General features: G+C 41.3%; 1 protein-coding gene across 3 annotated transcripts; it reads right to left on the reverse strand.

The window, feature by feature from the left end:
- Window positions 1-31,360: 31,360 nt before the first annotated feature.
- Window positions 31,361-98,413, reverse strand: pcdh17 (protocadherin 17). Of its 3 annotated transcripts, none has more exons than XM_034681002.1 (5): window positions 97,634-98,413; window positions 94,065-96,864; window positions 71,407-71,465; window positions 70,862-71,031; window positions 31,361-36,174 (listed from the first exon to the last, which is right to left on the reverse strand). In XM_034681002.1, exons 2-5 carry the CDS (start codon window positions 96,558-96,560, stop codon window positions 35,474-35,476), a joined length of 3,426 nt encoding a protein of 1,141 aa, XP_034536893.1. In that variant the 5' UTR covers window positions 96,561-96,864; window positions 97,634-98,413; the 3' UTR covers window positions 31,361-35,473. The 3 variants fall into 3 exon arrangements, with proteins under 3 accessions (XP_034536893.1, XP_034536892.1, XP_034536894.1); XM_034681001.1 differs by having other exon boundaries at window positions 70,862-71,034; XM_034681003.1 differs by having other exon boundaries at window positions 70,862-71,034; window positions 94,275-96,864; window positions 97,634-98,323.
- Window positions 98,414-144,179: the final 45,766 nt, after the last annotated feature.

Genomic DNA, 144,179 nt, shown 5'->3' on the forward strand with positions numbered 1-144,179 from the left:
TCCTTACTTCCTGCTATTGCCTTTTAACTTCTTAGCTTTCATTAATTTTATCTTATTTTAATTTATTTTATATATTTATTTTTAAAAGCTTTATCTATATAGTTGATTTTATCTCTTTATTGTTTTTATTTCACACTTGCTTTTGCCCCTCTTAATGCTTTATCCCCTTTTTATTGTGTCTTTTATTTCTTTAATTGCCTTACTAACTTTACTCTCAGTTCATACTGTTGGGTTCTTGTGTTGTTTGGGTTCTTCTTCTTTTGGTGTTGGGTTCTTGCAATGACGGGTTAAATCGTTGTTTGGGTTCTCTTTGTGTTTGCATTTTTGATGTTTGAGTTAAATTGTTGTTAAAGCTCTTTTTGCTGTTGAGTTCTTATGCATGCCCTGCTGTCTGTCTACCTTTGTTTTTTAAGGTGATATATCAATAAAGTTATTATTATTATTATTATTATTATTATTATTATTATTATTATTATTAGTAGTAGTAGTAGTAGTAGTAGTAGTAGTACAGTCAGACCATGCAGGGGCGGGGCTGACACAGACAGGCATCTGTCTCATGCTCATATTGATTTGAAGGGTGGGGCTTCAATAATGGACCTAAAGCTAGTTACATCTTGTTGTTTAAACTGTTTTATTAGAATCAACAATAGAAGAAGTAGCCAGCTGCAGTTAAGCAATGCTAAAAGCTAGCGCTTATTAAAACTCTCATTAAGGAAGCCTTGATATGATATGCAGTAAAGTTTATCATGGAGGACGCTAGCTTTCTAACTCCTGTCAGCCTTGTTTTCTTAATCATGAGAGGGCGGAAATCGTGATTAAGATTGAAATTTAATCAACTCTGTAGCCTAAGCATCAGCTACAATAAAATTCATGAACACGTGTGTCAGTCCGTGGAAATCTAAAGGTCTAATCTGGACATGGATGATGTTCAAACTGACATGTTGTTACAGATTTGTTGTGATATCTTCCTAAATTCTTGTTTTTTACATTTTATCATTGCTCTCATTCTTACAGTTTTAAACAGCTCTTGCCAAATTGAGCGTGTGTGTTTTTACAGAGCCCACAGGGTCTTTTCCTGCAACTGATCTATACATGATATATGTTACCCTTCACTCTTTATTGATTGCATGGTGTTAAGGAAGCACTATAGATATTATACACAAGGATACTTGTTCTCAGATAATCCCTGCACTAAACAGTAGTGGGAGGATGTTATCAAACCATCTACAGGGTTTTGTGTTCATGTAAATATCATCTTGTATTACACTTATTCCTGGTGTTGAATGCATGTAAACAATGCTTTCTATTACTGCTGCCTTCATGTTAAAAAGAGCCTGGGGTTGGTATTTTCCAGCCAATTATGTGCATCAGGGATCTATGAACAGCTGCAGGATGCTCTCGGTTGAGGAAGGTGTTGTCGTTTACACCGGGGTGGTGCGGGATGATTAAAAAACAAAAGCCACAAGTGGTAGGCTGCTTATCACTTTTGTCTGGAGTCTCTTTATTGTGGATTTCCAGCTGTTTCAGTCGTATGTTTACGCTCACTATAAACTGATAAACCAAGTGCTAAAGCTGACAGTGAAGTGAGAACAAAGAGTGTGTTGAGTTTGATGTGTTCGTCGGTTTCCAAAGAAAGAGAGAAGAATCATTCAGACGTCAGTTAACAGTTTGCAGAGTAAATATTCACTTATCTGCGATGTGCTCTTAAATCAAAGTAGAAGGACGGTGTGTGATCTTTACGGAAGAGGATTAGGACCACTGAAAAAATAATTATTATCAAGGTCCAATATATATATTTTTGTATTATAATTCTGAGAAAAAAGTCAAAATTCTGAGATTATGGTCAGAATTATGGGGAAAAAAATCTAAATTATGAGAAAAAAGTCAGAATTCTGACTTTAAATCTCAGAATTCTGACTTTTCTCAGAATTCTGACCTTAATCTCAGAATTCCGAATTCTGAGATTAAGGTCAGAATTCTGACTATTTTCTCAGAATAATAGTAAAAAAATATATATTGGACCTTCATTTTTATTTTTTATTTTTCAGTGGCCCCAATCTTCTTCCGTAGATGTTGGCATTGTCTAACGGTAACAGAGACATTTATTCAAAACATGAACCACCTGCACCAGATGCTCCTTTACCTATCCAAAAGGTATTATTTCGAAACCATTTGCAGCTGTTTGTGCTCCTGAGTTTGGCAATAATAACTCACCCTGTCAAAACCAACACAACGCCCAAAGCCAGAGGGGTGACAGTGACGCCAGAGAGTGACTCCCCAATTTGGACAATCTTTCTTTCAGCTGCTTATCTGGAAAAAAAGCAGGTTTTTTTTAAATCAGAAAAAAAGTACAACCTTCTCAAGGTGATGGACCATCACTGTGTGCAAGACAGAGTTGTGACAGGCAATTCCAGTTTGTCACCATGGAAGTAATCATAGCAGATCTGAGTTTAAATCCATGCAGCAATCAGGTCAGATTCTTTCATAAAATGTGGATATGTTAAATAATCATGATCATCAGTAAGTCTTTTTCATAACTGAACTTTGTAATCTCTTGACCCTGAAACAGTGCGTCATGATGCAAGTATATTTATATTTCAGAAACTCTGCAAATTGAGATGTTCATCTTTTTCTCTACTTGTTGTAGCATTTAAAAACGGGATGAAAGTGTAGAAGGTAAAAAACATGTTTACCAGCATCATAGTCTGTTTGTTTGTTTGTTTTTTGAAACATGTTTTGTATTCCCACGGCAGCACTGACGATTGTAGTCTTTCCATTTCAAAACACACTGTTAGTGCTGTACAGCACCACGGTTTTAAATCTACACAAGACTAAACTTTAACAACAGAGAAGGGAAATAAAGCCCATTTGACTCACCGTGGTAGAAAAACAAACCAAGGTGACTGAAACAGTTTCAAAGGTTTAACTGTGATATGTTTACCTTAAAGTAACCTCCCCTAACGGTGGAATAAATGCGCTTCAAACAAAACTAAAGTGAAAAAAAAGAGTCACCACTTCTCTTCTGACCCCATGATGATTGTAGAGACTTTCACAATGCGCACCCTCTCCAGTAATGTTTCCATACAACTGTCTTTGTTGACATGGCCAGTTTGTTTTTCCTCTACCTATTTCATGCATGGAAAAAGTGAAGCAATCCTGTTATTCCGGTACTTCCCATCCAAACAGAGGCATTGTGCCACCCAGGAAGAACAGTATATTAATAATAGATCCTAAAACACAAGATGTCAAATGTAGGAAAACATTGCAGAGTAGAGAGGCAGCTCAGTGTTCCCATTAAGCCACTGCAACTTGATTCATCTGCAGCCGCCTCTTATGCACAATGAAACAGTTAGCCCGGGGAATTTCTGTCTAAAATCACATTTGGCAAGCTTCCCTTAAACACCTCTTTCCCCTGATAGCGCTCTGCAGCTAGATACTGGCAGCAGAGGTCTATCTATATTTAGGATCAGTGATTATGATAGTATTACCACCAGATGTTTTATGATGCAACATGTGCAATATATTCAAAAGGTACCAAAATAGAAGGTAATCTTTTAACATTGAATTGCACCTTGTTCTGCCCTCAAAACAGGCTCAGTTACTGCAGTGCAGATGGTAAAGGGTGATGAAATCTCAGACTACTTTAGAATGAGTCCTATATTTACACCCATGGGTTGTCTACGTGGTGTCTGACTATAGTTGCAAATGCTATCATAATGCCACACAGCTATCCTCAAGGTTGTAAGTCAAGGTAGTCCTTAAATTTGTCATAATTTAACTGCTTTGAATTTGATCTGTAACTGAAGAGACGATAAAAATTGAAAATCTGGAGGGAATTCTGGCCATATAATTTAATAACATTTAATAACACATGAATTACTAACTAACGCTAGCATTCAGCCACTTTTTAGCCAATATAACAGTTAGCTAGGAAGTGTTTAAAAGCTTGTATATTAGCATACTACTTGAAAAAGTTACTCAGTACAAATAGAAGTAAATTCCTGGTTAGCTAAATTCCTAGCTAACTTAATGTTTGCTAATGAAATAGTGGGTAGAAAGGTGAAGCTAAATGGCCAATATTTGTCGAAGTTAGTCAGCAAAAAACGCGATAGGCCTATAGCTAATTTCCTAGCTAAATAAATGTTGGAAATTTCTTCTTATTTGCAACATTAAGTGCTACAATGCTAATGAAACAGGAGTCACAAAGCTTGAAGCTAAAAGCTTATATTTATATCAGTCAAAATTAGTCGGTACAATTGGCAAGTAAACCCCTGGCTAGCTAATTTCCTAGCTTACTTTATGTTGGACATTACTTCTTATTTGCAACATCCTGTGCTAACATGCAAATGAAAAAGGAAGTGGATAGCTTGAAGCTAAAAGCTATTATTTCTGTTGACAAAGTTAGTCAGGACAAACAGAAAGTAATCTCCTAGCTAGCTAATTTGCTCGCTAACAACATTTTGGAAATTGCTTCTATTTTGCAACATTCTGTGCTAACTTGCTAAAAGAACTAGTAGGTAGAAAGCTTGAAGCTAAAGGCTAATATTTCTGTTGTCAAAGTTAGATGGTACAGACAGATAGTGGTCCAAGCTAGCTTATTTCCTTGCTAACTTAAGGTTTGAAATGGCTTCTAATTGGCAACATCATTCTGTGCTAGCATGCTAATAAAAAAGGATATGGCAAGCTTTAAGTTTATATATGTATATATATATATATATATATATATATATATATATATATATATATATATATATATATATACAAATGGGAGGTAAACTCCTAGCTTAATTTGCAACATTCTGTGCCAACATGCTAATGTAGTAGGAGGTAGAAAGCTGAAGCTAAAGGCTAATATTCATATCAGTCAAAGTTTGTCAGTCCAAATGGAAAGTTATTTCCTAGCTAGCTAAATACCAAGCTAACTTATTGGTTAAAATTACTTCTCATTTGCAACATTCTGTGCTAACATGCTAATGTTGACCTCTGAGGTCATCAGGTACTGGTCTGCTTTCAGTCCCTAGAGTCAGAACGAAACATGGTATAGCAGCGTTTAGTCATTATGCACCACATATCTGGAACAAACTCCCTGAAAGCTGTAGGTCTGCTCCAACTCTCACCTCTTTTAAATCCAAGATTAAGACTTTTTTATTTGCCACTGCCTTCCTATCTTAGCTAGACTCACTTTAAATTAAAATTTTAATGTAATTTTTAATATATTTCTAATTTTCCTTATCTTTTCTGTTTAATTATATTTGTCATTTTAATTGTGTTCTTTTATGCCTGTCTGAATGTCTCCAATGCTTTTAATGTTTTAATGGAAAGCACATTGAGTTGCCCTCGTGTATGAAATGCGCTATACAAATAAAGCTGCCTTGCCTTGCCTTGCCTTGCCCAGGTAGAAAGCTTGAAGCTAAAAGCTAATATTTCTGTTGTCAAAGATAGTCAGTAAAAAATGGAAAGTAAACTAGCTAGCTAAATTCCTTGCAAACTAAATGGTAGAAGCTTTCTTCTTAGTGAATGAAATAGTAGGTCGAAATAGATAAGCTTATAGAAAATGAAGGCTGTGTGCATATGGTAAATCTAACCCATCTCACTGTTTGATACACATTTAAAAAGCTCTTTATTCATCTCTACCTTCACAAGGACATCTCAAGGTTCTGCTCCCGTGAGTCTTATCTGGAGCCAGTATGGACTATCAGTGTACAGTCATGCTCATATACATCTGAAGTATACAGTCACATGGTCCTGAAATGAGGCCTTCCAGTTGAAGGGTGGCGCCCCTGCTTACACCATCCTGCTGCTTATTTAATGGGATCTACTGACAGGCCAGGCAGTAGTAAGTTGAGTTTGTCGTGTTTGTGGGAGCGTTCCTGACCAGCAGTAGCCTTGTTGTGTTTGACATTATCATGCTATAAAAGTGAGAGATGGATTCATTACTGCAGTTAAAGAATGCACCAGCCTGGCAGTGATTGCAGTAGACCCTGTATGCTCGTGCAGACACTTTGGTGACTCATGAGAGGTTATAAGCTTGGAAACAACAGGCTAATTTTAGGCTCCCCACCTCTACCTCCACCCAAACAAACAGATACTGAGACAGAAAATGAGCTGATGATACCATCTTATTAATTACAGGAGAGTAAGGTGCAGACAGTGCCTCACTCAATTATAGATAGAGCTCATTTATGAACTATTTCGTACATAAAAGTGAGGATTTATGCATGCTTTCAACAAAATAAACAGGGTGGCATTGGATATAAACTTTTTTGCATTGACTCAAGGCTCAATCATGAGCATAGCATTGTTCCTTCCTTGCTAGTATCTGCTGGTTACTTTATTTATTGCACAGATCCACCTTTAGGATGGGTTTAAAAGGACAGACCAGTATTTAGTTTAAGTATGAATGGAAAAAAAGAAGACTAGGATTCTTTTTTTATTTGATTATTTTGTTGGCCGTACTTTCTTTTATTTGATATGAGAGAGAGAGAGAGAGAGAGAGAGAGAGAGAGAGAGAGAGAGAGAGAGAGAGAGAGAGAGAGAGAGAGAGAGAGAGAGAGAGAGAGAGAGAGAGAGAGAGAGTATCTGGGTTGGAATTTAACCAGGGCCATTGCAACAAAGACTGAGATTTAATGGTACACACTCCACTCAGAGAGCTACTAGGGCGTGCTGTTTTCTGATTTCCTTGGACATCCCTCTGTCTGATTATAGTGGGAATGCACAGAATATCAATATCTACTGTTATATACGTTCAATACAAACAAGGTCACAAATGTTCAGAGACACTGCAGCGTAGGAGAAGTAATGGCCTGCTAAAACATTTGAAACCACAATGGGCCCGTTTCTGCTACTAGTGCAGTGACAGAGTGCTCCTGGTAGCTGCCACTGTTAACTATAACGCCAAGCGTTTCATATTTGATACATCAGTTTTTGAGACCTCTACATCATCAGTGTGATATATGTTTCCCGAAAAAAACTGATGTATATAATCAGATGCATGCAGTGCATGGATAATCCACCAGGTGTGAGTAATTCATGTACCAGAAGGTCGTCACTTGAGACATCCAAAATGGAAGATGTCAATCAGTGACCCACTCAAGGTTTTTCAGGGATATTTTTTTACCAATTTTGAAAAAGTTTGGATGAAAAAAGCTTTCAAATTGTTACTGAAACTTCAAGAGGAATAGTTACTGGATTGATGCAATGTAAAACTAATTGATATTTCATTAATTTATATTCCTATGTCAGAAGGTCCAATAAACACTCCATTTTCAAATAATTAGAATTTTCTAGTAATTATTTTTTATGGTTCAGGCTTTACAGGGTTAAAAAAAATTGTTCCAAGGAAAGCCTGTCAGTTTGAAACATGCTGTTTGAGAAGTTCATGTTTAAATACCCTTCATTATGAAAACAAGTCTGAAAATCCTGCAAGGCAAAAGGAAAAAAATGAAGGAATAAAATGCTAACTAGATCCAACAAAACAACAACTAGATGCAAACTAACAGGTCTGTACTCTGCATCACCCTGGTGGCTAACCTAAACTGGCATCAGTCTGCATTCTGCCTCCAAACAAAGTAAATATTTTCAAAGGAAGCTTTGATAGCTGGCTAGGATCATGCACACTTGACTCCAGCAGTAGCCTGGAGGTTAGAGAAAAAGCTCCGCAATTGAATGTTTGCCAGTTCTGGACCGGCTACAAAAAGCTGAGCTGAATGCAGCTCTTACCCTCACAAGCTCCCATCAAAGTGCGGTTGAGCAAGGCACTGAACCATCAATTGTTCCAGGGGAGCTTCATGGTTGCCAACAGAGGAAAAGCCATAAAGATAAGTGGGCAAATGTGCGAGTGTAAAACCCTGAGTGGGTGTCAGACTCTCCAGCTTTCAACTTTATGCCATGTGAGTAAAAATATCCTCTACACCAGCTTGCCTTGTTAAGTCAACATCATAAAATCAGATGTATTGTATCAAAAAAAAGGCTCTCCTTGGAAATCTGTCTTGGAAAATATACTGTAACTGTGAAAGTCAATTTTATTATTCATTGCATCACCTCAGCATCAGTTTTTGTATCATTGTGTGAACGGCAGACGATGTGAGCTGACTACTGATGTACCTTCATTTTGCATTTGAAAGTCGCAGTGATTTGTGTTATTACGGCTCTGTCAGGCTGATGGAGGCGGGATTGATGGACCCGCTGAGCTGTTCTCGAACGCCTTGTGTGAGAATAGAGGTTACGGTCTCTTTCTCATCCCCACCTATGACACTGTGATGAGTGGAGGCTTGTAGCTTTGACTGACAACTAAATGCGGAGGCCTGCCACATACTTATATTTGGATAAGAGGCAGCATGTGACTGTAATTTCAGGAAAACACTGCAATCCACCATGCATGGAAAGACATTGTTGTGGAATCGTGTGAAGAGGGGCGATATAAAGGGGAGTGTGAGTGCAGGGAGGGAGAGAAAAGTTAGCATTAGAGTGTGAAGTCAAGGGGAGCAGAGACAAAGAAATAATCAAAGGGAAGCTCAAACAGGGAGGAAGGAATATAGCATGAGCTGGAAGCAAGGATGGTGAATATCTTTAGTAGTCTGTGCTGGTAAAGAGCAGCCTCATCATCGACTGCAGCAGGCAGAGGTCCAGACAGAAGCAAATAAAAGCATGTCCAGCAAAAGCAGGAGCAGAAACAGCTCATGAAACTCTTGCACTATCCCAGCAGAGCTTGGCTACCCAATTGACCTTGATGAAAAGAAGGGGTAAACAAAACCAGGTGCAGCAAACAGTGTTGTCTGCAAGAATTGAGAGGTGATGACTGGCACAGCAATGAGTGCCTGCTAGGAGAAATTGGACTTTAGTAGCACGAAGAGGAGCTTGATTTGGTCCAGGAGCACATCCAGAGATTTTTGCCCCACACCTGTTTTCCCCCTTTTTTATGTATTTAATTTTAGAGAAGAAATAAAAAAACTAACCCCACTGATTGAAACATAATATTAAATTAAGCTGCAGGCAGCATTGAAGTGTGGTGTTGGCAGCCATGGTGTCTCTAGTGGATGAAATGCCACTCATTTGTCATGCTTTTCAACCCTATGCAAGGACTTTCTTATAACTCATAGTGTTCATATGTTTGCATGGGAGAAAACACAGACATCATACACCAGTTTACTTTACATCAGGCCAAGATCAAACACGGTATATAACTTGTAAGTTAGGTTATGATTGATGAAGACAGATCCACTTTAACGTGATATGTGTGGGACAAGACTCTTAACCAACATCCTAAATTCAGTGCAGATTGAACTCTGATGGTGTGAGCTGACACAACTCCAGGTTTTGGGGGCATAATGTTGGGCTGTTTGTTCGGCACCTTGGCTAAACCCTCTGACAAAAGTATAGATAGTTGATCAACTTTTACTTTCATATAAATATCATATACATTTTAGGGATTTGCGTGTTTGGTAGACTGAAGGATTTGTCACACTAGCTAGTCGACACTGGTTGCAGTGGCGGTTCTGGGGAGGGGCCAACAGGGGCCAGTGCCCCTGTAAAACTGAACCTGGACCCCCCTGTGGCCCCCCCTCCACACCAAAATAATATACAGTAAAAAAAGCTTCGGTATCGAGCCAATGTTACAGGCAGAACACATGCGTGTGGCACTTGGTTCCAGTCCCTTAGAGTGCTAAGGGACTCATGTTGAGTGTAAACAGCCAAACAGCTGCTGTCAGTCTGCATTTTGATATAGTACACAGTAGGATATATGTCTAGTATATAGGGATGCAATGATGTTTTGCCAGTTTGTTCTCAGCCGGTCCTGGCTCTTCTCAGTCTCTTTCGTCAGGGTTGAATGTGTCCCTCTGACAACACCTTTGGCCCCAGCCTGGCCCCCCCAGTAAAATTGGTCTAGAACCGCCACTGACTGGTTGGTTAAACTAATTACTAGTATTCGCTCTGATCCCCTTCAAACATACACACCTACCCGCATTCTCAGATCCTCTTCCTCCATGCTCCTCACTGTACCGCATGCTCGCCTAATGCCCATGGGATCTCGGGGTTTTAGCCGTGCAGCCCCTAATCTCTGGAACTCCTTACCACTAACCATCTGTAACTCAGACTCTCTTTCAAGTTTCGAATCCCAAATTATTCGAATAACCGTCGAATAGATGCCAATGATTATCGAATTGTATTTTGGCTTGAAATGCCCATCCCTACCACAAACCACCAGGAAACAAGGGCTGCAACTGATGTCTGGTTTATTTCTCCAATATGGTGTTAATGTAATTGACATGTAATTATCTTATACAAAGAAATGTGACAAACGTTTGAATCATGTCAAATATTCGCAAATTAGATTAGCATACATGATTAAATTAATAACTGTCAAAGTCAGAATTAACATGTTATTTGTCATAATATTATCAAACTCAGCCTCAGGTGATTAAGCAAACTATAATTCAAATTTATAAAGGAAATCTACGACATTGAAGATGGATGCAAAAGAAACATGACAAGCACTCAAATGTCTGGAGACGAAGAGCGAGGAGGCCTAATTTTATAAGGTGGTACCACTTCTGAGCCAACCATAGTCTCTCTAATGTTGGCTTCTTCCTCAAAACCAGTCAGGGAGAGCTCTACAGTTGTTTTCAATGGCCAAGAGATGGACCAATAAAAATAAGTTTTTCCTTGGACTGAGTTTTGAGTATTTTTTTTGGCACCTTTAACCCCGTATGAATTCATTTGGCAAATAATGAAGATGGACTAATAAGGCCCTGGCACCATGTCCGATGCTCAGGCCCTGATAATAATCATCACACTGGTAGTCAGCCATGTTGGTGAAAAGTTATCCCAGTTCTTTAAAGCAGGAAACAACACAGCTTGACCTTTTCAGTGTCATGTTCGTCTGTTCAAACATCTGTTCATGAACAAAACGCCAACAAGAGAACGGAGCATTAGGACTTGCGAGGAAGACTGGTTAGTGATAATCTGCCCTTTCTCTCCGTCTCTGTGTTTACATGGTGGATTTATGGTGACATGACCTCTATAATAATCAAAAGGGACAGGCAGAGGTTACACCAGAGGGTGTAAGAAGACATATTGTCAACATGATCCTGCCATACATGTCTCCACTTTCATCTCCTCTTTTTTTTTTGCTCCACTCTAAGGAGTTCAGTCTTTTTGCATGAGTGCCTGTATCACAGATCCCAGTCCCCTCTAAAGCAGACATCAGTTGGCAGTTTATCTAACTCCACAGGCCTCCTTCATCACAACAGACCTCCAGCTGTCATGGTAGACATCTTTCCAGCCGCCACACTGAGGGGAGAAGAGGTTCAGTCCGACAGCGCTGCTCGGGCTCCTCTCCGACACATCAGGCCCTCCTAGGAAGCAGGAAGCCAAAGCAAAGGGAGCTTTTCCCTTTCTCCTGTGGCTCAGTGTGCAAAGATAGTTATTATCCTCAGGAGGAGGTGAGAGAGCACCGTATGAGACAACAAGGTGCAGAATGAATGCAACTCTTTCTTCCGTTTCGATCTTTATCTTTTTCTGTGTACCCACCGTGCAGCATTTCTACCTTGCTGTGCTTCTTTCACCTTTCCTCTCCCAGTAACTACCTCTTCCAAACAGCTGACACCGACACAGGTAATTCTGACTAATGTGACAAATAAACTCTTCTAATCTCGACAAAGTGGCTGTTGCTTTCTCCCATGCACTCATCTGTGCTAAATCAAAGGTTTTATGCAAATAAAGGCTCTTACTTTTCATCCAAATAAGCAGCTAGATCGGGTTGTAAGCTGGACAGCTTTGAACTTACCTGGTAAACAAGTGTCAGGCAGCGTGCTGAAATGCAAAACCTCCCCGACATTCACCTGTCAAAAGCAGACTCTTTTCCTCTAAATTACACCTTTTCTAACCAAGCAACACCTCCCGCCGAGAGGTTTAAGTTTTTAATCAGGTGTGTCTGCTCAGTGATTCACCTGCTCTGCTATTTGAAACTCCTGTGACCTTAAAGAGCTTAGCGCAACATCCTCGCTTCCACCGTGGAGCCTTACTGTACATGCAAAAGCTTAAGGCTGTCATCTGTGCAAACTAGATAAATAATGTCGGGAAAATGCTTAAATTCCACAAGCAAACACGCCAGATTTGTAGGTGTGCTCAGTCAAGTCAGTCATACTCCAATCTGCAAAAAACAAACAAAAAAAGCCAACACACCCTGTTTTTTCCTCTCTGTTGCTTCCTTGTAGGAAGTACATTACTGTGTTTGCTATTGGCATGGCAGAAGAGGCATTTAAACATTAACAATAGTGCATCAGGATGTATGGAGCCTGTCAGGGTGTGTACGCTGTGCTCAGCTGCAGAAGCACATCGCCGTAGCGCGGCTGTCTTGTAAGCGAGGGAAGGTTCGGTGCAGCAGAAAGACAAAGCTTCAGCCTGCAGTATTTATGAACATTTTTTAGAGAGGTGGTGCTGAGTGCTCTCCTTTGTACTCACCAGTCTACATATCTTGACCTACATAACCTATGTGTGACAACAGGCAGTCATCTGCATAGTGCTGTCGGCTCCTGAGGGAGAAGGCTTGTTTTCCTGGAACATTGACAGCGTTATTGTGCTCAGTTTTAATGTGCCAAACAATTGATTCTTTGGAATTCAAGTACACGCGGAAAGCTGCAACTTGTGTCAATTCAGCCTTAACACAAATAAATATATTTCCCCTAGAAGTAGTATCAAACCATGCAGATAGTGCAGTGGTAGCTGCCAAGGTTTTCAGATCCCTGCCAGGGAGAATTATGCCGCCACCCAGACACAATGAGAGTGAATAAAATTTTGTAGTGCTCAAGGACTGGTGAATATACATTTTAAAAATTCATCAAGCGCATGCCTTTCCAGACGCTGTACATTGTTCTGAGCAGCAGCTATTGTGTGAGACAGCTCTGCAGATAATTGATCTGGAGTTTTATCCTTTGCTTTGTCATATTTTGAAGGAATGCATGATGTTGAAAAGATATTTAAATGTTCTGCATTTCATGTTTTGAATATTTCCTGCCCTAAAAAAGGGAATCTGTCCTCTAACCCCATGACCAACTGTCAGGGAACATGTGATTGTGATCCACTGGGCCTTAACAGAAGGAGTAATGACATCACAGCCTCTTTATCCAACACACTTCAGGCTGAATTGAGGTCAACACATTTGGAGAAGCTGAACACTGAGAGACAAAACATGTCAGGTTGAGCTTTTATCATCCCTGGAAAAATAGAAATTATCTCATATAACATGTTTACGTTTTTGTTTACATAGTTCTGTGTTTACTTTATGCTCAAGTACTATTATTATAAGCATTTGACCTACATGTAAGCTTAGAGCAATCAGTCTGTGCTAAATATTTCAGCAGTGAGGAGGCATGCATACTTTCCAAAACAGTCAGCCTGTAACTGAACATCCAAAGATAATTCCAAACCAAATAAGGTTCATTGTTTTTCTTGGAGTGCTCTAAATTTGTAAGATGATCGTAATCATCTCCTCCACTTAACTCAGCCGTTGAGCAGTTCTTCATGCAACCCTGCCAGTCGTGATTGGGCCTCAGTTTGTGCCCCACTGGTCCTGGATGGTGCCATCAGGAATGGATGTGGTCTAGATACCACACAGGCCTCTCAGTACCATGCCAGATGCAGCTTTGCCACCCGTGGCACCATCTCAACCTTTTGAAATTTAACGGTTCATGTACGTCAGGGCTGAACCATCTGGCCCTCTGAAGCTTTTCCACGCTGAAAAAATGGCTTTGGAGGTGATGAAATGGACAACCAGGGCATAAAAGGTTTACAGTTTCTTACTTCTACTTTATGTTTTTCCTACTACATCTAGTGGGGTAACAAATTGTTGACTTTATGTCTTTCTGTTATGTTTTCCCCATGACTATTTATCAGTTTCCTTGGGCTAAGAGAGTCCTTAATTTGAGTTTCTGTTACAGAGAGTTCCTGTTTGTAAAAGAAAGCAATCTGTCCTCCTCTTTTCAGGCTGTAGATGTTGTTTCCTCAGTCTTAACCTAATGATGTATACCTCTATAATTTGCATTTTTGCATGACATGCCTTTTTTTTTTCTCTTTCTAAAAGCTCATATAAAATATTGGCGTTTCAAATCCTTACACCTAAAGATCAATCAGGTGCAGGGTCTTCCTTGCTTTCCAAAATTTGACCATAGTCTCTGACCTGTCACCTGCATGATTTGGTTTGAAAAAAAAGGTTAGATAAGATCATAGGCTGTATAACAAATGGATGTAGTGTCCGTGAGGTCATTTGTTTCTGATGCAGAGTTTTGAAGACTGTAGTCGGTAGTCACTATATTGGAATATAGAAATGCTGACTCAACCTAACTCAGGGTTCCCACTCTTTTCCAGAGATCATTTTCCAGGACATTTCCAGGACATTTTCATTGATGATCAAGCTGGTATGACAGTCTAAATTTAGTTCCTAATTTAGTTCCTAAATAGTCTAATATGTTCCTCTCAGTGGAAGTCTACATTGAAAGACATGTAGTCTATGGCTATCAATGAAATCATCTCTTACATACTTAAAAAAGATGGCAAATTGATAATAGAATAATGCAACCACAGATGTACAGCACTTCACTTTATTAGTGCAACCAAGTAACAATGAAGGGCAACATCTCAGCTTTCTCTTTTCTCAAAAAATATAAAATGAGCAAAGAAAAAAACAAAAGAGCCAGCAAAGGAATCAGGAAGCTGCCTTATTGAAATAATTAAATAATAAGAATGATCAGAGGATCAGTGCTTTAATGACCTAAATAGAACTGAATGACAAAAATGGCCACAAATGTTTCTCAACTCAACTCAGACTCAAAATATACCTGCTTAATCATGATATTCATCCTGCTAAGTGGTCGATATAAAACAAAGCAAATGTCACGTTTTTTTATTTGAGTTACCGTAAACTCTGAAAAAATCGCACTGGTGTAAAGACGCACTCTGTATTTGAAGATCTCTCAGAGATTTAAAAAAATGTAAACTGTCTTCCTGCATGGCGATGTCTATTATGATCAGCGATGTCTACAACGTGGAGTTTCTGTGCAGCTGTGTCGCTCTTTTTGTTCTGTTTGTTTTCACTATCGGGAGTTTGCACTCCTGCTAGCTAGAGCAGGGGTTCTGAAACTTTTTGGAGCCAGGGACCCCTTACAGGTGAGAAAATTGTCCATGGCCCCCTCATAATTGTAACACAGATTAAGCACATTAGTGATGTGTCATGATGAAAAGCTGCGGCTCTGAGAGCCGATGTTTTATAGTGGAGAGCCGGCTCCCGTTTTTTTCCTTTCGCTGCTTAGCACTCACAGTGCTCAGCCCCAGCTCTGCTCACAGCAGAACTTTGTTTTGATTGGTCAGCATGGCTGCCATGCGGCCAATCATATGTGAGGATATAGGATACAGGTGATGGAGGGGAGGCTGTGTATCCTGGCTTCATCTGTTCCTTCAAAGAGAGTCTTCTTGGAGAGAGGGCAAATGCTCACTGAGAGGAGAAATCGGATCAGCACATCCAAGCTGAGGCATCTGATTTTTCTCAATGCCAACCTGAGGACGTTAATAATGTTTGCTTGAGTTTGGTTCTGGTTCTGGTTCTGTTTGCTCGAGTTTGGCTCTGGTTATGTTTGCTTGAGTTGGTTCTCGTTCTGTTTGCTTGAGTTTGGTTATGGTTTTGGTTCAGTTTGCTTGAGTTCGGTTCTGGTTCGGTTCTGGTTCAGGTATGGTTCGGTTCTGGTACAGTTCTGGTCAATTCTGGTTCGGTTCTGGTACGGTTCTGGTTCGGTTCCGGGTCGGTTCTGGTTCAGTTCTGGTTCGGTTCTAGTTTGGGTCTGGTTCGGGTCTGGTTCGGTTCTGGTTTGGTTCTGGTTTGGTTCTGGTTTGGTTCTGGTTTGGTTCTGGTTCAAGTCTGGTTCGGTTCTGGTTCGGTTCTGGTTCGGTTCTGGTACGGTTCTGCTTGAGTTCGATTCGGTTCCGGTTCGGTTCTGGTTCAGTTCTGGTACGGTTCTGGTTCGGTTCTGGTTCTGTTCGGGTTCGGTTCTGGTTCGGTTCTGGTTCGGGTTCGGTTCTGGTTCGGTTCTGGTTCGGTTCTGGTTCGGTTCTGGTTCAGTTCTGGTAGGGTTCTGGTCCGGGTCTAGTTCGGTTCCAGTTCAGTTCCGGTTCGGTTCTGGTTCGGTTCTGGTTCGGTTCTGGTTGAGTTTGATTCTGGTTCTGTTTGATTCTGGTTCTGTTTGCATGAGTTTGGTTCTGGTTCTGTATGCTTGAGTTTAGTTCTGGTTCTAACCCTAACCCTAATCCTAATTCTAACCCTAATCCTAACCCTAACCCTAACCCTAATCCTAATCCTAACCCTAACCCTAACCATAACCCTAATCACAACCCTAACCCTAACCCTAATCCTAATCCTAACCCTAACCCTAACCCTAACCCTAATCCTAATCCTAACCCTAACCCTAACCCTAACCCTAACCCTAATAACAACCCTAACCCTAACCCTAACCCTAATCCTAACCCTAACCCTAATAACAACCCTAAACCTAAACCTAAACCTTACCCTAACTCTAACCCTAACTCTAACCCTAACCCTAATCCCAACCCTAATCCCAACCCTAACCCTAATCACAACCCTAACCCTAATCACAACCCTAACCCTAATCACAACCCTAACCCTAATCAAAACCCTAACCCTAATCACAACCCTAACCCTAACCCCAACCCTAACCCTAATCACAACCCTAACCACAACCCTAACCCTAATCCCAACCCTAACCCTAATCACAACCCTAACCCTAATCACAACCCTAACCCTAATCACAACCCTAACCCTAATCACAACCCTAACCCTAACCCCAACCCCAACCCTAATCACAACCCTAACCCTAATCACAACCCTAACCCTAATCACAACCCTAACCCTAATCACAACTCTAACCCCAACCCTAACCCTAATCACAACTCTAACCCCAACCCTAATCACAACCCTAACCCTAATCACAACCCTAACCCTAATCACAACTCTAATCACAACCCTAACCCTAACTCCAACCCTCACCCTAATCACAACACTAACCCTAACCCTAATCACAACCCTAACCCTAATAACAACCCTAACCCTAACCCAACCCTAATCACAACACTAACCCTAATCACAACCCAGCCCTAATCACAACCCTAACCCTAATCACAACCCTAACCCTAACCCTAACCCTAATTACAACCCTAACCCTAACCCCAACCCTAATCACAACCCTAACCATAACCCTAACCCCAATCACAACCCTAACCCTAACCCCAACCCTAATCACAACCTTAACCCTAACCCTAATCACAACCCTAACCCTAATCACAACCCTAACCCTAACCACAACCCTAACCCTAATCACAACCCAGCCCTAATCACAACCCTAACCCTAATCACAACCCTGACCCTAATCACAACCCTAACCCTAACCCTAATCACAACCCTAACCCTAATCACAACCCTGACCCTAATCACAACCCTAACCCTAACCCTAACCCTAATCACAACCCTAACCCTAATCAAAACCCTAACCCTAACCCTGACCCTAATCAAACCCTAAGCCTAATCACACCCCTAACCCAAGGATCAGGGTGAGAATGATTTTGTAACAGAATAAATGCACACAATTGGGCAATTATAAGGCTTCTCATAAAAACACCGTACGTAAAAGGCTTTTCAACACACAAACCATTAGTTTTTGCAAAGTTAAGGTAAAATATACGGCTACAAAAGATCCTAAATTAAGAGCTGTTCAGGAGTCGAAAGAGCCGGCTCTTCTTTGGGGGCCGAGTCAAAAGAGCCGGCTCTCTGAAAAGAGCCCAACTTCCCATCACTAAAGCACATGCTTACTACCATTTGCACTCTTAGTTGCCCTTGGAACTATTTGTATTGTAAAACGTATCAATGTAAATACTTCAGACCTGTACCATCATGATAAACAGATAACACTTCAATTTGAATCGAGTAAATACCACTTGTATACTTTAAAACAGAGGGTCATTTCATTCTTTGTGGACTCAACATGACAGCATTTATACTTTTCAAGTAATTGATCTTACACGCTTTCAGAAAATAAACAGTAACAAGACTCGCATATCCCTTCGAGCCACCAAATGGTATCATAACAATGGTGTATGCTGTTTTGTAATGACACAGCACAATTTTATGATGTACTAGAAATGTATTCAAATTATTTCACGGACCCACACGCTATGGTTCGCAGACCCCCAGGGGTCCCAGGACCCCACTTTGAGAACAACTGAGCTAGAGTAAGGTAATTGAGCCAAATGTACCATAAAACATAAACAATATACCCCCCTTTTCTGTGAATGCATGATTATGAAGTGAAGGAGAAAAGATGTGAAAAAAGTTGCGCAGTGTTGCTGTCTTTTCCAGCACAGTGTGCACTCAACTTTCAATGAACGGGGATGTGTTTTGTTAATAGGGTCAGGTCAAACGCAGCCAGGTTGGAATAATTTTCCAGGACTATATGTGATTTTCCAGGACATTTTACTTTTTCTCCCATTTTCCAGTACTGGAAAACTGGTCAACTGTTTTCCAGGTTTTCCAGGTTTTTCAGGATGCGTGGGAACCCTGCTAAATCTCTCTTGACCTAACCTGAGAGGCGGAGTTGAGGCAGGCTTTAAACCAGCTACAATGTGGCCACTTGTCAGTTAAGTTTTGCCCCTAATTATGCAAAACGTGTAACTTTTATATCGTCAAACAAATGTAGAAAATATGCAACAAACATACAAAAAATATGTAAAAACAGCTATTCAGACCAAAACATCTTTTTGCACCAGGCTGTATCCTTCTTTCCAACCCCAACTCGGTCTCAGCAGATGTGTGTCTAACATGAGTCTGGTCCTGCTGGAGGTTTCTGTCTGTTAAAAGAAGTTTGTCTTTGCCACTGTAACTTAGCAACTGTAACCAGTAGGTCACTCAGGTCTTCTGATCAGGGCTTGCTGGTTGTCCCTCGAGCTCGTCTAAGGACAAAAGGTGACCGTGCTTTTGAAGTGGTGGCACCAACATTGTGGAACGCTCTTCCAGTAAATATTCGTTCAGCTGTCTCTGTAGTCGCCTTTAAAAAACTCTTAAAGACACATTTATTCAAACAGGCCTTCGAATCACCTTGTACACACTAATGTTTTAATTATGCTATTGTCTGTTTCTTTTAATGTTAAATGATTTAATTTTTTTTTTTCATTTTAAATTGAATTATTCTATGAAAGGTGCTATACTAAATAAAATGTACTTACTTACTTACTTGCTAAATGCTAAATGCTGCAAAGTGCTCTGCTCATGGTGGATTAAGATGAGATCAGACTGAGTCCTGTCTGTAAGATGGGACTGGATCTTATCCTGTCTTGATGTTGGGTCTTTGTAAATAATAGAACTTAGAGTACGGTCTAGACCTGCTCTGTTTGGAAAGAGTCTTCAGATGTTTGTTGGGATTTGGCGCTTTATAAATAAAGATTGATTGAGATTGATTGAGCCTCAAGTGGAAACTCTAGGAACTGCAGTTTAACACTTCTACATAAGCTTAAATTCTCAAGACAGGAGTTTCCCGATAGGATAAGATGGTAATATAATTGGCACGCTGTAAAAGCCACCGTCACTGTGCAAACCACATACTGGTGTCAGAATAACACACACTGTTCATCCTAAACCCTCTCTTGTAGATGTTCTGCAGTAGGATAGAAATTCTCATGCTATCTCTTCCATCTTTTATGCGATAGAGGAAAGTCATTCATTACAAAACCAAAATAAAGAGACATTATTCGAAGCAGCATGTGACAAAACAGCTGGTTCCTTGTTTCTCATTTAGCATGAGAATGTTTTCGTGCAACTATTGATGTGAAATATGGATGTCACTCACAGGCTATAATCTTTCCACCCGGGGTGCATGACGCTAGTTTAGGTGAATCACTTATTTTATCGATATCTTAATCTGCTGAGTCAGTCGGATGATGAGTGCATTGATAAATCAATCAATGATGATCTATCAGAACAAGCAGAAGTCATGCGGTCTGACTCATTTGCAGGAGTTAATGTCGTGGGCTGTCAGTGTGACATCTGACTGTAAGCGGGTGTCGGGCACATTGTGCCACACCGAGAGCGAATCTGAGACAGCACTGTCACTGTCCTTCTGCCACTCAACTGACACTCAGAAAACAGGGTGTTCAGATGTGCACTGGGCTGTGATCTAAGCTGTAACACTAGCTGCCATGCACACACACACACACACACACACACACACACACACACACACACACACACACACACACACATGCATGGTTACACACACCTTCACACACACAGTCACACACACGCTGGGTGGTCTGGAGGAAGAGAGAGAGAGAGGCAGAGAAAGAGCAGTATATCTGACGGGGGAAACATTAGAAGGGCATCTCTTATGTTTTCCATTAAGGTAACAGAGATGTGATGGCAGGGATGTTGGACCAGATAAGAACTGAAAGAGACATAAATGGAAATGGAACATTTTTTTTTTCCCCCTGGGCGACCTTAGGCTAGCATGATATTCACTGTGACTTGAAATCTTGTAGCAGTGTGTCAGTGTTAGGTAAGCTTTCCATTTGAACTTACATTCCTGCGTCACACACATCTCAAGCAAAAATATAACAAGTAATATTTTTCTTTTTCCAACCCTCTAGCAAACACTCTCACAAATAAACTCTGCAAACAGTCACCAAAGACGCTACCGCCCATTTTATTCTGACTTTTGCTGAAGAACGTTTCTTTAAAGGCTGAAGTTTGGACGCTTCTCTTTTACTTTGAAAGCCTAGTGATGTTTCTGTGCTGTCAGAGTCTGAATGCTGGCTCAGAGAGGAAACAGAAACTGGCAAGATAGCACTATATTTTTTACAAGGTTTAGTATTGTGTTTATAGTTCAGAATCATTGCAGTAATACGTTTTATAATTTGGGGATAAGAGAAGTTAAAACAGTTTAACAACTAGTAAGCTTTCTAGTGGTTTTTTTTGTATGTTTTGACTCCAACTCTGGGTTAAACAGCAACCATGTGTTCTGATAAACGGAGACAGACTTGATGTGGTGGAACAGTTCAATTATCTTAGTGTAGTTTTTGACTCCAATCTCACCTTCAAGGAACACATTAAAAAAATCTAAAATATCATAAAGTTTAACTTCTCAAATTTCCGCCATATAAGACCTTTCCTCACTTCAAGGTCAAGCAAAAGCCTATATGAATGCAATGATATTTTCTCACATCACTTATTGTTTTACAACTTGGTCACACACAACAGCCAGCATGCTAAAACCCACCAAGTCTCTCTTTAAGAAAACCGTCAAAATCTTAGACAGGAAACCTCTCTATTTCCTTTATTGCAACATAGTCAGGAAGAATAACTTTAAACATTGACCATTTTCAAATCTATCCTGACATCTGTCTTGTTTTTAAAGTTCTAAATAGGCTTGCCCCTCCGTCATTGAGCCAATTCATCAAAAAAAACCCACAATATGATAAATACTAGAGCACAAACAAGAGGAGACTGTGATGTACTGAGACGTAAAACCAAATTCAGCCATATGGTAGTGTCTGTCAGAGGCACACAGTCCAGGAAAAAACTACCCACCTACATTAGGGAGCTTGAGAACTACAGTACCTTTAAAGAAAGACTTAAACATTGGTTTAAAAACAAACCAGTCATGTACTCATGAATAATCTGTAATCCTCATTTGATGCCCGTTCCCTTGGGCTTTGGCCTCACCTTCCATCCTGTTTTTATAATGTCACAAAGGTGTATGTTTTGGTTGTAAAATTTGTTTGTAATTCAGTTCGTGTAGGAATACTCAAGCATTTGAAAACCATGTCCCATCCCTAGTTAAAAGCTCTAAATGTTACATATTCTGTATCAAAGCAAAGAAGAATTGCTTGGTTTTATAATTCAAAACAATCTTGTAGTGGTCCTTTCGTTTTAGAAAAGGTCAGTGTTTGGATGAGGTTTAAAATGCTCACAGATCGGGTGTTAGCGGTAAACTGCAGCAGGAGGGTTCATCTATGTAGCGCAGGCTTTTGCATCAGCACCTGAACAGGAGAGAGCCCGACAGAGGGTACTATCCTTTTTGAGCCAAATTGAGAATCCTTAAACACAATTTCCCTCCAGCTGGTAAAGTAAATGTCAGATAACATTGGAATAAATCAAACACCCAACCCGGGGAGTCTTTGTGTTATGTGGCACACATCTCAGGGGAGTGCCTGTTATTTACACCCTCTCATCCTGTCTAGCTTGGTGCTGTGCAGATGCATCACATTCTCACTTTGTTGTAGATCAGCTTTAGACTGCTTTAACTGTCAGCCGTGGCCCTTTAAATCCCGCAGGGCCCATTCTATTTGCACTAGCCATTAGCCGAGGAAAAGGCCTCTGTCTGACGCCCGGCTTATTTAGCAAGTCTTTGTTTGTTTTTCCCTTGCTGATTCCTATTTGATAGTTTCATTCCTCACTCCTCATTGATGTGGCGTGTGATTCTTTTTCTTTTCCTTTTTTTTTGTTTCTGTTTCATAAGTTTAGGGAGTAGCTGGAAGGGTTGGGGTTCAAAGCGCTAAAGGATGGTCTAATCACATGCAGGCATGCTGTCAGAGGCTTTAATCGCCTTTGTCAGCCATGTCTCTGGGTTCAGAGAGGGGCCGACATCCCTGCGTGATACCCACTGCTGTGTTCATACTGGAGATACATGAACTTTGAAAACAAAGGGAGGAAGGCAGAGGCAGAAGGCTTTGATCAGAAGAAAAGTTGCCAGATGCCATTGTTGTACATACAATAGCATACAAAAGTTTGGTTGGGCTAAGACTGACTCTTTGAAAAGGTCCCAACAGACAAATGCCTCGCAGATCTTTATTGTGGACAATTGACTTGTAAGGCCAAAGTCCTCAGCTTTCAAACCGAGGCATTATTCCGGCTGACACTTTCTAGTGCGAGTAGACTTCAAAGTGAGTCACCGCACTATCACTGTGGTTGACAAACGAAAGAAAATTGTCTAGACTCTCGCCTTTGCATCTCCAAAAAAACAACCTTTTTTTTCATGTTAGTGACCCTACATTTCTTAACTGGTACAAACAGCTTTTAAAAAATAAAATAAAAGCTTAACCGAAGGAGGAAATCCACCAGCCTGAATCACACCGCAAAAATGACATTTTAAGGTTCATGAAATGTGGAAAGACAGGGTGGTGAGGACTGAAGGATGGAGACTAGAGATGGAATGCGTGTTGGGGAAGTTGTTGTCTGTTGAGGTCCATCTGGACTCGATAGGAGGGATAAGAGGAGGAAAGAGAAAATGTGAATGTGAGTGGCAAGAGGAGGAGATGAAGTGGAGAGAGAAAGTGAGGTAATCCTGAGGGAAGAAGAATCATTTAGTCCAGTCATCACGACCGATGGCATGACGTTAGAAAGAAAAAGGGCTGGGCTACACGATACTCTAGTTGCTGAAGTGTGTCTGCTATGTCTTGCAAACATTTCTCTTTTCAGTTTGTCGTGTTAGTTCCTATATGACACATCATAAATGCAGGGATGTGGTTACAAGATCTTGACAAACTCCTCCTTTGTCTTATTCGTCCATCTTAGAAACTTCATAATTCTTCTTCTGCGTCACCATTTTTGTTTTATGTGTGCAGAGAGAAAAATCCAACATGCTAGGCTTTCTATTGGAAGGTCATGTGGCTTTCTTGTTCGCCAAACCTCCTGTCTCCAGAAATGAAGCTGATGGAGAAGTGCTAAAACTGCAGTTCATTGAGTCCACTTGAGGCTCAATCAATCAATCTTTATTTCTATTGCGCCAAATCCCAACAAATGTTATCTGAGAGTCTTTCCAAACAGAGCAGGTCTAGACCGTACTCTATGTTCTATTATTAACAAAGACCCAACGTCAAGACAGGATAAGATCCAGTCCCATCTTACAGACAGGACTCAGTCTGATCTCATCTTAATCCACCATGAGCAGAGCACTTTGCAGCATTTAGCAAGTTACAGTGGCAAGGACAAACTTCCTTTAACAGGCAGAAACCTCCAGCAGGACCAGACTCATGTTAGACACACATCTGCTGAGACTGTGTTGGAGAGAGGGATAGAAGGAGATGAAGAGTAACTCCCATCAACAAAAGTCTTTTATGAAAATGCTAAATTTGCTTCTAGAGATTAGATTGTATTTACATTATACATGCAGCCTTTATTCAGTGTGAGAAACATTAGAATCGCTTGTCTCATGAAATGATGGTCATAAATGAATTAACTCATTTAGAAAATTGATTGTCGTGATTCAGGTCTGCATTTCTCTGCCACGTCGGACAAACCTGTCTGAGGGCGGCGTCGCTGATTATGAAAAATACGGCGCAGACAGAACTCCTGGCATAGAATCACATAATTGCCTGGAAATGTCAACTATGTTCTCCTTTGATCAAATAAAATCAATATGGCAGATAAAGAGCATAAGCTATTAAGGTAAATCTAATTGTCTGCCCTGCTGATTTATTTTTCCTAACATGAGATTCATCATGCAGCAAAAGTAATTGGTGTGTGTTTAGGTGCATGAGTGTGTGTGTGTTCAGATATCTGCATTAAGACTTAGATGAGTGGAATTAAACAAAATTTAAAAAAGGACACAGAAAGTTCTCTCTGAAAGAAAGTTTAAATATAGAGCACTCAAAAAGGGTTGTTGAGGATATATCTCTGAGGACATTGTCAAAATGACATTGGGATGGAGCTTGGTTAATGATGCCATAGCTAATTGATATTAGAGCAAAGGATCAATGGTGCATCGCTGCCAAAAGAGAACGGCTTCAATAGTAAGACGTTCATCCCCAAGGTCATATTCTGTTACTGTAATATTGACCTTCCTGTTCCCTCCTGACATTCTGTCCAAATCACATCCTGTCGTTATCATGTAGCCATTCAGGTATCTGTCTTCTCTTTCATCCAATACATCCTGTCTGTGTGACGGCCTCTGTGGCAACACATCAGAGTCCAGCGATAAAATCACTGCAGTATTGAGCGCTGAACTAACAGAACAAAGTCTTTTTCACTTGGGAAACAAAGAATAGTTGTAAATATGCTCACAGGTTTCTAAATGATATTAAGCTTTTTGGTTTTCCAGCCATAGACTGGAAAATTATGGATGTTATTACATTGATGTCACCCATTGGTTCCTGAGGAGGGGTTTTAAAGCCAAATTATGCTGGACGCCATGTTGAAAATGCTAAAAACAGACCAAGAAGTGGAGGTGAGGAAGGCCGTTACACAAATATGTGCACATTTCTGAGGCTTAATCAACCTCTGGCTGCAAGAATTGAAGCTGAAGTGGAAGTGTTAAAAACTGCAGTTCATCCAGTGTCCACTTGAGGCTGGCTGCAGAAACACCAGAAACCACACACACACCCATCAAAAGAAGACGATCTTTGCAGCATTAATAAACATGTTTGCAGCCTGGTTCAAAAAAAGGCTTCAGTCTACGTTCCTAATTTCTCTATCGGCACACTGTAAGGGGAGAATTTTTTCATAGGGTACCACGGTTATATTTTCAAAGGTATAAAGATTACGGGTTTTCTATTACAAGAGGCACAGCTGACTTGATTGATAGGTGGGAAAACTGTAGCTGTTGGCTAGGAGGCTAAAAGTCTGCCTCTTTACATCACACTCGCTCAACACTAGTTATGTTGAGTTCAACATTTCCAATATGGCTCCAGCTGACGCTTAGCCTCAAAACAGCGCTTCAGAAACGGATTGGTGACATCACGGACACTACATCCACTATTTATACAGTCTATGGGGTTAATATCTTCAAAACAGATGCGTTATAAAATAAAGAATGAAATATTTAAACCAATTCCATTTTTAGTAACTTGCCGAAAAAATGTTTCATTCTGCTGTAAAAGGCGTTTTAACATAAGTGTTAATGTGGCTTTCAGAACTTTTGCAGTCAGCCCCTAGTGGACACCAGAGGAACTGCAGTTTTGGGCACTTCTTTTTTTAAATAGAATCCCTTCAGAGTGGACAAGACTTATCCACTTCATGTCAGGGTCTTGTCTCAGCCTGTCAGGATTCTATTTCCCATACCTGCTAACCATACATTACCCCTTACATAATAACTAGATAACTTGGAGCAATCCGGATATGCCTTATCTATTTAGACGAACAGCTTTCCCTGGTTGAAATTGACTATCTTTAATCGTGGTGCCTTAAACTATGAGACCAAACAGGACTGTCAGAAGAAGATTGACTCTTTCATCTTAGATATCTGTAACACCTGTCATCGCTGCCGTCAGGTTGGATTTTGACAAAACTATTTGCAGAACACAGACTGAACATACTTTTGTTTGCATTTCACTTAGAAAAGTTTCCAAGTGAGTGATAAGATAGACAGATGAAAGAAAGCAAGAAAGGAACTTTCATGGGAGAATACATAGTAGGCATGAACAGAACTGATCTTCAACGAGACAAGACGCACTGCTTTGTCCACACAGGGCATCAAAGCTGACTCAAAATGAAGTATCCGCACAGCTGCTTTAAGAGAAGAAATGTCGAAAAATGAAAACATCCAAAGTTAAATGAAGGGGAGTCCTGTGTTTGGCATGAAACCAGCTAATGCCTGTGCAAATAAATATAAAAAGAATGACTAATACACAGCAACACGTCAGGAAGTGTACCCTCAATGAGTCACAGCGGTGGCACGATGCCACGATGCCACGACTGTCAGGTTACACAAGACACACAGAACAGAAACATTGAAAGTTAGCTGTGTATATATTTAAGTAACATAAAGACCAAACAGGTTAACAGAATTGGTTTTAAAGTCCTGGTGGCATTTACAGAAAGGTCCCTTTACTTCCTGGGTGTCTCTCACGCTAGACATTGGATATTAGTGGATTGATTTGGCGGTGTCAGGCAGCTCCACAGATTGCCTTGGGCACTAATCTATGTGATGGAATTCATATGTCTACTTCATATTAAGTTTCCTGTTTTGCTTATTGACCTTTTCATCCAGCGTTTTCCCCTCCCTGATGTGAGTTGGCCTCCTTCTCAGAGGCTGTCTGGAGCCATTATTGGGCGGCTTTCTGTTCTGCTTCCGGTGAGAAACACGAGAACACTTACCGCTCGGCTTCATCTCGAGGTGACTGCCGATGGAGGGCTTGAATGTTAAAGAGAACTGGCAGTGTGAGGTGTCTGCTGCAGTCTGGAACGTGTGAATTTAAGAAACATATGTTAATTTTGGGTCCTTTATTCTGTTTTTCATGCTGTATTCAGTTTTTGTCCTAAAGGATGTAATTTGCTTCGGTTTAATGTGTAAAACACAAACAGTCTCCAGATGATGCAGACTGAAGGATGGCCTTCTGAGCCTGGCTGCATATTTATATGAAGCATCTCAAAGACTTATCACCATGGCACATTCATGCTCTGTGTTTTGTTATTTGACATTATGTAGGCATGTTTGTGCTTCCTATCATTTCTCTTTCTGTGTGATTAAAAGTGATTCTCTTCATCCCCCTCTCCAGCTCGCCGCCGGTCTCTACCAACTGTAGCTCTTTTTTTTTTTTCCTCAGTGGCATCAAATCCAACCCGACATGCATGACTGTTCCTGTTTTGAAATGTACATTCATATTCCCACCTCTCTTCTTATGCTAACAAACACGCACACACAATCTGAATCCCTGAGCCCACACACTTCTTTTCTTTCTCTCCTGAAGTCACGCACACATTCACGTTTTTCAGACTGCCTCTCCTTCTCCAACACTGCCACATATGAAAGGAAACCCTTGTCCTTTAACTCATGTGTGATGAATACCTTTTCTGCTTCATGTTGAAAAGATCTTCCCTCCGTTTGGCCTTTTAGCCAGCTCGATATAGAGCAGTGCTTGATTAAATCCTATTAGCACAGTTATTTGCTACCAAGGACCTTGATAATGTGCAGTCATATAATTTATCTGTTCTTCCTAGTGTCACTTTGAAATCTCTCACTTAATGCAAAACAAAAAAGTAAAACATAATGTTCTTGCTATGTGTAGGTATCATAGTCATTCATTTTAATGAATGCATCTTCTTCTCTACAATATGCTGTTGAAGCTTTATTCTTATAAGAAAAGTTGTTGGTTTTTATGAAACTATCTCACAGGGCCAAACACACTCCATGTTACCCATGCACTCTTTCAAAATGGTGCTTTCAAGAACGCTACTCTGCTATCTTTTTAATTATTATCTGCCTTGAGGCGACTGGTTGGATACAAACAGAATAAAACCTTGGTGCATACCAATGGTCTGCAAATCAGTAAAACATTCCCTCTGTGGTCAAAATGAAAATTAATTTGATCGAGTCCTCCTCAAGTTATAAATAATTCCTGGAATAATTTATCTTGATGTATTTGAATTAGTTCTTTTTGGAAAATTAATTTTTTTGTGCACACTGAGCACTTACGTTACCATCCCAGTCAGTTCTGAAAGTTTGATGTGTATTAAGATGGATCTTTAGACGAGTGCACACACTGGAGACAGGAGTTTGCAACAAATTAGTTTTGTATTTGGCTTTTTAAAAGTTTTCTTATATTTAATCACTTGGAGATTAAATTCACTTAGTGAATCGTGAGTGAGTCACAAAGGCATAAAACCACATGTGCATCTGAAATTAAACCCTCATAATGGAAAGTCTTTCCTGGTTTATTATTATTACTACAGTGTAAAAATCAGCATGCATTATTTTTGTTTTGTACTAAAAACCTACAGGAGCATTGCATTACATTAAAGGCTCTTACATGAAAATCCTCCTGTACACATTCAGGGCCATCCACAACCTCGCCCCCCTGTATCTGTCCGATCTCCTCCATATTGTCACCCCCTCTCGCTCCCTCAGGTCTTCCTCCTCCCTCCACCTCTCTGTGCCCCCTGCCCGTCTCAGCACCATGGGGAGCAGAGCTTTCAGTCGCTCTGCTCCCCAACTCTGGAACTCACTCCCACCAGACATCAGAAATATTGACTCTCTACCCTTCTTCAAATCAAAACTCAAAACCCATCTGTTTCAATCTGCATTCTGTTTAATTTCCACTGCTTCATTTTTAACTTGGTGTTACTTTGCTTGTTGTTTTCATTTATTTTATTGTGTTATTTTATTTTATTGAGTTTTATCCCTCTCTAGAATAGCCTTGAGCGCTAAGAAAGGCACTTTCAAATAAAATGTATTATTATTATTATTATTTAAATACGTTTTACCAGCAATGGCAGCCCTTCTTAGATTACATTGATTCTATTTACACAGAAACTGACAACTGAGCACTTTCTTCCCTTTCCCTTCATTTTGTTTTATTTTATGTATGTACCTGTAATATTCTATTTATTTACATTTTTTTAATATTGTTTTATTATATTATTATTATTATTATTTTTCCATTTATTGAAAAACATAATTAATCTATGTCACTCATACACTTTGTCTCTGCCTCTGAAGCCTAAAGTGACTTCCCAAATGCACTTGCCTGTTTTCAGGTAATGATCACCTATTTGTATTATCTTGTTTTCTCTCATGTATTTACCTGGTACTGCTTGTTTCTTTGTTTGTCTACCCCTAATTAATGTTTGTATGAATGTGAGGTATGTGTGGAGGGATCAATGTTCTGGGGTGGGTGGGATCTCAATGGTAGTTTTGTTAATGTGTTTTGTAGCTTCAGTCACAGAACTCTGTTCAGACTGTTACATGTCACAGAACCTACTTTTCACTTGTCTGTGCAACAAAACCCAATAAAGAAACCTTGTACCAAAAACCTACAGGAGAAAGATGCTGCACATGCTCGAACAATGCAAATCTAATATCACATGCAAAAGTCCTGAACAAAAACAACTGTGCTGCAAAAAAAAAGAACTGCATCCACTGCAAACATGCTGGAAATAAACAAATAATGCAAAGTTGTAAACATGCAAAAGATAAAAGCTGGTTTCAACATGGATGAGATACCACTGAGTGCAGCATCCTCAGCCGCGCAGCTACAATTAGCTTTCTGCCCAGTGTCAGGCTTTGAGAACACAGGCATGCTGGCTACAAAGCTCTGTTAGCCGTGCAGTTAGTGTTAGCTCCAGGCATCCCAGAGCAGCCTCACAGAACCCCCCGCTCAGGTCCTTCAAGGTGAGGAAAAAATGATGCCTGACATCCCCCTCCCTCCTCTCCATTCCCATCCCCACTGTGTCTTCACCATTACCGGTGTCAGAGTCCAGGGCACACTCTCTCCTGGCTGCACTAATTATAATGCTTCTCCCTGATGTCAGAGTCTGCCACTCTCCCATCCAAACAATAAATGTAATGTCTTCTTCTTTGTCCTTTCGATAAAACTGTTACACTGAGCGGCCGTATGAACCTGGATCACTTCAGTTTAAAGTCTGCATTTTCTGATTCTGCAATCATTTGTGTGAATGCAGTTCTCTGTTTTTTGGAGGATCTTTTCTTTACATTTGTATTGCATCCCTTCTGTTGCAATTATCTGGGACTTTTGCATGTTTGATTTTTGAATTTGCAGCATGTGTCTCTTAATGAGATAGAAAGTAAGATAGTTGGAGTCGTTGCAGATCATTGGTTCTTGTCCATCACTTTAAGAGTAACTGACTTAGCAACTCATATCAAGGCGCCAATATTTACATCAGTACAATAGTTACACGCTTTCCTTTAGGGGAAGTCAAGGTTAAGGTCACATCTTCTACTGCCAGTGTATCATCCACTCCAACACCTACCATGCAGTAATTAGAAAGTAATCAAAGCACATATGAATAAGCAAACAGCCCTCATACAGTTTACTTCTCTTACCACGGGCTAGTGTTGGAGAGACTTCAAATTGGCCTCTGAAAATGAATCTAGCTGAAGAGCAGAGTGCAACATCTTATCTGAGGAACATTAGTACACATCATTTCTAGAACCGATTTATTTGCCTCTGAGCAATTAGAAAAAAAACATAGCTGGAGCAGTAATCTGTGGAGTGGCAAAATCTGAACTAATGTCATGAATGAAGAATCATTTGCCCAGAGCAAAATTTTAAATGTGTGTGTGTTTGTGTGTGTGCATGGGGAAGAGGTGCATACCCATGTGCATTTAAAAACCAATGAATGCAATTGAAAAAATCAAATTTTTATCTTTTCCTAAGTATGCCGGCACTTAGAGAGTAAACAGTGAATCTTATTTGACAAAGCAGAATGGCTGCAAGGATGCCTGAGGGAGCAGAGAAAAATATCGGGTGTGCGAGGTTATCTCTGGAGAGGAGAGAAATTAAATCAAAGCCATGACTAGCTGTTCCTCAACCAACTCATACAAGGACAAGAACAAACATTATTATTAATTGCTTTTTTATTTGATCTTTTCATCTTTTTTTCAGATAGATCACAATGAACACAGCCTTTAGACAATAGCAGTTGAAATAATCCATACAAATGAATGTCTCTGGCCATCTTTTTTGCACCAGATGCCCGTTATAGCGTGGAGCCCTATGCTATCAGTGTGGGCTTTGGAGGGAAAGGAAGGAGAGGGTGAGGGAACGACACTGACGAACATTAAGTGCCTGTTTTAACTAACCAAAATGGCATGTTGTCTGTGTGTGTGTGTGCGTGCGTGTGAAGCGAGTGGCTGTCTGAGTCTGCGTGCACCTGCATCAGTGTGAGTCAGAGACCAGAGGCGCTTCGCCACATTCAACAAGGCCCTGTCCTAATCACTTGGTAAAATCAACAGTCTGAAGTGGGCAAAAAGAACCCACTCTAGAGCTGAGTAATGCACTGCCAACAGTCTATGATGCCAACAGGGCGTAATTAGTCAATAATGAGAGGCCTTACATCGCGCTCAATCTCCAACTATGAGTTGACCTCGGCAGCGGCGGCCTCTGCTCTATTAGACAGAAAATAGCCTGAGAGAGGGGCCATGGCTTTGAAGAGAACCCTCCATCCACTGGACCCCGGCTCATTTCGTGCCCACAGGTCGTGAGTATACAGACAGCGGCCGAGCCAGTGGAACGCCATTAGAGGGGACAGCACTTTAGATGTTGACAGTGACTGTGTGTGGCAGCCAGACTGAGTAACAGACACAATCCTGGGGGTGACCTTTGCACTTTGTCTAAAATAATGCCCAAATAAAAGCTGGAGCGCAGCAGCAGCAGCAGCAGAGCTTTAATGCGAGTTGGAATTAAATCTTTAGCGCGCAGATGAAAGAAATTAAATAATAGGAAAGGAATTGTTTTGTCGACATGGAGGGGAATCAGGCACATACATACACACACACAGAGTAGAAAATGCTTGATCTAGCATGAAGACTGAGCACAATGAGATAAAGAGGAAATAAAGCATGAACACAAGTGTGGAAGTGTCACATTTGTCTGGGTAGTGTTTGCCCTCTCTTTCAGCCTTCGCTTTACCTTTAAGGGGCGATGCATTCAAATGAAAGGCAGTGTGCTGCTGGAGTGCCCGGGTTATTTGTGTGTGTGGGTGTGTGCAAAGCAGCAGTTTTGTTCAGATCTCACTTGCAGCGTGCACTTTGAACAGCACATTTAAACTGTTTGTGCTGTGTTTATGATGTTAATGTCAGGCCTGCTTGATTTATCCAGATATTTGAGTGAGATCACCGAGGAAAAAAAAGAATCTTTTTAGAATGCTCATAAATATTTTCCTCCTCTGTCAAATCTTCCAAGCCCTCTCTGAAAACAGCCGCTGCTATCTCCAAAGGGAAAAAAAGAGCAAGGGTAAACCGAAACCAAATACTTTACAGACGAAAGAGAGGAGAAAAGCTACGACTTACTTTGCTCCTCAGGGCGACAGAGCAAACAGCCGCGGAGAAAAGTAAGCAAATGAAAAGTGAATAAAAGAAACGATGGCAAGTAGGCTACAGAAACAGCAAGATGGCAGAATGACAGGAGGATGTCCAAACATGTAAGTCGATTAAGAAAATAAAGCAGGAGCAGAGAGATACCAAAATACTCAGATGTGACATGTTTGGAGGTTGTGTAATATCTGCCGTCAAGATTCCAACTCAGCTCAGAGACACTGAACACACCAGGAGCCGTGTGAGTGTAAGTCACTGTTCCCTCTCATGGCTGCATTTCCCTTAGATTTGGTGATTATGGTCATTTTCCCCCAGAACACGTCTAATCTAACCGCCTACTGTTCTGCTTATTTAACGCACAGAGAATATTAGAAAAAGCACCTCCAATTCTTATCTCAGAGGGTGGCCGAAATGTGCCAAAATTTTCAAAAATAAATGTCTGTATCATTTTTTTATTTAAGAAAGCCTGAATGTGAAGACACTTGGTTATATAAACCGTGTACCTAAACAGCTAAGACATCAAATTCAAAAGAAACTTCAGATAGAATTTCAGATGTCAAGTTTCTCTGCAAAGAATGAGAATTCTAACATGTATCGAGAAGGAGTACATACAGAAACAACACAGACTGCTGAAAAAGAACCTCTTTTGGTCCTTTGTAGAAAATGCACATTCTGGTGGACCAGGGCTTTAGAAGCAGTCACAAGCTCCACAGATACAACAAGCTCTCCGCAGAGACAGTAAGGCAGTTTTATGATCACCAAGGAAACCACTCCACCTTCCATATGGCAGGTTTCTTTTTTTGGAAAGAAAGTAAAAACGTAATGAACACAAAATCCGCATCCTAGTTATTGTTAAAGAAAAATAGCTGCCCTGTAAAAATCTTGCTCAGTAAAAATATTCAAACCTTTTTTTTTGCTGTTTTTTTTTTTTAATGTTTTTCTTGTCGTTGTTGCTTTTTGTTGTTGGTTTTTGAATTGTATTCTAGATCAGCTGGCTCATTAAGCTTTTAACAGTTATTGTATCTGATCCAGCTGGATCTCAGGGTAAAAAGAGGCGACATCTCAAAAGCACTGAAGCCAGCCTGCAAAGATGCAGAGTAGAGAGGAAAAAAAACCACCAAGAAAAAAAAACCCAAACTAAAGCAAACTCACAGAGTTCGACAGCTACTAAGGCAACTTTTGCCAAATACAATATAAGCCCATGTATATTGCAACACAACTATATATTAATTTAATAAAATACACAATATAGCTTTTGTACACATAACAATTTGGCTCAAATGCACAGAAATTGCAGTAAAATCAATAAAAATATGTCAATTTTTTGATGTAAACACATCTAAATCGGATACATTTACACATATAATGATATTATGTATAGTGATAATGTGAAGGGACATTTTGTTGTTTGTTTATATTTTTGGGTACTTCGAAACAATGGCAGTGTCCTTTGCAGTTCTTTGAGTTAATACCCCGTTCTCCACCTTTACTTGAGGACACTTTGTTGCTGAGATTCCTCATTTCTTTTTTTCTTAAAAAATGTATAAATATTCAGTTAATATTTGGACACTATACATGGATTCATACATATAATCATCTATATCATCATATAGATATCATCTTTTCACAGTTGAGGAAAAATGTCCCTTTTTATACAACTTGTGATTGCCTTAAGGCAGAGTCACACACATGATTATTCACTGTACACAAGGGACAGAAGCTGATGATGTTCATGTAGAAGACAATTACACAGATGGCCACTTGTGTTTAAGCATAAGTGCGTGTATGTGTGTGTGTGTGTTTGGGGTATCAGTGCATGTGAGTGTGTCAGCACGTGTAGTGCACATGTGTAAAATTGGTGTGTGCAGCTACACCGGTCAGCAACATGAATGTTTAAATAGAGGCGTGAGACAGACACAACTTACACATGTGGCTACAAATGACAGGTGAAACAATGGTTACACTGTTAATAATTCTCCTTCAGCGAAGCATCGAAGCCCCAACGACCCCCCGAGTCCACAACCAACACAAGCGGACCTGATCCACCGATCTCTTCATACCGTGATACAGGATCCATCACACGTTTGACGCAAACATTAAAGTCAGAAAAGATAAGGTTGTTTCGTGTTTTCACCGTCCCAAATAGATTAGAATCTCTCTGTTCGATTGTCGTGTCTGACCATTAAAAGTCCTTTGTCGTTCAGTTTCTATGGCCATCACACATAACAGAAATCCACCTACACACACTTGGATATGTAGGGTTTCACAAGAGACCATGAACAACACACTTATGAGCTGGTGGGCACTTAGATAATAGTTTGCGAGGTGCCAGAAGCAAAGCCTCTGCAATTTGTTTAAGAATCCAAAACAAAGAGTTTATAAATTCAGTAGAATCCAGATGTTTTGTACCAAGTTCCTCTCTGTTGGAAGGGATCGCAGCACCAAAACTGGTGCAAATCACTGACATTATAAATGTTCCTGTTTCCCGTCCAGTGTCGGTACTTTTCAACAACAAATACAGTGAAAAAAAGCTCCAATCGTACGAGCCGTTTAACCTTTCTGATTTGTTTTGGTGAAAGTTTTGGCATGAGAGTTTTTGGAATAATATTCTATTCCTCTCTCTTCCTCCCCGCTGTTTTCTGTTTTAGTCCCTTGTGTCACTTCCTGAGCGTGCCAGTGCCCTCACTTCCTCTGCAGTCCTGCAATAGTTTGTCGATGTCTCTCACCACCTGGTCAGCGTCCATTCTGTCGCGGTTTGCGTTCCCTGGCTCAACGTGCTCCAGGACAGACTCCATCTCACCTGTTGCCTCTTGGCTTATCCTGGAGCGGGCCTCTGCGAGCACCTTGGCTACCGGATCTGAGGGAGGTAAGGGCGGGTAGACGCCCTGTTCTCTGCTTTGTTTGGTTGGTGACAGGTACTGGCCGTCAGGAGGCCCGTAGTGACCGGAGCAGGTGGCAGGAGGAGGTTTGCCTTCAGCTCCGTCGGCTGGGCTTTTGATTGAGGAGCAGGGAGACATGGTGGAGCAACCTTTGGTAGGACTGCTGGAGGCTGAGGGAACCTCCTGGAGCAGTGGACTGAGGGCACGTTTTGCTTTCAAGTACGGCTTGACATTGGCGACCAGGATGGTGTGATCACGCCTCTCTTTCCCAAAGGTACAAAACGTCTTCTTGCCGTTGGGGTTGACCGCCTCGTAGGTTTCTGTCTCCGGAACAGTCTCCATCCCTGCTGGTACGAACATGTTGTTGCGGTAGTCGATGCCCTCTGCCTGGTTTCCTCCAGCGGGGAACTGGGGCATCCAACAGCGGTCAGAATGACCCAGAACTCGGCACTCCTCCGTACAGTTCACACAATCCTCATCTGCAGTTGGAAAAGAGGGAGGGGGTGGATGGAGAAGAAAGTGATATTTATGTCAGTAGTGTGCATAGAATAATAAAACCACACAGGGAGAGGATAATAGAATCATAGAACTATTATGAGACTGAACAGTACAAAGGATTGGACCCCAAAGTTAGGGGAGTAGAGCCAAGCCTAATGAAATGATGTAAAACTGGAAGAGCCAGCGAAGGATGTCCCTTTCCAAAATCTGTAGATGCATGCACACACACACTTTTCCAAGGGACTGGGGGACACCTGCTAGCATTTTCCAAAGCCCCGATCAAGGGGATGGTAGAGCATACAGAAGGGATGGAGAGGGAGCGAGAGAAAAACAACAACAGTTGAGGTTTGGCAAAGGCATAGTGCCGTTATCATAAATTCATGTCAGTGGGCTTTGAAGCCCTCCCTAGACAGCGAGACTGTGCCAAATGGCTTGTGCTTCTTCCCTGTGTGTTTGTGCCTGTTTATTTGCGTGCTCCTTGTTGTTGTCGTCTGCACAAGCATGTGTGTATAAGCGTGTGTGTGTGTTTTTGTCTGTGTGTTCTCTTCTTTCATCTCTATTCAGGAGGATGCACACTCTGGCTGATTATGGGAGTGTTCATGCCTGTGTCAAACAGATCCAGAACTTGGTTAAAATAATAATAATAAAATGAAAAGAGGAGCAGATTTTTTTTTCTCCTCTTGGGCGTGAAGTGAAAAGTGAAGAGTGGAAAAAAAACAGAGCATCTGTTGTCCCATAAATGGAATTTTTCCATTGGCTGGGCGGGATGAAACCAATGGGAGATTCACTGCAATACGAAACCCTAACAGCTGAGAATATACAAATGAAAATATCATAACTTTGTCCTCGTTTCTCATCCTCATCCATACATCAGACCGTGTAATGGTCAGAAACACCACCTCCATATTTAGGTACTAAAACACTGATTGTTGATCACAGTTTGCAACACACAGACAATTCAACCGCTACACATCTCAGTGCTGTGCCTCGACAGGCCTCCATCAATCATTCCCAGAAATGTACACTCTCTAATACGGGTAAACAAACCAAAGAATGCAAAAACACAGCAGCCTTTAACTCTCCAGTAAAATCCAAGGTTTGTTTGCACAGGCCTTGAACCAAATGCGGCCGCTCAGGCCACTTTGCATATTGGTTTTGAGATCTGCGATGCATCTCTGTCTGTCTGTGGAGCCAAGAGCTGCAGACAAACACTGCAGTGCCCTGTAGCAATGCAACACTGGCTTGTCATTGCAAAAGAAAAAAGCTCTTTTAAGAACAAAACAACTGCAACAGAACGCAGGCTGCTTTTTTGTTAGAAGAGAATTAGGAGAGTCTATTCATAGGAGCTTAATTCCTGCACGATTGATATTTGTATCGCCGAGTGAAGTGTCCAAAACTCAAGTGTCACTGATATTGGAGCTACAACTAGAGTAAAAAGTGAGGCTACCCAGAGCTGAAGACCATTTGCACCTTATTCCCAACTTAATGTGAGAAGATAACAGTACTGTTAGTGCGATGTAAAGCCATCCCATCAATTCCATTACGCGATGCGTGGACCTTTGCAGCATGGCGAGAGTGCTGCTCTAAAAGACCACAAACTTGGGACCAATACAATCTTTCGTTGATGCAAATGAACGCCCAGAGTGGATGTGCTTGAGTGCACTTGGCTAGGCTGTCTCTGCTGTGTTGCGGGTCAGCAGCCTTGATTCCTGAGAGACTGCCCTCCTAAGCTGCAGAGATGAGCTTAACACTTCACAAATGTTTGAAGAAGCCAAACAGCACCGGCAGAGAGAGAGCGCCTGACATTTCCCATGTCGAGGCAGTCATCTGAAGAGGAAATAAGGTGAGCTGGAAAAGCCAAGGCCGCACCAGTTTGAAATGGACTACATTTAAATGGTGTGCCGAGGTGAGCGGATGCATCTGCACCCGCCGTGGAGCATTTGTGTGCGTCTGTGCAAGAGTGATTTTAGATTTGAGTTAGAAAGTATCAACAACATGTCAAAGCACAATGATCGATGATGTGCTTGAAAGCCTGTACAGTATGTATATAAGACAAACCTGCACACACTTCTCAACCAGAACATGCTATTACTGTAATCCATCACCAACATGGACTGTACGTGTAACCAAGCTGAACAGCTGGACGGCCGCTGCCTCTCACACAGCCGAGTTGCATGCAGTCCAGACACACACAATTAACTCGGCCCCTACGATGTCTTCATGCTCTCAGAGGTGATTGTCCATTCACCGAGTGCATATTAAAGCATAAATAATCCATGCAGACATATTTCCCTCTATTTAGTCGAAGGAAACCTCTGATAGATTATTCATGTCTTAGCTGCACGTTCAACCTTGAGGCGTTCTCCTCATATCTATGGCTAACAATATGACATACGAGAGCAAGGGTGACATTCATATCCCTCCCTCCCTCCCTCCCTCCCTTTCTTTGTTTCTTCACCAGGGCTTCACTTGCTCTCTGGGTTGGGCAACAGAAGCCTCCACCAAGGACAGATTTGCCTGTGATGATTTGACTACCGGGGGCACAGTCAGCCTCTCCAATATTTCTCTCGGTGCTGAGTTTGGTCCAAGATAAATTAGACTGATAGAAAGCTGGAGTGTGTTAGGAAATACACAGTTTGTTTCAAACTGAGGCAATAACACAATTTTGTAATAACATGAAACCCTTATAATCTGCTTCTTGTTGTTATTTTTTAATACACAACATCAGTTAGAAGAGATTCATGGCTACTCGTTAGCTGAACTAGCATATATTCCCCAGCCTGAGGTTTCATTAGACTTTAGCACTGTCTGCTGTTATGATGGATAGATCGTAAGTCTATGGCTGTCACTGGATCAATCTCTCAACAAACAATGTGTTGTTACCATAGACTGAATTTTATGGTATACTCTGTTGCATTTTCTCTCACAGTTCCTCCTCTACTCTGCTAATCTGGTACAAACACCAACACAAGAGTCGTTGAACTTTCCATGGCAGGAAGTATCGGCTTTAAATCAGCACGCAAATCTGCTCTGCTGGTTATTGTACCCTTATCAGTAATAGTGTGTGTTTTGGTTAGCGTCACAGGTGTGATATCAGTCCTGCGATGGTAACAGTCAGGTCGCTTCTGTGCATGCCTTGGTACCACCAGAGTAATCTGCCAGCGCCTATGGAGGCAGTCTTTTGGCTTTACAGCTCACTATAGGTAGCAATGAAGACATGTTGTTGATTCTATACACAGTCAATGGTTACCTTTAAAACTGAACAATCTTTGGGCGCCGTTGGCCTAGCAGTCTAAGCCCGTGCCACACGCAAAGAGGCTATAGCCCTCGTCGCAGAGGTCGCAGGCTCGATTCCGGCCTCGACCATTTGCTGCATGTCCTTGCAGCATTGTCCCTCTCTCTCTCTGCTCCCCATGTTATCTGTCTCTCATCAGCTGTCCTGTCCATTAAAGGTAAAACTGCCCCCAAAAAATACATTAAAAAAACAACAACTGTACAATCTTACAAGACAGGGCAGCCTGCACAGCACTCGACACTGTGGATTGAGATTAAGAATCTCTTTCCCAAGAGTGTCCTGGCCGAGATCAGCAGCAGCAGCATGTTCAAACAAAGTTACAGACAACACAAAATTCTAAAACATGACAACATATCCTGGATCACATGACAGAAAGTCATCAGTCGAAGCATCTACAAGCTGATGCATCTTCCTCCAACGTCTTCAATCTGCTTTTAAAGAGTCTAACTCACAAAAACCCAAACTCTCCTGCAGCAGGTTCCAGGCTGCAGGAGCTGAGTGTCTAAATCTCTTTTTTCCCATTTCAAGATGTACTCTGGGGACCGAAAGCAAAAACAAGTGTTGTGACTGGGTCACAAATTGGAGACTGGAGCTTCCAGTATTTTTGAGATTAAATCACATAAATAAGTTAAAGAAAGTTAAAAATGAGGACATGCCATTGATTTAGTCTAGACAATGTAGACCAGCCAACTCCAACAAGTATGTTAGCATTAGCTTGCACCACTGTTGGCTCACAATACAGGCACTTCTGTTGAAGTTCACACAAGCATTGGCTCAATCCAGACGGAGCAAATGTTAGCCACCATGTGTTGAGTCTGAAAGTATTCCATTAACGTGACCTCTGTCCCCGTCCACCCTCATGTTTGTGTTGATATCCTCTCTGAAGATGTCCTCCATCCATCATTACTTTTTCATTTCCAGCATCCTTACAACTGAAGTAGTATTTGTTATAAAGTCAAAACCCCAAAAGATAGCTTGAACCTCAAGATATCAATCTATGTTTACAACAGGCACACAATATTTTATCTTTCAGAGCTCTCTCTTTTATCAAGTCTGCAATCTTGTTCACGGATATTGTTTGGCTTTAGAAAAATGTGTCCTTAAGTTTCATCTTGCATACAAGCCTTGAAAATACCAACTACGTTTTATAATATCCACGCTGGCCCTGAAACCAAATGGGAACAAATGGAAATAAGACAGAGGACGATGCAATGATATGCAGTTAGAATTGTAGAGTACTCGGAGCACAGCGTGACTGAAATGTGAGAGACACCAGAAAAAAAGAGGAAGAAAAATTCTGCCTTATTTACAAGGAAAGTGTCACCCAGACTCTGATTGAATTGTCAGGAGGGAGGCACAGTTGATGTTTGTGTCTTTGCAGCCCCATTGAAGACACTTGACCTGAATGCCTGATTGAAATCAGATATTTATTACACCTCCGTTGACAACAAAAGAAGTTTAATTAACTCCACACACTCTTTGTACTTGTGGACGCCTTTTTTTAAAAAGCCTGCAGACACAGCTATCTTAGCACCTCTGGCAGGGTTAATTGACTCGCTGTAGGGCAAAGCAGCAAGACTGAGTAACAATGAGCTAGATGGGATAGCTATGTAGCTGCCAGTTATCTTTACTGCTGAAGCACATGAAACAGTTATAAAAGTAGCAAAGCCGCTCTAAGAAATGTTTGAGCTAAAGGCAAAAGGACACAGTGTCAGGGAAACCTTTAGCACTTCAGACTGACCTTAATTCAACATCACTGCAAAAGGCGTAAACGATCCTGCGTTTATTTAACAGCATCAGATATTTCTGCTCACGGGGTGAGAAGAGCAGGGAAAGATGGATGAATGAGAGATCTGTTGAGTCCTATCCGAACCGCTGATGTGCTTTATCTAATATGTAAAAATCTGTTCCAACATGGAGCTCTTTAGAGAGACTGGGACATTTTTAGAGGCAGTTCTTGCAGGATGAATTATGTATCATCTGAATGAATAATTTCAATAATGAATTCCATTTAAAATCAGAGTAGATCGTCTAAAACATGGTGTGTAGGGACTGGCCGGCGCATTTAAAGGAAGAAAGGGAGGGCAGTACGTTCGGGTTAGGGAACTAGGCAGCTCCCGGGAGTATCCCTGCAGTCTGGAAACTACTTCTAGTTTCTTTCTGCAAAAGAAACTGACAAAAAGAACTGGTGCAAAACAAGAAAGCAAGAAAGAATGTGGGTAGAAACAGGAATTTGTCTGTAGCAGGATTAATTATGACCATATAACTCTGTTTATGTCAAAGCAGATGGGTTAGGTTTGTCAGATATTAAGACATGAAAGTAAAAAAATCTTGCATTGTGCATTTAATCTGCATTCATCTTTAAGATTGAATCAGATACGTTTTGGATAGAACATTACTTGCTGTGTTTCATACTTGATTCTGATTGGTCAAATGCCCTATAAAAAAGACATTAATTGCGATGCTGAGGACGATCACACGTCATAGCAAATAAATCTGCAGATTGGCAGGAGTCTGGTACATTTCACTGCTGCCTGTTGACACTGTGGTAAAAATGTTAAATACTGTTAGCATGCTAAATGAGTAAACATTGTGGCAACGCTGCAGTTTCTGTCTCAGGTGGCTTGACAGTTGGGAAATAATGACCGCTAACGAGGCACAGGTGTGAGAGCAGCTTGAGGAGACCTCAACCGTCTATGATAGGGAACAGTCGATCTTTACAGCAGAAATAAACATGTTAACAGCCTAATAAAAAGACGAGTGTAGTCTGGATAGCACATTTCTCGATCCGCACACACTGTACTGGGGTGAATTTTTTTTCTAATGCAGCAATTTCAAAGATATTGAGATTATGAGTCTTCCAATGAGAGGCACAGCTGACTTGATTGACAGACACTGTAGCTGTTGGCTGGGAGGCTGAAAGCCCGCCTCTTTACGTCACAATCGTTCGACAGCAGCAATATGGCTCCCAAAGACGATTGGCCTCAAAACAGCGCTTCAGAAACAGATGGGTGACATCACGGGTACTACATCCATATCTTATACAGTCTATAGCAAGAACCCAGGGAGTCCTGCTCACCCTGTGAAGATTCTAACATGCATAACCACCCAGTTACTATACATGATCACTTACTTAGTACCCAACATAATGCATGTACAAACCTTTTTTGTAAATTGCAGTTTTATCAGAAAATACACGACACAGATTTGAGGCTCATGTTGCATACCGATACACGCATATACGCCCACTCAACCACACACACACAATCCACTATCACAATTCCACTTGGTGTGATTCACAACCCAGTGGTCACTGTAAAATGTCAGCATGAAATGAGGTTGATATTAAAAAACTTCAATAACCCAGAGGGGTCACAAATGAAAGCTAAAGTAAAAAAAAAAACTCAATACAGAGGAACCCAGTGGAGCAGTAAACACTGTGTTCTGCTGTCATTTAGCTGGTAAACACGTACAAACAGATGCATTTTATCACCATCTGATATCACAGGGAGTTATCAGCATCCTGAAAACCTCCCACAGGTTTCTCACCATCACAGCACAAGTGAAGGTGCCTCTTCTGCCAGGCTGTAAAATAACTCTCACATCTTTCCGACTTATTAAAAACATGTCTCTATTTTCGTTCCAGGAAAAGCCTTTTACTAAATTAGCACTTAATTAATGGAGGCCACATGGGTGGGCTAAAAGGCAAAGGCCTCCTCCTCAATGCAGACTAATAGAAAGTAAATGGTGGAGTTTCCTGGAGTCCTGAGTTGTGTGTTTTCTGCTCTCCTCCATCTAATTTTTCAAACTTTCAGGCTGGAAGCTTTCAGTATGCTGCGTGAAGGATGTGCACCTAAACCTGTAGCTGTAAAAGTGTGCTTGTGTATCAGTGTGTGTCATAAAGCATGGTGTGATTTCCCTAAACACCCTTTTCTCCCTCCAGACGCCTGCCCCCCCTGGCCCTACATGCCCATCCCTCCTCGCTTTATTACCCAGCCCTGTGATTAATGTCCCTCTGTCACACACTCTGCTTCCCGGAGAGGGAGGGGAGGAAGAGAGAGCTGTACATACAGGCTAACACTATAGCAGAAACAAGACAAACTCAGGGTGTGGGAAAGCAAAGAAGATAGAAACACAGAGTGAGTCAGCGTCCGTCACCGAGGGGGTGAATCGTTTTACCATCATGCACACCTGGGTAGCTGCTGGACAGCTCGACGTGCTGGCAAAGCAGGCTATGAAGATGGAGAACGGTCTGGAATAATGTGTGTGTGTTTGTGAGTTTTGAGGGTTGTGTTGTGTTGACAATTACCCCCCCCTCCTCCAACCTACCCAAGGTGGACAGGAGGAATGGCAGCTGACGGATCCCGCCGAGCATCTGTGACAGACCATGACTGCACCTGTTCACCTGAGGGAGCTCGCAGTGTGTGTTTACGTCCACATGATGTGTGTTTGTGATATTGTGTTTTTTTAATCTCCTCCCCTACTGCTACCTAGACCAGCTGATCCATGCACCCCCCTTCCTCCAAACCCCCTCCCTTAATTCTCAGCCAATCAGGGTGTCTAAATATTTGAACTGCACAGATGAGAGCGTCTCCTCTCTGACTGAGCTGAGTGTTTAGTAAATATCTTACCACTTCTCAAGGTTAACAATCAATAGGGTTGCAAAATTCCAGGAATATTCAAAGTTGGAAACTTTCTATGGGAATAAACCAGGAATTTACTAAATTGATTGTTGGCTCTTAATAGGGAACTTAAATATTCCTCAATCACATGCACATAGCACACTGCTTACTGCAGGGTTATTGAGACCACGCCACCTACATGCACTGTGCATTCCTTCATCAGATGCACACATGCTTTCTAGAAATCTTGACCACACTTTTAAGCAGAGAGCACAAGACTATTGAAGCCACACATTTGAGCCTGTGGGCTACACAAAGTGAAGTACGTGTTGATGATATTATGTGGTAATACATTTAACAAATTTGATGTATGGTACTAATGTTTAACTTACAAATTTACAAATTTACACACATTTAAATGCCTGCCTCGCTCCATTCAACATTTTGAATGAGACTTTGTTGGGGATTGCATTTCTGTTCATTTGAGTTCAGTCGGGGGGATGAGTAATATTTAACTCAACATTCATGTTTTTGTTCTTCAATGAAAGGATTGATTGTTCAATAAAACATTTAACACTTCATAAAGTTCTACTTACAAAGAAATCTGTTTTAATTGTATTATTTTGGATGGATGTATAATAAAACAAATATGTATGCTTGGATATGATACCTTTCCATTAATTCCCACTTAATTCCCATGGAAAGTTTCCAATTTGGAATATTTCCAAAATTCCCCAGCTTAACTTCCCATGAAAATTTACCAGAAATTTTCCACCCCTTTGCAACCTTACCAGTCCACAAAATAAAAGCAGGTAAGGCAGGATTTAAAACTCGGACTGGTTTTGAGTTTGTTTCTGCAGAGTCGCTCTATCCCCAGGCTTCACACACACACACACGCACACATGGCTGCACGCACACACACACACAGACGCAGAAAAATAAACCTGAATATGGTATGCACATTTGAAGTAAATCTCTCAGATGCTTCTATCTGGAACTGTGGAAATGATTAGGCGTTATATAAAAACGGATGTTTTCTCCTGAACCTCCCTCTGTTATTTATTCTGCCCTGAATGTGGTTTCACCAGGACATGGACCCCGAGTAATAACAAAGAACTGTGATATTTCTGCAGCACTTCAAATAGAGCATGTGAGTTTATATTCCTTTCCTCCTTTTCACAGAATTGTTTTGGTGAAAAATTAGAACATTACTCAAGTGTATTACTGCATCTGATGTTGTTATGATTCTCAAACAGAGCAGTGCTGGGGAAACAGGTTGTTCTCCACAGTTGGCCGGTCTGTTTTGTCAACATCATTTCAGGAGGTTGCAGTATGAGGGTATTTTTGTGAAACTGCTGGTTTGGTGTGTTCTATGTTGCTGCAGGATCTGCATTTCACAGTTTACTGGCCTACTTCTTCACATCAAGAACAGGGAAGGCTTCTTCTGCTGAGGTTTGAAGTGATGATTTGGAATCGACTGATACTTCTCCTTCTGATCAAATCTATAGCGTGAGATCTTTACAGTGCTTACAATAAAGCTGTGTGCAAATTAAAACACTGACGCTATTATCTGAAACATTAGCATACGATTATTCATTTAAAGTTATTCTGTGGTGCATTTAAGGGGATAGGTCTGAATTGTTTAGTGCAGCGGGTAGTTTAGCACAATGAGATGGCTACCTCTTTCCAGTGTAATAGCTTTTATCACAGTGGGAGGCAGGAGAATACCGATGCATAGCAGGAAATGCTCGGCAGCAGCGGCGGGGGGGTGCCTGGCGGCTGGCAAAGCTGAGACTAAATCAAGGACATATATCTCAGGATCAAACACGTCCTCTCTTCAGGCATTCCCTCACAAACTGCAGGCCCCTCTCCGACAGCTAATGCCTGGCTAAGTTGTTCAAAGAACACCCGGAGGAGGGAGTATTTATGCATGGGAGAAAGAGGGATAAAAAACCAGAGAGGAGGAGGACGAGGAGGGGGAGGAAGAGGAAGAGGAGCATAAGCTCATATTCAAACAAAAACAAACACACAAAGCCTAATCAATGATGAGCGAGCGGGGCTGTGTGCTGTGGGTGGCGAGAGAGGTCTGTGGGTTTGTAGAGATGAGGGGCATCTGGATGACCAGATTGATGTTCTCAAACAGTACTTTCCTTTCAACATGAAGCAGAAATGAGGGCCCTGGAGTGCACTGTGTGGCCCTCCTGAATGCAACTTTTTTGCAAGTGACCTACCTGGTTACATAAATGCTGCCTCATGTGTGTGTGCATTTGTGTGTTTCCTGTTCGTCTGAAGGGTCAGGATGAACCGTGCACTCAGATCCTGGATTTGTTGGTCCGCAGCTTGACTATTGATTCTTTTCAATGAGGCTCATTAAAAGATACTCCATTTAAATGTGAATAGCTTCCACTTGCATCCTGTATGTTTTCACTACATGCTGAAGACTCCTCATTCACAACTGAGACATGTGCTTCCCGCTATAATCTCACTTATGGAAAGGTTGCTTTAATTACAAGTGAAGGTCGGCCTTGAGACACCTGTGTGAAAAAAAGGACGAGAATGAAGGGATCTCACTGTTTCTTTGTTATCTCTTATTGACAATCAGACCTCAGACTAGGAAAAAACTCGACAAACAGGTTTTTCAACAGTAATGAACGGCCATGGGAACCTGTCCAAGGCTGCAAAATGCTGAGAGCAGGCAATTTGATGTTTATCTGCAACCACATCCGTGATGTGTGACAGCCCACTTCAGAAAATTCCCACTGCTGTGTTTGAGCAACATATTCAGCCGAGGTTAGAGTGTACTTCACTGAGGTGCTTTCAAATAGCATAAGAGGAAGAAAACACGAGGAGAAGACTGTCTTTGCCATCTCTCTCTTTCAATACATACATACAGAGGCACCAAATAAATGCTACAAGGTCACTCATAGAAGGGTGTTGCTTCAGCCAATCGAAAAACCTGAGCCTCTTTTTCCAACCTGTGACTTAAGACCTTGTATAATTCACATATCCTCTGGCTACAGCTCACTCTTCAACTCCTTTTCCCCTCACTGCTTAAGTGTTCTAATGGTGGAGCAATTGCAGCAGAGAAGCCACAGGCAAGCTATCAGACATGGATGTCTGAAAGGAGTGTCTCAACATCCTTCCTGCTGTCATCAGGCTATTTTTATCAACCAATTAACCTGGGAGAGAATAAATAACAATGGTTCAACACTAAGGCACTACCCTATTATCTACGTATGTATCACAGCTACGGCTGTCAAACCACAGATATTAGCCATTGATCACTGAAAATAAAATATTTTCCACTTTAAGTCCATTTTAAAAATGTAAAACAATTCTTACCAGCATCTTGATTAAGGAATGAAATGAATGGGGGAGACAACTTCAAAGTCCTTACTCTGTGACTGAATGAAACACAGTGATGATTTTTATTCATCAAATATACCTCCAATTTCAGAAATATGCTGGAGTGGATGTACAAATTGCCCTGCACATAATGTGCACAACAGGCTGACATCATTTTGGTTTGCTGCACCTCTATGCAAAGCTCATTGGTGGTAGCTCAAACTCAAAGTACGTCTCTCTTTAATGCATAATGCTCATTACTTTTGTCTGGGATTTTTTTTTTTTAAGTTAAATGTGCCATTTTAAGGCACATTGGTGTTGCTACTTTCCAAAACAGTGGCAGCAGGAAGCAGGAAGACACTGCGGTTACTTAACTACAGTGTGCCATAAGGGACAAAATAGCAAAATGTAAAAAAATGTATTAATGTCAGATCTTTATCTGGGTTCTTTTTGTGTTTGATGCTTGAGTAAAATTGTTGTTCAAGCTCTTTTTTGCTGTTGGGTGTCATGCATGCCATGTAAACTGTTGTTTTTAAAGGTGCTATATTAATAAAGTTATAATAATAATTAAAAAAACACGATGTAAGCACCTGCCTTAGTACTACGGATGAAATTTAGCTTTTGTGCTAATTCCAGCATACTTATATTGAGGCACTCTGTTGAAATGTTGATTAATGTGCATTGTCCTGATCAAATTAACTAAAATTAAATTAAATTAAAAAAAAATATATATATATATGATTATAGTAATAAATACAATAATGATGAAAAAAAATATTTTTAATAAGAATAATTATTGCTATTTGTATAATAAAAACAACAATACTTTTAATAATAATTATTAAAAAAATAATAATAATAATAATAATGACATTGTTCTAATTAACCTTAATGCTAAGTGTATGAAGGTATTTAATTACACCAGCTAGCTTGTGTACATTCATACTATATATGTACTATGTACTTTTTTTTTTTCAATAAAGGCATGAAACTGCACATGAAGTCCAGGTTTTTCATTATAAAGAGATTCAACATCATCCCACACATATAATTTAAATGCTATCATTAATGTTTGTAAAGAATCACTGCTAGCTCTGCAGACAGACCGAGTGTGAGACACGTTGAATGGTAAATGGACTGTTTTCTTTCTCTCATCCTCTGAACAATCAAAGCACTTTTACATTACATGTCACATTCACCCACTCACCACATTCATATACTGATGGCAGAGGCTGCTATGTAAAGCACCCATCAGTATCAACTAATCTCATTAAGACACACCACTGGCACAGCGGGGAGCAGTTTTGGGGTTAAGTGAGATGAGCATCTCTACCACTGAGCCACAGCCGGCCCTGAGCCTGCTGCGTTCAGAGGACCAGACGGGAGTCAGGGAACATTAATACAAATACTGGAGCAGAAAGATGTGATGCTAACGTTCCATTCCCATGTATTTATAATTATTATAATGCTTGAAGCTATTTAATCATTTTCAGTATTGCTATCAAATGCACAAACACATGCAAACAAAGCACACAACGCACAGTCACATGTGAGAGTGATCTGATGCATATCTTCTGCAAACACTGTCTTGTGTCCAAATATTGAAGATAAAATGCTGAGAGCTGCTAACAAAACAAGTCTGCTGCCTGGATTACTGTAAAAAAATTGGATTAGGTGTTGTTGTCGGAGGCAGACATGTTAGTAGGAGAGGAACAAAGGATGACAGGAAGCCACAGGTCAATAGTATCTCTCTACCTTTACCTGGAGAGAGACATGGGGGGCAGCACAAAGGGTGGCAAGGAGACAAGAAAGGGACTTATTAGAAGATGAGGCGAGAAGCGTGGTGAATCAGTGGCTAATCCTCCGTTTCCTCTAAGCCTGTGTAATTAGGACATGGGGGATTGCACCGTGACAGGGGATGCTTCTGGACCGCCTTGCTTTTTTCCCCCCTCTCTCTCTCTTTTGTTTATTTCTTTCCTCTTTAGCCGGAGTTTATGGCAGTTTGTCGTCTAAATATAGCCGGCTTTTTTGTCTGTCTCGCGTTTGTGTGTTGCATTGCAGCATATTCACTCATAAGCAACACAAACAAACCCAGCATGCCTGCACCGTGTTTTCATTTCTGCTCTTTTACTACGTACTGTTTGCAGATGTGAATGAGAGTGCATGCGTTTTTTTTTTCCTTTCGTGGTCTCTGCGTGACATCCTCAGATTGTATGGAGGAATATTTGAGGAAGTCAAATGGGCTGTGTCAGAGCAAAAACACTTCCTCTGACAAATGCACACACATACCAAGCAAATAAATATTTTTTTTGTAGGGGTGCTGATGACTGAGAGGCCTCGGGAGAGAGAGCCCTGTTTGGACCAGACATTAGACCAGAGCCCAGAAAGGCTGATCAGCATCCTTCTGCCCGTTAATAGCCTTAATCTACTTCCTCCCCCCAGTAGACGGCAAGGAAAAGTTGCCTTGGCCCATTTAGGGAGATAGTGAGCGCAAGAAATGAAGTGAGGAAGAGTAAGAGAGATAGAGAGAGGTGAGGGAAGGAAAAACAGAGGGGGGATGGGAGTTTTAACGAAATTAAGCCATGAGAGTCTATGACTCACTGGCTCATTACAGAAATCCAGTTTCTATCGGAGGAGGAAACACGCTATTAAAGAGAGGAAGAAGCTTTTGTTTCTAACTCACGGTCCAGGTCGTCTTCTGAAACGCTTCACTCTGATAAATCTTCACATTTCCGCTATGCAACTTAAAGCGCTGCCACTTCCCACCCTTTAGATTTGTGGGATCTCTTCTTAAACTGATTGGATTTAAAGCCTTAAACGAGGCGCTGCGGCAGTGTCCTGATAACGAGACCCAAAACAACAAGGATAAACAGGTTTAGTGCTGTGGACTCATGCAGTCCATGCAATAACCAAATCCACCAGACGCCACACAATCCTGTCACATTTGCTGAATTAAATGACTTTCTTTCATTGTCTCTCTCTCTGTGTCTGCCTCTCTGTTTGTCGCTCTCTTTTTGAACAAAGGGATTTGAAGAACTCGGGGTGTCATGGCTTTGTGCGAGTAATCATTCCCATGTGTACTGCTTTAGCAGGATTAGGGAAAGTGCTTCTCATTTTCTCTCTGTGTCTCCCTCACTCTAATAAAACATATAAATAGAGTGTTCAATACTACAGTGATAGTATTGTGTTGCTGTTTGATAGCATCGAATGACCTTAATCCTTTTAAGGTTCTGGTATGTAGAGTGAAGCTAAGCTCTGAAAGGAAAGCTGCTTCAACATGTAGACATTCTTCAGAGAAACTTCCACATCTTCCTCTCGGTGTCAGAAGCAGATGAGACTCAATACAGACAGGTTAGGTAGATGAAACATGTCAAGCAGCCTGACACTCAAGCCTGATGCAATCCAAGCAGGAGCCAGAACCCAGAAGATTGGATTTGTCATGGCGGCTGCTGACCCGAGGTTGTAAAAACATTTAGACATAAAAAGGGACAGAAAATATCAGGAATCCTGTTGCTGCCACGTTCACAAACAAACTCATGCTGCGGTGGAACTCCTATTTCCGAGGCCGACTGCAGACGGATGACAGGCCAGATGTTCCGATCACTTTCGATGTTTCCTCTCAGATTGTGATATCACCACCAGACGCTGCAGTATTTCTTGGGAGAGCAGCTGTGACACTTTTTAAGATCTGTCATGTACTCCCCCTTACATTAATTCAGCAAAAGTAACAGCGTCTGCAGCTGTGTAAAAATATCCCCAGCTTAAGCACATACCTGAAACGACACCAGTCAGATGTTCAAACAGCCTAATCTGACAGACCGGCTTACTCCTGTGTACAAGTACTTTTTTATTTTTATTTCACTTTTGCGTTACCTCAGATGAAAATGCATTACAGCGCATAATAACACAGTATGAAGGAAGGACTGTACCTGACTCCACATGCTGTCAGCTAATGCACAGCTCACCAAACTCCACTTGCAGCCTCATAGGTCTCATTTTAATCTTTTAAAGCTTGTCCGAGTTTTCTTAAAAATCTTCTGCTGTCTGTTCTTTTTGTTTCACATTAAAATGATGAACTTGAACTGATGAGCTATAGTTAGAGACAGCCTCGCTCTCTGCGCCAAACGCCCTGTTGGAGAGCATTTGAGTGACTGCTTTTTAACATCACATCACTTTATTCAGCCTTCTGGCTTTTTGTACCAGTCACTTTGTCTGTGTGTGTTTTTGAAAGAAGGACACCTCTAAGTGTAATCCAGCTGCCAATAAAAAACCTGAACTTCAAACACTGCAGGATCATTTTTAGACTTTGTGTTTACAGCCTGCTTCACTCTGTGGAATGACACAGCTGAAAAAATAAGGCAGTGTGATGTGTAAATGACAAAATGCAAAGTGACTCCAGGTCGACTTGCATTAAAGCACCATTGAGGCGTTTTCAACATCCGAGATAGCCGCGTCAGTGTTAAACAAAGTGGATGTCAGTCGATGTTGCATAAAAGTGATGCCAAATCATAACAAATGTTTAATGCTCAAATAGGAGTCGTGTCAAATTGAGGCTGAAACAAGCTACCTAGCCAAGCCTAGCATGCCGCCAGTGTTGCCAACTCTTCAGTTAGGAAAGTAGCTATTGTCCTAAGTCGCTAGAAGTTGCTAAATGACGTCATCACTTAATTTGCATGATTGTAATTGTAATGGAAGATGCAGGAGAGACGTATAATGTCGAGGGAGAGACAAAAAGAGAGCACCCTAAATATTTTCAGAACTACACTCACAGTAAAACATTACACTTTTCAACCATAACATTTTCAAGATATTTATTGTATACAATCTACATTAACTATCTAAATGGACCAGGGCGCTGGTGGCCTAGTGGTCCAAGCATCCCAAATACAGAGGCTATAGTCCTCATCGCAGAGGTCGCCGGTTCAACCCACGGCCGCGACTATTTGCTGCATGTCTTTCCCCACTCTCTACTCCCCACATTTCCTGTCTCTCTTCAGCTGTCCTATCATGAAGGCAAAAAAGCCTAAAATCTTTAAAAAAAAATTTAAATAAAAATCAATTTAAAAGGACCAAAAAGAGACAGTAGGCGGGATCAGCCAGCGGTGTCTTGGTACATGTGTGACACATTTGCAGTCTGTATGAGGAGGGATAAACGCCTCCTGCTCTGACTGCAGCTAAGAGGGACTCACAGCAGCATCCACTGCTCGATGAGAAGAGTAAGAACAATACATGCTTTCACGTCAGTTTCCAAAAGTCTCCATTAACACCAGAAAAAAGTCGCTAGATTTGTCGCTAGTCACTTTAAAAAAAAAAAAGAGTTGATCGAGGTGTCTGAAAAGTCGTTAAGTTGGCAACACTAAATTGCATTCTGTGTCTTCACTTAGCAGCTTCGTTCAGTGCCTTTAAGTTTGAACACTCTTTGGAAATTGAGACTTATTTGCAGCTGTGTTTTAGGTCGAGTGTTCCCATGCAAGTAATCTGACAAATAAAGCAGAATGTCAATATGCAAACACGTTTTATTTATATGTTGTGCATTTATTCTAATGCACAACACTCAGCAACACTTTGGATGTATGAAGTGAAGTTTAAGTCATTACTTCCCTTCATGCTTATCAGTTCGCCGATGCCGTGTGAAGTATCCAACCACCAAATAAACGGCTCATTAGCCCCCATAATAAAATGGCACCGCCCTGAGCTTGACTGTGGTGCATCTAACAACAGACGCTTCACCTTTGAAGCTACCATCTGCGAATCAGCACAACACACCAGATTCGTCCCCTGGCATATGCACCCATGAGGCCAATACCTGCAATAAGAAAACTGTACACTTTAGCATGTCGGCATTTGATCAATTGTGCCAATGAACAGCAGTGTAGCCCCCCTAAGGATATTGGCGGGTGTTGAACAGAGGCTAAGTGGAAAGGTGGAGAGAGGTAGGTTGAGTCGATGGTGTTGGCTTTCTCAGCCTCGGGGCCTAACACATTTAGAGAGCTAACTGACACACTTTGGATGTATTAGCCACAGTGAGCTCTGCCAACCGCTCCTCTTTTTGCTGCTGCACCTCCTCCTCCTCCTCCTATCCCCATCTGTCTGTCACTGCAATCTCCCCTCCATGCAAGACGGAGGAACATGCCTTGTGTTTCAGCAACATTGCTTTAGCATTGATGTTCCTCCAGTGCTGCAGCCAAATTGGTGTTTGGCGTCTAGACACTGGTTGCTTGTGTCTCTGTGTGGATAAACATACGCACACTCTAACACTCTCGTGTGTCTGTTTATAAGTATGATTAGATTAAAAGAAACTGACGGAAATGCAATAACAGTCTATTAGTATACCCGTCAAGGGGGATAATCATTTCAAATAGAAATGTGTTTTCCATCTCACTATCTAATTTATATTTTCTTTGCCTCTCCATACGCTTCACTCCGGAGACTCATGGGTTATAAGCAAGAGGCTTTAAAACCAGTGCAGGTTCAAGTCCAGGCCACGGCGATAAACACAAATAGAAAGAAAACACAGCAATGAGTACCTCTCAGACTCGACACTCTAAAAAAACAAACCCAAAGGCGATAGGACTTTGCTTTTTTCTGATGAAGGTATGTATTGAATTTGAAGGTGAGACAAACATCTCCTCTCAGTCCGCGCTGTCCCACTCCACTCTATGTGGCAGTTTAAGATTAGGGTCAAAGATTAGAAGGCTTACACAAGATAAGAACGGGATTAAAAGAGCTCAGAGATGTAAAATTACAGATCAGAGAACTGGTAAAAACACACCTGAATTGTAAACAAACTCATAACACCACCGCCACCTGTCCTGCTGGACAAATCCTGGCAACGTGGTGGTGGTGGTGGTGGTGGTGGGGGGGACAAAACAATGTATTCCTGATGAGAGAATAGGAAGAGAATATTATGGAAGCAAGCATCCAATATGCCAGAGAGGGATTCAGCACACATCAAAGGCTGCCTCTGCAGTAAGTCTGTTAGATTTGGGATTAATGGACTCCAGAGGGGCCTGGACACACACACGCAGGCACACACACAAACACCCACACACACACACACACACACACACACACACACACACACACACACACACACACACACAAAATCCACTACCACTACCCCGCCTGATAAGATTCACAACCCCGGCTAGCAAAGCACTGCAGTGCAGAGTGTATCTATTCTACCAACTCTCCACAGTGGACTCTACTGCCGCATTATCAGGTGTAACAATGAGTTGGAGGTCAGCTCAGGTGTTCAGCGTCATTTCGAACATTCCAGTGAATTCAGGACTACAAATGCATTGACTGTCAGGTGTTTCCACTGCAATGTTTCCATGAATGCAGTACAGACACTTTCCAGTCATGTCTGCAGGATTGTTTGGACGAGTTCTTTATTTTGCTTGTCAAATTGGGAAACACATGCCCCGACACACACACATACACACGCACACACACGCCTGCATGCAGACATGCACACACAACCGTAAGTTGCCTCCGAGCTCCGATGAGTTCATGCAAATTACAAAAATGCAAATTCGGGCGGCGAGGCTCAGCTGGCCTCTGATGCATTTTGAGGAACCACAACAAAATGTGTGTGTGAGGGGAAACTCACAATGAATCTGTTTCCTTTAATCCAGACGGACAGACAGACAGAAAGACAGCCTAATCCCGACCCTGACTGCATTTCCACCCCGATGCCCAGCCTTTCCCCCATTCGGCCGCCCCCTACCACTGCACCCCCTGCCCCCGGGGCTCAAACCACAGGTGCAGGCGAATGCAAACCACTGGGTGGAAAATGCTCGTTGACAGCATTCTGGTGTGTTTGCGATTGGTCAGTGAACAATGAGGGAGTTCCCTGAACCACTTGTCGTGCTGATGGAACAGCTGGACACCAGCACCAGACACGGATCAGGGTGGGAAGAGACCATGCGGAACAACAGGGAACTTAAAACCAAAATGAGATTCAGCAGAGCTTAATCTCAGTGTCATTACACAAACTGTGAACATTTATTTTCTCTGCGAATCACAAAGATCACAAATCAGGACGCTCTCTGCACAGAAGTGCTCTGATTATTCAGGAATCTTTCAGTGTTTATATAAATTTCTGCTATTTATTATTTCGTATCAGACCAGAATGATTTACCAGATTGAAGCTGGAAAAGGAAGATGGTTGAAATCACCTGTTGTTCGATATGTCTTGAATTCTGATGTGGTTGCCTGGATACAGCAACAGCAGAGTGTGTTTTTTACATCAATCCATGTGTTCTAATTCACCGGCCTGCTCTGTTGTTGTCAGCCTCCTCTTTACAAAGCAGCATGAACTCAGAGCCATGTGCCCCTGCTCTCATCCACATGATCATCCTGAGCAGCATTATCACAATCTAGGGAACTAGATTATCCCTCGGCTCAAAACTTCATCCTCTTTGATCCCCACTTGGGAGGGGATGAGAGGCAGCGCAGGCGACCATCACCCAGATTTGCCACTTGTTAATCAAGGCAGATTTTGACCACCTTCAGTGCCAGATGGACAACTGTTTTCAAAACACTGCCATACAATGGGCATTACTCTGTCCAGGACACTTCCTGAAGCAACAGCATCGCAGTTTTTCTGAGATTCCATCGCAATCCGGCGACGCTTCTGTTCTCAAACTAAATCAGATTCAGTTGCAGACTTTTCCATTAACATGATGCATTGTTTTTAATGTAGAACAGTGCTGCATTTATTTCAAAATGTAATAAAATAGGGTTGCAAATCATGTATATAGGAAGCACTAATAAATAGATTTAACTTTCCACGACTAATACGCTCATTTAAAACTTCAACATGAATTAATCTGGTGCTTACCAGCAGAGCAAACGTACACACATTCATCAACTCAGCGCTGCTCTCTTTAAAGTCTGTTACCAACGCATCTGCAACACGTTTCCACCGTCCAGCTCGTCGTGGTCGGAATCACAATGAAGCATGCGTGTGCGAGTCAAAAGGGGAGGTGCAAACACCCATAAGCACTGTACCCAGATCCATCACACTTAGTTGTTTACACTGCAAGCCTTCTAAATCTCCATAATAGATCTTTGTTGTGGTTTGAGGTGGGATGGCGAGGTCAGCTGTTAATTGGCTGCTGGTAATTACAGATGCATCTTAAGCTTGCTGACATTGTCCGTGGGGCTTTGGAGACTTGCAGCTAATGCACCGCAGAGATTACTGCAATGGACAGAAAATTGCACAACTCTCATTCATGCATACTGAAGCAGCAATTAAAAGTCCTTATTCTGAGTCTAATCGTGTTCTCACCCTACCATGGAGCCGTTGTGGTCATTACATGTTTAGAATATAATGCTTTTGATGCTTGTGTTTCAGGAAGGTTGAGTGATGCACACTGCTTTAAGATGAGATCACTCCGTCCTTGCCCTCCCGTTGCTTTGTTTAAATGTTCATGCTCGTCATTCCATCAGCTTTTCCATCCTTTGCCAGTAGCCATGGGGGCTGTTTTTCTCCCCTCTGTGGGGCTGCTTCCCAGGAAGGCAGGCAGCGCAGGGACAATAGCAGCCACCCAATTAAAGCTGTGTTGGCCTTGCAATTCCTCAAGGTATTGCCATGTGACAGTTTAATTAACCAAGCCCCTTATCTTAATTTAGCAGGATCAAAAAGTAACAAACTGAGGTTATCGGCGAAAAACACTCCCAGTCGCCATCCACACATTCTCACACACGCTCACACACACGGACTCTCTCTCCATCTCTGTGAGTAGGGAACTCAAGTACAGTATCCCACATGCAACAGAGACATCTGATGAAATGAAACTCATACAGCTGCCATCCATGCTGATACTACAGAGCGCTATTTATAGCATATTCTCTTAAGTGTATTTCTTACAGCTGTAGGGGAAGTCACCGCAGTGCGTGGACATGTGACCTGGTCCGGCCCGTCGTGGCGGGGGATGTGTTTACATTGACATGTTTTTTTTTCTTTTGGATTTGAACTGGTGGCTCAGTGACGGCAGGATGCCAGGCACCATGCTACTTAAGCCAATCTCCCATGGAGCCCGCCTGCTGTCCCGCCCATCTTCATCTATCCATCCGTCCATCCACCCATGAGCTCTTTCCTCTTATCTTCCTGTTACTTATCAACTGGTTGCCATGCTTCTTCTCTCCTTAATTGAAGCCTGTTTCTCATATTTTCCTTCTGTCAAGGCGCCTGTTGGGGTTTGTATCTATATCACATATCTGAGAGATGCTCTGGTCCAATCTTTCCCTTCCTGATGCTGTTTCCGACACTGAGACTTGAGAAATGGCTGATACCCAGTCGCCTGTGATACCATTGGAATGACATATTATTGATGGAAAACACTGATTGCTAGCCTTGACTCACATTACCCTCTCTGCTGGCTCTGTTCTGAAGGTATTTGTTATCATCACATTACCCCCATCCTCGCCTCCCTCCACTGGGACCAGGCTGAAAACCAGGGGTGGCCGTGCCTTCTCAGCAGTGGCCCCCAAACTGTGGAACTGGCTGCCCCCCATGTTGGATCGTCCCCAACATTCACAACCTTTAAATCCCGCCTTAAAATATATTTTTACTTCTTGGCTTTTAACCCAGCATGAGAGTTGTGTGGTCTCTGTCTCTGTCTGTACTTTTATTGGATTTTTATTTGCTCTATGTGTTTTTATTTTCATTAATTATTTTATGTTTTTGTGTGTTTTTAACCTATTTTTTTTAAAGTGTTTTATGTGTCTTTATTATCATTCTTTTTTTTATTCTATTTTCTGACAGCAGTTTATGTTCTGTGTGTTTTAACTTGTTTACCTCACTGTGCAGCACTTTGATAAGCTTGATTGTTTTTATAAATGTGCTATATAAATAAAGTGGATTGGATCGGATTGGATCTCATGATAAAACACCTTCTTTTTGGACGGGTTAATAATCAGTGAGTGATTGTTATTTTTTGCAGATGCATTGTAGGCTGTATAGGAGGAGATGCTGGTATCTATAGCAGGACAACTTACATATGAAACCCTTCATGTATTCAATGTTTATTATTCTCTGACGTCTTCGATCATTTCATCCTCTGTCATATTATAAATCCCATCTACGCTCATTGTTCGAGCATTTCCTCTGTCAAGACTCCATTATCTAAAGCACTGCAGGCAGTGGATAAAAGGACATTGCTAGTTATGGTTGAGCAGAGAGGAAGTCCTGATGCCTTGGACAGGCCAGGCCCATTTATCTCTCTGGTTCCTGATGCAGTGTAACATGGGGGAAACAATGCCCAGGGGCACCACAAATATTCATTCACATCAGCCTAGGAAGCAGGCCGGACACAAAGGGGTCTTCACTCGTTCTTACTGATTCAGTGCATGATGTTGGGAGCGTTCCTACCAGGCTTTTAGTTTGCACATAATCAAAGCTGAGCAATTTCACCCAGTTTGTAAGTGCCTGCACCGAATTGATCAAGCAATCTGTCAGTAATTAACAATGTTGCTGCATCCGATATAGCATTAGCGGGCACAATGTAAGTCAAACCGCAGCCCTGTTTGATCTGAACCTCGGCTGACTGTTCCACCAGTGCAAACAACAACACATCAATATGAAAACATGTGCACAAACGCTATGTTTCCACTGGGTCTCTGTTTTTCTAAGTTTGCATTTTCATCAGCAGAGATGTCTGAAACAAGTGTTGTAGGTTAAATAATGGTGCAATATCCCAGAGCAACACACACACAAAGAAAGAGTGCCAACAGTCTGCTAATTCAAAGAAACACTTCTTCTACTAAAGCAAAGAAAAATGCAGCGAAAACACAAAAGAGAGAAGGGTTCAATCGTCGAGCAGTGAGATTGTAAGTGAAAGGCGTACGGGAAGAACAGACACAGAGTCATGTGAAGACGAAACACCTGTGCCACCCGTGACTTCACCTCCTACAACAATATTACCAGCTGAGAGAACCAGCTCTTCTAATTGTAAGAAAAGTTAACAGGTGTGAATTTGTCCCATTCAATGCATCACTGGTGTGAAGGTAAAGTATTTCCCTTTCAATCCACCTCTCTGTAACAGTTTAACACTGAAGCTACTTGATTTCATTTTGCTCTTTCTTAGACGTTAAGTTTAGTTGCAGGAAAGCATCAACTTGTTAAAACACAAACAGCATCCAGACATCAAGAGCAGCTTGTTCCTGCAGCCGTTCCACTTTACAGCTAGTGCAGCACAAAAGAACACGCCACAGTACAGCATATAAGTACAATTCACAGAGCCTTAATCTTTATTACAACCCCAGAACATAATTAAACCCTAAACTGTTACCCGTCATTATCGTTTTCTCTGTAATGTTTCATTAGTTTTATGACATGGGCTCTTGGAAGATTAGTTTTCTGTGGTTTGAATGAAATCCAACTCAAGAGACGGAGGACTACTGATGGCAGCTTGGCTTCTGCTGCCTCGATACTGAGACGAATGTGCAGAGGCAGAGACGGTGCAACTATATGTTTTTGTTCCCTTAAATTCTATAATAAATATAGAGAAATATACTATTAATTTATCACCTCACAAAGTTGAACTTTTTGGTGACTTGCTTAAAAATAATGAAATCCTCCCCATGTTCTGAAGCTGCATCATTAAACAGATGAGAATGTGGAAACAATAGGGAGGAAGAGAAAAAGGCTATCAAAGCATATGCAAAAGCCTGTGGTTAAAGTCTGGAATTACATCCTACACACTCTCTCTCTCACACACACACACACACACACACACACACACAAATGCAGCAATGCCCGGCTGTCCGTGGACAGAGGACAGATGGCCATTGAGTGGCTCTGTTCCAGGAAGTGACGATGTTCTGTATCATTATAATCTGCTCCGTAGTATCCTCCCTACTGCTGTGCTGGACAACATGTTTCACCCACTGCGAGCAGATACTGGAACAGCTCTTCTGCTGCTCTGTCACACATACTCTTAGAGAGGTGCTGTGACAACAAAGTGTCTTGCATTGTAAGAGTGCCTTTGTTTCACCCTTAAAAACTTGAGAGTCAAATTGATGCCACAAGTCAACATTATTTTCCTGAAAGTAGCACAGCAACACAAGCGCAGGAAAGATGTATCTCAGACACATCACTCCTTTAAAAATCACTCCTAGAAGTTTGATGCTGTAGTCAGTCAGCGTACCTGATGCAGGCACTGATAGTGAGTCACTGTTTGTTGTCTCCAGCTTAAGCTAACTCGGTACCACCCATGAGCTGAGAAAAAAAATAAACTGCACCATCTCTCTTTGAATTCAGTGCCAGGCCTTCCATCTTAAAATATCTCTGCATCAACAGTTATGATCGCATCCTAATTATGTATGCTGCTATCACAAATTTAACTAAGCTTTTCAATTAGAGGTTAATGCCAGAAATAAATAAATAAAAAAGAAGGAAACGTGGGCTGCAGCGCCATGGGGCTCAGCCACACAATGTTAATTAATTTCATTTATAGCACAGACACCACATCTACCAGGTTGTTGCTCATGTGATTACAAAGAGGGGAAACAACTGGGAGCAGAAACATGTCTGTCCTGATAATAGAGGAGATAAATAAACTGGATTTTCTGTCTTTCTGCTGCTGCTGCTGTTTTGAGGGGATAGATCTTGTGTCTGTGTGCATGCTAGAACCAGTTTGGTGTTTTTTTTTCATGCACTCTGGGTGATAATGTAGGTTACTAGTGTGTTTACAGCAAGCAGGAAAGTCTGTGTGCATGTATAAACCGTAAACATGAAATATGCAAACTAATCAAACTGCCTCGCCTCACTTTCTGACTTTTATTACACTCAAATGAGGCATTTGCACAAACAAATTCAAATTCGTCTGCAGGCGACTTTTCTGACAAGAACACTGACAATAGCAGCATCTCCAACTGGAGCTACAGTTCAGCAGAGAAAAGTGTGTTTAACACTGAGAGTGTGAAATTTGTTTTCCAAAAAGCAGAGCAGAAAAAAATCACAAAGTGATATTAATAATAATAAAAAGATGACAGAGTTTGTACTGGACCTGGGAGTGGATAAAACTTCAACAATACGTTTGGAGAGTGATTAACTTTAAATCTGCATGACTCTGCCCTAATCCGCACATTCAGAGCGCCTACATTTTTTAATGGGCCTTCCCCAGAATTTAATGGCTTTGTGTGTTTTTTCAGTGTCTAATATGAGTGAGCACACTCCTGGATTAATACCCTGTTATGTTCTCATTACAGAGCAGCGTGCATGAGGAGAGAGGGCCGGGCAGCTGTAAGCGTTTAGGGGCATTGAAAAGCACTCTCAAAGGGATCTAAAGCTGACTTTTTTTTAAAGATGAAACGTCCAGTCATGCTACGATAAGAGGCTGTGATGGTGCTCAGAGTGAAATAAGACATATTTTTACTCATTGCTTCTATAAACATGCCATAATTATTCTGTGCGGCGACCAGGGTGAAGGGATAATGTCAGAGATTTATAGCCCAAGTGGTTAGAGTCCCAGATATTCATCAATCCTCTCCAATGCCGCGGTGCCACAGTGCTCGAGACGGGCCTCGCTGGCTGAAGGAGGATCAGGGGGTGAGCCGCCATGCAGGCGAGGCGCTGGGTTTAGTCCTGGAAATCACACCCCCGACTACCACCACCAAAGCCCGCTTAGCCAACTATCACACACACTCAGCTCAAGAGGAAGGACACAAGAATGGACATTACCCTTCATGAACCACAATCATAACAATGGAATTTAATAAAAGTTGGTGTATTAAAGAAAATAGACTAATCCTTTTAAATCTTCCATAATGAGAGCGAAGAAATCCTAAGACTGTGATATTTTCCCTCCCTTCACCCCACAAGATTTTAGGCTTTCCACAGGATTCCACTAGCTTAGCCGCAAATCGCCTCACTGCTGTGCGATACCGCCATATCCTCTAAGAATGGGGTGAATGCACGCTCTGGCACTCATGTACGGGCACACTATACACACACACACACACACAAATCTTGTTTGACTTTGAGTGACGCTTCCTGGAGAAGTCCAGATTGCTGATGGTTCTCATTTTCCACACCAGGAAAGTAGAGCTGGAGATGTTGCCATGAATCAGGCTATCAGCCCAGCCAGGGACGGGCCGCGGAGAGCCGAAGGAAGATGAGGAGCAGGACAAGATGAAAGGCTCAGAGACAAATCCGGCTCGCACACACAGTAAGAAGAAACATGAGCATCTGGCTGCTGTTTTCAGATGTGGCTTGTTTCTTTCTAATCTCGGCTACTCCCCAAGGCCATGCTACAGACTCTTCGATAGATTCTGTAAGCTTTGATATCGCCACGACTTCATAAAGAGGAAATTAAAAATTAATATTTACATGAATTATTACTGATAAAACAGCAGTTGGTGACATGGTAGCCAAAGCCAAGCTCTGTCACACATCAAGTCCAGTTAGGACGAGCGTAAACACACTCTGATGGCCTCAATTAATCATGTTTAAACAGACGGATGTGATAGCATCACATGAAACCATGACTCTCCCATATGCTACCTGTTTAGAGTGATGTCTGCAAACTAACTCATTACGACGCTCTCAAATGAGGCTCCTCTCCTCGCGGCAGATGTTTGTACCATTAACCTGCAGAACAATTACTTTAACATCGCACAATGTGTGAAGAATCACACATTTACAATTCCCTCACTGCACCGAGGAGCACACCCTGTCAGAGCATTCAAAGAAATGCTAACGTGCTAATAAAAGCTATTAGGAAAACAGTGGAGAGGTTGCTGCAGAGCTGGATCAGGGAACAACTTTGAAACGTTTAAAAGCTAATCCTTTAAATGTTTTTCTCTTCAAGGTGTAAACCTGTGAGATAGATAAAGATATATGCATGTCCTATGAGCTGAGCTATTCATGCATTACTATGTTGAATAAGCAAATGGTATGACAGGTATGGATATCATATAATAAAGCATCAAGTATCTATTGTATACAGTCAGAAAGCCACTGCCAGCACTCTTCAGAGCCTTGTGACAACACTGAGAGTCTTTTTCTTCTTCCTTTTGATGAATTAAAGTCTAAAAGTCAGCTCTTGTCCACAAGACTGAGTCACTTTTTGGCTGAGCTGTGGCTCCATCACATCTCCACTTTCTTTCCAATGCCCGCTGGAACTGTTTCAGAAGAAGTGCGTCTTCAAGCAGCCTGTCTTTCAGCAGCCAGATTTTGTGTTGCTTTGTTCATTTGTTGTTTTTTTTCGGGATTCAATTGTGCTGCGTCTGAACAGCGTGGGTCTCTCTCTCTCTCTCCCTCTCTCTCTCTCTCCCTCTCTGTCTCTCTCTCTCTCTCTCTCTCTCTCTGTGTCTGTCTGTCTGTCTGGCTGTCTCTCTTTGTCTTCATCTTCGGCTGAGAACTTCACTGTAGAAATGATCATTTACCCCTAAAAGGAAACCCTCATAAAGAAGACTATTTTTAGACAAAGGAAGATAGAGTAATCACAGACGTAATGATTGTGAGCCGATGGGTGCAGATTTCACTGTAAATGAATGAAGTGACGATAAAAGCACTGATTCATACGTTTTAAAGGCGATTATATACATGCATATTCAGATGACACTGCATGCTTTACTAACTGTAGCCTGTTTTAGTGACGTATGTGCAACAAAATCTTAATAACAGGCTGGTTCTGCTGCATCTTGTGTACAAATTCAGAAGTATATGCATCCAGCCGCCGTGTGAAAAACATGCCTGGATTCATCTGTCCATGAAATATGAATGATGCTGAATTGGATGCCCTTTTCCAACAGTCAGATAAAGGTTTTATTGAAGGCCACAGTTAGCAGGATAGAGGTTTCCATGGCTGCAAAGTGTGAAAAGGGCATCTGATCTGACTCCTGACCAGTCAATTAATCTTTGGATTGCATTTTTTTTTTTTCAGTTTTTATCAAAGGCTCGGTCATAATTCAAAATTAATTGCGGCGCATGGAGTGAGAAAGTGGAGATTGTGATTGTGGAGGGAAACTTGAATCACTTTTGGGAAAGTAGGAGTAGCGTCTTAAGATTAAAAGTGACAAGAGGGAGGCTGGGTGAATATTTAAGATGGATTAAAGTCTGATCACTGAGTTTGTTTGGTTGGCTGGATGAAGTGGCGGCAGGAAGCCATTATTCAAGAAAACAACGTATGAAGACCTCATTTTCTCTTTAGCACAGAATAATCGCCGACTTATAATGGGGGAGAGTCAGAATGCAAACACACGACTACAGGGTGCATTTAAGAGCAACAATTTTTGCATCTTTTTTTCACATTTTTCTTCTATTTCTTCTTCTTCAGATTTCTTTTTTTAATTTTTAAGTTATATTTTTCGGCATTTTTGCTTTTGTTTGATAGGATAGCTGATGAGAGACAGGAAACATGGAGGGCTGAGAGTGGTGGAAGACATGCAGGAGATATTCACAGCCGGGAGTCGAACCGGTCGACCTCTGCGACGAGGACTATAGCCTCTGTATGTGGGGCGCTTAGACCACTAGGCCACCAGTGCCCCTTCTTCAGGTTTCTCATACCTCTTTTCGACCACCCCGAACCGGGTTGTATTTCCGGGCTGGTACTCGTGCTGGTTCAGAGCTGGTTGAATTTGCGAACCAACACGGCACCCGTTTGTTTTTCCGCCCTCTCGAGCCCGTGGAAGAGGCACGTCATGACGTCAGATTTACTTGACCGCTTTTCCCAGGAGTGCTGGCGCGAACTTTCCCTTTAATTGAATTAAATTTCATTCCTTTAATATGTTTTATTTCTTTATCCTGACGTGTGTTTTTATGAACTGCCTGTTTTATTTTGCTGTAAGTTGTTTTTGAAAGTGCTATACAAATAAAATTATTATAATAATAATTATTATTATTATTCCTATTATTATTATTATATAAACAAATATATTCACTCGTTGAAAGATCGCCTTCATCAGAAATGCTGCGCTGTAACCAGAAAGGACGCACAGATGAAGTGAAATAAAAAGTTGGATCTGAAATCTGAAGGAAAATTTCCTTTTCTCCACTTTTTGTCCAATAAAAAACCAACCATTGGACTATGACTTTATTCTAAAAGCTGTCTCTTATGATGGGAAAGATACAGACATGATAGTATGATATTCCTGTGTTTATAAGAAGTTATTAAGTTACACACCAACAGACGCTCTGTGATTCATACTGTTATACTGTTATCTGTTCGTATGCCTGAGGGGGAGACCAGAGAGTGAGAGGTCAAGAAGGTGACCAAGAAGGGAGAGGTCGTAAAAAGCTCTCTGGTTCTTCTCACAGCTCTATGGGTTTGTTTGACGATGAGATCATCTTATACTCTGAAGATCATAAACACCAAGCTGAATCTTCACTCTTGGTCAGTTGTGCAGACATTGTCTCGCTTGTGAGATTACTCTGCCAACTGACCGCTTTGCAAAGCTCACTGAAGGCCTAAATAAAGCTCACAGACTATAGTCTTTATTATTGTCTTGTGTCATCTTGTACATCGGGTTAATATTTCATGTTTCATATTTCTTCACTACCAGTCAAAAGTTTGGACACACCTTCTCATCCAATAGTTTTTATTCATTCTAATTATTTTCAACATTGTAGATTAATACTGAAGACATCAAAACTATGAAATAATCTGGTTTTGCCATAATATGGATTACAGCAGTAGTCAAATAGGGCTATCCATTGTGTACTAACTCTACCTCTGAACAACACAACTGATGGTCTCAAACAAAGCAGAATATGTTTTATATTTGAGATTCTGTAAAGTAGCCCCCTTTTTCCTTCATGACAGCTTTGCACACTCTTTTTATTCTCTCAGTCTGCTTCATGAAGTGGTCTCCTGGAATGGTTTCTAATTAACATGAGCCTTGTCAAGAGTTCATTTGTAGAATGACTTGCCTTCTTAATGTGTTTAACACTTTTTTGTTCATTAAATAATTCCATATATGTTCTTTTATAGTTTTGATGCCTTTGGTATTAATCTACAGTGTTTCAAATACTTAAAATAAATACAAACCCTTGAATGAGAAGGTGTTTCCAAACATTTGACTGGTAGTGTATATCTGGCCCAAAGAGGTGATTCTGATCTGATTCTTATATTTAAAAACTTTTTACCTGATTGCTGATTACATATTCATAATTTAAAATTTTGTAGTTTAAAAGTTGACTACATTTAAATCCTGTTTTTGTAAAAGTCATAATTATATAAAGGTGCTTAATGAAGGGAAATGCTTGCTCTTACATGTCAGGACTCAAATGTGCTCTTTTCTTAGATTTTGTTCTTAGCTGTGATTAAATCTTTGGTGAGTGTCAGAATCTTCTTAAAGCTTTGTTTGTGGGTTTTAAAGAGCAGTTGATGAATGAAACCCAATGAAAGAAGTAACACTGGAGAAAATGATTCATCCATAGGAATTAACCAGCATTCGCGGTGTTCCATATTACATGAAGATATCCTTTGATGTGAAACGTAACCTCTATATTATAAATCACAAGGTCCTGCATGTTAAAGCATGACTACTGAGTATTTCTTTGCACTCACGTCTAGAATGCCAGCTAAGAAGACAGAAAGAGGCCGGTAAAGAAAACATTCAATAGCTCTCCCATGGCTGCAAAATCATACTACATACGAGCAATGAAAAGAAGGTTCTCTCGATACAAACAGCTTCAAATGAAAGATTTAAATAGAACCAAGGCCTTCTGTTTTTCCTTTCCATTTAAGCCTTTGAGTTAAAATGAATCAGTGTACAAAGAGCTGCATAGCAAACATAAAAGACCTCAACATGCCATAATTTCCTCCTCATCCAGCCTCGCCAACATTGTGCCGTGGTATGTGGTAAATTTTAAGATATCAAGGTACCAGCATACGTTTCTTCTCTTTCTGATCATCTCTTCAGAATTACTCATCTGATTCATAAAAGTGGAGTTCAAAGGACTCCCTGACATTCCCCATAAATTACATAACACCCACAGAAAGGACGAGCATCATGTTAACGCAGAACAATTACCTGCACTGCTTACATCATCAAATATTTGTGTACAGTACAGATATGTGTGTGTGTGTGTGTGTGTGTGGTTGCAGCATCAAGAGTTTGCATGTGTGTGAGAGAGATTGACAACGCCCTGACATTTCCCTTATTTAAGCTATTCACAGTCTGAAGGATGAAGTGGGGGGTTGGGTTTCTATCAAATAACTGGGAAAAGCCAATTTCATCGCCTTTTACTGCGCTGTTACGGAGGCACATCTCACGCTGCCTCTCCTCACTGTATCCAGCCTGTCCTTGTAGTATCACATCCTCCTCTTCCTCCCCCCCTCCTCCCTTCTCTGTCCCACTCATGCCTCCTGCCTTTTAAAACAAGGCAGGAGGCGGTTTGATTATCACACTCCGATCGCAGCTAATTAGGCAGGGTCAGCTGGTACAGTCAAGCAGTATCCCTGTCAAAACAGCGTCCCTCCACACTCTTCCTCCTCCTCTTCCATCATCCCCTCCCTCTCTCTCTCTCTCTCTCCCCCGTTCTCTCGGACAGCCCTATCAGTGGGCAACATCTCCCTACACCACTGCCGCCTGTCTGTTCGTGATAGCGACTGTGGCAGTCATCTCCACAGAGGCGAGCGATGTGCTGCCAGCCACTCCGCCGGAGCCAGACGAGCTCGTATCAGCGTCTGCTGCAGACGCGTCAGAGCATCAATTAATCGCTGTTTAAAACGGGCAAAAAATGGATTTGATATACTTAAGCTTAATTAATACATTGCTACCAATTTTGCAGGGCTAATTAATCAATTTGAGGCTAGTCCCCAGCGCGAAGATGTCCAGATTATGTTGTCTGGAAGAGGAGTGCGACGAATATCAGAGAAGATGAATTACACGCATGAAAAAAGGGGGTTGTGTGTTTTTCCTCACAATGCCTATTAACAGGGAAGAGAAAGAGAAATCAGGGGAAGAGAGCGATAAAGGAGAGAGAAATGTGTGACAGGAAAGACAAAAGAGTGTGGACGCTTTATGCTACAAACTAGAGACTATAGAGTCCAAGAACCGACACCGGGCGGAGGATTGATTGGGACTTGAACTACATGCTTTGGGTACTTGTAGTTCTGTTTATACCCTGCCAGTGAATGAGGCCGCGGTGTCCTGGCAGGCGAGCAGGCACAGCTACAGATAGTAATTGGGAGGGCTATGCTTGGAGGGAAACAGAGGACTTAAGATGGGATGAAGAAGGAGAGAGGGGGGGGGGGGGGGGGGGAGTGGTGAGGAGGGAGACCTATGAAGTAGATGCTAAGTGCTGAGATGTGAAGAAAATAAGCCTGCAGGAAGACGACCTCTGGGACGGTGACCAGTGACAAGCTTCTGTTTCCTTTTTTCTGCCGTCTTCTGATAAAAGACATCCCGTACCTGTGATGTGTGAGAGCACGCAGCGCCTGTGTACATTTGCGGCATGTTACACTAAACCTCCTTGTGTTTCAGTACTCCTGTTTAAGTTTTAACTTCTTACCGAGCCTCCATAATAAGCCAGCAATTACTGTAATAAATTACCTGAAGGAGAGCACCTCTGCTTTAGATAAAGAAGCATATGGGACTACTCCTGAGCTGAACAGGCAGGGGACTGTCTGGAGAATCATCTGCAGTAGGATATGTAACGTACAGTAACAGCAGACCTTTCTCAGCAGATGACAAATTAATTTGAGAGGCAGAAAGTCTCAGTGTTGCATTGCTATCGTGGGTAAATATTAACTCAGAGTGATGAATTTTTGCTGCTTTTGAGCATTCAATTGGTAGCCTTGCAACTTAATAAAGACACACTGGAACAGAGCCAGAGTGATGTTCGCCGCCCCTCACTCCTCATCACCGTTTTTGCAACGATGCCTTGGCCTCCTGCCCCTGCCCTCCCCCACAAGCTTAGCTAAGCCCACATGTTATTGGCTAAACACAGCCAGCTGCAGCCAGTTAACTGTCTAATCTCACATCAATCGATTTCCCCAAACAAGGAGAGGTGGAGAAGTGGAACGCGAGTCGCGGAGCGGGGGTGAAAACACGGCGGCGGCGGGGTGAGAGTAAATGGGAGGGCAGAGATGAGTGAGAATCAGGCGAAGACAGGTTACAGCCTTCTGCTGAGCTTCCACCGACAGCGACGAGTGTGTGAGTGCAGAAGTGTGTGTGTGTGTTTCTATTTGTGGATGGTTGCGACAATCTCTTGTGGAAGTCTGTCAGAAGCAGGCGTGTGGAACAAAACTCACATAAAGGTGCACGGACAGACCGAGTTGCAAACATACAACCATGATAATAACGTATAGGGACAGCTTTAATGGCCGACTTTGGCCCGTCGCACTTCGTCATGTGTTCGGTGCGTATAAATGTGATTCTTTCAGTCCCCCACGGACAATTAAATGGGAACATTTTCAAAATGAGAAACATATGGAGCTTTTTAATTGGCCAATTTCTCTTGCCAATGTGTGTGGCTTTTTTTCATTCTGAAAACCAATGGAAAGGAGAAAAAAAAAAACGCTATCTAGTCAGACTTGCATATTGCAGCACAGAGTGTTTCACAAATTGTCATTGTCCTTCCGCAAGGAGTAAAACAGGCCTTCTGTTCCCTGGATTAATAGCACCATTACACAGGATCCATGTTCGGTATAGAGCTCCGTGCTGCTGGATCTAGTCACTGAGATATATTCTGCTTGGATAGAGACTTTAGTGAATTTGTATTTCTGCGGGAATATCTGTTTTGCCGAGCAGGTAATGGCCCACACCGAGCTCCATGACTGGGTGACGCTGCAGTGAGAAATCTACCATACCCTCCTGCCCCATTTCTTCTCTCTATACCATTATACCCGGTATAATCTTGTCTTTCTTGGCTCCCCTCATCCTGCACTAATCATGCGAGGTGGCTGGGGTGAGGAGGACTGCAACAACTTATATCTGGGGAGTTATTGTTCTACACATGTCATGTGTAATCTGCCCGACCCACAGCGCTTAGAATAATTATTCATATTTAATCACCGCACTACGAAGCAACATCGCCTGCCGCTCACTAAGTCATTTTCCATGTTCCATTATCAAAGTTTCAGAGACGGCTGCTCAGGGAAGGGGGACTAAATGGAGAGGCTGAAGTAGTTGGGCTTATAAAAACATAATGGGCTTGTCTGCTTTGATAAACTGGGGACGTGTATAGAATGCGCACTCGCTCACACCCCAGAACACACCACACAGACATACGCTCTCATTAAATGAGAAAAGTGCAGAGAAAAAAGTAAAGGAGAATAAAGTAGTCGGGTAGAGGTTCAGATTGTGAGCATTCAGGCAAGTCAGGAGCTCAATCGTTAATACAAATAACTTCAGCGCAAGGGAGCGGATTGATAGTCGCTGGGTCTGAGTGTGTTTGGCACTCTTTCATTTCTCATGCAGTCAAATCTGAAAAAGAGGGCTCACCTTGCTCCAGAGGTGGAGGTTTCACGCCCGTGGCCTTTAACTTGAGGGCTTCTTTTGCAGACATGTCGCAGCAGGAGCCTTTGTTGGTGTCCTGGTCGCTGTCGGCCTGGTCGCTGTCGCCATGCCCGCTGTCTCTTAGGCTGGCTCGCTCTGGGTCTTTAAATGTCGAGCTACTAGACAAATGAACAAAGAATGAGAGAGGTTTTCAACACAATGTGTGGCTGTCTTTGTCTGAGGTGTAGAGACATGATGAAATATTAATGTTTGCAGCCCTGAAAACAATAAAACAATAAAACAATAAAAGGATTCATTTAAAAATATTAAAGATGATAAAAAAAGGATCTTCTTAGAGATTTGAATCCATGCATTACAGATAAAACAGTAAGTGACCGCTTCAGTCCTGGTTAAACGTTAACATCTTTATCTCCCTTCACAGTTAATTGTCAGTTTACTTCCTGTGTGTATCGCGGCTCTGTGTTGGGACTGTTCGAGAAAAGAAAACAAAGGTTTGAGATGCAATGACGGTTATGGATCCCGTCTCTTACCTCTGAACAAACTGTTGTCTGCTACCCATATAATTAGGCTCAGTGGGGAAATTGTCCGTCTGTGGAGAAGAGAGAAAGAGAAAAAAAAAAGCTTGTAGTGGGCTCTACGGAAATAAATCGTGCTGTGAAACAAGATCTCCCGGTGACATATGATTAATTATGCGGAAAGAAAATGTGGTAGAGGACAGAGCAGGGGGCAAATAAGAGACTGGGGGAAGTGAGCTCTATAGCGTTTAGGTTTGAGCATTTCATTAACCACATAAAGAAGGCTAATTAGCCGTTTGAGAGTAAACCGCAGAGCTGAGCCTCAAATGTGGCAGGCATAATGTGATCAATAACTGCTAGGACAATAGTCCTGATGAGCAGAGAAAACTTTGCACTTGGTATGTCGAAGTTTTAGCGACTAAGTAACAGCACATTTTGTGCCGAAATTAAAATGCAATTTTCTGGTGCTTTAACAACACGTCTGTGAAGAACTGTTGACTTCCTTCGCTTGTTTTATTTCCAGAAATTGTTTGTGAAGATTGGAGGCTTGAACCATCTGGTGTTTATTCGATACGGGGGGGCTACCTGATCGTGCACAGGGGGCTTTATGCTATGTTGATCGATACAGATAAAACACACACCAACACAGTAAGGTGTAGCATACACAGCCACATGGAGAAACAGTATGGCGTGTATAATGGAATACTCCTATAAACCCTATACTGCACAAACACTCTTCAATCCTCGGCACAGTGTGCAGCAGTGCATTACAGACTGGATCAATCACATTGGCACTGGAAACTCTCTCTCCCAGTCTGCCTCGCTCTACTTTATTATATCAAAGTGTGCTGAATTACAGCTTATAATGATGTCAGTGGAAATTAAAGGTCATAGTGATAGCAGCTTCTTTGGCTTTGGCATTCACAGATATACATGTCAGTGCTGCTAATAATAAGACAACAAAGAAAGCAATCAGGTGTGCAGACTTCAGCGTAGGAACACAGGAAGACAGAAACTAATGTGTTTATATTTGGTCTAAATTATTACAGGAGTCTCTCTCAGTCTATGCTGTGCAGAGGTAGGAAGGTGGAAACGAATGCCTCAAAGAGGGATGGCTTTCTTACCGTTGTCGAGGTATTCATCACGGTAACACAAATAATTACCCCTATGTTGCGCATGACTCTGGGTCCCTGAATTGATAGCAGTAAAATGTCATGTTTAGTGAGTAATGTCTCCTTGTGCCAGGCTTTTTCACATGCACAGCTTGACTCTCAGTCGATAGAGTATTTCAATGTCATCCGTGCTCTGCGGTGGCTCAGTATGAGGCAGCGTGTGTGAAGGTCAGACAGGCCACCTCAGTACTTTGACCTTCCATGGTTCTGCCAACACCTTTATCCGTACCTAAACACTCGATTGCTCTTCAGCCTTCGCCAAGATTAAAAGAAAACACCCACGAAATATATCAAAAGGAATCTGACCACGGAGTAGGAGAAGAGTGAATGTTTGAGATAGTTTGGCATTGAAATAATAACAGCAAGGGCTTTTCGATGAAAAAGGAGAGATGGAAGCCTTTATATTGATGTGCCCCTTCTGTACTTTTATGGCCAAAGACTCGTCCTTGGACATACTTTCAATATATTCAGCTTTGTTGGCTTTGAATCAGATCAGGATGAAAGGACATTAACCAAAAAAAAGAGGTTCTGTTATTCTGGAGGGCTTAATGCTTTGTGCACCTGTGTAGTAGAACAAATATTCAATCATATCTGTGTGTTCACGACATTATTTATACATTAATAAAAGAAGATTACAATAAAAGCATCACCTATACTTGTATACTGAGTACTATGTGTTCAACAGAAATCATACAGCTGATGTCTGGTTGTGTTTTTGTTGCACAGGAATGAAGTAAATATACGCTTGTTGCACTTAAAGTAGCATGCGTGCTACATCCTCCCACCCTCTGCCTCCCCTACAAGCCCATAAAAAGCACATTACGCCACTTCATAGAAACCTCTTTCCTGCCAATTAGAGTCCAGGCTGATCTTAAGCCTCCATCTCTTCCTGTCTGTCCATACTGCCCGGCCCGTGCACTACAATGGGCCACTCTCCAATTAATGGATCGATAATGGCCGGCATGGGCTGCTTTGTACTTAGCCAGTCAGAGCCCACAATGAATACAAGATAATTTCAAGGGGGCGGTGATAAACCCCAGCTACATGTCCACTTGCTTTATTATCATTATTAGACGGTGTGTCACAGAGTGAAAGGGGCAGCAATGAGGATTATTTGTGTGATTGTACTTCAATTTGTATTTGCATGTATGTTTTAGTAATAGTTGAATGGATTGCTGCGTTTTTATGCATTTGTGTAATGTTTCTTATGAACTGATTTTATTAAGTTTGACTGCTTTTGAAACGGCCTGCTACATACTACCTACGAATGTGGTTGTAGGTCCTGCCAACTACATACTGTTTTTGAATTTAGTCTATAGTATGACTGTTCTTTTGGATCTGTTCTGCAGTATGCTGAGCCAGACGTCACTGGATTTCCGGTTTCGTAAAGCGGAAGTAAATAAGCTGATAGATAAACTACTTCTTTAGCATCACTAATGATTTAAAAAGTAAAGAAGTGGTTTATATGGGATTTAGTAGTTTTCACAGCACCTTAAAACTGAGTTCCCCCTTAAAAGAAGAAGAAAAAGAAAAAAGGGACCGATCGCTGTTCATTGTGGGAAACAGTACACGAGGGAGACTGGTCTGATGCATACTGTGAAATTTTCCTGAATCAGTACGACATCCGGGTATTTTTGGCATACTGTAGATTTTGCTCTTTTGCACATACTACTTACTACATACTGAATTTTGGCCAAATCACTAAGTACTGCTAGTATAGTAGGTGGTTTCGAAAACGGCCAAGGACGAGATGCAACGGGTTCACAACGACACGGAAAAGGAAACAGGCGACGGTGTGCGGAGGCGGAGATCCATGTGATCGGCAGTCGGTATGCAAGAAGAAACGCAGCACGGAGACAAGGGATCCCCCAACTAGGAGCGACGACAGAGCAGCTAGTGTCCACCAACGCAACTTCACGCAGGCCTTGTGTCGGTAGTCGGTAAACTCCGAGCCGGAAAAACCCTCTCTTTAAAGGAGCCCTGATTTTAAGAACCTGTGCATTTTAAAGAGTCCTAGGCTCGACATTTTAAATCCTAGTATCTTTTATTTTTGTCAGTGCTTTTAATTTTAAAGGTTTTTTAGCCTGGCCACACATACATCACATTAGCAGAGCAGGTATCCTTGAGTATTCATGTTGCTTCCCTGTTTGAAGGAGGAGAGGATGAAACTGCTGGTGTACCATTTAAATCCAGATCTGTTCTTTTTTTTAAGTTTCCACAAAAGAGGCTCATCTTCCTAAATGACAAACAGATGCATGATGCCTCTGGTGTCCTTGTTTAAGAGGAAACATAACTGTCTCCATGTGTATGAGCTTACCATGAGCACATCTCCTAGACATCTTTCAGCTTTCTGCCTAGACGCAAATGTTTTGGGATGACATGCCCTGAAAAAAATCTATTTTCTACTTCATCTCTTTCTTCTTGAGAGCTCTTTAAACGGACCGCTTTGTCTGCGTACGATAAGACCGGGGAACAATTTGCTTTTCCAGCTTTCATTTAAGCTCTGACACTTCTCCATCTTTAAACGATAAATCCATTATTCTCCAATACATCAGTGTTGTCTGTTATTTTCAAGTATTGAGTGCTTTCAGACACTTTATATCGCACCTGCACAATTTGCATCATAATTTTCTCCTTGTAGAACTCGACCTAAACTGAACTCACACAAAGTGAACTGAGCTGAACCAAACTGATGTAGTCTAAATTGAACTGACTGACTCCAGCGTGTGTGTATTTGCCCTTTCTGGTTTCATAATCCGACTCCCGTACTGACCAAAACGATGAGTCTTTGACCTTTAAGGTTCAGAGGAGTACTGAACCCATTCAAAACCAAATGAACTCAGCCGTTCTTGGTCAATTTGCTTTGTGTAGATATCACATGAGGTCAGGTTGATCGGAAGCGTGGCTGAAAATTGCAGAGGCATGTTGTTGGATCGTGCTGTGAATGATGTGTTGTATCTCGTCCAATGCAGCAAGGCCACAAAGGTCAGAGAGATACTGAGCATGGTGAGGCTGAGTAAGTGTAAAAAGCTGCACTCTGTTCTGTATTCCCATCGAGACCCTAAGACTGACCGAGCGGACAGCGGGCCGATTGAGACAAATGGGACGGGAATATTGGAGAGCGTTTCTATTCTCGGGCCTTGTTGGTGCATTTTGGGACACTGTTCATTTCTACCAGGCGGTGTTTGTGTGTACGTGTGTGTTTTGATATCTGAGGTAAGGGTGGTGGAAGAGGACAAATTGCAGCTTCTCTTTCACACATCATTGGACACCTCTCTTTTATTCACAGGAACAGGAGTACACACCCCCACCTCTTCCTTCCCTGCAAGGTATGATACATGCATTTGTCCTTTACTGTCTTCCAAAAACACACATGGTGCTCAGCCTGCGCATGAGTGTGTGTGTGTCTGTCTGAGTGCTTGCGTTCCCTCATGCAGATCTGGCTGTTCTTAAATTAATAAACTACGTCTCTCCGTGCATGAATGTGTGTTTGTGTGCGTGTGTTTGGGACATCACCAACAAGGGAACTCGAGCTTATTCCTTTTGGATAACTGTCAATGAAGCTCAGCTGCAGCCAAATGGTAAGAATGGGGAAAAGGATAAAACAGATTGAAATTGAGCTCAGAGGAAAGAAAACCCAGTGGTGAATAGAGACGCAGCAAAAAGCAGGAAATAAAAGAGGAAGATAGAGGAAGGGGAGATGAAAACAGCAAAGTGAGAGGCTGATAAAGGAAGTAAGGAAAAAGGGGAGGAGAATCCAGACAATAATTAGACTGCATTGATTACCCGGTGGCCGAGGAGCAATTGTAAGTGATCAAATCTAATTAGCTGCTCCTATACATCTTCCTGCAGATAACAGACCAATCAATCACGGGGCTTAAGTGAACTTAAAGCCATCACGGTCGACTGCCTGCTAAATATCCACTATCTCCCAAATAACTTACTAAAGGTCCGGTTCAAACGACTTTCAGACCAGCTAGGGAGTGCGGCGGGTGATTTCAACCACATTATCACCAACTCGTTGATCATTCAGGACTTCATGATGCACAGATTTTGAAATGCATGTTTGGATTTTAAAGCCTCAGGAAATGTACATGGAATATTTAAAAGTCATATAAAATATCAAAATGTAATATTTTAATGAAGTTTGAACAACAATCTGAGTGAAAATAAACATCCATAACTATGAAAAGAGACTGTTCAAAATCTGCTTATTTTCCAGTTCAGAGCATTTCTCAGGACTGTATGGGCGTGGCCGCTAACTCTTTGATTGACAGGTCAAGAGAGAGTTCACAGCCTGCATGTTTGAGCCATCTGACTCTGAATCTAAAGACATAAAAACTCCAGAATCAGAAAATTATTCATTTCAATGGTCTCTGAGTGCTGAGTTACAAATTACTTCAGAATCAGGACTTTTATCATTTATTAGTTTTATCACTTCGTAGGCTCTGGTGCATTAGGACCATGGGATGCCCGGAGCAGTGGAGGCTGAAGTGTAGTATGTGCATGCAGAGGAGCACAGCTCTGGTTGTATGATGGAGCTGTTTGTCTAAACTCTGAGCTGTTTCATTTCTGATTAGTTGGATATTTATTACATGATAAATATCAGGTTAAACCAGCCCCCTTTAAAACCCTGTTTGAAAACATGTTAAAAAATGTAACTGAACATATTTGAAAATGGATTGAAGCTGATTTCTAATATTTTTACATAGTTATTAGTATTTACATACGGTCTGAAATATCAGAGGTGGAAGGTTTTTGTTGATTTGGGTTACCAGAGGCTTTAAGGATTTTTGTTTTGAAAAAGTTGATGTCAGGAGGCAAATCAGCAAATGCAGACCCTGTAAACAGAAGTGGACACAACATGCAGCCATGTCTGTAACTGATGTGTGTCTGCTGTGTCACAACAATTCAACACCAGTGTGCTAGTGTACCTAACTGCTGATTCAGAGAGGAGGCTTGTCATTGAGCAAGCATGGGAGTGTGACACCCTGTACTGATTTTTGGTTACATCATCTGAGAAAGACCAGCGACATGCAGTTTGTCAGAAATGATCCAGGGACTTAAAGATGGGACAAATGGGCAGCAATCTAAATACATCTTATCTCAAGTTTCTTTTGATAACAGACAAAGAATACCAGGAAGTAAAACACAAAACATCTACATTAGATTCAGCTAAAATATGATTCAAACATCTATGAGTTATGTGTGATGATTTTATGGTGTAACAGCATTAAAGAATGACTTCTTCAGATGGAAACTCAAAGACAAAACCCTTCCTTTTTGTCCAGCATTTCGATGTGGCTACTTTTTCATCATTTGTGCACGTAGCATATCATTTGCGTGCTATTCAAATGATCCTACAGTGAAAGCTTGAATTATTATTATGTTGCAAGACTGGTAAAAACTGTGCAACCTCCACCCCAGTCCACTAACTCTACCAACAAATGATTCTTGAAGTATGTTCCACTTAGAATTACAAATGACAGACAAAAATGAGCTCTGGTTGCAGTTTTAGCGTCTACAACAGTCTTGCATAATTCCCAGGTTTACTGGTGAGCAGTGTTGTGGACAAAGGTTAAAAATTGTATTTAACTAGCACCATTGAAGTGTGAACGAGTGCAGTTATGTATGACATGAGGCATGGCTGGAATACAAGCATGTATGCTCCACAAACTGCTGGTTGAGTTTTAGGAAAACACGGGAGAGGTTTCTGTTTTGCAGAGAAAAAAAACAGAATCACAGGTTTGGGAGCGTTTGCAGCAAACCTGTTGGGTTATTCATCTGAACCACACAGCTTCCTCTGTCCTCACATACTGCTGCTAGTTTCAGCTGCAAATCCACCACCCCATCCTTTCTCTTCTTCTTCTTTTGACAGCAGGATTTATGGCCGACTTTATTGTTTTCCAGTATATATTAACAGAAGCTCTGAGTTTTCCAGACGGCGCCGAGCATATTTAACTTAGCATTTTGTGTAGAGCTACAGCCCTCATTACCGGGACATGTTGAGATGCAAGATGTATAATCTCCTGTTGCTTGTTATCTAGGTGGTTTAAAGTCCTGTTGCAGTCTTGACTGACTTCCCTGCTCTTTGCTGGTCAGAGTCCAGCAGAAAATAAATAAGCCTCTGCAGCAGGGTTTGTGCAGAACGACTTGCTGCTGCAGTGAGACGCCTGCAGAAACGCTGCTGATTTCCTGCTGTATACATAATGTTTGTGTAAGTTGCCGCTCCTGCCACTTGAGTGATTGAGCTGACACTGTGAGTGACTTAAGCTCTGAGTTGTGTTGATATAAAGCAAAGTAAACAGACAGTCAGTACGCATTATGCATGTTTGCTTCCTGGTGTCATGAAAAGGTGTATGTTTAGTGTCTGAGCGTTTAACACTGACATCTACGTAATATTTCAGAGACATCGACAGGGAATACTTCAGCTGAGCAGAGAAACGTTTGGGGAAATTAGTGCCAGTGTGAGATAACATACGACTACAGACTGTTCCAGAAGGTATCGATTATTTGTCCCCGGCAGTGATCAGTCAATTCAAGTATCTGGCCTGCTGACGCTCTCTCCTCTCCATCTTTTCTCTAATTGTGTTGAATTTGACTTCAGCACTACAAATCTAAAACAACTCAAGGTGAACATAGTCAGTAACACGTGAATATGTTCCAGTTGCCACATCCTTGAAATATCGTGCCTCTGTTATTACTTCTCTCTTTTTACCTACCTTGCTACTGAGGGGCTTTTTGTCAAATTGATGTTTCATTATGAAACAGGGGACTCGGGCAGCTAAAACCCTGCTCAATAGTCTCATCGTTCTAATCACGGTTTGCCATAATTCATAATTCATGACAGAACTGCATCCCTTTTTATTTCTTTTTGTGTGTTTGTGCTCATTTGGAGGAAATTGTGCTTTTTCCCTTCATTAAAGAGGGCTAAGTAGCACTTTGGAGGCTTTTATATACAGTTGCATAAACAGCATGACCTCTCTCTTGCATATTCACCACTCCCCAGCAAAGAAACAATATTCATAATTAATATACAAGTACTCACATTGATTGTCTATTATTTTGGTTGACCATACAGGGTCATTAGAGGTGCTTATTAGCGGCACATTGGGAAAGCAGAAGGACATCTTCACCACGCAACTTTTTTATTTATTAGTCAGCCCCAACAAACAACTTCATATAATGATAAAGTGCTGTGCAAATCAAAGAGTTGACTTGTTATTCTAACCACACAGGGAGAAAAGGGGGGCTGCAATCATAAATAGGTGGGAAGTAAAAGAAGGGGTTCACCGCGCAGAAGGAGGGTGCTGAGGGAGTCGGGCCTGCATCTCTCTTCATCAGGAGAGATGAGACAAAAACACAACTTCAAAGCTGATTTCCTTCAACCTATGTGGTAACTGCTGCTTTATTATTCCTTTTGAGGAAAAGCCCGACTGAGTGTGGATATAATTTTCCCTTCTGTCTACAAATGACTGCTTTGGTCCCATTTTGCAGATAGTCTCCATATGTGCCAGCAGGAAGGGCGCATTTGCCTTTAAGAGCAACAGCTGTGACACAGTCCATCCTTTTTCCTTCTTTCAATCCTCCGTCTTTGTATGGCTCATCCTTCGTGAGAATGTTTGTCGTTTAATTTTTTCTGCGGATCAAATTACTCCTAAAGAGCGTGAAAAGGAAACTTTGAGGTATGAACAGACCCAGCGTCTGAGCGATGGTCAACAAAGCGTTGTTAAACTCTATCCTTAAGCCTGTCATTATCGTCTTGAGAATCAACTCACGTAGAAAATAATAAAATGCAAGCCTCCTGAGAGAGAGCGCATATCCTTGAACTTGTTTTTCATCCACCCTCACACACACACACACACACACACACACACACACACACACACAAACACACACACACACACACACAGGTATACCATTACAGGTGCTGAGGATCTCACAGCCTGTTTTATCATGCATGGAAAATGAAATGATGGGCTAAACTAAATCCTGGCTGAGAACGTTTGTCCTAATAGGCATACAGCGATTCAGAATAATCTCTTTTCTACAAATAACATGAAATATATAATCATGAGTTTTTAACGCCTTTGCATGTAATTGATTTATTAATGGGATGATGAAGCCATTATTGAATGAATCACCCTTATCCACCTAAAAAAAGGATATTACCCATAAAGTGTTATGATGTTGACCAACATCCCCTCAGGGAAAGATTACAATAAGCTGCTACATTGGAAACAGGCAACTGAGGCTGGATGCTGAAGCAGCTGCTGTCAACATATATATATTTTGTACGTGGAGACGGATAAAACCAAGTGACCCATTTCACAGTGCAACTGTAGTTAGAAATCAGATGAATTCAGGATGTTTCAGTCGTGGAACTTGCACCTTTGCAACGGAATAAAAGACTAGTTTTTTAACAAGATCCTGTCACAAAGAAGACGATAATTTGGAAGAGCAGATTGAACAGATTGGGGAAAAGAATGCAAATGATCCAGTTGTTACATCCTGTAATTCTCTTTAACTGATTAAAGGAATCTTCTTTCCCCAACTTTGTGCCTCCTGGTGAATTAATGTTTTCTTTTTTGAGTGTTTTTAGCTTCTTGAACACAACAGTTTTGTTTTGGCAACTATCGTAATGTGGTCTCTGCGGCCTAATTAGTTTCACTTTGCCAATTTGCGCCTCAAGTAAACACAAAGGCTATTAAAGAGGCGACAGTGAACACTTTAGCCAAACATCCAACCATGCTGGAGAGACTTGAGCTGCAAGTAATACTCCTCTGATCTGATGTTTACTTGGGTATCCTGAGTACTGGTTTTTAGTTAACAAGGATTGCGATACAACAATCATAGCGACTAATATCTTAGTTGCTTGATAAAAAAATGTAATTCTGATTAGCCGACTGGTGCAAAACTTTCAGAAAACAAACAAGCTAAACACAGAGTCTGCAAGCTGGTTTGCTGAGTGTGGCTACCATTAGCAGAGCTAACAACACCAGCCTTCAGTAGTGACATGCCCTGTGCTGGTTACTAGGGATGGGCATTTGAAGCCAAAATACCATTCGATAATCAGGATGAGGTGCTGCTAGTAGCGGGCTCTGACAGTGTCTGTCTTGATCTTTACGTTGGTGTTTCTGTGACGTGGCATATTATCAGCCATGCTCAGTCTCTGGCTCTATAGCCAACGTCTGGCGGGAACACTGTATCACAACCAGACACTGGTCAAAACAATGAAAAATTGTACTTTTAAAATAAGAAAATATTCAAAGTAACTGATTTTTACAAAGTGAACAAATACTTGAATATTCAAAAACAGTTACACGTCGCTTTGGCCGAGTGGTTATGACCCAGTTTAATCCCACGCTGCGTTATTTCTGATGTCTGGATCCAAATGCTGCCAAACTGCAACGAGCTGCAAGTTCTGTCGTGTGTCGGCTTACATCAGGGTAGTAGAGCGTCACAGCATTATGGAGGCGGTGCGATACTAGTATTGTGTAGCTGTGCTGCAGCTTACACAACACTTGCAGGCCCACAATCATGCAATTATTATTCATTACTTTAACCAGCTGGAAAACTAGTATTTCTGGTGCCGACTTTTAATCGACTTCATGCTCACATTCTTAATAACACTCCATCATTTTCATCAGAAAACACAATGTAAAGAATAATTTATGTATATTTACTGACACAAACATATGTGAATAAACTGGTGCCTGAGATTGAGAGTGCATCTTTTTCATTCCAGAGTCATTATTATGAGGTGCAGTCACACCTGTATGCAGTGCAATATAATGAGGCAGTCTGCTGGCGTGGGCAGTCAAAACAACGCTGGACATGAAATGAAAATTCATTAAACAGGACCTGGACATAAAATACAAAAGCATTAAAATCTAAATGCACTGGACAAAAAGAGTCTGACTGGAACAGGTTGTGACCCCACCTCGGTTTTTAAAAAAATGAAGAAAACCTCTTTTTGATGGTCTCAAGTTGAAAAGGGCAAGACGCACTTATCATTCAAATCACACCCCTGTTAGATTTGTAATTATCTCCTGCAGTATTGCTTCTGGATGTCTGCAGCTCCTACCCTGCATCATCTTTCATAAATATAAAAACACTGACAACAATTCGTCAGCCAACTCAGCCGCAGCCGCCGTCTCTGAAGCCAGCTCAGACGAAAGTTTCCCCGCTCTGAAGAGGAGGGGTGACACAAGACGGCGTGTTTGTACTCATATCAACACAATCCACATCTGTTGCAGTTGAGCCCCAGGAGTAAGTGATAAATGTTGCTTTTGGCATAGATATTTATTTCAACACACAGAAAGCCCGAACGCAGCAGTTTGCCAGCACTCCTAAAATAGCTGTTGTTTTCCCTCACTACTTGAGACACTTTGTGTAGACACATTTTAACCAGCTGGTCCTGTTGGCTTACAGCTGGGATCACTCTTATGATTATTGATGAAGGGAAAATATGTCAGCTTTTAAGGAAAGGGGAAAGGGAAAAGGGGAAAGGAAGACCGAGGACTTAAGTTGATGTTAAATTATTTACCCACAGTTGAAACTGTGAGGAAAGCAGGATAAAAAAAAAAAGAGGAGAAGGTGCTGAATGTGATCTTGGTAAGCCACTAATCATTCTGTACTTGCTCATCAATACTTACAACAGCTTGGCTGTTAACTGAAGTGTTGAGTCAGCACTGACCTTACTTCACCCTCATTAATCCAACGCCAACGCAGCCCAAAAATCAGACGCTGTGCAGAGGTATGCAATCTATAGACTTTAAGACATGACTGCATGAATGTCATCATGCACTGAGATAAGCACGGGTGCAGAATTCATATTCAGCAACCTAATGGATAATCAAGGAACTCCTCATGAGGACGGCGGCGAGTGTACAAACTCTCAGAGATTTTAGATTGTGGATTTTGTAAACCCTGGAACAAGCTAAGCTAACTGTGTCTCCCTTGTTCAGTATCATAGACTGTATCACATATGTAGTATCCGTGACGTCACCCATCTGTTTCTGAAGCGCTGTTTAGAGGCCAGTCGGTGGCGGCAGCCCTATTGCTACTGTCGAGTGATCGTGACGTAAAGAGGCGGGCTTTGAGCCTCCAAGCCAACAGCTACAGTGTTCCCGCCTGTCAATCAAGTCAGCTGTGCCTCTCATTGGAAAACTTGTAATCTCAATATCTTCGAAATTACTGAGTTATGAAAAAATTCACGTTTATTTCTGCTGTAAAGATCGTCTTTTTTGAATTTGTGTGTATGTGGTTTCCGGTTCTTCTGGAGCCAGCCTCAAGGGGATCCTCGATGAACTGCAGTTTTTAACACTCCCGCATTGGACTCATGTTTTTAGAACGAAGGTTGCCGCTTGTTCAGTATGTATGCTAAGCTACGCTAGCCGACTGCAGGCTGTTCAAAGTGACAGAAAATGGCATCCATCCTTTTGTGTATCTCCCAGCAAATACAGGAAATATGCCTGTTTCCAAAGTTCAGATAAAAGGCAGGCGCATAATCTCATATTTTCCCTCTTTAGATGAAGATATTAAAACATCTCATTAAAAAATCCCACTGACAGTGAGAGCTCACAAACTGCAGAACAAAAAAAAGGCAGTTTTTTAATAACCTGAATAAAAACCTGTCTGTCGGTGTTTAAAGTGTTATTTATTTAAGTGCAAACAGCGAGAAAACAATGCATTTAGTTAACAGTAAAGAACCGACTTTAAATTATCTGTGAATTATGAGTGTTTGCAGTCTGCAGACGGAAATAAAACACCATCAAACTGTTTCTTGGCTGCAAAAAGCATGCATGTTTACTACGCCTTCCAACTGGTGTTATTATTAAGCCCTCATATGCAGCATTAGTATCAAATCAGACCACAGAAACAAGTATTTCCTAATTTACTTTCGGAACAAACCATCCACTAAACGCTGCCTAGTGTGTGAGCTAACAAGACAGAAGCCGAGAGCTCGGAAACAAAAACATTAAAGAACAAAATTATTCCATTTGAATTGATGTAGGAAGAGGCGTTCCATGGATGAAAGGATTGTAGATATTTCCCCAAAGCCCCAAGCCGAGGCCAGACGTAGATAAAAAGAAAACAGAGGCTGCACACACATGTCTAATATCAATACATGCACAAGTGCACAACACATGCACACACCTGCTCTCTCTCTCTCTTCCCACAGCCACAGCAGATGGACTATGTCTAATTTCACTTCAAGGTGACCTATCTACTGTAAACGTATTGGGTCAGAGGATTTGGAGGAGAGGAGGGGCTGAGGAGAGGAGGAAAGGAAGGATGTTGTCCGTGCACCTGGGTAAAATCTGACAGGAAAGGCTTTAGCATAATGCTCTGTTGTCAAAGCGTTGGACGCCACTTCCTCTCAGACTCTTTTAAGTGCGTCTATTGTGCATTAAGAATCTGTCAGAGCAGCTTTAGCATTAATCAGCTAGCACACGGAAGAAACAATCGCACATAATCTGGAGCTCTAAACCCTGCTGACCTTCTCTTCAAATACACAGACAACTTCCCCTTGAAACCTCAGTCATTTAGAGACACACACAGGCCCGAGCTGCTGCGGCGCTGCTGCTGCTGGGAATTTTCTCTCTCTCTCTCCCCCTCCTCTCTTTGCTCTCTCTCTCACTCCCCCTTGTAGTCTATGTGATTGGTTCCTCCCACAGCAGCACCCATGTCTCTCCACCTGGGAGTACATCGACTCAGCATGTCAGCATGACCTCAAAGAGGACGTATTTCAAACAATGTGTGTGGGGGAGAGAAGAGAGTGAGAGAGAACGAGAGAGGGGGGGCTGTTTTACCCCATCAATCTGAAAGTAGAGGAGTGGAGGGGTGGAGAGAGGAGAGGAAAAGGGAATAGAGAAGGGGAAGGGCATAATACACAAGTTCCATTCATCATCTCAGCAGTGTTGAGAGTGTATAAATAGCCAAGATGTGTTCAGAGTTATCACTGAGCCAACGCTTCCATCGTGGTACTTCATTTATTAAGACTGTGCGGGGATCAATACGGCAGACATATACACTCTGTACTGTTGACAAGATAATCTCATCATTATGAATTTGGCTTGGGTCGTCAGTAACATGAGCAATTGCAACGCTTATCTGAGATGACAAGAGCAGAGAGAAAGAAAGGGAATCCAAAATAGGAAAAGAGAGCAGAAGGGAGGGAGGGAGAGAGGGAGAGAACAAATTTGTTTCTTTTTTTTTTTACTAAGCAATGCTTAGAGCGATAGATAATGAAATACAGTATTTCAGTACCAAACAGAGCAAAAATCAATAAGAAACGCAGCAAACCAGCAATTGATCTGAATGCTAAAGGCCCCAAAAAGATTTCTCTCTAAGACACAAACCCAGCGAGGGGCCAATTGAGTACATCTGTGTCGTACAATGGAAAAAGATGAAACCAGCCTAATACACAATTTTCGATACGCCATTAGCACTCAGCAAAGCCACTGCTACCCTGAAGAGCAGACACAGTCAAACGTTCAGGGACATATCTCGTATGCACACCACTTAGTGGACCTTTTGTTTAGGCAATAACATCTGAGAGGACTGGCTCATTTTGCTTCTGTTGCCACAAAACACAAAACAGCCACTGCAAAACACAGTGGCTGTCAATTCCCCTCAGACACACACAGGGCTTTAGACATGGGAGTCAGATTTCAAACTGTGCCACGGATATAAGCAGGAGCAGAGGAGGCAGTGGGATCTCTCCTATTAGAGTGTCAGATCTTCTTTGAGACACACACAAACATGTAAACAATACACTGGCAGGATTACACTGGTTGGGAGAATACTCCTCAAATTGCAAGGCAAATTGTCGTTTCTGGAATGAGCGACTGTAATGTGCTCCGGAGCTCGTGTGAGGGAGAGGAGGGAGTTTTATCGCAGCTTGTCAGTGAAATTAAAGTAAATATACTGGTGTTCACGGTATATCCCTCCAATCACTTCGTCACCTCGCTGGTGAAGCCGAAGAACTGTGGTCGGCAAGGACAAGGAGAGAGCGAGAGATCCAGGGGAGAAAGGGATAAATCATTTCTCTTAGACTAATGAGATAGAAGGTGAGAACAGATTCACATAACTCATTCTTTGAGCTGCGTGTTGTTTCTACAGCACATGCCTAGGGGGCAAAGTGAAGGAAGATGTGGCAGAAATAAAAAGCTCTCTCGGAATTGGATGCATGCCAACACACAGCAGAACGGGTTCCACTTTGTTTGACTTTGAAAGAGTTTGATTTACAGCAAGGAGACCCAGCTGCTGGCAGTTCAAAGCATACATCGCCACGCCGTGTTTGCCTATGTAGCCTTCTGTGCGCTGTGCATCTCAGCTCACATTACTGTGAGGTCAGTCAGATATACACTCATCTACGGCTGCAGCTTCAGCACCCTGCTGCTCAGAGCGTTAAAGTCTAAAGACCCCAGGAGGGATCTAAGAGCCCTCAGGGGGCAGGCGGCCACTACAGGGGAGCCCGTTCCAATCTGAGAGAACCAGCAAGACTGGCGCTTCAGAGCACAGCTGGTGGTAGCTCAGGTGTATATGTGTGCGCACACTCCCACACACACACTTAAATACCTGACAGCTAAATCTTCGATTCCTCCACTGGGGAGGTTATGTTTTGTTTTCTTCCTTTTGTGACCTCTGCTGATGCTAGGTCGGCTCCTTGTGCCTGGGTAATTCAAGCACAATTCTAGCAGCTCCATGGTAAATGCTTCAAAGTCTAGTGGGGGCATGCACAAATCTTTTCGTCTGCTTCTACACAAAATCATTTATTCAGAAGTTTTCAATAAAGAGGAAAGACAGCACAGTCAGATAATGCACAGGTTCATCCAGTGCAGGTTTGCACTAGCAATAATACTGAAATATCAAATACTTGCAGTTTTTTTTAGCTTGTAGTCAGAAAAAAAGACGTCTGTCGTGCAGGAACTAACTCAGAAAACTGAATGGGAGATAAATTGGTCATGCAGTATCAGGTATCATCAAGAACAACAGTCCATGTATCGATCAGATGGATTAATTCATCACCAAAATTTACAACACACCAATAATATATGTTATGAGTGCCACTATTGACTTCTAGCAGAAGGGATGAACTATCTGGCACGTTACCATGTACCGATTGCAATAAATAAGGGCGCTGCCAGCAAGTATAATGTCTTTTTCAATAGTGGAAGATGTCTGCAATCAGTGTTTTCACATTCCACATTTTAAAGCTGTACTTTTCAAACATCGAGTTTGGATGGTTTTAACCAGTAAAAGAATAAAGCAGTTTGGTGTTCAACATGGAGGTTACTCCAATGTCAAAGGAGGATGTGAGCCAGGCTTTGGTTTTTGTAAGCTCTGTTTGTTCTTGAATGCTTTTCAACTTGTGGGATGTGGGAAAACAATGGAGCAGATCATCACTTAATGTAGAAGAGTAAAAAGATAAATGTTACGTCAGAATTTTGTGTGCCACTGGAGGGTGAACCATGCATGCAAACTAGGGATGTAAGGATATATCACAAGATGGTAAAAAATCGATACAAATAAGGGTGGATTAAAATCGATTCAACAAAATTTGTATTGCGTTATTATTTTTAAACAGTAGAAGGCACTATCTGCATTTCACTCCGCTTGTTCAACATCATTAAGTCTCTTGCGCTGCTCTCTCATCACTCACTGAGTTGACCATAACAGACATGGCAGCAGATGGTGAAGACCTAGAAGTTTAGGATGCACCTTTGTGTTTCAAGTCTGAGGTATGGCAGCATTTTGAAGAAAAACATGCCAATTCCAAGCCAGGAGCATACGCTGCACTTTGTTTATTTAAAGAGGTTTACCTTGTTTGTTTTAATATTTAGTACTTTCATTTGGGGATCGTTCACTTTCCATTTCTTTATAATTGTTTTTTCCTTAAAAATGAAAAAGGATTACTCTGTTTACAGAGAAATACCAGAAAAAAAAAATATTGCAACTGTCCATTTCTGAGAATTGAAATACAATAAAAGTTAATTAAATTTTGAGTTCAATCCACTTTTCTTGAAAAACCTTAGACAATCGTGAGTGAATCATATCCAAAAATGAACCAAAAATTGGGATTTGAATGGAATCGTGGTTTGAGTGTATCCTTACATCCCTAATGCAAACACTTCTCAGTTAAACATCATGACAGGACAGTAATCATGATATTTGGAAGCCCTAGATTCTGATCATGCACTTCCCCTTTACCATAAACAAACGTGCACACACAGCATACAACAGCCCCACAGCTCCTGACAATCTACAGTCTTATCATCATGCCCATGCTGTCTCCAGTATGCTGTTTCCTGTAGGACCCAGCAAATTGGATTTATGTACCCGGCCTATCTGGCTCCCAGAGAGGTCAGCTCTTGTCCTCATATCCTGTCTCATTTTCTACACTTGAGGAAAAAATAAATTCCATTGTTGCCTTGCATTGTCGGGTCAGGGGGTCGGTTAAATTATGCAATTACGCAGCTCAGAGACATGATGTGTCCACATGAATGCACGGCAGCTGACTGAAAGGATTCCTCGTGGCTGACCGACAAGACCGATATAGTGTACACGTTCATTATCGTCTATCACGCCTTCTATTTCTATCCATCTATTTCTGTCTAAGGTTTAATACGACTGGATTTGTATGAAGTTACAAGAGGAAGCTGCAGAGTGGCAGCGTTAGGCCTCTACATTTATACTCAATTATTTAGCAGGGTTACTTGGCATTTTAGAAGTTGCAATGAATAAAACATCCGCTTCCACAACTCCCTGCAATCTTATACAAAGTTTTTGGGTACTATGCATCTGCAAATGAACTATTAATTGTGGGAGTCTCTGAAGAATTTTAAGTCAGAGTTTTTCTTGGAAATGGTGGTCAAAGCAAACATTGAAGTCAGGATAAAAGATAAAGACATGGTTGTGTTAATAACCACCACAGCAGATTTTCCCAGGCTCTCTTCTAAAGCTTGAAAACTTCATTACTGCACTATGAGACTGCTACAGTTATCTCCACTTCCTCTCCTGCTCCCTCGTTTGTTGCACGCAGAATAAGTAAAGTAAATGAATGCTCAACTTCTGCTTATTTCAGAGAACATGTGGCTTCTGTTTCCCAATTACCCCGTGTTCTGCCCTCCTCCTCCTCCTTCCCCCACTATGTTAACAAATATGTAGCCAGAGACCTCTTCTGTTTATCGTGACATCTTCCGCTTTCCCTCTGATTTGTTAAATGGTATGATTTATTAATGAAAGAGGATGCAAATATAGATGCTGTTTTCGTGCTTCTGCAACAGCTGATGCGTCAGTAGTGCAACAAGCACCCCTGCAAACAGAAGCAGAAGCAGAAGCAGCAGCCAATAAAGTAAACATTCAGTTACTAAATTTTTATTTTTGTTATGTTGAGATAACATAATTTAGCCGTTCTTCCCCAGAGCAAGATTTTATGGTCTGACTGCACTTCCTCCTACTTGTATCTATCATATGAGCTTGAGGGAGATGAAGAAAAATAAAACTGCCTATTAATAATTCAGAATTCCAGCGTGTAGTGTTATGTACAGTAGCAGCAGGTTTATTTGAGGAAATATGAAGATACACCCTGAGGCAGGCTGATCATTTTTTTTTCATGTAGAGGCAAGCTCAAATGAAACAAATCTGTCCGAGTGGCCCAGAAGAGCTCAACCATGGGACCAAAAATACACATATTACAAATGGCTTCTTGAACTGTCCCTCATTCCTGAGAACGTGTGTGTGTGTGTGGTGTGTGTGTGTTTGTGTGTGTGTGTGTGTGTGTGTGTGTGTGTGCATTGTGCTGCTGAGCTGCTCAGTCCTGTCTGGAAGAGAGCTACGCTACATACAGGTTAACCAAATTCATTCCATAGAAAGCTCCAGAGGAAAGCAGTTATCTAAAGATGAAGGGAGAGGGAGAGAAATGAAATAAAGAGCGCTTTTCAATTCATTGCCTCAGTGGCCACTGAAGTGTGGGAGCAATTTCAATACAATATACAGCAGAGGCTTTGATAAGACTTTTTCGCTTGGATCCTTAAAAACAGCCAAAGCCTGGTTACATGTGCAGCCCTGTGTTTGTGTGCACCAATGTGTGTGTGTGTGTGTGTGTGTGTGTGTGTGTGTGTGTGTGTGTGTGTGTGTGTGTCTGTGTCTGTGTCTGTGTGTGTGCATTTCTTGGAGGAAGGGTGTTTCAAGGTTCGGACAAATGCAAGATTGTCCCGCTCATAAAAAAGAGAGGGGCTCTGTCACAGAGCCTGCCAGCTAAAGGCTTAAATCACATGCCTGGAATACACAATGACGTTACACCCTCACACACATACACACACGCACACACACAATGTCTTTAAATTATGCAGAGTAAGACCATTCCTGGAAGCATTCATTTTCAACATCTGCTCCGAGTACATTGTTTGAATGCATATGCTCAACCTAAACAGATCAAGGCAGGGAGCGATTTATCTCCTCTACTTTATACACGCTGCTTAAATGATCACACACACACACACACACACACATCCAAGCTGCTCTTTTCAGCACGCTTTGAAATCGCCCAACAGGTTTATGGCTGCCAGTCATTTCGAGAGTATATTCCAAGACCTTGGTTTGTTATCACACAAATTGTTTCTGGAGAAATCGTACACACCTTTCTACTTCTACGCAGCCAGTTTGCAAAGACTAAGGATCCAGTGTTTGCTCGGTAACCAAAATAATTGTCATTCAGGAGTCAGCAGGAACAGAAAATATTCTCCTCCCTGTGTGTATCACAAATTCATGCGTGACATTTTCCATTAGAGCGGTCGGAGCCTCCGCACCAAGTGACAAGTGACAATGTCAACTCAGCAGAGGCAGGAACCCCTTTTCTCCTTGACACCCTCGTCTCAATGCCACACATCACAAAGGCAGAATGTCGCCACCTAAAGGCAGCCTCTCTCGCCTCCTCGCAGACTCCCCCCTTTGCTTCTGTACCACCTGCACCTTATTAACATGGATGCTCTCCCATCGAGACAGGAGTCTTTTTAATTAGACTTTCGTGGTGAATCAAATTACAACCCTCAAAACTTATCAAAACAAATCAATATGATAAATTATGGGCCAATTAAAAGTAATGACACAGAAGTCTTTGCATGTTTGGTAACAATGAGGGACAGCACAGAGGGGAAAAGTGGTCGGAGAGAGAGAGCAGAAAAACTTCTGAGGCAGTCAGTGGGCCACAGCCTGGCACAGCTGCTGGAGCTAAACATCATGTGGGCCAAAATCCTAAAACATATTCAGGACAGAGTGGGTGCCGGCTCACTCTTTGCAGCGATTTACTGAAATCCCTTCTTCCTGAGCATTGAGGAATTTCGCAGCAGATTGGTTTTAACCTTGATTCCACACTAAGTAATTCCCTTCGACGCCTTAAGCGGAATTAGGCATCATTACCTATCATCCATCTCCTTATCCCAGGAATTCTCTTTAGAAATGAAATGAAGCTCTCCACCAGGCCGGGCGCTGGCACGGTGGTGACAATGATAAGGCCAGCAGAGCCCTACTGATATGTTCATATTATTCCCCCTCTCCCAGCAAGAGACCAAACCCAGCCTGTCTGCCAGTGCACCACTATAAAACATCATTAGAGGCCAGCAGCAGTGTTGAGAGAGAGACTGGGAGTTACAGGAAGCTACAGTAGGTTCAAATGAAGACAGCACTACTAAGGTGCCCTTGTGAAACTGCCTGAGCAGGCGGTATGCTCTCATGCTTTATCCATCTCTTTATTTATTTTTCCTATTTAGCCTCTCCTCCCGTGGCAACTGTAGTGACAGATGGGCTGAGAGGCCTTGGGATCGATGGAAGGGGAATTCTGTCTTTGTTTCCTGACATTTTTCCCATAGCCACTCTCCTCTGACTCAGGTTACTTACTGTCCACACGGTTGGAGAGATGAGGCAGAAGCTGAGAGGAGGGAGGAAAATGATACGCTTCTGTACAGCTTCTGAAGAAACTTAATGCCTCAGGCCATCTCCCTCTACACAGGTTTCTGTTGAATAATACAATAGAGCACCCTGCAAGCCTGATGCGTCGAGGGGACCCTCTGTAAACAAGACACTAAGGAATGTGTTGTTGCTGCTCTTGCTTGTTTTCTCTTTGAAAGTCTGAAGGGGGAGAGAAGAGTACGAGCACAAAATGGGTGTGCAACAGCCCAACGCGGTCTAATTCATCATCACTACATTAGCAGGGAAACAGACTGCAGAATGGCTCTGCAATTATTCCGTCCCTCTGATTAGGAAACCTTAACGGTCTTTGTGCTGACCCTTGCCCTATGCAGCTGGCTCATAATAGAGGCAAGGCTGAGACTGAGAGTGGGAACAACAGACAGTGGCCTTCCTCCCTGGTGGGAACATGTCACATCTGATCACAGTCATCGTCACATCCACGTCCAGTGCACGAAGTAGGACTGAAAAGGCACCACAGAGTTTAATCGAGAGTCTAACAGTTACAGTCCATCAGCATGGAAAGGGAAATATTAGTCTCCAGTTTTACAGAAACGTCCAAGGCCAAAGATAGGATGTTTGTAAAGCTAACTGCGGACATTTCACTCTTTATGAATTTCTATGAAAGCGGTAAACATCACTCTAAGGGTTTGTTTTGCTACAACTGGCCATTATTCCCGCTGTTACATACCGCTGTCTGAAGCAGGCTTAATCCTCGTCTGACACGACAGACTTTTAATGGGCTTAAGGCCAAAGACATAGAGAAGTTATCAGGTTAGAGGCTTATACACCAAAGTACTCGACACAAAGACTTGTCAAGTAGCTGCGAAAATAAGTACAATGTGCTAATCTCTAGGAATTAAAATCACTAGAATCAACCTCGAGTCGCTCTAGAGTTTGACTGATGTAATATCTCAGCTTGATGAGATGCAAATAAGCATCTGTCACAGTTGGAGTAATTTTATCTTCGTTATACGACTTTGTAGCTGTTCCAGGTAAGTTAATGTAATATATTAGACCGTGCATTTAAAAGAAAAAAAAGGTGGTCATTGGATTGGGACATGCTAATATCTTTTGGGTAATTGGGTGGTTAAAATGGAACTGGCAGCACATAAAAAAGTCATACCTGCTTCCAACTTACAGCCACAGTCTGAACCTTTTATTCCAGGGAGGGAAATGACAGTGATAGAGTGATTAATGAAACAAATTCTACATGAAAAGGGATCTCAAAAGCCTGCCGTGACATATTTCAAGCACAACTGATTTGTGTTGATGTCAGTGGCTCTGTTCTATGAGAATACTGGAATGACTGTTTAATCCTTCTAATGCTCAGCCCTCCCTCCCCTCTTTTCTCTCTGTGCTTCTGGGCCTCTCTGCTTCTGCCTGTCCTTATCTTCTCTTTCTTTTATTTTACAAAACAAGGGGGGAGGGAGGTTTATATGGGAAATGGGAGCTCTCTCTCAGTGTTGTGATGTGAAAATGGTGGCAATACAGTGGAGAGGAGAAGAGTGCAATTTCTCTTACCTGTATGATGGACATGCGGTTAGTAGGTGTGTCTGTAGTGCTGGTGACTGGGCCTGTGAAGCTGGTGTGGCATCCCACGTGGCCTTGGGGCACGCTGAGGTTATTGGCAGTGGGCTTGAGGTACATGACCTCTGACCTTGGTGAGCTGAGTGGCAGGCGTGTCTGGTAGTCAAAGTACATGGGAGAGGTGGCCAAGGAAGGGCTGCTTACCACATTCATCACATTCATGGCATCCCGCTCCTCCACCTCGCTCTGCACCAGCATGATGTCGTTCTTGTTAATCTTCTTCTTCTTGCCTTTTCCCAGCTGAGGGTGCGAGTACTCTGCAATGCGACAATTATAGGTTCGGATCTCCTTGTTTTCCCGCTTGCACTTAATTGCTATAGTCACCATCGCAGCCAGAAGCATGATGGATATGATGCTGAGAGTCACAATGAGAGGAAGGGACATGTCCCAATTCTGATTGTCCTTAGTGCGGGGCAGTCCATCAGGCGGGCGTCCATCGGAGGCCTTGATTATGAGCCTGGCAGCGGCGGTGAGAGTCGGCTTGCCGTGGTCGGCCACTCGGATGATCAACTCCACAATCGGGTTCACGTCATCCCAGAATGGGTGGGATGTTCGCACTTCCCCTGTCACAGGATCAATTTCAAAGAGGTGCTCCTCATTGCCGTCTGAAATTTCGTAGGTGAGCCTCCCGCTCTCCCCGTAGTCGTTATCCACCGCTCTCACCGTGGTGACGATGTAGCCGACGCCAACATTACGAGGCACGTGGATTTCAGCTGTGTCATTCAGGAGCAAGGGAAGAACTATGACAGGGATGTTGTCATTGACATCCAGGACGCTGATGCGCACTGTTGCGTTGCTCTCCAGGTGCGGGGATCCGTTATCTTTAGCGAGAACCTTGAAGTCAAAATACTTAATTTGCTCGTAGTTGAAAGATCTCACAGCGTAGATGGCTCCATTTGCAGCGTTCACATTAACATACGTGTTGACATCACCCCCGCTCACGTTGGAGTTCACTATGCTGTAGTACACTGTTCCATTCTGGCCAAGGTCTGGATCATGTGCCAGAACTGAACCCAGGTACTCCCCAGGAATGTTGTTCTCAGGTATCTGAAGAAGGTAAACTGATTTAGTGAAGCGGGGAACGTTATCATTCTCATCCAGAATCTTCACAGTGAAGGATTTAGTGGAATTAAGAGGAGGAAGCCCGTTGTCTTTGGCTACAATGGTGACATTGTACTCATCCTGCACTTCTCTGTCCAGGGGCCGGTCTGTCACCACCGTATAGAAGTTATCATAGTTCTCCTCAAGTTTAAAAGGGACATTACCCAACACTCTGCACTGAAGCTGCCCGTTCCTCCCTGAGTCCTTGTCTGTGACACGGACCAGAGCAATGACAGTGCCTGGAGGTGCTGCCTCGCTGATGGCTCCCTGTCTCACTGAAACAAAGCCTATAGATGGCCAGTTATCATTCCTGTCAAGCACTTTAACAGTGACTTTACAATGGCCTGGGATTGGATTTGGACCCAGATCCTTTGCCTGGACGTCAATCTCTATAACTGGGCTCTCTTCATAGTCGATTTCCCCTTGAATCTTTATGACTCCCGTCCTGGAGTCTATGGAGAAGAGCTCCCGGATTCTCTCTGGGGCGTAACCACTAAAAGAATAGACCACTTGTCCGTTGTTGCCCTCATCAGGATCTGTTGCATTTAAATCAATCAGAACTTTACCTGGAGCGGAATTTTCTGGGATTTCTACTACATATGAGGGCTGATCAAACACAGGGCTGTTATCATTGGAATCAATAACTTTCACATTTATCTGCATGGTACCTGATCGAGGGTACTCCCCTCCATCAGTGGCTGACAGAATAAGGGTGTGATGGCTTCGTTCTTCTCGGTCCAGTGGTCTTTGAATAACTAATTCTGGGAATTTAGTCCCATCCCCGCGGGCTTTTACCTCCAAGGAGAAGAGATTGTAGTCATCGCGTGTTATCTGATAAGTTTTCAGGCCGTTTTCTCCTGCATCTGGGTCATGAGCACTGGTCAAAGGAAAGCGTGTCCCTGGCACTGCATTTTCAGAAATGTCAATATCAATCTGATCAGAGGGGAAAGCTGGTGAATTGTCATTAATATCCTGGATATCTATTTTGATCATGCAGATCTCCTTGTCGTTGGCAAACACCTCCATGGAGAGCTGGCACTTGGGGTTTCTCTTACACAATGTTTCCCTGTCGATGCGCTGCTTTGTGTACAACAGTCCGCTTTGGGGGTCTACGTCGATGAGATGCGGAGCTGAGTTCTCCAGCACCCTGAAGTTGGCTTTCTTACCCTGTCCTCCCGGCCCAGTCTGCTCCAGTCCAAGTCTGGCATCTTTGGCAATGTTCCCAATAACTGTCCCTGGACCCTGTTCCTCTGGGACAGAGTAATTCAAGTTTTTCAATGTCAGGGCTTGAGCCCATAAGAGAAGGAAAAAGAAAATAGAAAGATACATCCCCACTCTGTAAAAGCTGCGATTATCTGTGGTGTTTATTCCTCCGTTGACCTGTTGATTTCTTCCTCAAATTTGGTATTTCTATTATTCAGGATCAAATAAAGAGTTCTGTTCATCATGTGAGGCCTTGGCATTTGTCTTTGTGGATTGTCTTTGCTCTTTCTCTCTCTTCCTCTGCCTCTTCCAGCAATCTGTAGAGCCGAACACCTAATTTATATTCAGCTGAGCGCCCAGACTCATCTGAGCAATAATCGCGATCCAGTCCCCAAACAGAATAGTCATTGTAAGTGTTCACTCATACCACCTAAGAGAAAAAACAGAAAAAACATACATTTATTATAAAATCGGTTTCAATTAGTCACCTAAATAAAAATAGACATAGCTGCACGCTATACTGCCAGTAAGACATCAGATCTACCGCTGAGCCAAAAATGAAACAGGGCTCATGTGTAATTCATCTCCACAATTATGGGGGAAGCTTGTCAATTAGTTAACCTTGGGAAGACGCTCGGCGCAGCCCTGATACACATGCATGTAATGACTCCTCATGTAGCTTATTTACTACACGCACTATTAAAAGCACCTCATACAGGATGCAGCTTTTTATGCATCCTCTATCTGCTATGCAATGTGCAAAGCACGACCTGACCCTGGCGCGATAATGGCCCATTCACACAATATGAGACTGTTGATGAAACTGTAATAGGGCAACTTTAATAATATGGTAACACTGCAGACGTACAACTGAAGACGGCCTATTGTGGCGGCTATTTAAATAAGTGTGTATAAAATGAGCCTCTTACACGCATTAACAAATCCGCATAATCCGGATATTCACAATGAGCCTTATAAAAATTCGGAAATGAGCTGCCAACATCTCGGCACAGCCGTGTAATTCTCTCCACTGATGCTCCCTCTCTTTCTCTGTCTCTCTCCCTCTCTCTGCAAGATTCAACGGTCCTTGAGAGAAGCTGTTGCATTCATGCACAGAAATAAAAAAAAAAATCGTTTGGAAACGAGCAACAGACATTTAAATCACAGGTGAGAGGATGAATGAGAGGAGGGGAACTTACCATCACAAACTGCTGCAATAGTCCAGAAAATAGAAGCGCAAAAATTGGAATAGTCAGTTCCAGTAGGGTTCAAGGAGAGTTTCATCCCCTCAGCCACAGCAGAGTAGGTACCTCCCGTATCCTCTTTCCCCCTCTGTGTGCGGGGAAAAGCCACGAGCTCCCGATGCACACGCAGGCTACAGTGCAGCGCAGTGGAAATAAAAAAAGTGCTCCAGAAAAGTATGACTGTAATGTCAATGAGCTGAAGTCCTCTCCGCTGTCTGATTAGGATGCAGCGGCTCGCCTTCTGCCTGCAGTGAGTCACCGTTCATCAGGAAGGAAAACTGGAGGAGAGGAGGAGAGAAATCCAGATGTGCGGAAAGGTAGATCCAAAGTTAGATATTTTCTCAGAAAGCGGTGGGTGGTGTTTTTTTATCTCCGAAACAGCGCACAGAGACCGAATCCCGTAGTGGCATTTTGTCCTTGTCCGCGTCCCCCGTCAAAGTCCACACACACACAGAGAAAGAGGGAGAAACACAGAGAGATAGAGAGACAGCTGCTGAGGAGGTGGTCAGCAACAACCCCGCATTCTGCCACAAGTCTCCCCGCGGCTGACAGAAAGGAAAGGGGTAGCTTTACGCACTATCGTTCTTTAGTATTTCCCGCACGTCAAACAGTCCTGAGCACATTGAACGCTTCCTCTCACTGACTGAACTCCGGACACCGCATGGTGCATTAAACATTGTCGCTGCTCCTCCGGCAGCCAATGAATTTGAAGAGGTGGGAAGAAGAGGAGGGATTCAAAAGCCGCTTCGGGTACAGACTACAAATGATTGGTGGCTCGCAGTTCACCGGTGGTGCATCTGTGTTTTTTCAAATATCACAGTTCATTGTTGTTTACAATGGAGGAAATGTGCAGTTGGACAGCTTTGCCAAGAGACGTTCAGGGGGCTAAACTTTAACCGTTTGGAAATGTCGGTTAGGTCATGTATCAGAAATAGAGACAGGGAGGTTTGAATTCAGAGGAGATTCATTCATTTTATGGATTTTACTATCAGAATTAGAAATACTTTATTTATCCAGGTGGGGAATTCACGCATTACAGATGCTCTTATATACACAGTATGTAAGAAAGTCCAAATATTAATAGAAAGAAGGAATAAAATAAGATATAAAGATGAATAAAATAAAGTCAAGTCAAACTTTATTTGTAAGCACATTTTAAAACAGCCAGATCTGACCAAAGTGCTTCACAGATCAAAAGCAGCACAAATGAAAAAAATAAAACAATGCCAAACATACAATAAAAAGATACATAAGCATAGTGCAAATATATAATAAAATAAGATAGAATCAAATAAATTAAAAATTTAATGAAGATTTTTTTCAGGGAGAAGAGGTATGTCTTTAGAGATTATTTAAAAACCTCAATTGATCATGCAGAGCGGATATGCCGGGGCAGGTTGTTCCAGAGCCAAGGGGCAGCCACCACAAAGGCTCGCTCACCTTTGGTTTTCAGACTCGTTTTGGGGAGACAATCTCAGTGTTCTCTCAGGGACATGGTAAAGGAGAAGCTTGGTCAGGTACTGTGGGGGGGGGGGGGGGGGGGGGGGGGGGGGGGGGGGGGAGCCATTAGGAGCTTTAAAGACAAACAATAACATTTTTAAATCTATTCTTAAAGCAACCAGGAGCCAGTGAAGCAAAGCTAGGACAGGAGATATGTGGTCATGCTTGAGTTTGCCAGTGAGCCGTACCTCGGTTGAGCATAGATCAAATGCAGATCAAATGCAGATCAAACTGAAAATGATGGCTATGGCGGAGAAGGATGATGATTCTCTACCTGAGCACTACGGCCATATTTTAAACCCACGTTTGAGGTTTTTGAAATAAAGAATGATACGTGTTGTTGGTATTACCCACAAACTTCATCGCATGTGGAGGTCTGTAGCTAACACACTGGTTTTATTCCACATGAAGATTTGAAATTTGTCTGTGCTTGTAGTAACTTAGTTTATATTTCATGGTATACTTTTTAGATATGAAATCATGTTTTCTAGATAAACAGAACGTAGCAGAATGTACACCCATGCATTCTTGACTGCATCCATGCTTTGTGAGAATACGTGTAGAGATATTTTAAAAAGTACTTTGAATACTTCAGTATTTTTAAAAACAAGTACTCCAGGACTTTAACTCAAGTCATAATTTAATGGAACAACTTTCACTATACTCTGACTTAATGCAGACGTGTACTTTGTCCACCACTGGTTATTATTGCATGACAATAGCAACATGTGTTCCCTCTCTGTCTCATTTCCATCCGGCATGCTGACGCCAACTTCCTCTTTACAGACTCACATTAAAACCCAAAAAATAAAGTTTAACACCTGAAATCGTCCCCTTGCACACGCCGGTATTCATGGACTTCCCTCTCATTGTAATGCAGCTCTGTTCTGCCACATGCAGCAATAATTACATCAAATGTTTTGCATGTAATTAAAACTGTGAAATACCCGGGTTTCATATGATGGAGAACGATTTGATGATTACAGCAGGTATTTGAAGTGAGAACCAAACCCCCGTTGTCTCCCTCTGTTTGTACTTTTTCAATTTGAGTGTAAAGACTTGGATCACATCTCGTCTTTTGAATCCTTTCTCTGAAGCAAAGACAGAAATGGTCATTTATATATCCCGGCTCTATAATTACAAGAAGAACATTAAGAAAATAATTGACATCTATTCGGGGAACTGATCTTTTTTTATTTATCGCATTGCTCAAGAAAGTCAATTTTGAAGCCCAACATTAGAAATATGAAGCCTCTCTGTGGTGTATTTCTTCGTCTAATGTGAAAGTTAATCCACGTTTTTGTGTTTTCTACTGACTTTAAAAAAATACACAAAGGATCTGTAGACATTGCACGTGATTTTAGGAAATTACAACTGGCCTTTTAATACCACAACTAACTAAGAAAATATTAAGAAGATAAATCACTAGTGTAAGCAAACACACAGGGCATTTAATAATTTAAGAACAAAGCATGCAAACTGTTTTTATACAGGGACTTGATAACATGTGGTTTAATGAAGACACCCATTGAAATGTTAGATCACAGCCTTTGTGAATTTTTTTGTCATAATTTGATTTGACGGTTTTAATACAGCTACAGTTTTGTCAGACTTTGACCCTGCCCTTCATTCGGTATTGCTATTTCAACATGTCAGCTTTGTTCAGTATAATCTTGTAGTCAATCCGTGTATAAACATGGGTCCCAACCTCTTTGACTTTCTCCCTGACCTTTATCTCTGACAGGAGGGAATGACAAGAGTGTCAGAAGCATTCGTTAGCCGGATGGCGACCAAAGCTCATTATTAAACAGCAGGTTTGATGTACTAATGTCAAGATGTTGATAACTGATGAAGGTAAATGTCACATCACCGACTCCATCTGCATACAGTGTGTGTGTATGTGTGTGTGTGCGTCTGTTTTCTGCCTGTGTGGGTCTATTCAAATGGGATGCATATTTTGTATGCTGTGTGTTCCTTCTTTTGAAGTCCTCAGGTTGTGTAGGTGTTCCCAAACATTTAAAATCTGGAGTGGAAACGCTGAGAGAAGAAATGAGCCAGATGTTTTAAGAAAAAATAGGTTCCGCAACATGTGTGGGGAGAACTATAATTCAATCTACTCTTACAAAAATGAATAATCTGTTTCCAATAACTACTTTTTCTCCCAGCATAGGTTATCATTCTTCCAAATAACATGTTTACTTCCTTTGGTTCGACACACCGGCTTTAAACAACGCCGGCAGAATCGCCTGCCTTGATGAAATGTCACCAGTGCCGCCAGAGATAAACCCAGCCATTAGCAGCTTTCTTCATTAGCCCAATTAAATGGCCCTCAGGAAATGCGGTGACAGAAAGCGTATTTGCAATGGGCTGCTGGTGAACAGCTGCATTAAAACACAATTTCGTAAATTAAATTTCAATCTAATGGCAATGGCCTTTCTTCAGGTGGTAATAAGAGAGAGAAGGCCTTTTCCTGCCTGCACTATTTAACCGCTTTTTTTAAATTCTCTTCCCTCCTCTCTCTCTGATTCTTCCTCTTCTTCTCCTTCTTCTTCTCTTTCTTCCCTTGAGCAATGAAAAATGTCTTTCACTTTTCCACCATGGAGGAATTTAAACCGTGAAGATGGACCGTGTGGAGTCTGAGTGTGAGCTTTTTCTCTGCTACCTCTGTCAGAGAGAAAGAAGAAAAAAATCAGAGCTGACTTTTACACATGGAGAGTTTTTCCAGCAGCAAACTGTCACCTTTTTCACCACTTCTTTCTGCCTGCCTGCCTGTTGTTTGTCTCCCACATAAAATCTTCCATGTTGCCATCTGAAGCTGCTTCTTCGCTCCTTTGTACTGTTTGCTCTGTTGGTGCTGGAGCATTGTCTGATTGTTGATAGTAAAACACTGATTTTGACATTGCTGGTGCTGAGATGGAGACACTGATGAGCGTTGTCCTTCTTCTTTTATTCCTCAGAGTCAGTTGCATAAGTAGGGTATATCAGTTACAGCACCAATGCACTGTATAATGCAGTCCGACTTCAGCGAGATGTTAATATTAATCTTTTTGCTACAGGTGACCCGCACATGACACGCTTCACTTATGGTTAATTTAACCTGGATCTAAACCTCTGAGGCTGTAATCCCTGAGTGAGCCTATCGAAGAAGAAGCTCCCTACAATTTAATGCCAGAACCTTAGAGGGACAGTGAACCAGGTTTTTTTTCCCTGAGAGTGTGTGAGTGTGTGTGTGTGTGCCACTATTATCACAGGTGAAACAGATAAGCTGGATTCAAGCTAATGTAACCCTTTATGGTATACTGACCGTTTTATTGCATGTTATGACGGATAAGTAGCAGCAAATGTGTTTTTAAACAGGTTTACAGGTGGCCAAATTCCACCGTGTCCGGTCCGTCTCCGGATCTGATATGTTTCTATTCTAGTCAATGTGTTAACTTCCACTGGATCCGCTCCATTGCATTCCAGCTGCGTCTCTGATCCAGCAGGTTGGATACAGTGTTAATTTCCTTAAAGAAAATTATGACGATATATGTTTGTCAACGACCCGTTTTTTTATAACAAAGACGAGACTGTGATGAGCTGAAGTGCATCACTGATAATAAAAAGTCTGATGAATCTATGTTTTATGTTTGCAAACGAGACGATGACAAGATGAAAACGTAAGTGGCGGACCGCTGGACATTCGAAAATCCATATTTTCCCCACTGTGCGTCTAATCTTTAAAGATAGATCTTTAAAGTGATGCATTCCTGTGACAGGTGCAGGTGTGGTTTATGAACCAGCTCTCCACGCCTCCATACATCCGTCTCAGTTTCACTGATGATTTTTACCCCACTTGAACTCCTGATTCTGGGCTTTGCACAACATGTCTCACGCCATAGTGTGTAAAAGCTTTCCTTTAAAAAACAAGAGAACAAGATTCAACTTGTGTCCTGAAATAACAGGAACCATAAAGAGAACATGGATGAGGAGAATATATACATATTTTTTTCAATTTCTTTTGGCTTTTTTTGGCTTTATTGAAAGGAAAGCTGGAGAGCGACAGGAAAGATGGGAAGTAGAGAGTGGGGGAAGACATGGAAATGGTCGCAGCCGGGAATTGAGCCAGTAACCTCTACATTGAGGACTGTAGCCTCTATATGTGGGATGCTTACACCACAAGACACCCCAAGGAGAATATTTAAACAAACAATGTAAAGAAACAGAAAAAAATAGTATTCATTTTCCTCTTTAGCATGGGTTTACATGTCACAATGTTATTCTCATAAGCAGGTTGTTACATGATGTAGATTAGAATTAGAGGACAGATTAATTTAACATCAAATACCATCACAGTCGTCTTCTCCAATCATTTCACCCCATAGATCTGAATACTTGTTATTCATTTTGTGTATAAGCTGTTCAAAATAAGATATCCTGACCAGTTCATCCCTCTATTTTCTAAAACTGATCTTCTCTTTTGACTGTTCTGTTTCTTAGATTTTTATACCATCACTGTAGATGATGGTTCCCTGCAGCTGCTCTAATGCAGATTCTAAACCATCTATATCCACTGCAAAGCACTTCAGGTCAAGTCCTTGTGTTTTTTCTTGATAAATAAAATGACTTAACCCCAGTTTTAGCAGCTTTTTGGTTCTAAGTGTAAGTAAAGTGTTGTCCAAACACTTGCTTAAAGCAAAAGCAGGAAGAGTTAATGCTTGTTCTAACTGGCTGGACTTATAATGGACTTATAAGTAGGGCCAGAATTTGCTGAGGCAGGAGAAGGCTTTATGAATATAAAGTGAAGGGATAACAGTGCACACTTTCAGACAGCCATACACATTCATGGTGTTGTACTTAATTGTGCATTTATTTTGTAAAGAGGTGTGTAGGGTGGATATAGTGTCATTTAAACATTAAAGTTTCTAACCTACATGTAACTAAAAAATCAGAAGGATGCTGAAAAGCCGAATCAGAGGTCAATATATCGACTCGCTCAGATGGACCACCAAAGCAGGAGTAACTGGTTTCACTGTATCAGGCTGAGACTGTCCGTCTAACAGAGGTAAATACTAATGAGCTCAGTCAGGTTTTATAGCACGAGTCATGGGAATCCATCTACATGTCCACTACACAGCTTCTATTTCTGTCTCCTCCTCCTGCTCTATTGCTGTCTTTGCAGCAGAGCAGCTCCAAGCCTTGACCCGGCTTAGTAACGGCATCAAGCCTCCGGAACAACAATGCTTTCTTTAAGGAGGTCGACGGACAGAACGCGACCTGCATGCACGATGCATTACATATATGTCTCTTTGAAAGTGTCTTCATGTTGATTTCTCATCTATCTAAACAGAATAGATGTATGAAGTGTTCACATCAAGGTGCTTCTGTTTAAGGTTGTATGAAGCACGTGGTCTTTGTTTGCACGCTCCAGGAAAGGTTCTCTGATCACTGCACACTGTGAAACTGAGTGTTTCTCATGGTCTTCACCGTGGGTTTGTGAGCCATAATGGGTTTCAGCTGGTGGACGGCAGGATCATAGATTACCGGAGTAAAGAGGCTTTTATTTAATTTATGAAATAATCATTGAGATGTTTGAAGCTGATCTGCTTAAATTCGTTTTCTTTAGGCATGGAGCATTAAGCCGCTCAACCACCTGTACTTCTGCACTGACGCCTCAAATAAAGGAGTTGTATTGGGTGCATGCATTGATGCACTAAGCATGCATTTAGCAGAGTAACCATCCTTTCCTTTAGCAGAGCATGTGCACGGGATGAATCGTAATAATCTTATAAAGCTTTTTAGCATCACCTAGTGCTCCTGAAGAGCCACATAGTGTCCGGACGGATGAGCCTAGACACCGGAAATTGGTGTCATGATGAGAATCATGCTCACGGTTAAGTCACCATCGAGTCTGTTATTCCTCCTGAGGTGCAAATAATTACATCTCCCTCCACCTGCAGAGCCAGGTATCACACTGAGATGAGACGATGAGATCATCTGCTGTCTTTGGGAAAGGCGGTCTTATAAATTACATGATCAAACACCAACACGTCACAGCAGTCCTGATCAAAACACTGCTTCTGCATCTTTTTATTATCAGATCACACTCTTTTCTTCATGCAACATGTCGAAGAAATTATAATTCTACATTTTATTTATAGGCACCTTTCTGGACACTCAAGGTCACCTTAAAACATACCAACAGTAAAAAACAACACTCAACACACAATGCAATACTAGAAAAATAAAAGTGAAGTCATGATGAAAGTGAAAGGAAAGTCATTGCAGTCCCATAAAGACAAATTAAAGTGAGTAGGCTTGGTGGAAAAGGTGAGTTTTGAGGCACGATTTGAAGGTGGTGGGAGAGGGGGAATTTTGTAAGTCCTGGGGGAGAGAGTTCCAGAGGCAGGGGGCCGAGCGGCTGAAGGCTCTCGACCCCATGGTGGTGAAGCGAGCAGGTGGGAGGGTGAGTTGGGTGGAAGAGGAGGACCTGAGACTACGGGTGGGTATTTTGATATCGAGGAGCTCAATGAGGTTCTGAGGAGCTTGGTCGTTGATGACCTTTGAAATGAGAAACAAAATCTTCAAAATGATGCGGTATTTGATGTGAAGCCATTTGAGTTGCTGCAGGAAAGGTGTGGTGTGGCAGGTGGAGGGGGTTCTGGTGATGATGCAGGCAGCGAGATTTTGAACTAGTTGAAGTTTATGGATGGATTTGTCTGGTAAACCAAGAAAGAGGGAGTTGCAGTAATCTAGGCGGGAGGTGACCAGGGTGTGAACCAAAATGGCTGTATAGGGGAGAGAGATGGACACAGGCGAGTGATGTTTCGGAGATGGAAGTACGCTGACTGTGTGACATTATTGATGTGGAACTGGAATGACAGTGTACTGTCGAGGATGAAATCAAGTTGAGCAGTCTTTGATTACACCTTCGCCTGTAATGCTTTTGCTTTGCTCATTATTGATAGAGATTGATTAAAGCAACAAACAGTGGTGCTTATTAGACAGCATAAAATATTTTCTAAATGTGACAGAGGTGGCCCCCTACAACAAACTAAACACACACACAATAGCTTTTTTATCAACACTTATTTTCAGAACATTATCACCTTTTCTGAGTTGTGAAGTCTAAAAATATTCAGTCTCAGAAGTTTATTTCCCACTTGTGTATTTTGCAATTTGAGTTGCAAATAAAGCGTTGCCATTTAACTCTTTATTTGCAAGTTGGACAGTGTGGGATTATTGCAGGTTGAATTTTGTGAGCTTATTCTCACTGGCACTTGTCTTTTAAAGTAGATGTCACAAGCATTTTCTTGCCCTTTGCAATTTAAAATTAAGAAATGTAAATCTTTAGATGTCAATTTCTGTATTTCACTTAATGTCTGATTATCTCTCCTTTTTTAAAAAAACAACATTATTATTATTATTTTTCTTTTTGTAATTTCCCATTTGTTGGCTTTTCATTTTGTTTATCCTGTTTATTCCCCTTTCTGAATCTCATTCAATATACTGTATTTAGGGTTCAGTTTGTCGGTGTGTGTGTGTTTGTTAATATGTTGTATAAGCTCAAAACTTCATAAATAAAGTTAAAAAAAGAAGAGAAATGTAAGTCCTGCTAGTTACGCACTATAATGAAGATCGTCAGTCCTACCCCAATCAAACTTTCTTGACTCCTGTTCGTCCAAATAACACTTTACATGTTTCACTATATGTCCCCCTCTTTCTCCTTGTTTCCAAAAACAGCTCACCTGATCATTACAAATATTATCAGTCATGGTTTAAGGATGCACTGACAGCAGCTAAAACTACATTTGATGTACTTTGAATGAGACGATGAGCAATGCAACTTGTGTAGGCTGGGAAACATGCAAAAAAGAAGAAGGACGAGGAGGAGGAGGAGGAGTTGTATTAAAAAATGATTACAACAATTAAACTGTCAGGCTCAATGTAAATGTTGTGATGAAGTCATCAACCTCTGAGTAATTTGCCTACACATTTTCTGACACTCTAATCTGGAGCGTACCATGTGCAGAGGTAAACGGGGGTGCCGTTCCAAGGTGAACTACATGCCTCTCTCTCTACTTAATTAAAAAAAACAAAGCTCCTCTTGTAATAAGTTCTGTTTCTTGTAAATTCAGCTATCTTACATGAGTATAATAAATAAATTGACATCTTTAAATGAGTTTTAATTTTCTGGTGAATGCCTCAATAGGTTACAATGACTCACATCTGTTTCCAATATCGTCATATAAGCAGATGACTGGATCAGCTTGTGCTCTTATTTTTAGATTTTAACATCTGATAATGAATGAAAACATTGCTCTGTTGAATGAAAGGACACAGTCTTACGCACATATGAAGTACAACACAGTTCTGTTGTTTAAAGCTCCAGGAAACATAAATGCAATATTTAAAATTCATAAAGAATATCAAAATGTAATGTGTAATCAAGTTTAAACAAAAATCTGAGTGAAAATAATCATCCACAACTAGGGAAGAAATGGTTCAAAAACAGCTTATTTTACAGGTCAGAGCATGTCTCAGTACTGTGTGGGCGTGGCTTAACTCTTTGATTGACAGGTCAAGAGAGAGTTCACAGCCTGCATGTTTGAGCCATCTGACTCTGAATCTAAAGACATAAAAACTCCAGAGTCTGAAAAGTATTAATTTCAAATGGTCTCTGAGTGCTGAGTCACAAACTACTTCAGAACCAGAACTTATATAATTTAGTAGTTTTATCACCATAGTCTCCGGGGCATTAGGACCATGGGACGCCCGGAGCAGCGGAGGCTGAAGTGTAGTATGTGCACGCAGAGGAGCTCGGCTCCAGGTGTCAGACAGAGCTGTTTGGCTAAACTCTGAGCTGTTTGGGGAAAGTTAGTGAACCGGTCCTGGAGAATTGAGCGGAGCATACGCCGGACTGCTTTAACCACTCGGCCACGGCTCAACTAAACCACGTCCCAAATTTTCCCCGAATCACTGCAGTTAGGGAAATAAAAGAATGACAACAAGCTGTCATCTTCACCGGTGGAAGTGCAGACAGCGATACACAAGATCAGCGGTGCAAAGAGCAGAGAGACAGATATGCAGACAGATTACAGGCGGTACGTGATTAGCAAACAAGCTAACAGCTAAGACAACACTGAGGGGAGCCAGCTGAGACGTCAGGAGACGGTCTGAGCAGGAGCGGAGTAGTTTTACTGAACATGTGTGCACTTGACTCACTGTTTTATTTCTGATTGGTTCGATATTTATTATGTAATAAATATCAGGTTAAACCAGCCCCCTTAAAACCCAGTGTGAAAACGTGTTAAAAAACACAATTGAACATATTTGAAAATGGTTTGAAGTTGAGTTCTAATATTTGTACATAGTTTTAAGTATTTACATATGGTCTGAAATATCATAGGTAGAACGTTTTTGTTGATTTGGGTTACCAGAGGCTTTAAAGCTCCCTCTAACTACCATATCTGGCCTACATTACATGCATTTATATCAGCAGGCAGTGAACAGACCTTTCCAGGAGATGAATATAACACATTTCTCAGAATGGCACTGAGTAACGTCTGAAACTGTTCTTCTGTTTCATCTAATTCATCCGTTTTATAAGATAAAAGGCCGGAATAAGAACATGGACTACTTTACATCAAAATGGGTCAAAGTGATTTTCTACAGAGGAGATAGAATCATATGGGTCACTGCATTATTTCTGGAAATTCACACAGAACAAGTGTTGTAGGATTGTTGAAAATTACAGACCAATTTTATATAGGTGACCTCGCAGACAGTCTATATTTGGGCTTCCTGTGGCTTACTGTATGTGGAGGGAGTGGATTCGTCTCCCTCTCTTCCTCTTTTTCACATCTCATCTCCTTCCATGTGGCCTTTATCGTCTTTGCTCTCTCTCTACACGGCTGCCTGTCCACGTTAGCTGAGCTTGTCTACGAAACCGTTCTAAATGAGCTCCCTGAAAGATTCCTCTCGCCCCGTATTTTGACATAAATCATAAGGCTTTGTTTTATATTAATGACTCTGCTGTGAAAGGCTGATCTGAAAGTGATGCCTTAATTAACTCTTAATTGTTCTGCTTCAGTTAGCAGTAGTGATAAGCGTTGTCACTTTGATTTTAAGAGATTGGGGGTTTAAAAACAGGATTTCGAATCCCCTCTTTGATGTTTGGCTTGACTTGGACTCAACTAGGCCAGCTCAGTTTGTCTTGTCTAAGGCGATTTCCACTCGAGGGGACGGTCACAGTCTCACCCTCAGCGGCTGAGCATCTCTGTCTCTTCTTCTTTATCTCCCCTCAAGCCCCCTCCTCTGGCTGCTATCTCCTTCTCTCCGCCTGTGCACGATACCATCCACAAACCTGCAACCACCCCTCCTCTCTCTTCCTCGTCTCCTTCTCTCTCTTTCTCTCAGTGCCCTCTGCCTCGGTCACCCTGTAGCGAACAGGTGTATCTGTCTCTCTCCTGATGAGTTTATTACTCTGAAGTGTCCCCACAGTCCCCGCGGACCCCCTGCCTCCTAATACGCTTAGCCCTCACAGCTTATGTCAGCCAGAGTGGGTGGTCTGATAACGCTCTACTTGATCAAGCCTTCCACATCAGGGTCCATCTGGTCCGCAGTCACTCCGGTCAGCTTGTATGTCAGGGAGTAGACATGCAGACAGACAGACAGACACCCACACAGAGACGCTCTCCCTGCACCCATCAAAGGTGATGGGAGTGACACTCTGGCATGGCACCGCGGCGGCCAGCTTTCCAGACCTGCACGGGGGACATTTTTAGATATGTTCCTTTTTTTTCCTGAGCGAGCAGGTATGGAGATTAATGCAGAGTGACTCAGCTTGGTTCCCTCCACACATCAGGCTGCTGTGCTCTCGAGAGACTCAAAGTATGAGTCGAGTGTGTATTATGGAGGAGCTAATCAACAGCATTTCTTAATTCTCTCTCAGAGGGATTTTATATTATTATTACCTCCAACGTTTCAATAGGGGAAGCTTCTATGCTCTCCAACCTAAAGATGTGAATGTGTTTTAAAAGCCTGGAAATAAAGCCAGGTACAGGAAACACTCATTTTAACTGTTTGATGGTCATGTCTATCCGACATGCAAATGTGCATCCTGTTAAAACTGGAGGAAAACATCATGTTTTCCACCACTAGGGGCAGCAACATAAAGCTTAAAGCAGATCACTGATTCGTCAATCCATTGCAAACTCCTTCTCAATCCTGTTAGCAAACTGGAGTCACTTGCAGTCATACTTTTAAGAGCACGCTCCAAACTTTTCTTTTTGATAAAGCTTATAGTTAGAGCTGGCACAAGCTTAGACCAGCTCTTATTAATGCTGCTATAGGCTTAGACTGCTGGAGGGAACTGACACACTGGGATCCTGTCTTTCCCTCTCTCCTATGTCTGCCTGTCACTTACTTTAACTCTTCCTGTCCCACTAAAGTTACTTACTATATACCTTTCTGGAGTCCCTGAGCTCCCTTGTCTCATAGGTTCCTCTGGATCTCTGCCGTAGATGGCCTGCTGCTGTGGACGTGCCAGACCCTAGCTGCTTCAACTACTACTATCTAGTCTCAGATTGATGCGTCGTGCTCCGGCATCCGGCAAAAATAGAAGTCTTGTGTTTCTGATCTGGAGGCCTCCAACTTGCTGGATCAGAGACGTGGCCGGAGTGCAACAGAGCGGTTCCGGTGGAAGTTAACACATTGACTAGAATAGAAACCTATCAGATCTGGTGCTGTGGCAGATCAGAGACAGACCGGACACGGATCTTCTGGAATTTGGTCGTCAGCTGCTGAGGGCTGAGCTCAGCTAGCCGACTGGTGTGTTATTAGCACTGGAGAGTTCAGATACACTGAGTCAGAGTTTGTGTTGTAAATCTAAAAACAGCTTCCTGCTTGCTGCATCTGAAATTCTCTGCATCACATATCATCATTTGAACCAGTGTTTGTATAAAAACAGGATCACAGCAGCTTTAAAGTCATATGAAACAGTATATCCTATAGGCATGGGTATATTTACATCCACAATATTATTAATGGTGAAAGAGAATAAAAAAGGCAGAGATGCAGTGATACAGGGTTCAGTCTCATATGACAGGAGGTCACAGAGTTCACGTGGTTTCAGTGACAGAACTATATGTAATGTATTCACAGTGACTGAGCATCCAGCCATCAAGCTTTACTCACACAGTGTTTCTCTTTCACACAGCAGTGTATAAATAACAGCAAGCTAACACATGTACTGAGTAATCCATGTACTCTGATCCTGGGCAGCACCAGCAAAACAGCAGGTAAATGTTTTGCTTCCCATCAACCGAGGAACGATCCCACCCTCCACCCACTCTGTCTCCTCTGCTCTATCTTTCACTCAGTCTTCTCAAATTCTTTACATGCAAACGCCTTCACTCCTTAATCCCCCAACCCCCAACCCCCACCGCCGCCGCCACCGCCTTCCCACCAGGAGTTATCAAAGGGGTTGAACACAAGACAAAGACTGCAACCCATCCCCATAGAGCCGAGCGGCACCTGCACTTGGATATGTTATCACGCTGAAGTGAGAGTGCAGCACCTGATTCCCTCAGAACTGCTGTGAGTCTTTGAAAACTCCCGGGGCCTTGAAGTATGCATATGTGCTGTGTTCATCATCAGTAGATACACACAACAGCAGGAGACAACCTTGTGACTCTGTGACGTGCCTACAGGTGTAACTCACAGTGATGTGTCACATGCAAAATAACCCCGGCAGTGCTGCTCACATCCGGTACAAATCCCACAAGCATCAGAGTTATTTACGGCGTGTTATTTGTTGCAGCAGAAGCCGCTCTGCTCTCCCACAAGATGAATGCTCGGAGAAGTAATAGCTTATTTACAGTGATAAGTTGTATTCAATTTACACTGTTTCCATTATCCATTCCCAGTGTTTTCCACATCCCCACAGTCCTCATCAATTATAAAACTCTCCTTTTCACCATAATTTAACGTTTGGTTGTGCATGCACGCATGGCAACCGCACTCTTCCCCTCTCTCTCCCCCTCTGTGTTCTGAAAAAAAAAGCACACAGCTCATCCAAAACTGAGTCTTTGAAATTTTTATTTTTCCTCCTTTTTTTTTTAACAAACTTATCAGAGAAGTTTTTTTTAGACTCTATGAGAAGATGTTTAATTTATGTGTTTTACCTTAAATGGTTGAAGAGAACATCCATCTGTTGGTATGGGGTGGGAAACACATTAGCACCATCTAGTGGTGAGTTTGAAAGAGCCTTTGTGTCCCTTGGCATAAACTCACATGCACAGAAAATAAATAAATAAATTAATACATAAATAAACAAATAAACAAAAAAATGAAAGAGTGAAGATGTGATGATGGAATGAGGGAATACATGTGTGAAATAGTAGTCATGTTGGAATTATTTAAATCTATCTATCTATCTGATTCAGATTCAGGCAACTTTATTGATCCCAAGAAGGGCAATTCATGTATAGCTTACCATACAACATTTAACATTTACAACACATCCATCATATATACATGTTACAAGTCAAGCACCAGATCACATGAGACCAGAGGGTCTGTGAAGGATATAGCAATAATAAATAACTATAAGTAATAATAAATAACAGTAAGATAAGACAAAGATTAAAATACAACATAATCTACTTTGTCATACCAATGTTATTTTAAATGACTAAAAAGACTACCATCTGAGTTTATCTGAGTTCAAAAGCCTGATAGCAGACAGGATAAAAGATTTGGATTAGTTCTCCTCAAGATTGCATAAAAACAGCGAGCTGAAGGCATCAATATGAACTTGGTAGAAAGAACATGTCATTGCTGGCCGATAATGATTTTAGCTTTCTTCCCCACCTGATTCTCCCAGAGGGAACACAAGTCTCTTTGTTTGATTCCCGTGATCTTGGAACAAACCTTTACAATGCTCTGCAGGCTGCTCTTCTCCTTCATGGGTAAGCCATTGAACCAGCAGATAAAAGAAAAGGTTAAAATACTCTCAATAAAAGAACAACACAAGTTACTTAAAATCCTCTTTACTGGCATTAAAAGAGTTCAGCTTTCTCAACAGGTAAATCCTGTGCTGGCTTCTTTTGACGGCTCCAAATTAACATCAACTTCAATTTAAAATCAAACAGAGTTCCAAGATATTCGTAGGACTCCACAGTCTGTACATGTTCTCCGTGAATGACACTAACTTTGTGCTCAGTGTTGTGTCTGAAATCAATAATCATATCCTCAGTTTTGGAGACATTAAGGTCGAGGTAGCTGTCATTGCACCATGTAATAAAGTCAAGTAAAGAAGGACTATGGTCAGACTCTGAACTATGGAGCGGCGACAAGAGTACAGTGCCATGAGAAAACTACACAAGGAACCTGTTCTCATGCAAAGACCTGCAACTGTCGGTGTACATAATGAACAGCAATGGTGACAGCACACAATCTTGAGGTGAACCTGTATTAGATATACATGTGTGGGACATTTGTCCATTCACAAAGAACTGTTGGATGCTCAAAGCAGCAAAAGCAGCTGGTCTGAGAGATTAAAATGGGATGCCAGACGCTCTGTCTGTCTGTCTGTCTGTCTGTCTGTCTATCTGTCTATCTATCTATCTATCTATCTATCTATCTATCTATCTATCTATCTATCTATCTATCTATCTATCTATCTATCTATCTATCTATCTATCTATCTATCTATCTATCTATCTATCTATCTATCTATCTATATTGTCATCACCATCCTCCTGGCATCTCAGATCAAGTGCTCTGATTAGCAGGAGTCTCGTTCAAGAGCTAATTAAGTAGATAATAAATAATTCTGAATGTCAAGTAAATTATGAATTCACTTCCAGTGCGTTCATGTAATTATCTCCAAATGTGTCCTTTTTAAAAAATCCCCCTCGACCTGTTTGAAAGTGCCGGGGCTTTATGTTACATATAATAGATCAGCTCGTTTATCAGACCTGCAGAGACTGCTAATAAGCTCCGCGCAGGAAGGTTGGAAAGCGGTCGCCAAACCATCGAAATCAAAGACTGAAAAGCACACAACCTGCGTGGGGATTTTCCCGTAATGCATTGGATGTTTCCATGCCTGTACCAGGAGTCTAATTCCCTCTAAGGGGTCTAGTCTCTCTCCTGTAGAGCTGTGTTTGTCTTTGGTTATAGTGTGCTTGTGTGACTATGAGAGCGGTAGCCGTCGACAGAAGTTCAGCAAGGTAAATTTTAAATCAGTCTAAGCTAATGTTAAACCACGGTCTCATCCCACCCGGGGCGTATTTGTTTTTCTAGCATCCATATTTCATTGCATATACTTTGTTTGAAGAATTAACTGCCCAAATATTTACTTAATAGTTAAAGCAGAAGACTTCAAGTCAAACTGTAACGCAGACAAGTCCACACTGGAGGAGTCATCAGGTATTTCTCTGTAAGGGAGAGTAGCTATCGAGGTCAGAATATTAATATGGTTTTAACTGCAGTGCAATGAGCTTTAATGTGGGATTAGGTGAGTGTTTAATTATGCTACAGGTGCCTTGTGGTGGCCTGGGAACTGTGAGGATCAGTTTGTGTGCATGTGTATAAACAAGGAGAAGCCTTTGTTTTAGAAGTGATATATATAGATGACTGTGCATTACTTACAGTTTAAGAGTCTGTCAGTGACATCTTCTCGTTTTGTGTTTTTCCAGGTAGTAAGAATGAAAAAGTGACAGATTTTTGCAGTTTTTCCAATTCATTTTTGACAAAAGTCAGGCTACAAATGTCAAGTCTCAATAGTCCTTGTAATCTAAAAAACAAGGGGGTGACAGTTGTTTTCTTTCAGCTTTGTTTACACCAGCTGCTGTCAGAAGAAATGGTCCACAGCTTTTGGGTCCTGTGCAAAGAAGAACAAGAATAAGATCTCCCTACCCTATAAAGCCAAGCATAGTTTTGGAGACCCCTACATCACCAGTGTGATATATTTTTCGGATACATGCAGTACACAGATAATCCACCAGGTGTGTGTAATTCAGAAGGCCGTCACTTGAGACATCCAAAATGGCAGCTGTCGATCAGTGACCCTCTCGAGGTTTTTCAGGGATATTTTTGCCAATTTTGAAAAAGTTTGGATGAAAAAAACTTTCAAATTGTTACTGAAACTTTAAGAGGAGTAGTTACTGGACTGATGCATTGTAAAACTAGTTCATATTTCATTATTTTATTTATAGTCAAACTGTGTTGACAATGTGTGTATCAAAATTGATACAGAAGGTATATAAGGACATTTATTTTCAGATCTGTCAATCATAATTCCATTAAATGTAATACAGTATGCATTCCATAAAGCAACAGACAGTCTTTTTATTAATTAAGAACATGTTTAAATGACATAATTAGTTATATTTAGAGTAGATATTTAGATATTTATAACGCATATTTTATTTTTATATATGCAACCTGATGTACCATGATGATTGATGACTAGCTTAATATTGTCATGTAAACATGAACATTGTAAATAATTGTCTTTTGCTCATTGAATTCAACTAAAAATTGAACAATTCAAATAAGAAATATACAATGAATTAGTTTTTTTTGCTACAAAATATATATGACGTTGAAAAAAAAAATACTATCTATTTATGTGTTTCAGTTTAAAAAAAAAAAAAAACTTTGAGCAAAAAAATTACACCAAATGATGTATCAAATATGATACAAATTAAAACTCATATCAAAAGTTGCTGTTTAATTTCTCTCTTTTTTTTCTCAGAAGGTCCAAAAAACACTAAATTTTCAAAGAATTAGAATTTTCTGGCTACTTGATGGTTCAAGGCTTTACAGGGTTAAAGCTCCCTTGAGGAATTTCTGACTTGTAATGAAACCAAGTCAGAGTAACATTAAATGAAGTTAAGGTGTTAACTTAGATTCGGGAGCAGGACCACGCCTAAACCACACCCTCAATCACCTGACAAGCCTTCTTAAACGTAGCCAGCCTACTCCAACTGCTTGTCCGTGATTCTTCAACCCACCCTCCCTCACCTTACTCTACTGCACTTAACCTATTTCCTTGTCCTCTCCTACTCAACTCGTGCTCGCTCCTTCTATGCCCTGTCTACTTCCAGGTACAACCTGGGTCAAGATCAGCTCCGGCAGGATAACGCTGAGACGGAACCCCCATCCTGAGTCTCCTTCTGCTGGGCACACCACGCACAACTAATTCATTAAATGTTCAACTTATATCCTTGTGTGGTGTGGTCCTTGCTAGTGAATGCGTCTTTATGACCTACAAAAGCAAACATGACCATCGACAAGAAGACTGACATTTCCTGTAGTGTTCCTCTCATCTAACGCCTGTAACCACTGTAAGGGGGTAGGTGTCAAGACGAGATGAGTTACAGCACACTGCGGAAACAGCCTTTTTTAAGAACTTGTTTTCACAGCAGATATTCACAGTGAGTGATACATTTCACCGTTAAGAGGAAGCAGGATGAGACTTTTGTTAGTGACACATGTTCAGGACAAATTTAGCAAAGATGTAAGAGGTACCAAACACAAGCCATGATCCTCACAGGGGCTTTAATGAAACACTATGACACGTATTTGATTTGATTATTCATTGGGACAATTTATTTTGCAAGAATTTGTAACGTCAGTGCATAAATAAATCCAGGAAGGTTTAATTTACTTTATAATATTTTTTAACCTGTGCAAGGTGTGACAGTCATTTGTTTTTGCAGTTTAACAGTGTAATAACAATTCATTCAAATAATAATAAATTGCACTTATTTCCTTTTTTCTTTCTTTTGCGTGACACCTTTCAGGATGTTCTGGTTGTTGATTATCCATCTCTTATTTTTGGGTTCTTTTAATGCTAAATAACTTTAGATCTTGGTTTTATGGATCTCAGTCACTTCACAAATGTGAGGACATTTTAAGATGAGGGAGAGGAAGAGGGCCACTTTGGTCAACCTATGAACCGACTCAGACTGTCCGTGTTCCTGGCACCTGATGATCTCTATGAATCTATCTGCTGCTGCTGTCTGCATACAAAGTCTCTTTCACCTTCTCTCTCTGCACAACTGAAATGTCTTTACTGTGATTTATAAAACACGATTGTGCTACTGTATCTTAAGAAGGCTGGAAAAATGAAATACAATTGTTTTTGACTTTTTAACATTGCAGCTGAAAGAAGGCTCTGTTTTTGCACATTAGCTCAGCATTATGATCCTTTTGGGGGCAATATCCTCCAAACATGTCATCATTAGCACAAAAAAGAGCTGAATACACAAAAACATGTAATTCACATGAAACTGTGTTTCAGCTGACGCTATTAGATATTCATTTCAGTGTTATAATTAGTATATTTGCAGTGATATTTTCAGAAAATATCAGACTCCCCAGACTCCCTCTGAGTCATGAAATCTTACATGATGAAAATTGTTCCAGTATTCTTTCTCTGCTCTGTTTTGAACTACCCTTTCCATCCCTGGAGCTGTAATACCTGTGCTGAAGGGCATACTTGAAGCATGAGTAAACATAGTAATTTCTGGACACTGTGTGTAATTGTAGTCATCTGCTAGGACCCATGGAAGAAGGAGGCATGAAATCACTGTGTGATATTTTTTGGGTCTTATTTGGTACACATGGGAACATGAGGAGACACGGAGCAGAGACAGATGTTAACAAAAAATATGAAATGTCAGGCCAACAATGAACATGTTATTAAAGTATCTCCAGGACATGTTAATGATAGCCAATCTTCTGTTTTACATCATCTCAGATGAAGTTTTGACAGAATGGGGTGAGATCTGAAATTGATTTTTAACATCATGTTATCTTTTTAGACATGTTTTTTCTGGACAGGAGTGGTATCAGTAGCAGACATCCAGCTACACTGTACTCTCTCTTATTATGTTTGTTTTCAGTTCAGCCTCCTATACAGCCTTCAACATGAAGCAGGGGGAATACATTGTTTTGCTAGATAAGTAACAAAACAACCCTCAAAACATCCTTCAAATGCATGTTTGTTCCTGCATCAAAATGTGACACATAATGGAGGACTACCATCTTTGAAGTAACTTCAAGGGCATGAAAAAAAACTCTTGATGAGCATCCAAAGTAAGCTCCCAAATAGGTCTATTTCAGTCCATTTGGTTACACTTTGAATCAGAGGAAGCTTGAATAAAGAGTGTCCATTCAACCAACTTCAGGGTTTGCATGACTTCATATTCAACACCACCGTATAGGGTTGTTGTTATAATTATCATAATTTCTTTGACTGTTCAGCTCAGCAGAAGGTTAGCAGCCTTTCAGACATTGTTCACTTCAGCTCAACTCAAGCTGCGTCGTCATGCCATGGCTGCACACTGAAGTGCTCTCCATGGTCCTGATCTGGTGGCAAGTGTGGACAAGGGAGCTCTTATTGCTGTTCTCTCCCTTCCCTGCAAATACCAAGCGGCAACCTCCGGTCTAAAAATATGAGGTCAATGCGGAGGTGCTAAAAACTGCAGTTCATCAGGGATCCGCTTGAGGCTGGCTCCGGAAGTACTGGAAACCACATACACACCAATTCAAAAAAGACAATCTTTTCAGCAGAAATAAACATGTTTACAGCCTGGTACAAAAAACGAGTGTGGTCTGGATAGCTAATTTCTCGATCGGCACACTGTACAGGGTGAATTTTTTCCTGACGCGGCTCTGCAGCATTTAGCAAGTTACAGTGGCAAAGACAAACTTTCTTTAACAGGCAGAAACCTCCAGCAGGACCAGACTCATGTTATGTTTTTCTGATCTGCCAGAGTCTGCTGTCTCTTGCTTCTTCCCTTCTCTGGTCTGATTCCACCTTCTCATTGCCAAAGCATCATGATCATAGATTGTTTACATTCCAGGAAGGTCATACTGAGTTTCTACTAACATCATCCTCCCCACAGAAATGAACTCAGTAGTGTGTTGGTAATGCCTAACAGAGGAGTGTAAGATCAGAAAATACTCCTTTTACAATACTACTTTTGTATGTGACGCACTCAGTGAGTCATGGTTGGTCACGTTGGTCAGACTTGTAATGATGGCTCTCTCACAACCACCAGTAGGCATATTTTTCTGTAACTATTTCTTTGTTTGTCCCTCACTTAAAGGAACATGTGCAGCTTCTGACCATGAATTGCAACAATGAGCCATTGCAGTCTGTTTATAGATCAGTTTGCGTGCACTTGAGTCAGAAAATACATCCCTGCAAATGGTTTCAAACCATCAAACTACTACACCAACAAAGGCAGAGAAAGAGAAGATAAAGAGCTGTGATTGGATCAGAACATCATCATTGTGGATACAGTCAGAGAACTGAAACTTAAGCAAGGCTGTCTAACATTTTTTTGAAAATTTGAAGAAACTCCACCAAAACACTGAAGCCAGTTTAAATGTGTGCTCCAATTAGAAATTGAGAAAGCCCATTTGTTTTTGCACAAAATAGATACAACATACATGTACATGTTCCTGCACTAGCAGTGCACGGATTGGAGTTAACTAGACTTTTCCCAGTAGACTGATAAATTGTGACATTTGATATTTTTGCATCTTAATTTGTCATTATTTTAAGCAACTGCCGCACATTATCAAGCTGACACAGTAATGTCAGTGTATTTTCATGTGGTATACGTATTGTGTGAACGAAGCGTTGTCATGCAATATAAAAAATTGTGAGAGCCAAAAAATGTTCTTTGAAGACACACTTCTGTTTAGCTTCTTTGGTTTTGTGATGTAACCTCTGAAAATTGAAGAAAGCCAGTAAAACAGGGACCTTCAACGAGGCAGGAAACTGCAGCCGTATGTGAGCCGCTGATATCCTCTGATTCAGAACGGTCCTGAAGTACTGTTGCTACTAAGTCCCACTCCTTGTAGCAGTATCTCTTTCAGTTTGTGTGCATGGGAGGAGAAGATTAAATACACATCCGATGTGTGGCGATTCCGGAAGTGCTGTAAATGCGTGAAATACAATGCCGCTGAGCAGACCAATCATGGGGCTTGCGGTCCGCATCGATTCTCAGACTAATTACATTTTGGAGGAGGTGCACGTCAGCTACATGCGTAGGCCTCTGCTTAGGTACGGGAGCTACGCGGACCTCCGGCGTTACGCCATCGATTCGACGCAGAAGTATAAATCAGGCTTTAGAATCCCTCATTTTTTATGTGTGGTTGTAATTGTGTCCCTTTCGAAGCCAACAGACCCAAACAGCTGGTTAGTGTGCTACAAGCAGAGGAACGTGCATGTGTTGCAATGGGGATTAGTGCTAAAACAATTGGCTTTCTGACGGCTAAGTTAGCCGCAGAAACATTTATAAATGGATCCCTAATTACATGTTAGAGTTGACCCTGTCTGTAGAAGTTGATAGCCTAGCGTCTATGCTGGTTCTCCAGCCGGTTTCTCGAGCTGACGGAGATCCTCTGTGGGTGATACACTTACTTTGGACAAGTACCTTTTAAAGCCCAGCTAACAAAATAAAAAATAAAAAGAAGGACTGTCCCTTTAACTCAGGTCGGGCCAGGTTGTAGTAGGTAAAGATGCCAGCATCATGTAAGCAGATCCAGCCTCCGAGGGTGTCCATTCTTGGAGTTTGCGGTCAGAAGCAGCTGTGATTATGTATATTTTTATGGATCTGTGTTTAATTTTGAATAAGAAGTTCATACATTCAATTGATTTTGTGCTCCAGGCTATCCAATAAAGCTTGGAGTCATGATGAATATTGATAGGATGAAATTAATAAAGTGAGCTGTTCATTGATATTATACAAGCCGGACTAATGAAAACTGGAGGGAGGGGAAAAAGACAAAGAGGATTCATTTCTCTAGATGAAATTTCCAGAAAATGTAACCCCTTCAAACCGTCAACTCATCCAAACATCAACACATCATTATTACAGTATGTTAGCACAATCTGTTGAAGTACTTAAACACTTAAAATCACATTTTCTCATGCAGCACATTGTATTCATATGTGCAGCCTTGATTATCAATACTAAGGAGAATATATGTTTGTTTTAAAATAGCTGGTGTACTTTATGCAGCAGAAAATCCATTTTAACCCTGTAGCATAGCTGTAGTATTGCTCACAACACAGAGAAGTAAACTGAAACTGACAGTAGAAGAAAGACGCTCTCTCACTCAGTATAAGAGCGGCTATATCTGCATGCATGCAGGATATACAGTGTTGCTTTCAATGCATCAGCAGGGATCAAACCAGCTGATGGCATCGCTGTGACTCAGCGTGAATGCAGGGTACAGGTGTCTCATGTGAGCATTATAAGAAGAGTTTTGTGAATATGATTGTGTGGTTTGTGTTGGTATGTTTTGGCTTTATGTTGTACAGTACAGTGTGCAGCCCTGCCAATCAGGCTATTTGAGCTGGATGGTGTTACAGTTTGTGTGCAGATTGTAGATGGAAAGTGGCTCAAATATCCCCCGTGTGGATTTGAAAACAGTGTTAATTTTGGCAGCTGTTTTAGATTGAGTCTTTAGACGAAAATTCCCGTTAGTCACATTTTAGTCTTTGATTTTTGTGAAAACATGGGCTCTCTTTAGAATAATTCATGTAGTCGATCAAATATCAGTATCAGGGTGGTACCAAGTGTTAAAACCATCAACATTTCACTCTTTCAACTAATGTAGTCTGTCCCTGCTACATCTGACCACTATGCCTGTAATTTCATTCTCTTGATTAATTTCTAAATGTGTAGAAACTGGAAAATTCAAGCTGTAGCTGCTGAGCTGTTAATGGTTATAGTGGCAAAAACGTCAAATAGTAAACATGCGTCCCCCAGTTGTGTCTTTGTCACCAATGCACATCTGGAGGTAAAAATCATTAATGAAGATGAGACAGATTCATGGAGGCAGGGGGAGCTGGTTCACATAGCACACCTAAAAAAATATTTAATGTTTTTGAATGTAGAGAACCACATTTATGCACTCACGTTGAACAACTGTCTCAGAACTAGTGAATCCCCCTCTATTGAATATTTTTTCTGCCAGTCTGATTCATTTCACATCCCTGAGTTAAATATGAAATGATCTCGTAAAGTAGAATATTTCTAAAAAAAGGGAGAAGAACAAATCATTAGAGACACAAATAATGAGTACATGTGTAGCAGACGCATTGTCTTTTCAAACTTCCCCCAAAATTAATAATCTTTGATCTCCCAAACTAGATATTTCAGCTTTGTGTTGTGATTTTTCTACAACGGCCCATTTAATAAGACAGCCTGTTGTTAATTAGACTCGAATCAGATTTGTGATTGATTCCTTTGAAAGAGTTAGAAGAATCCTCTTTGACTTGCAAAAAGGGTTGTTATTTTTTTCAAAATGTTGATCTTTCTCTCTGCTTCTGTCTATTGTGATGGTCTGCCAGACAGTTTCTTAGCAACCGAAAAACACACATTAGCCCTCAACAGCAACATCCCCTCACAGCTCCCATCCCAGTCCTCACAAAAACATGAGCGTGCTCCTCTTCAGCATCTGTTTCCCCGGGTCTCCTGCTAAAGAGTCAGAAAATGAGCCTCCACTTTGATGTCGGAGCATAATGCATGCAGCACACTGAACACTGTACACCGCAGTGCTAATGGAGAACAAAGCCCGTGGAGGTGAGCGGGTGTGACCCTCGACTTCTCAATCCTCCTTTTGCCTTTCTTAATACTACCTCCTACAATCAGCAGCACTTCTCATTAAAGGGCACTTCCCATTAGAGTGAGTCAGTCCTTCAGAGTCTTCGGCTACAAGGCTCGGGTTATTTCTCATCAGTCCCACGCTGTATTCATTATGCCTTCTCTCCTCTTCGCAGGTTCAGATTAACATTCTGAAACTGAACTAGCATGTAAAAATGTAACAGATAATGTAGTGTCATTATAAAAACAGTGAATATACTGAGAAGAAAAGCTGATTTGACCCACATATTTAATTAATGTGAAAAAGGTATAACTGAAATACAACTCCAGTGTTGATTGAGACAAAGACAAAGATCTGGGTGAAAACAGGTTTCATAAGCGCCTTTTTTTGTGAAAGTTCCTGCTGGTTGAATCAGAGATACCTCACAAGCTTTGAGCTCAACTCCAGAAATACTCTGCACAGATGGCCTCAAAGCAATCACAAGAAACCTTCAGGTTGCTGCCAAAGACATTATTATGCTCATATAGTGCAAAGCACAAACACATAAGTTTCAGTAAAGTCTGAGCCAAGACAAAATGCTCTCAGCTACTGAACCTTAACGAATACAACTCTCAACATAAAGTCAGCGTCAGATATTATTTATATTTTTGTTAAGTAACGGATCATTGCATTAAATTTGTAGTTTTCATTATGATGCTGTTTGACTGTCTCTGGATCTACTCCCCCAACTTCTGAGTGAGAGGTTACTGACTTACAACCAAATTCCACCAGATCCTAGTACGGTCCGCAGGGGCGCCACCAGGGATTTTGCGCCCCATGAAAAAATATCACATTGGGCCCCATCACCAAAGGCCACAAGAACCCTGTGCAACTGCTGTCAGTCAGCATCAAAATATAAGGTTTTAAGGTATTATTTGAGTAATCCATTAATATGAATTTGACCAAATAAAGTAGAGATCTCTGATATACATTGTATGAAGACATCGGCAATGTTTTTTAATTAGCTTATTCTGAATAAAATATGAATTATTATTATTTTCGGGCCCCCTGTCAGTCATGGGCCCTTAGAATCATCCTAACTTTTCCCCCCTATACGGCGCCACTGACGATCCGTCTCTGATCCGTCACAGCACCTGATCTGATAGGTTTCTATTCTAGTCAATGTGTTAAAGTCCACTGGATCCGCTCTGTTGCATTCGGGCTGCGTCTCTGATCCGGCAGGTTGGAGCCCTCTGGATCAGATACACAAAACTTCTATTTTAGCCAGATGCTAGAGCATCAATCTCAATCTCGCAGATAGAGCGGGACAGGAAATCAGGCACCAAAACTAAATGAAAACATCTGGTTAATTTTCAGAATAAAACACTCTGTGTTATCGCCAGATCGTATTTCGTTTAACTACAACAACAAACCGTCATTATGAGCAGAGCCAGGCCTGGATTCAACAGGTCAGAGGTTTTCAGAGGACCATAAAGACAACATGGATGAGGAGAGGAGGAAGAGAATCACATGACTCCAGCGGTCCTTCTATGTGCTGCGGTCTGAAAATGCAACTGATGGGTGTTGACGGACGAGTGAGCACGTAGCCGGACTGCAGCAGATTGGAGACGGACCAGACACAGATCTGGTGGAAGTCATGGGTCATTGGTCAACCTCACTCACATGATGGAACAAATCAAAGAAGGCAGAGAGAGAATCATGCATGCTAGACCTTCTGCCGGGAGGTCAGAAGATGTTCCAGACATGGCAGTGAAAGTTATTTACTATGACACCACACAAGATAAAACAATTGATTTTTGGGGTCTTACGTGTGAAGGATCAGGCTATAATCTTGCTTAAATCATGTAGTCTGACCTCAACATATAGAGCACCTCTCCAGAACACTATGGGATCTGGCAAGTTAAGTACAATGACAACACAAGCCAGGAACACACAGCAGTTACAACATCTAACAGATAAAACTCAGCTTAAAGCAGCACAAGATACATGCAAGAGTCCAATATGTTCAGTCCCTGCGTGACGAGAGTGAAACCCTTAGTGAACATAATAACAAAGACACAAAGAGCTCCTACAACATGCTGCCAGAAACACTACCCCATAACTGGCCCATAAGCAGGTAACAGGTCTATAAAAGAAGATAGAACACACAGACCTGCACCCTTCAGTTCCAGTTCATACTTAACAGGTTTAATACAAGTACAAACTCAATACACCAATCTGAGGAGAATGGGTGTATATGACAGGGATGAAAACAAGGGAGCAGGCTAAATGGGACCCCGGCTGATTTATAGCTCCTCTTCCAACAATGAGAGGCCAGGTGTTTGGATCGCAGTAATCCTGGTCTGTCCCTGTCTCTCCATCATCCCAAAGAGGAGGAGAGCAGCAAAGATGTCCTTTCAGCCTACCCGAGCATCTATTGGATTACGTTTGCTTTTAAAAAGAATTACCAGCATTGTTGAGTTTGTTCCTCTTTTTCTTGGTGTCTTATAAGCTTGACGACTTTAGTTGAATCCATTATCTTGCCAGATCTTGACGTGTTTTATGGAATCCAGAGTTTCCAAAGTGTCAGTCCACGCCTAAAAACACTCTCCAGGGTAGAATAAAGTCAGCAGAGGACGTTTAGGGAATTATTATATAAGAAATTCATCATTTTGACAATATTGCCCGATTTTATGTTGGGAAGGCTGTTTGGAGATTAGTCAAGATATGAAACTGAAACATGGAGGTGTGCACGCCTTTCTTTGGTCTATTATAGATCTATGGGGAAAAGTGTTGCTACTTATTCATTTATTAAACGTTGGTGTTGATTAAGATATTCTAATTGTAAAGCATAGGAAAATTTATATTGGATTTGGGGCTTTGGGTGTTTTGTAGGCTGTTTTCAAAACCACCTGCTACATACTACCTATGAATGCAGTATTCAGGATGTACTGTATACTGACTTTGAAGGTAGTCTGTAGTATGGCTGTTCTGTTAGATCTGTTCTGCAGTATGCTGGGTCAGGCTTCGCTGATTCTTGGTTACAGAAAGTGGAAGTAAACAACGACCAAGCTGATAGCGAAACTGCTTCTTCAGCATGTACAGTATTAAATGTAATCATTTTCACAGACATGAACAGTTACCTGTGAGATGGGTATCACCTCTGTTATTTCTGGAAGTTACAAGATTCCCCTGTGTTTATTTTGCATTACTTCACTGTAAATGTAATGGACCGTTAAACCACTGATACAACTCCAACACTGTAGGTGGTGATAATGCACCTAAAAACAGAGTAGTGCTGTGCATTATGGGAAACATTATGCGAGGGAGACTGATCCGCTGCATACTGAGACCAAGCGGCAACCTCGTGGTTGGGCGGCAAATATGAAGCTAACGCGGAAGTGTAATTGGACAGTGTTAGGTTGAGTTCAGCATTTCCAATATGGCTCCCGCCTACAATTGGCCTCAAAACAGGGATTCAGAAACAGTAGGTCAACTTCATCCTTGTTTCTCTCTGATATGCAGCGGTCAGAAACGTTTTCTTCAGTGTGGATTTATGTGATAAACGATAACATGTACAGAAAATTCTACAATCAAAAATTTTCAATGAGTTTTTCAAACAGGTCGAGGAACCTCTCCCATCTCTGTGTCATCTGAGTCTTTCCTTTTACTCCTGTCCTCCGTCACCTCCTCCGTCACCGTCCTTTCTTTGGTCGCAAAAAGTCTCTCCAGTCTTGCTTTCTCTCTCTCGAGACACATCCTGTCCCTTCTCACCTCGTCTCTGTCCCACTCCGTCATCGACCTCTCCCTCTCCAGCACCGCCTTCTCCCGCTCTATCGTCGCCCTCTCTCTCTCCAGCGAGGCTGACAGGTGACGTAACGGATACTGCGTCCATTTTTTTATACAGTGTATCGTCGTGTTGTGTCATGGCATGTCGTGTTGTCTTTACAGTTTGGAATCTGGCATCATCTTGTAAATATTTGGTTTGTGAGACATTTGGACTACCAGCTAGCTCGCAGTTTGTTGGTTACACCCATAGACTGTATCAAATATGGACATAGTATCCGTGACGTCACCCATCTGTTCCTGAGAGCTGTTTTGAAGCCAATTGAGGGCAGCAGCCATATTGGAAATGGGGAACTCAACCAGGCAGAGTGTGACGTAGTGTGAGCCTCTTAGCCAACAGCTATGTGTTCCCAACCGGGAGTCACGTCAGTCATGTCCTTATTTGGGCAAAAACTAGAAATCTTAATATCTTCTGAACTGTCACGCTAGAAAAAAATTCACCCCCTGTACAGTGTGTGCCATCAGAGAGATTAGCTTTGTAGGGCCAAGCTGTTTTTTTTGTTTATTAATGCTGCAAAGATCGTCTTTTTCCAATTCATGTGTATGTGGTTTCCGGTGTTTCTGCAGCCAGCCTCAAGCGGATTCTCGATGTTTTGCAGTTTATCACACTTCCGCATGGGCTTCATCGTTTGAGACCGGAGGTTGCCGCTTGGTTACAACAGACCTTAACCGTATAATATCCAGATAATTTAATCTGAGGATGTTATAGTTGAAGTCACAGAATTTTTTAAAACCTTTTTTTTTTTTGTGTTATATAAATCATTTTTCTATATTCTACAGCAAAAGCACCGCAGTTAATATAGTCATCTTGTGTAGAATACAGCTGCTCTGCTGTTCAACCAGAATACAGCAAAGAAGAATCCAGGAACTGTTTTAAACTGTTAATATTGAGAAGAGACTTGAAAAAAGTAATAAACAATAAGTGTCAAAATATTTCATTATGCTGTTTTTCTATTATTGTTAGAAATTAACTCCTTCCTGTGAAGTAACGACAGCACAGTGGTAATATCTTTCATTATACCAAAATTGACCACCTTTGTGCACGAATGTTGGGAGGGATTCTCGTTCGCTCAGTGCAGGTTTTTAATTCCATGCACAACTTTTATGCACCTGCAGACTTATTCCAAATAAGCTCAGGGAAAAACATTAAAATAAACTAAATTTAATGAATGGATTATTAAAAGAAGCAAACATGTCCATCATGCATCTATCATGCTTTCACTTGTTGGCGTGAAATGTTTACACCTTGTTGCACTCTGTAAGTAAAGCTTCGTAATTTAGTTTTACCCTCTTAAAAGCACTCTGTAATGGTTCGACTGCAAAGTGCACCATCATTTTTGAGAGGAAATGTATATGCACATCCTTCCATCTCTGTATAGTCAAAGGTTATCTGTGTAAAATAAAGTTTGAGTTTAAACATTAAACATTTAACTTCCAAAACCGCAGCTGAGCATTAAAGTCAGCACAGTTTTTACTCAAAACACATTACTTGTTTAATTAAGCAAATATTCATAAAGAGGAGTTTCATTTTCATGTTTCACTTCCACATTTTACAAACCTCATTTAACATTAATCATTGCTTTAATTGATGATGATGACGATGATGATGAACATGGAGGACATTAGATTTGCATGTTAATCAGAGAATGCAGTAAAATGTTCCCTGTGAAAAGCCATTACAAACAATAGAGAAATTGTTCCTTCACAATTTACAGTATAGTTTTTAATGTTTCTAATAGAATGTCAAACGTAGAAACAATCTGTCCTCAACATCTCCACCGACAGTGAGTCACATCACGTGTGACTGCACGGCTGACAGCCTCTCAGCCACAACAGTACTTTCTCTTTTTTAAATCAAGTCACCAGCTTTTGATGGTGAGATGAAATGTTGGATTAAGACCAAACAAAATTATTTCTGATTTTGTTTATTGGAGATTAAAGATAATTATAACACTTGAGAATTAAGTTTAACAGCCACAACCTGCAGCTGGAGTAAATCAATGCTGGTCAATTCCCCAAACGTGTAATTATGAGCAGCTCATGATATTAGTAAAAGCAAAGAATGCAACTTAAGCTGTCTCTGTTTTGCTTGTTTTTAGGTTCAGGCTTTCTGCCGTCTCTGGATCTGGACAGATACTGACTGCACACATGGCTGTTGTATTCTATAATTACATCCACAAGATCAGGCTTGCAGAAAGTGGAAAATGCCACATCACTGTTACCAGGTTCATTGAGTTATATCTGATACATCCGATTCAAAAGTAACACTACTCATAGAAGTAGCCTGCTCTCAATGAAAAATGCAAACTGCAACGTGACAGGGGTTTTAAACTGTGAAATTCGGCGCCATTGAGAGGGAATACTATGCATGCAACCTGAAATAACAGCGCATGAATCCAATGACAGCTGGGGAAATTGCATGTCCTCCAGAGTTGCCGTCGACACAGAGGGCCTGACTCTGCAGGGGAAAAGTCTGTAATCCTGTCACACGCTGATTGGTTCTGATTCATTTGAATGACAGCACTCACCTCATCAGGTGTAAGTTCATGTTTGTGTTCGCTCTCAATCGAGTCTGACTTGCATTCTAAAAGAAGCTGCATGCTCACATTAGCATCCCCTGTGGAGCACTGGCAGAGGCTTCCTGGTCATTTGCATGCAGCACTCACACTTACCTCCCCATGCTCGAACTGACTGACAAATATAAACAGGAAGTTATTATCCATTGGCAGAACACTGTATACTGATTTACTTCAAATCTCTGCAGTGGCTCCGACTTAGGTAGCTCGCGGCATTCAGTGCCATTAGCCAGAGCAGTTTAATAAACTACTTTGTATCCTGTGTTGAAGTAAACATTTCAAACAGTGTGCTTTTATTGTTGTAAATGCCCAGCAAGGCAGTACTTTTGCACAGCAACATGACTGTCACAAACTCATTTATGAAGGCTTCTTAAGTGTTACTGCTGCAGAGCTGCTGATGGAATATAACGGACACCAAGAGGCTTGGTGGGTTTTATGACTTTTGTGTTGGTGTGGGTAATTTTGCATAAAATAAATGATTTGGAAATGTGGATGTCTTTGTGATCTGCTTGGAATAAGTAGTACATAGGGACATGCAGAAATAAAAGTTGAAGTTGGTCACTCAGGGATGGTTCTGGGCTTTGCTGAAGAAGACTTTTGAATATCTGTTTCACATTATTTATCATACACAGGAAAGTTGTTTTTTTCTGTTGCATTTGTGAACTAGGGTAATGTATTTTTGGCTCTGTATCATTCACATAAATTTTTTTATTATTACCTGGCTCTCTTACTGATCTTCCGGTTGTGTAAGATGCTTGATTCTGATTGATCAAAACCCCTCAATGACGGTTATTAACTTTCACTAATATGAGTCACACCAGAGACAAACTGATCACACATCATGTCAAATCAATCCACAGAAAAGAGTTCCAGCACACTTAGTTTCAGCTTTCAGCTTGTGAGGGAAACTTTAGGTTAGCGATCTCTACAAAGGAACTTAAACAATGAGCGGTGGTGATGATAGCAGCAGGGTTCAAAGTTGTGACATGTGCCTAGTTTATTTTTAAAGGTGTGTGAACCGCAGAGCTCAGAGAAGAAGGAGAGCCGAATGAGAACAGTTTCATGTTAAATCCACCGCACCAGGCAGATAAGAATCCATCACCATGGAACGCTAACTGAAAAACTGTGTACATAAATCCTTTTAGATCAATAAAATAATCTTTGATCAATGTGTTTTTTTCCAACCTGTTTGTATTTTAAGTTAATAGCCAGTTAATAAGCGGGATAGTGTATGATTACCAGGCTGTTATGGGAAATAGAATCCCGACAAGGTGAGACAAGACCCCAACGTGTACATTACCCCCTACTTATAGCTAGCATGTTCATTTTCATCACATTCCCCTTGTTCTGATTTTCATTTTTGATTGTTACATGACTTTTTTGTGTCTTTTTTTACCTGTTTTTCATGGTGGAAACATTTGGGGCCATTGCAGCTCATCTGCCCTTGTCAATCACTATGGGCAACAGTAAATTATGTTTTTACAAATAGCTCTCAGTTTTGAGTGACAACTTCTGTTAACAGTGATGTTAAACTGGGCAGCATGAATATTTCAGCTGAGTCAAACACGTTCTCACAAGCTTACACTTCTTTTAAAGATTGGTGACATCATCGTCCTTGGAGTAGGCTTTAGATTTGTTAGGTTGCAGAGTTATGAGTTTTGTTCTGCACCTCCACACCTCTATTATTTGCCTCTATATATATCAGCTGTAACACGATGTATTGTTGGTTATTATTCATCATAATGAACTTTGATTTGTTCAGCAGTCAAGGTTGAATGTTTACTTGAAAGCGAGGTTATCCGATGATGCTGTCTTGCTTAATTGGCTCTCATTGTGTAGCTAATTAGCCTTCAGCGCACAAAATGTTGGCTTTACATGTGTATTGTTATTCAGTGGGTTGTTATTGTTGTAAGCTTCAATCAGTATCAGTATTAGCATTATTGGCCAAGTATAAAAATACACGCAGAATTTGACAGAGTTAAAATATCCGCTGATGAGTGTGTTGTGTTTTTTAATCTTCTAGCACTTGAGGGAGTATCATTCATTACAGAATGTGTTTATTATGTTTTATTTGACCCTGTTAAACAAGAAACTTTGGAGCTCGCACTGGCTGAACATTGTAATAGCCTAATTGATGACTCTGTTTAGCTGGGTTAATGTAGCTTTATGCTAAGGAGACAGTGGGCCAGTCTCGACTCTGTGTAATGATAAATAGGTTCAACTGTTAAAGGGCTGAAAACGCTCTGTTGTTTGGTCTGTTGCTCTAATTAGCAAATTTATGTGGTTTCTCGCAAACATGTTGCAGCAGACTCTCTGATTTAAATTACATTCATGCCTGTAACCTTTCCAAAGACACGTAGCGCTTAATAGATTTCTACTGGACCAATTGAGCTTTCTCTTAAAGTCATTTCTGGGCACATTATCTTTGTTTACGAAGAGCTGATACTGTCTTCACTAGAGAAGCCTTAGTTGCTGATGGTATATCTAAGAAATATGAATAGATCATGCTGATATTCCCCCACATACTGTATAATGAAAACATTGCTTAAATATTAAGTAAGGGTTAGCCAGTTGTGTCAAGGTCTTGTCCACCCTGAATGGATCCCAGCTAACTATACAGTACATTATCCTGCTTATTACCCAGCTACCAACTAAATGAATATTTTTTATTCTTTATCAGGATACAGTGCTTCCACAGTGTGTTTGCTAGTCGTCCTGGGGTCCACACAACATGCAGCATGAGTACTTCATCCGTGCAATTTATTTAACAAGTGATGGGTTGACTTCACAATCCTTGGAGTGAGAAATGCATGCCTACATGCTACAAACTGGTGTGGTGCATGAGGATTATTGGTGCTCATATGGCAGAAGTTTTACCAAACGCTGAGGAGGAATGGAAACTGTTTGAAAACAAGCCGGCTGTTGTTGTTGACATCATGCAGAATTATTTATTTAGTGATCTATTTATTTCTAGTGTTTATTCCATCTTTTTAACTTTAACTGATTTTTAATTTTGCTTCATATACTTACTTATTTTATATATTTTACTGTATTGATTTTATTTTATTTTTAAGTATTTTTATGATTATGTCTTTTATTATTTTACATATTTCTGATGTTTTCTGTCTCTGTTCTTTAGTGAAGCACTTTGGGCTGCTTGCTTGTGCATATGAAAGGTGCTATATAAATACAATTGAGTTGATTTTAGAAATGTTACATTTTTAACCCAATATTACAGTTGTTCTATAGCTTGATGAATTGAAATTTCAGATGAAAATCATGGGCATTGTTACATCAAAGTGAAACCAAACTGGAGTGCAGTGAATGAATACATTAATCCTGCTCTTTGCCTTTTTAGGGGCATTTGCATTATTCAGTTAATCAGATATTGTGTTGCATGGTTATATGATTGCATTGTGTAATAATGACACTATTGCTGTATTGTGCATTATTGTTATTGTAGGCCAGTTATCGCATATCGTATCTTTTTGTATTGTATCCTGCTATGTCTTATTGTGAGTCACCCAGTGTTTCCCACCCCTAGCTTGACTCTGGAGACCCCCTCAGAGTAGATCGATAGTGTTTTTCCAGGATGAAGACTTCATTTCCCATTAGCACCATCACCCACTGGAGTAAAAATATGACTCATGCCAATGCAAATAATATAAATATGCATGCAGTTTAACCCTTTTGTCCTCAAAGAGCAGTGAGTCATTCACTTCACCAACATAAAAATGAATTAAAAAATGAATAGCCATTTTTCTCTTTTACCCAGCAGAGGCCTGGTTGCAGAGTTTATCTGTGTAAAAGAATAAGTCAACAGAAAAAGTTTGTCTCTTTGCTAATCCTGTTCCATCAGTCAAGAGTACAAAATGTATCATTCAAGGAAAAAGATTTAAAATAAATGAAAATCCTCCTGTTTGCTAAATTACTTCTTACTGCCAAACTTTACCATAAAAGTTCCCAACATTTCTGAGTGAGTGCCATTTTTTTGTGTAAAATCCTTACCGAACACAGGAACATTTTACTGCTAAGGTCATGACGAGGCATCAGTATTAGAGTCTATTTTAGAACAGAAAGTCCTCACAGTGCCTTTAAAATTGCTCTTGAATATGGTGCTACATCATCATCATCATCATCATCATATCCATCAATAAAGGAGGATTTATTTGCACATATAATTTAAATTGTGAGATATGTTGATTGTCTTTTCTCCTTCAATTCCGAGACACTTTATTTGGAGTCATGATAGAAATTCACAAGAAACTTACACATGCTTGAACCTGTTAAGCTCTTGTTCAACAATGTGAATGAAATCTTTGGTGAAAGGATATAAATGTGATTTAAATAGCATTTTTAAATTTGTATCATGGGTTAGAAACATTACTCCTCTTGTGATTTGCGAAGACGTACAGAGATATATTGTTCTCTATTAGAAAGAAAACCTGAAAATTACACTCTTCCTCTGTTCTAATGTCTTATAACGAGACAAGACACCCTTTTAATGTGAATTTATTATACATAATTTAAAACATCTTTATGTTTAATAGATGCAGCACAATGCACAGATTGTCTCAGGCCTGTGGGAGTTCTCAGACAGCAGAGTCGTACCTTTATACCTTACGGCTTATCTGTAGCATGTGGCATGACACATAGTTTCACATTAGCATTTTTATAGATACAAATAACCATTTACATTGAATTCACCAGGAGAGTCCTCTGAGCATCTCTCTCATTCTCTCTTCTTTATCTAAAATAAATGAATAAATAAACAATTCAGTTTTTTATGACAAGATCTCAGTTACTTATATAGTTATGCATCACATAGACGACAGGGATAAATTATTTCACTTTACACTGTTTTTATTCAGTAAAAGTCTTCTTAAGGTTCATGTTCATGTCAAAGTGTATCATTATCTAAGTAGTTAAAAACAACATTACAAACAGAGTGAACTGACAAACACTTCAGCTCTGACTAAAAACCCTGATCTGAGGCCAGATGAGGGTATTAAAACTAAGACAGATTTAAGGGAATAAAATTGGATGAAGAGAATTTTATAATGAAAAAAAAAGGGATTTGTCGGCTGTTTGTCTGCCAAGTGGTTGAACCGGTGTTGAAGACAGGAACTTGAGTATAATCTAAATTCTTCTTAACTGAATGATGATAACGCTGCAGGAATAATATTCACTAAACAGTACTATACCATGCTAAATCAGACCATACAGAATGTTACATTACATTACAAGATGACACAACACAACCATAGACTGTATGAATAACGGACATAGTATCAGTGACGCTACCCATCTGTTTCTGAAGCGCTGTTTTGAAGCCGATCGTCAGCAGGTGCCATATTGGAAATGCTGAACTCAACCTAACGTCTGTCGAGCGAGTGTGAGGTAAAGAGGCGGGCTTTGAACCCCCTAGCCAACAGCTACAGTGTTCCGGCCTGTCAATCAAGTCAGCTATGCCTCTCATAATGGAAACTCGTCATCCAAATATCTTTGAAATTGCTGCGATATGAAGAAATTCACCCCCTATACAGTGTGTGCTGATAGAGAAATGAGCTATCCAGACTACACTCTTTTTTTGTACTAGGCTGTCAAAATGTTTATTTCTGCTGTAAAGATCGGCTTGTTGGAATTTGAGTGTATGTGTTTTCCGGTACTTCCGTAGCCAGCCTCACATGGACACTCGATGAACTGCAGTTTTAACACTGCCGCATTGGCTTCAATTGTCACGGCCGGAGGTTGACGCTTGGACACAATGCTGCAATACATGTTATGATGTGATGAGATATGACAGGATGCTTTATGTACAGCCACAAAACAATACTTTACCAAACCAGACAATACGTCGTGTCATTAATGACAGGACATGAAACAATGCTGGAGGACAAGTCATGATGCCATAAGACTCGACAGGATGCTATGTGTATAGTCACAAAACAATACTATAACAAACCAGAGGTTACAATATGATAAGATACGATATGACACGATATGTTGCAATGCAAAATAATATGATAGAATACAATAAGATGCAATATGACACTAAAAGAAACGAAATTTCGTGTTAAGATAGAATGAGTTGTGACAAAATGGTGAAATATGTAAGGGATAATGTATGGTTAGCAGGTTTGGGTCTTGACCACCTTGAAGGGGTTCTTTTTCCCATTACAACCTGCTAACCAGTATACATTATCCAGCTTATTACCCGGCTACTAACATGAAATACAAACACGTTGTCAAAAAACATTGATTAAAGATTATTTTATTGATTTAGAGTGATTCATATATATACTGTTTTTTTTTAAATAGTCCCAGTGATTCGACTGCAGTTGGCGTTCCATGGCGATGGATTCTCATCTGCCTGTTGCGGTTGATTTAACATGAAACTGATGGATTGATTGATTTGACATGATGTATGATCAGTTTGCCTCTGGTGTTGCTCATGTTAGTGAAAGTTAATAACTGTTGTCAAGGGCTTTTGGCCAATCAGAATCAAGCATCTGACACAACTGGAAGATCAGTAAGAATGCCGGATATGATGTGATATGATACAGTGTTATTTGATTAGGCTTTAAACCACATAAGACAAGACATTATGAAACTACAGATTGCGGTACTGTATGATATAAGGTAGATCTATACAATATGGTAGAACAACCTTCATTGACTGCAGAGGGAATTTTGTTAGTGACTTTAATGCAGCGGATACTAAGCTTCCCCCAGAGTACTAACACATTATAATAGAAATCAATGGAATATTTTCAGCAGGTGAATACTAATGTGAATACTAATACGCAGCTATGAATAAATCAAATTGCAAATTTCCTACATTTGCTTTTTTTCATAAGAAAACTAGTACATCTCTAATTTTTAATTAAGACTGTGATCATTGATCAGTTATATTTTCAGAAAATTTCTTGTTGAGCTCCAAAATCTCTGCTTCTTGAAGACATTTTGCAGATTTTTAAGGCGTATGCAAAACACAAGAAATGGAATTGATTTTTCTCTTGTAGAAGTTCACTGTGTTAGTGAACTGTTTGCTGGGTTTTTTGGAAGGAGCTGGTATTGTTAATTGGAAAATGGGGTTGAGGTGGAAGATTGTACAAAAAGCAGCAGCACCAGGGTCCATGGAGGTATTAAAGCTTAACACTGGCATAATTTCTGCATCTGGCCCGTTGCCACTGTCTGCTCTCGGTGGCTGAGCTGCACTGGTAATTTCCACATACACAGCTACACTCAACACAACCTGCGTGAGTTTCTCCTTGCTCAGGCATTGCTTGAGAGGCATAATCCATTACAGCAAAAAAATAGAGGAAAATTGTTGCCGTTGGTGTAATGAAATTGACACTTTGTACAGGTGCTTATGCCAACAGCTTAACGGTGACTTCTGGTGGCTCAAAACGAATCTGAGTACAACATGTTGAAGCAAATCATTTGGATGTATTTTGTGAAATCCTCAAAAAATATATATACTTTTAAGAAAATTGTGTTTATTCTTGGAAATAATACCAGATATGGGGTCTTGGGAGAGAATAGAATAAGTGTAAGGATGGGAAGTGTAATGATGTACATGAGGAACTTTCCACACATGTTAAGGTTAGAATGACTTCCTAGTATAACTGATGTGGCTGTTTATGTGCAACTGCATTGAACATCTACCTGCCCCTGCACTGCCTACCACCCCCTCCTTAAATTAATCTACTGAGTTGATGCATGACTTGAATCACAACATTGTACAAGGTGCCTTTATTAAACAGCTTGTTACTCAGTCAAAACAATTAGGACCGTGCATTATAGAGGTGGTATCCTGGCAACTGGCTATGGTAATGCAAAAATAGAAAGAGACAGGAAGAGAAGAGCCCTTACACGCTGTCACAACTGATTTGTTAAATTTGACTTCATGACTGTTGATCTGCTTTGATTTTTTGTATCAGTGTTTTCTGCAACGAGGGGAGGACAGAGTCTCAATATGTGGTGAGACTGAGACTGCTGGTTTTGTCCAAGTTGTAAGCGGAGCCACAACTGAGTCCAACCCACAGGCTCTTCATAGAGCCAAGCAACGCTACAGGGACTTGCTACAGAAGATAATTTTGACAGTGGCTGGAGGGCTTTTCACCACTGTTATTTAGTATTCCCACCACATACACACAAAAGTGCATGTGCTTGTGCAGCCCCTGCTTTTTCCAGTTCTCATCACACATGTGCTCTCTCACACACACAAATACCACCTACCTATCATCTCCCAGAGCTTTCCAGGGAAAGAGATTGGTCTCTTTTTGATGTGAAGTGTGCCCCTGACGATGAAGAGCAATTAGGCTGCACACTTTACAATACCATTTGCATTTTGCTGTGCAGCTAGAGGGTTAGAAAACACACATGCTTGCAGATTGCAGAATCATGCTCAAACATTAACACATGCACAACCTCTTCTAATTTCTAATTTGCATCTTTCTGGAGATAATTTGGCAAAAAGAGATACTTCATTTTATTCAAGACACACAAGAAGGAAAGCAATATTTCATTTTTTACAGTGCTGCACTTCTGCATTGAAAAATTCTGAAATAACTATCTATAAACATACACAACACTCACTCCTTGGGCTTCATTATTAACATAAAATGTAATCTGATACATAAATGGACTCTATGCTTATGAAATGGAAGAAGAAATGCATGCCAAACAACATTATTTGCCCATTATTTAGACTATTCTTGTGCTCTGACCTTTACCAAAGGGTTAAAATAGATTAAATTTATATTAGGGGGTTAATGGACAATGTCTTTACTGCTAAACTAAATGAAAACACATTAAAACGACACCCACAGATGTAATGGTGCACAAGCACTCCACAAATGCACACACTCACACACACATAGCTGCACACGCATGCCACTTTTAGATACCCGTCATTAGCCACAGCAGGTTTCAAAGTGGCAGTTTAGGATGACGTGTCACTCACTCTGCTGCCTCCACCTTTCTACACACAAGGCTGTCGGGCTACTAAAGACAGGGGCAGCGGCTCACGATGCTAACAGCTAAGCAGAACAAAAGGTGACATTGACACAGTCATTGCACCAGTTCTGGTTACTTTCATGACGTCAGTGTCCTTCGACGGTTAGAACACAGGATGTGGGCCACAGCTGAATCATGTGATCAGCCATCCCTATCTCTATTTGTCAGAGTCTAGGCTGTAGCACTTCTACCTGTATGCTGAGAGGACGGTTTGATGCATGGGAGCAGGGAACGACAAGTGCCCGTCCAGGGAGAGGCTGAGGGACGCAGACAGACAGACAAAAAAGAGAGGGAGAGATAGACAGAGAGCTGTTGTCTGGCTGCAGCACCTGGAATTGAGTTCTGACGCTTTACGCCATCCGTCATGAAGCATCCATAAAACATGCAGAGATAAGGTTAAACAGCATTTAAAGCACATGGTTATAAATGGCTGACCGTGACCTTAAAGTCTCGAGGGAAGAGAGGAAAAAACAAAAAGAATGGAAGCACGAGGGGAAGGAATGAGAAGTAGAAAGCCGGAGTAATGAATATAAAAAAGATAAAAAGGACAAGAAAAGGACGTGAATGAGAGAGAATGTAAAAGTGTGATATAAAAGGGTGTTAGAGACATATTGTCCAGTGTGAGGAGGAGAGATAAAGAGAGAGAGTCAGGATGATGATACTGTGTGTAAAGAGGTTAATAGAGAGCAGGAGAGAGACGAGGGGACAGATTCATGAAAAGACAATTGACTATCTTTCCTTTTGGTTCATTCCTGTTTGTCATGATGGATTATTTTAGAACTCTGTTGAGTTAACACAACAAGAGGAAGACCTCTCCATCTTAACTTGTCATTTAATGACTACAAAATCAATATGATGAACTTATAATAAAAAAGAGTTTCACATGATTGTATTTCCTAAATGAAGAGAGAAATGGAGCTCGCCATTAAGGCTCTACATCCTCCACTCTTTCTTCTGTTTGTTGATAGAATTAGAAAGATGAATTACTTGTTGCATCTGCAAACAGTAAATATGTATCTGTTTTATATCTTTGTCTTTATATTAAATTAATTTGTGAATGATGATTAAATTGTAATAACACTCATCAAATTGTACTTTCTCTGCTATGTATTCTTTGTTAATGTAGGATGGATGGGTGGGTAGATGGATGGAGTGATGGAAGGTTGGGTGGATGAATTAATTAATGGATGGATGGATTGGTGGGTGGATAGTTGTGTAGATGGATGGTTAGTTGTGTGGATGGATGGATAGGTGGGTTAATGTATGGATGAATGGCTGGCAGGATGGTTGGTCGATGGATGAATGGGGTGATGGCTGGATAGATCAATTGATGGATGGGTGGATGGATGGATGGATGGATGGATTGGAGGATGGAATGATGGATGGATGGATGGATGGATGGATGGATGGATGGGTGGATGGATGGATGGATGGACCGTTGGATGGATGGATGGATGGATTGGAGGATGGATGGATGGATAGGTGGGTGGATAGATAGATGGATATATGCAATGATAAGTGGATGAATGGATGGATCGGTTCATGGATGGATGCATGGATTGATGGAGGATGGATAGCTGGATTGATCAACTAATGGGTGGATGGATGGATGAATGGATGGATGGATGGATGAATGAATGGATGGATGGATGGATGGATGGATCAATTCATGGATGGATGCATTTCTTGGGGGTCTATTACATGGTTGATGAAGGTGCTAATGTGCACCTAAAGCTAAGAGCAGCGGGATGCAGACTGTAGTGTGAGGTGGTATTAAAGTTGCAAGTTCTAACTTACTTATTAATTGTAATGTTAACAAACAATTCCCAGTTATCTATTGTTTCTGTTTACACTGTGATAGATTCTAACGTGCATTCATAGAGCTACTGCTAAATGACATCTAACAATAAGGGCATGTGTCCACTTATGGCTTTATTTTTTTGTGCTTGCAGTGCCTTTTCAATACAAAAACAATGAAGTTCAGAAAAATCTGGAACACTGCTGTGTTCGTCTTGGCCCCTTCTTCATCTCTAACCAATCAAATAAAGAAGAGGCAACAGTTCTGATTTTATCTTTTGCACAAACACTAGCAGAGGTCAGAGTAAAGACACTTACCACCCTCATTTTCCAGGTCTGGAGCTAGTGCTGATGCTGTGACACAGTATTTATCTGTTGTTTTTAAAGCACACAGGGGAATTTAAAACTGACCTAATGGTCACTATGAGGGGAAATGAAAGTGCCACAGGACAACTTTTGTAACCTAGTGCTCTAAAACTGAGGTCATGTGCGCTGCCAGCACAAAAAATGCCATTAGTGGACACAGGCCCTAAATAAGTAGCTTTCAGCTGTGAGACATGTGCATGGTCAAATGGCCCTTAACTCTGGTTTTAAAATCTTCAGTGCTCTGGTTTAGGGTGACCCTGTAGCTCAGAGGGAGAACATTAAAAGCACTTTAACCAAAGACAGAGTGAGTTTCTGCAGAGGCAAAAACTCAAGAAAATCACAACATTTCAGTGAAGATTATGCAGCATGAATATGAAGACTTACGACTCTTTATATCAGCACCAGTTATCCAAAAATGTCTCTGCTCTAGCTTCTCTCTACTGCTATAAGCAACTTTGTTTTTTGTAATGTAAGCTAACTGTGAATATTGATCTGTTTTTCTTTTATGATTCATCGTAAACAGCTTGATTACACAACATTCCTGCACCCTTATGGCCCCCTATACCTACCTGTATCCTTTGTCATGGAGTCAAACAATGTCAAATCTAATTAAGTTGCAAAGCTGTTTTCATAAGCAGCCGCAATTGGGGGGTGAAGGCTGAGCCACTTCCATGCTTGTCAATAAAACCCCATTAAAATGAACACATCATAATTACAGCCTCTATTATCCTTCAAGATCTAGGACAGAGGCGCCTGCTTGTAATTGGCTGACTAACTACCCCATATGTGCACGGCCAATATAAGTAATTGTCCTTGTGTGTCACTGTGACATGTTAACAGAGTCATATCAGAGTTTGTGACTAAAACAATCAATTTCAAGGTGCTCCCGATCAACACCGCCTTATTTGCAATTATGGATTGAGTGCGCGAAATGGTGCAAACATTATTAGCGAGTGACTGCATGGTAGAAACAACACTGCTCTGTTTATGGATTAACGCCCGCTAAGGTGGGTTTAGCAATTAAAATGAAAATCAAACTTGCAGGATTATTCTTTGTGAAAAGGGAAGGTGGACCACCTGTTGTTTGCCGGTTTGTCATTACACTAACAGCTTAGCAATCACTAAACACAGACATTTGTTTGTGTCGTTCTAAACAAATTATTCACAATATCCATACAGCCTGATCATCGGCGAGACGCACGTTTCATAAACAAGCAAAAGTGGACTCCTGCAGCTTCAGCATCGCCTGCAATCTTAGCGCATCTTTAAGCTGCTTGAGCAGATTTGATTTATTCCCCATTTCAACTCGTTGAGCGCTTGTGGCTTAGTTGCACCACTCCTGTCGCCCTATGCACAAAAAAAAAGAGAAGAAGAAGAGATTAAGAGACTAATGCTTTTAGAACAAAGTGGAGCTGCCGGTCTGTTGTGAGCTCTGACACTATGCTGCCTTAAATCTGTGAAAAATGAAGAGCTTACAGAGGTAAATATGTAGTAATGCTCTCATCTCCTAAAGGAATTAACAGTCCTCATGATGAAGTGGGAAATGAATCTTTGATTAATAGTTTGGATGAGGCTATGCACAGATGTAGATAGCATCTTTCTAATCTCTTCCTGTGATGTGTTACTCCCACTTTTTTTTCTTTTTTGTGTGCACAGAATAGCATGAAAAGGCCAGATGGATTGTCCCATGTTTGAAGAAAGATTGTTTTGAGAGCCAGCTGTGAACTGGAATCATGTCCTGCATAAGTTACACAATCAGAACAGACGGACGCCTGCCAGAGAGATGTGGTCAAATCCATGTTTTTCACTTTCTTCTGTGGAGATAAGATTCTTGATATTAAATGCTCTTTCCTTTCTGTGCTTTCAACAAAATCTTACTTTCAAGTTTAATCTTCAGGCTTTGACCTTCAACCTGAGATTTTTCTTATTACATTTCAGAATTTTCTTCATTATCCTTTGCGCTGACCTAGCCTGTGTATTCAGAAGTGCTTCTTAGACATTAATGCGACTCAAATGTGAAAATGTTGTTTAATGTTCCTCTAACACAAGCTTTAGATAATCTTTTGATGAAAGTGAACAAAAGAGAAAATTGACATTTCAGATAACATAATTTGGTTTCCAAGCAGGCTTTTGAATACAAAGAAGTGCTTGTAAAACTTTCTAATAGTGCTGAAGAATTACTATAATTGTGTCACAGCGGTATCAGACACAGGAGGTTCCAGTTGTCTGATTCAAACTTTAATTCTGTTCAATTACTGAGCTCTGAAAACACTGCACATCCTGGACTGTAATATTTCTTGCTTTTTGCTGTTATGTTGCGTATTGATCAGGCTTAGTTTGATTAACTCTGGTCTGAGGAACTGGTACAAACAGGATGAGTCATCAATAGTCATACTGATCAATAGCTTAATAACTCTCAGAGGCCTTTTGTGAGATCTGCTCTGTACTTCCTCCGAGTCATTTCTGTTATTCACTTGGCTCTCTCTCGCTTTCTCTCGAGGGGTCTCTTTACTTCTTTTTCTCTCAACCTTTAGGCTCTATATACATTTATGATACTGTGCTTAAAGGTGACATATCATGCAAAATGGACTTTTTAATGGTTCTCTACCTGAAATATGTGTCCCTGGCATGTCTACGAACCCCCTGAGAATGAAAAAAAATCCATTCTGCCCCTGTTTTGATTTCTCCACCTTTCTGTAAATGTGTGTGAAACGAGCCGTTTCAGACTTCCGTGTTTTTGTTACGTAACAACAATATCTGGTCTGTCACGGAGTCAGAGCTCGGAGCTTGTTCAGCCCATAGACTGTATAAACTAATACTGAATCCCCCCTCCGTTTTTCATTACCTGCACAAATGTGTGCTAACAAGGAGCTTAGGAGGGAGGCATGCTAGTTGTAGGCTGTCTTAATAAACACAAAGGTCGGTTTTACTCCCCACGTCTGCAGATTTGAAGATCTAGTGGATGATTTTTATTTATCATAGATAAGTGCTAGCGCTAGTTAGCATAGCTACATAGCTACATGTCGTAGCTGTAGCTGTGTACCAAGACACACGTCGACATACTGACAAATAAAACAACAAGAAACACAGAATATGTGACCAATCCTTCAGAAAAGGTCCTGCTGCCTTTCCGGCAGAGGTCGGTTTTACTCCCCACGTCTGCAGATGTGAAGATCTAGTGGATGATTTTTATTTATCATGGATAAGTGCTAGCGCTAGTTAGCATAGCCACATAGCTACATGTTCGTAGCTGTGTACCAAGACACACGTCTACATACTGATAAATAAAACAACAAGAAACACTAAATCTGTGACCAATCCTTCAGAAAGGTCCTGCTACAGGCGCCTCTCCGTCAGGATCAGATTCAGAGGGTTGAAGTAACGTGATCTCTGAGCAGCCGTGTATATTCAGCCAACATGTAAACATTAGATCAACATGCTGGACAGCCGAGGCACATCCACTTCCTGAGGGGGCGTGGTCAGAGGGAAAACAGAGCGTCCTGAGGAGGACTGAAGAAGAGGGCATTTCAGGCATGCCAAAATCTGATTTCAAAGTGTTTTTTTGAGCATAAACTTTAAAGACATGTTTTGGGGACCTCTTAGACCAATACATATTGATGAAAAACGCGTGGTATGTCACCTTTAAAGCTTCCATTTGTTCACCTTTTAGTGCAACACAAGCTGCATGGCTTAAAGTCACACTTCAGTCATTTATTTTGACATAAATATTTGGAAATATCTTGTTTTTAAAACTAAAAAAGGATATACTAAAACCAAATTCTTTCATC

Source organism: Notolabrus celidotus, chromosome 3, assembly GCF_009762535.1.
Source record: "Notolabrus celidotus isolate fNotCel1 chromosome 3, fNotCel1.pri, whole genome shotgun sequence".
NCBI lineage: Eukaryota > Metazoa > Chordata > Actinopteri > Labriformes > Labridae > Notolabrus > Notolabrus celidotus.

Bases quoted from the DNA above. Each gene is read 5' to 3' on its own strand.
- pcdh17 (XM_034681001.1), bottom strand. From the start codon at position 96,560: ATGTATCTTTCTATTTTCTTTTTCCTTCTCTTATGGGCTCAAGCCCTG. The intron at 71,466-94,064 runs GTAAGAGAAATT...TCTTCTCCACAG, and splicing joins ACCGCATGTCCATCATACAG to ACGGACAATTTCCCCACTGA. The intron at 71,035-71,406 runs GTAAGAGACGGG...TCATTTGTCTAG, and splicing joins AGACAACAGTTTGTTCAGAG to TAGCTCGACATTTAAAGACC.